The following is a 144,179-nucleotide window of genomic DNA, read 5'->3' on the forward strand; positions in this document are numbered from 1 at the left end:
TCGAGTATTCTTCAATAGCTTAAATTCAGTCCATGAATGCACATAACAGAAAAAGTTTTTCCCATTACTTCCACATCTTCTTTTTCATTATCCTTATCGTTAACCTAATAGGGGAAGCTTGAATGATGTAGTGGGCTGTGGGGTATGTGGTTATTCATGGCCACTCCTGCCCACCTCCATTTTAACTATATCTACAGAAGCAAAGCGAGGGAAGTGTTACCAGCAAAGTCTTGTTACAAACTGGGGGCATGAGACATTGCTTAAAACACTGGCATGGACCCAACATTCAAGGCACTTTTGGTGTCTATGAATGCATGATTCAATAGGATGGAGGGTAATAGAAGATTAAGGGACAGATTTTTGCTACCAAGGTGGTAGCTCAAATCGGGAAATTTCCCAACTTGCCAGACGTGCTTCGGTAAAAAGTGCCGCGATACACGCAGGTTTCGCTTGGGCGATGGGGAACAGTGGAGGCGGGGTGGAGTCAGGCCCCCTGATCCCCAAAGCAGAGGGTAGGCGGCCACACTGGTGGGTGATCACTGATGTGGGTTGCAGCCTGTTTTTGTTAAAGTTTAAAGAGCAGGGCATTTAAACAACTACACTTGAATAGACCTTATCCTCCCTTCGAGAGAGTTTACATCTACTCCATCAATTTGCGACCCCCACCCTGTGGGTTAAGGTCCTTGCAGCAGCCAGAATGGAGTCTGTTTGAACTCGGCACCAAGTTCAAATGAACCTGCTGAGTTTGGGTTTTCCTCTTGTGTGATTCATACCCCACCTCCTTCCCCCTGCTGGCAAAAATGATAGTGAACAGCACGCAATTTAAGTTGATAGATTGATAGAAAAGAGGTGAGGCTAACGCATCCAAATCCCTTCAGCCATTCTTAAAGACCCAAAAATCGGGCCCTAAGTGTGGTGGGAACCTTGAGCTTGGGTCAGGCCTCCTATTTCACCATCTCTCATTCAAAGTCCTATATTTGGATTTGGAAGCCTAGCTGCTTAAAATAGGAGAGAGGATGCAGCTTAGGTGATCCTCCTCCAATTCCTATCTGCTTTGTGGTCTCTTCTATGAAAACAGTGATACGCAATGAGAGCATATTTGGTGGTGTATCATTCAGGCTACAATGTAGAAGGTGGCATTGGGAAAGGGAGCTGCCAGGAAGTGCATTTTTAAAATTTATTCAGACCAGCATTTATTACCCTTCCCACTTTCCCTCTAAGAAGTTGCTGGTGAGCTGCCTTCTTGAACCACTGCAGTCTACACCCACAGTGCTGTAGGCTTTGTAGTGGTTTGATACAGCTGAGTGGCTTGCAAGGCCATTTAAGAGTTCAACGACATTGTTGTGGGTCTGGAGTCACATGTAAGCCAGACCAGACTAGGTAAGGATTTCCTTCCCAAAAGGGATATTAGTAAACCAGATGGATTTTTAGAACAACCAATGATAGTTTCATGGTTGCCAATTTTAAAGACTAGCTTTTAATTCCAGAATTAATTGAATTTAAATTCCACCAGCTTCTATGGTGGGATTTGAACCCATGTCCCCTGAGTAGTAGTGTGGGCTTTCATGGATTATTAGCCCAATGACATTACCACTACACCACCAACTCCCCATCTTAATAGGCAACCATGAGCATCTAGATTAATAGTGAAACAAACTGTGAGTTAAGGGAACAATATGCAGCAATCATTATTGTACCTAATAAGTAAATCATAATGTGGCACCTACTTTTTTGTCCGAACTTTTCCTTGTATTGAATCCATATTCTCTGCACAGTACTCTTGGTATTGACACCATCATTCACCTCCTTTCGTTCATCCTTTGATCCACCTTTTGGCTGATCCCATGACTATCAGCAGGAAGCAGGACTACACTTGCTCTAGCAAGATTGGGCATTGAGAGAATGTGTACATGAGATGGGCACCTCAAGCCAGGAAGAGTACATGAGTGCCAGCCCCAGTGAACCAACTGGAAGCTTAGAGTGAAACCATGCTGCTCCAGCAGAGGCGATAGTGTCCAATGAAGAAAGGAACTAAAGCATTTATATAGTGCCTTTCATGACTTCAGAATATCCAAAAGCATTTTACAGCCAATTAAGTACTTTTGAAGTGTAGTCACTATTGTAAATGTAAGAAATGCAAAAGGACAGTGGGGAGTGAAAAGAATTCATTACCTGTTGCAGTAACCATACTGGAGTGTTCCCTGGTCTCTCAGCTCCACAAATTTCCTCTGTCTTTACCAAATGACTGTAGGATGAGCGGTGACCAGAAGGGCACCCTCCCATATATATATATTCTGCTCATGTTTTAAATTTCAGCCTATGGACGAGCCCAGAAACCCACTAGGACCATAACAGCTCATACTTCCAGAGGGCCCATTCCAGTGCATATTGGGCCTGACCATTGGAGATCAAGGGCCTCCAGTGATGAGCAGGCTACTCCTACAGAGGTGTTTACCCCATGTGGCAAAGCACAGCCCTCCCCTCAAGAAATCTACCTGAAGCACACATGGGACATATGTCAATCAAAACAAGTAAAGTTTGGCCTCAGCCTGAGGCTGGAGAAATACTAAGCAGCCTGGAGCCTATTCTTGGAAGCTCATGCAGCAAATTCCCAGCACAGCAGACCACCCATGGACCATGAAGAACAAAGATAAAAGCCAACAGAACATCCACTAAGCAGAGCTTTCCATCCTATTCGCTGAAATTAAGTACAAAGAAGTTGCTAAACACCCTGAGCTCACAGTGAAGCACAGTCACATCACGCTGCCTTGCAATGCATTCTGCCTTATGCAATCAAAATTTGCAGTGGCTAATTTTACAATGTGATTGCGCACATTTGAGAATTTATTTTAAAAAGTGAATATAAGCATAACCTTCCCTTTCTAAAACAAAACAGCTAACAGAATGAATGCGAATGGGTTCAGTCACTTGGGATTGTTTACAATAGTCAGAATAAATTCAGCTTTGGAGGCAAACTCAACATAAGCCATCATTCTCCCAGCAAAGTCTCCCACCCATTGAAGGGTAATGCCGACAGCTACTAAGACCACAAGTAGGATGAGCCTTTCACTACCCCCAGGCCTAACCGAGAGCAAAGAATCCCACGGCCTGCATTGAATAAAATGGTAAGTGAAGTTGGCTGTTTTTAATTTATGCACACAAATTAATCAATGTTGAGTTGAAGAAAGGGCAATGAGTAACCGAATATTAATTTCCACTTCCGTTTTAACAGCTGACACGAGAACAAATCAATTACACTTTCCATAAATGTTTTCACCTTTTATTTTCAATTTAACAAGTGTATCCCACAGGTAATATAGGAAGAGACTGTAATGAAAGGAACTCCGCTTTGGCACATTATACTGTTTCAAATAAATAAACAGATTGTTTGTTTGTAATAATACTAAATAAATAACATAATTTACTCTCCAATAAATAGACTGTTTCACTGACACCGATGCATTGCATCAAATTGTTTCAGTCGGTCATGGTTGTCCAACACCAGAGGCAGGAAAGAAGATGAATTTGTACAGTTATGTCTTTCAGAGGTAAATGTTTAAGTGCTTTTGGTTTAAAAATGAGAATATAAAGCCAGAGAACACAGCACTCCTCACACGATGCTCCATTACCAGTACAAGGCTGCCAAACAACATTTATTGTCCCCGCCTCCTTTTTAATGGCCTATGTCAACCATGTATTAGTTTTCCACCTTTTTCTGCTCATAAAAATATCCTGTCAAGTTAAAGCATTCATGTCATTAAAGGATAGACTATTAATTTGTGTCCAGATCCACAAGTCTAGCTAGTGACAACCTCACTTCAAATCTAACCTCAAAAGTCCATCAGAATTCACCAGTGCTGCTTTTCTCTCCCTCTCTGCACTTTGTGAGCAAAAGGCTGGATCAACTCAGGAACTGCACCTCCATGGGTTAGTGTTGTGTGGTTCTCTCATCTTGTGGCTGACCTGACCTAGCTCCCTAACAAAAAGTCTTTAACAGTTAGATGGCATTCTTGCCTTTCCAAATAGCTGTAAGTTAATGGCATCATTTATGAAGGGACAATAATCAACCATGCCAACATATTATCCAGATATAGGCATTTCTAACTACTGCACCATTATTAAAATGGAATTGCAACTGATCAAAGGTAGGACAGAGACTAAAAAGCTTTGGGAGTGGTACCACTGCAATACAGTATCAGAATTCAAGGCATGGTTGTGTGGGAGTTGGACACCGATATTTAATTAGATTTTGCATTAAACTGGTTTGCTAGGAGGCAATGACTTGTCATCTGACAAAAGTTGGAAATGGGATGTTTCAGCTGAAGTGAACGTGTTGTAGGTAGTCCCAAGGAAGGAGATTAATGTCCGGTGAACCTCACCAAAATAATCATGTCAGCAGGTTAGGCCTACAGCTAGACACCCTGACTATTTACACTGAAACATTCATTTAACACAAATTATACAATTCCATCCCTTCCTATATTTATTTGTTCTACTATTTTGAGAGTAACTATTTTGGGAGGGTGGAAGAGATGAAGTTGGGTGGTGGGGGCATGGGGGATGGGTACTTTAGTGACAACACCACAGGAGCCAAGGCCTGTTTAGAGATAACAACATCATATCCTAGGACCGAATGAAGAACCCGGCAGTACTTCCAGTTAATCAGGGTAAATACTGAGGATAAATTAAGAATATTAAATAATCAGTGGAGTATTATGCTAAATTTGTTAATTTTGTATTATGTTTTAATAAAATGTTATGAACTTTAGAACTCCTGCAATGCCTTTTTTGGCAGTTAAGATGGAATCTGACTTTATAAAAGAGCTATTGGCACAGGCTGAGTCCCAGTTAAATAATATCTCTGGTAAACCTGGGAAACATTTAGGAGTTAGTACTTATAGGTCAAACTTCTGGAGTTACATACCAATCCTGTGACTTTTGTCCCAGTGGCGAAGTCCACCCATGGGCCTGCTTTAATATAGGAATTACCAGACAAGAACTGACCAAGTTCCATCTAGTTCACCTTCTGCCATCCTGGTAGTGTATGATACAGTGATAATGGTATATCTAAGAGCATCTAGAGCCAGCCTACTCTGAGTCCATAAATGATCATCCTTCCTTGGGCCATTGGCCCATTTCATTTATGACAGTTTGTATAAGGATATAATGTTTGAACCAGAACTGTTGGTAACACAATTGTAGCAGCAGTGTTTGAATAGTCCCAGGACCACATCAATGGTGGCAACTGTGTCAGTTGTACAGGTACTCATAAGCAACATGTGAGGAATATTGGTACCAACATTGGTAGAAGTGGGGACTAGGCGCTGGTACCATAGTTTGTAGCACATACAGTAAATCAAAGGTAACAGTATTACAACAGTACAACAATAGCACAAATAATCTGCAATGATATTAAAGTGTGAAGGAACCTGTGTTACCAGTCTGATGTAATGTGCAGTTTCAATGAAAAATGCAGACTGTTTGGATGTGAATCTCAGAAATTTTTGCAAAGATCTTGGAAACTTTCCTTCCTCACTGTACTTAACTGGCTCCGTACTTTATCCCTGCCAAATGGGGAAACAGCTAGCTGCCAAATGCCCTATTTACCAGCATGAAATGACTGGATTGGAATCATCCTATGTGATATTAATATTGAATATCAATGGTGGCATCAAATTGGTTTGCCTGTTGTTCCAATGCAACAGCAACCCTCTAATGCCTTCATTAAAACAGAGGACAAAGGAATTCCACAAGAACATGAACTGCAGCAAGTTTATCAGCATCTTCTCAAGGGGAATTAGGGATAGGCAATAAGTAGGGGCTGGAAAACTCACATCCCAGGGACAAAAAAATAATATCCTCATTATTAAAATCACACTGGATGATTTCAAACCATAGTAAACACAGTGATGACTGAGAAATGGAGGTAATGACAGAAATGAGGGGCTGGGAGAGAGAATGGGTAATGGAACCAACATAGGAACTGAGAGGGGGTGAAATAGTGAATGAAAGAAAGGGGAAATGAAGGTTACTGTTGTCTATATACTGTACTGCTTTTGTCTCATATTGTGAGTATACAAATAATCTGACTCATTATCTAGTCAGGTAACATTGCAGAATTCTGAATTTCAACCACATGCCTGTCGAGAATAATAACTTGGTGGAATTTCACACCCTACAATCACTGAATGTTAATTGACTTTGGTTTGGTCATTTTGAAAGGGATTTAGCTGACTAGCAATGCAACAGTGCCACTGCGACCCAGTACAATCCTTTAATAATTTGTTTGATTTAATCCTCAAAACTTGATGGGATTCAGGTCATTATGATTTACAGGTGCCTCCTTATCAGCATCAGTCAGTGTGCTCACTCTGGCACAGACTAACTAAGAGCATTAAAACTCTTCCCAGCAAGTTCAGGGAAGCAGGAGTCTAAAAGTTCAGCATCATCGGCCAGTTAAAGGAGAATTGTGGTTTCATCTTTTTGTTTTATATATAATATATATTATATATATTATATATATATAAATATATAGGGAGAGGGGATGAAGTTATTCAAAGCATATTCCTTCTGCACAGACCATGACCCTGGGATTACCATCCTGCATTGTAGAATCAGTTGAGCCTGGTGAAAAGTACAAGGGAGTCAACTGCAAAACAGAAACCTACATTCCCACTTGACACAAGTCTGGCCACAGAGCTGTACTTTATAGCACATTTGGAAACATAAAGGCCACATGGCATGGCAAACATAAACTTGCTGAAAAATTCTTTGCTGAGCCTGTTACTTCTTGATGCACCGTAACTCTTAGCCTCATTAGGGGTGGAGATTGATGATCCCTACCCATCTCCTCCCGTTGACATCTCGCCAAGAAACCATACTCTGACCGGGGCTCAGAGCCGAGCAAGGTCTGAAGGCTCCTGTTCATTGTGAGGAAGAGACATAAGTATTCGCATTGTGTGATCAGTCCCTCAAACACAGCCACATTCCTTTGCTGACAGCTGTCGAAGTGTGTAATAACGAAAGTTATCATCCAGGAAAGAGACATCATCATCATAAAGTGTGGGCCGACAGCATGGCCGTGCTCTGACCTTCTCTTTTTTAATTCGCTTCGAATTTCTCAAGGTTTTCAGAGTCAGATCATAGTTTTTCTCTTCAGCATCACAAGATCCGGTGCAATATCTGAAGCGCACTACCTCCTCTGAGACATGGGCAAACCCCAGATCACTGACAGTCACATTGATCTCCTTCAAGGTACACCCTTTGGTCGCTCTTGATTTTGCTCTTTTACTTCTTAAAGCTGGTCGTGAATGAGTCCGAGCCTTTCGCTTCGAATCAGATGACCTTCTGTACCTTTGAATCAAGGCTCTAACCAGCTCCTTGGCTTCTTCATCTGTGTGGGTTTTTAATATGCTCTTATCTGAAAGAAAGAAGTTAGGTTATTACAAAATAGTAAGATTAACCTTCATTACTAAACAGCTCATCCTATCAATACTGTGTACCCTACAATAAAGGGATAGAAATTTGTGTTAGATGGTAGCACAAAGCAGGCAGTATCACAATAGATGCCAGTTATACCCCACATGGCTCATGTCATGCTGAGATATAATTTATTAGCATATATAATTGGATTAGCTGTTCCTGTATGTCACTATGGAGTGAAACCAATGATACTGCAAATATTCCATCACAGGTTCAAAAGATCTTTAGTGTTTACAATGCAACTCTGGCTTTCCAACACTTCCTGTCAGGACCACTGGGGTTTTCAATGCATGACAAGCTTTGAGAATAGCCTCAGAGCTGGGCTTTATTTTAGTGCTTGTTACATTCTACTGTATTTTGCTTCTTTCATTAGAGTGGATATTAAACCTCTGAAACCATGTTATCTTACAGAATTGGTGCTTAAGTATTGTTTCCCACATTTTATGCTATATATACTCATCCATTAGGATGAGTTACATACACTCTTCCACCTGAGCTCTCTGGATGACTGGGGCTCTGCTGTACTTCTGTATTCATAACAATGAGAGCATAGGGAATGCGAGAAACCCATTCGACCTTTCAATCATGTTCCTTCCACAGACCATGTGCAATGTACTCTACTATTTACCCAACTCATTTCACTACCTGGAGAAGGGCTCTCTAAACTTATGCACCGCCCTACAGAGGTAACTCAAGCAAAAATCTTAATTTCTATACTTGTGCATTTAGCTCTTGCCACAACCTAAATAGCCTGCTTTCACCTACAACATTTTAAACAACCCTAATTCATTAGGGCAAGGACTATTAGGAACAGGAAATGAGTACACACAAGCTGATTTGAACACTTCACAGAGATAAGCACCTATCCGAGTCTTTGAAAGAAAATCTCTAATTCCGTTAGAAATGCTCTGTATATTGTGTCTCTTAAAGAACCAGAAATATCTGAGAGGAAGAAAGACAGAGAGAAAGCCAACAGTAGTGTGAAATGGCCTTTCAGACCTGCAGCAGCGCACAACTTTCCTCAGTCGATTTAGGACATTCAAGGCCAGCCCCTACAAATGAGCTGAATATGGAAATGTAGCCAGGTTCTGGTATATTAAAGCGATGTTCACATCAAAAGGACAAACTATATTGGAGGGTCAGAAGGGGTGAGAATCAGCCTCAAACTTTTTAGGACCTTCTCTGCTATTCCTGGGATGATGATAATTGTTTTAAATAACATTTCCTCCTCTCCCTGTGTAAAAACAGATGCAAGTAGACATCATGAGGTTGAAAGCCTTCTGATAATTAGAGCTAGCACATATATTGAGTATATATTTAGATGTAATAAGTTTACAGGTTAGCATTTGGTCAATTCTACCCACATACTAAATTTGCTCCTAGGAGTAGATGCATTTACTATAATTAATGCAGAGCACTGGGGGGCAAAGTTTCCTCAATCTCATTCTGTCACTGACTTGTGCTTCTGATGCCATCAGGGTACCTGGGGTCAGCGTAAAATCACATAATTTAAAGAAATTAGATCAACGCCTATGCCTGCATAAGGCATGCACTAGGTGAGGGGAGGATGTGGGAGAGGAATATGTGTGGTGGTGGGTTGGTGCCATGGGCAAGCTTGGCTTCAAAGGTAAGATTGCAACTAATTATCTCGTCATTTAAAAGGTACATTTTCTTTTTAAGTTTCGCAAAGCAATTCTAGGATTTATTAGGTGTGGGAAATGGCTGTGGGCCCTGCATTCATTGCGCCAAGGGTCTGGGTGTTGGTACATTCCCTGAATCCAAATTGCTTAGCTAAAGGGAACTGGAGGAGTGGGAATTCTGGCAAGTGATGCCACTACTGCCACCTCTTCAGCAGATTAACAGAGTAGATGGAACTTTCCACCCAGCACCTGCCCCAGAGACAAACCCCCAAGCGAGAACTTTGGGACAGGGACCCAGTGTTTCTGAATGGCTTCTGAGTTCCTTTCCCTGTTGGTCCTCTTCTACCCCTTTGTCAACTGGACTTTGCCCCAGAGGAAACTTGGCGCCACGATGCTCAGATCTAGTCTATATCATTTAGCAGCAATTAATGAGGATGTGCAAATTTACTGAAGATCATTTTCAACAACACATCGTGTTACTGTTACCCATATAAAAATCGTTATTAACTCGATTGGGATCGGCTGAGATCTCGGACAGAGCTCAGTGGCTCAGCTGTTTCAGCCCACCAAGCAGGATGTGTGCAGCAGGAGGTCTGACAAGGAGGGTCAAGCAGCTCAGAGGCAATAGGAGGAGATTCACCAGGATCATCACTAGGGGGAGGCAGCATTGCCACTGTACATGATGGAGCCACCTCAACTTTACTGAGGCGTATCATTTAAGGAGTCATTCTACACCAACGAGACCATTGATAAATTGCATCCTCAACTGCAACCAAGTCTAGAGGCAAGGGGATCCAACAGTGCTGTACTTCCGTAAGTCAGTGGCGATGAAAACTGGAAGAAATGTGTAACAGTAGCTAAATCAATGTCATCAGTCAGTCAAAGTCAAAATTACAGCCCAATTCATTTGCAGTGTGGTTTACAAGAAAGTGTCTTGCTTAACTTAGGGCTGATTTTAACCCTGCCTATCTGGCAGAAACCAGGTAAGCAGTTAAAATAAGCCGTTGGACTTGGTTACACTGATCCACTGTCTTCTTATTCTTAATTGGTTCTTTTGAGCAGGCAAAAAGGACACCCATTAGAAGCCAGTTGGGTCCTTCTTTAAATATACAGATCATGGTCTGGTGGCATCACTGGGGCCTGTGCTATTTTAACTGGAGGTCTGCATGGGTAGCTTGTGGTTTCTCTGACAGCAAGTGGAGCTGGAACTAGAAGAGGCCCAGAAAGAGAAGTAACTTTTTTTTTGTTTATTTCCTTTGTAAGCTGGTAAGAACATGACCATGTACCTGAGTGCCTGGGGCCACTTCTTCAGTGCCCTGGCACCGACCTCCTTCCAATCAACACACTGCCCTTAAATGCCCCTTCCTGCCAGGTTTAAGACTGATGGTGTCTATGCAGATGAGGCTCAGAAGTTAAAATCTCTCAAGCCTCAAGTTACGGAGTTCCTGGCAGTTTGCCTTAGCCGCTACCCATATGACTCCAACCCCCAATTACAATTGCCCCTGTGCGGTATTCTCCAGATTATACCAGGTCCCCAATAGGTTGCCATGAGATAGTGATTGAACAGTGCTGTTGATCTCATGGCAAACCCCAGTCAGGAAAGCAAACCTTCTTCAACTGTCACTTTGGGTTGCCAACCCTCCAGGACTGACCTGGAGTCTCCAGGAATTGAAGATCAATTTCCAGCAACCCTGGAGAAAAATCATCAAGACATTAAAGAGGATCATTTTTATTGCTCATTTTCTTTGAACATTTGTCTTTACCAGATATAAACATATTGAAAATGGGGGAAAGAAGCTGTTTTGCTTACAGTCAAGCATCATCCAATTGGATAATGAATCTTTTTGCTTTCCAATTGGTGTAGGGGGACAGTAAGTCACAAGGATTGATGTGTCAGCTGACTAGTGGGAAGCACATGGGGGGCAAGTCATGTGATGCCTCCAGGAATACATTTAATCACAGTTGGCAACCCTACTGCCACTTTTGCTTTCAGATCAAGAGAAGTGGCCCATTCTGTGCTTCACTGAAATCGCCAAAAACCCTTCAGTGCATATATATCTGGGCTGGTGCCTGCTTCAGAGTTGTGATCATAATGCTGCAGTGATACTTGCTGGTCAGAGGGGCCGACTGGCTCTTTGAATTTCGGACATATCTGTAAAAGAAGAAAATTGCACATGGTGAGTACATGTTCATAGTTAAACCTGCTGTTCCTGTCCAGATATTACAGGATACATTTCATAATAAACCATAGTTGCTGCTTTTCATTCACTGAACAGAGTTTACAGCGTTAACGTCGGCAATCTTTATTGAAAAATTCTTATCAGATGTGAACAAATGCTGAGCAGAGGCAGCCTAATATTTTCGCTGTCATTTAAAAGCACTCTGCAGTGTCTATAGCTAAAGGTATGAACTAAACATGGTAACATTGTTACCATGCTAACACTGAAACACTAGCCATCCTGCTACACTCCCATCGTAATGCGGCAGAAGCTTTAGAAATTAGGTCTGGACTCAGAAAAAACCCATACTGGGCACATCAAACATTTTCTAGGGTCAACAATGGACATTCCCAGGAGGCGCATCCTATACTGGCATTCGTGCAGATTTTTGGAGCCCATTTCTAACAATGGCAACTTCTCCTTCTTCTGTGCAAAGTTACATTTTTCACCACAGAGAAGGGAAACTTTCCACGTGGCACTTACATTCATAGATGCCAACTCTCAGCTTTTTCGAGGTTTGAGATGAGCTGATGAAAACCCATTGCTGCTCTCAGCTCCCAAACAATGCTGCTGCGCTAGGGGGAATGGTACACTGCATCCCCTGGTGCAGCACCAGTTGAGAACTGGCAGCTTCTAGTCGCAGCCTCCAGAATCATGGTGTACAGGTAAGGCATTTCTTCAGAGATTTGGGTGCAATGGATAGAGGGAAGTGAGGGGGGGGGGGGGGGTGGAAATCAGCACAGGTCAATCTGTATCATTCTTATCAACATAATGTCTATGAGGGAAAGGGGGAGCTGATAGAGGAGGGCATGAGAAGATTGATTTGGTGAGAAAGAAGAGGACCAATAAATAAGATGAAAATAGGGAGATATGTTTAATATACAGCTGAATAACTATTTTCTGTAATCAACCAAAGTCAAAATTATCCCCTTGCCTTTAAAGCATGGGGAGTTGAATAGGGTGCAATGTTTGTGAGCTGGATCTTGAGCTGGGGGAATAAGGATATGGATGTTGGAGAGAGACTGCTGAAAAATTTTTAAAGTGCACTTGATACACCAGTGCCATAATTTATTGACTTTGTAAGGTTTTTTCCTCCTTAATTTAAAGTTCAGCTATTTTATCTTCCCACACTCGAGGACTGCTGCATAAATACAAATATTGACAAATTCACTTCAGTCCTATTGGAACTATTTATTTTTGTGTGTTATATGAGGGGCCATTGTGGGCTGAATTTTAGCAGCTGTCTGGAGTTGGGTTGGGAGGTGGCAGGCAACCCAAATTCTTCTCACTACCATAGCATATTACCAGTTCTGGGAACCACTGTGCCAATTATGCCCAATTAAGGAACTTCCCTCCCCACCACCCCACTGATATTTTACTGATGTCGGGAGAGGCCTCTGCCAAAAGGGCAGTCGGCCAGGTAAACTTCAGGCAAGGGGGAATCCTCCTCTTTGGCTGCTCCAGGGCCCACAAAGGGCCCCTCTGCCCTTTGAAGGGCTCTATATCCCCTCCCAGCCCTATCTCACTCCTGGGATGTAGCCTGGGCTTGTGGATAAAAAACCTTACCTCATCTTTGAGGGTCACTTGCCATGGAGGCACCCTCTCCTTCATCTTACAGTCTTAGCAGTGGCCACCTTTCACAAGGTGGCGTTGCCAAGGCTACCAACCCTCCGATTGGGCCAGCAGCTCTGGGGGACGGGCCATGATCCTCAATAGGGCAGTGGTTCTGGTGGCGGCTTTTTAAGTGGCTACTGGTGGTAAAATGTCACCCCAGGGTCCTGCTGGCCACCGGCCTGGGGTTAGCTCCAGCTTTTGGTCTTGGCTTCTTCCCTAGTGGAAAAGTTCAGCCCTGGGCGTCAGTTATAGCAGGAAAACAAACTAAATTGTGGAAAACACTCCATAACCATCCAGAAATCCAATATAATAAAAAGGAATTTAACTTGTTCTGTTGCCTTTAACTTGTTCAGTCATAGGCCTTTATTCAGGGCTGGCTTTCAATTATATGTCTTTTGACCTGTCAACATTTTGGCAGGATCTGCAGTAGTTTTTCCAAGTGTTGTAGATTGTCAGGTTTGACTATGTTTGGGGATTGAGGAAACTTTTGCACAGCTTTCCCTTAAGAGGTGAAATAAACAAGCTAGAATTCATAATGAAAGACAGGTTGCACCTGATGTCTCACCTCTTCGTGTTCCTGGCATTTTACTTTCTTAAACAGAGATCAGAATCAAAACATAAACAGTCAGAAGATTTCAAGCATCTGACTGAATGTTAAGAATATTAAATCTGTATTTTATATTGTGGCATTGGTATGTGATTCTAACAAATGCTTTTGGGAAAGAATGAACCAGTCTATTGGAGGCACTTAGCGCTCAGTATAACACTGTTTACTCTACAATAAAGCATTAATGTACAGCTCACCTCATAAAGGAGAGGGCACGAGTGAGCACCAATCGGGCAAACTGACACACAGAACTCAGATGCAGATTCAAATGCTTTTCGTTACATGATGTGAGCCGGCCATAAATGTCACATTGTGCAATGCACACAGTTTGTTAAATTGTTGAAGGTTGTTAAGATAGTGGTTGATATCTTCAGCTACTTTCTGCCCTAGCACTCTGACAATGCAAGCAGATAGGGCACTGAGCAAGAAGTAACAGCCACAGCGTACAGGGGCTGGAGCACACAACATTGCTTCTATTGCAGCTTAGACGATCGACCATGAAGGCAAGCATTTGGTTTTCCTTGTGCCTGGAATTGGGGAGTGGACTTTGCTGTGTGTGACAGCATAGCTATGTGATAAATCCAAGTATTCTATTTAAAACAAAATTATTTGCAAGGTAGCGCTATACTTTTCTCATCATTTATTGTAAACGGTGAAGAGGGCTATAAGCAACTTTTAGACTAAATATAAAACTTTAAAATAAAAAAGAGAGAGCTTGCATTTATATAACACCTTACCATCTCCATAGGATATCCCAAAGCACCTCACACCCAAAGATGTTCTTCTGATGTGTGGTCAATGTGGTTAATGCTCAGAAATGATAATCTTTAAAAAGTGGGAGAAAAATTTGATGAAACTGTAAAAACATATATGGGATCTAAAAATAGGGGTAAAGAGTACAAAAGCAGAGGTGATGGTAGATCTACAGAAAAAAAAAGTAGAGAGTGAGACGGAGAGCTGGTGGGGACATTCAAAATCATGAGCGGTGTTGCTAAGATCAATAGGGAGAAACTTTCCACTGGTCGATGAATCAGGAATTAGGCAGCAAAATTTAACAATCAGCATCGTAGAAAGCAGGGAGAGATTCGGTAAAATTATCTTGACACTGAGGGTTGTTAACACATAGAATGTCCTATCAGAAACAGTAGTGGATAGTGAATCCATCATAGCTTTTAGTAGGGAAGTGGATAGTAGTGGAAGTGGTAAACATTTGAAAAGTAAGAAATGTAGAGTCTGAAGGAAAGACGAGGGGTAACTCTTTCTGAGCTGGCACTGACATGCTAGGCATAATAGATTCCTTCTGTGCTGTAAAATTCAATGATTCATAACTGGGAATGAAGAATAGTGTTTGTCTGTGTTTAGTGCTGATCCGTACGTTCCAACCATTCCAAATTGGATCAGTGCAAAAATTGAGTTCAAGCTTTCAAAGTTGAGCTCTCCTTGTTTCACCACTCCCATCCTACTTCTCCATTATTCTCATTACCACAGTGCTCATGGTTAATCTTTTTTAAAAATGCCACCTTGGTAGTTGCATACATTTCACATATCCCTCACTACTTAGTCAGGATCAAAAGACGTTGTCTGCTTACTAGAGTCATCGAGTCATAGAGTCATAGAGGTCTACAGCACAGAAAAAGGCCCTTCGGCCCATCAAGTCTGCGCCAGTCAAACAAGTACCTAACTATTCTAATCCCATTTTTCACCACTAGGCCCACAGTCTTATATGCCATGGCATCGCAAATGCACATCCAAATACTTCTTAAATGTTATGAGGGTTTCTGCCTCTACCACCCTTTCAGGCAGTGAGTTCCAGATTCCCAACATCCTCTGAGTGAAAAAATTCTTCCTCACATCCCCTCTAAACCTCCTGCCCTTTACCTTAAATCTATGCCCCCTGGTTATTGATCCCTCCACCAAGGGGAAATGTTCCATCCTGTCTACCCTATCTATGCCCCTCATAATTTTATACACCTCAATAATGTTCCCCCTCAATCTCCTCTGCTCCAGGGAAAATAACCCCAGTTTATCCAATCTCTCCTCATAACTAAAAGTCTCCAGCCCAGGCAACATCTTGATAAATCTCCCCTGCACTGTCTCTATCCTTCCTATACTGCAGGCAATATTCTAGCTGTGGCCTAACCAGCGTTTTGTACAGTTCCAGCATAACCTTCCTGCTCTTATATTCAATGCATCGCTGATAAAGGTAAGTATACCATATGCCTTCTTAACCATCTTATCTACCTGTCCTGCGACTTTAAGGGACCGGTGGACATGCACACCAAGGTCCCTCTGATCCTTGGTACTTCCCAGGGTCCTATCATTCATCGTGTATTCCCTGCCTTGTTTGTCCTGCCCAAGTGCATCACGTCACACTTATCCAGATTAAATTCCATTTGCCACTGATCAGCCCATCTGACCAGCCCATTTATATCCTCCTGTAATCTAAGGCTATCCTCCTCACTATTTACTACCCCACCAATTTTTGTGTCATCCACGAACTTACTGATCAACCCTCCTACATTCAAGTCTAAAGTCTAAATCATTTATATACATCACAAATAGCAAGGGACCCAACACCAATCCCTGCGGAACCCCACTGGACACAGGCATCCAGTCACAAAAACACCCCTCAACCATCGCCCTCTGCTTCCTGCCTCTCAACCAATTCTGGATTCAATTTGCCAAATTGCCTTGGATCCCATGGGATCTTACCTTTGTTATCAGTCTCCCATGTCGGACCTTATCAAAAGCCTTGCTGAAGTCCAAGTAGACTATGTCAAATGCATTGCCCTCATCTACACACCTGGTCACCTGTTTGAAAAATTCAATCAAATTGGTCAGGCATGACCTCCCTTTAACAAAACCATGCTGACTGTTCTTGATTAATCCCTGCCTCTCCAATTGTAGATTAATTTTGTCCCTCAGAATTGCTTCCAATAATTTCCCCACCACTGAGGTTAGACTGACTGGCCTGTAGTTCTTTGGTTTATCCCTTCCTCCCTTCTTGAATAACGGTACCACATTAGCTGTACTCCAGTCCTCTGGCACCTCTCCTGTGGCCAAAGAGGTATTGAAAATTATTGCCAGTGCCCCTGCTATCTCCTTCCTTGCCTCACTCAACAGACTGGGATACATTTCATCCAGGCCTGGAGATTTACCTACTTTTAAGCCTGCCAGGCCACTTAGAACCTCCTCCCTTGCTACGCTAATTTTTATAATTATATCACAGTCCTTCTGCCTGATTTCCATACCCACATCGTCCCTCTCACTTGCAAACACTGACACAAAGTATTCATTTAGAATCCTACCTACGTCTTCCGGCTCCACACACAAATTACCACTATGGTCCTTAATGGGCCCTACTCTTTCTCTAGTTATCCTCTTACTTTTAATGTACTTGTAAAATAACTTTGGATTTTCCTTTATTTTACCTGCCAATGTTTTTTCATGCCCTCTTTTTGCTCTCCTAATTTCCTTTTTAAGATCCCCCCTACACATTCTATACTCCTCTAGGACTTTCGCTGTTCTGAGCCCTCGGTATTTGCCATAAGCCTCTCTTTTTCTCTTTATCCAATCCAGAGTTCCCTGGATTTGTTGGTCCCACCCTTTATCTTTACTGGAATATGTTGGCCCTGTACTCTCCCTATTTCCTTCTTGAATGAGTCCCACTGCTCTGACGCAGATTTACCTAAAAGTAGCTGCTCCCAGTCCACTCTGATCTTAGTAAAATTGGCCTTCCCCCAATTTAGAACTCTGATTTCTGGCCCATCTTGTCCTTTTCCATAACAAGGTTGAAACTAATGGAGTTATGATCACTATCTGCAAAATGCTTCCCCACTGACACCTCTACCACTTGCCCAGCTTCATTCCCTAAAATAAAGTCCAGGACCGCCACTCTTTTGTAGGACCTTCAACGTACCAGCTTAAAAAGCTCTCCTGGAGGCATTGTAAGAGTTTTGCTCCCTCTAAACCTATCACACTGTCACTAACTCAGTTAATGTTGGGTAAATTGAAATCCCCCTCTATTATTATCCTATTATTTTTACACTTCTCTGAAATTTACCTACAAATCTGCTCTTCTATTTCTCTGTTTGGGGGCCTATAGTACACTCCCAGCAATTGCTCCTGTGATTGCTCCTTTTTTGTTTTTAAGTTCTACCCATATGGCTTCATTTGAGTTGTCTTCTGAGATGTCATCCCTCTTTATTGCTGCAATTGATTCCTTGATCATTATTGCGATACCCCCTCCTCTTTTACCTCTTTCCCTGTCTCGCCTGAAGACCCTATATCCTGGAATATTGATCTGCCAATCCAGCCCCTCTCTCAACCATGTCCCTGTGACAGCAATGAAATCATATTTCCATGTGTTAATTTGTACCCTCAACTCATCTGCCTTATTTGTCAGACTTCTTGCATTAAAATAAATACCATCCAGCCTTGCCAAACTTCATTGTGCCTTAACTGGCCTATAATTTCTATGCCTTCTAGACTCACTTGCTCTCTCTTCTAATTTTGGCTGTGCATCTCCCCTTGCTGAACCTCCTCTCAAGATCCCATCCCCCTGCCAAGTTAGTTTAAACCCTCCCCAACAGCACTAGCAAACCTCCCCGCAAGGATGTTGGTCCCATTCAGGTTCAGGTGCAACCTGTCCATCTTGTACAGGTCCCACTGCCCTGAGAAATGGTCCCAATGTCCCAGAAGTCTCCCTCCTGCACCATCTCTCCAGCCACGCATTCATCTGGACTAACCTCCTATTTCTATACTCACTAGCGCGTGGCACCGGAAGTAATCCAGAGATTACTACCTTTGAGATCCTGTTTTTTAATTTGCTTCCTAGCTCCCTAAATTCAGCTTGCAGGACCTCATCTCTCTTTCTACCTACGTCGTTGGTACCAATATGTACCACAATCTCTGCCTGTTTGCCCTCCCCCTTTAGAATGCCCTGCAGCCGTTCAGTGACATCCTTGATCCTGGAACCAGGGAGGCAATGTACCATCCTGGAGTCACGTCTATGGCCCCAGAAATGCCTGTCTGTTCCCATTACTATCGAGTCTCCTACCACTATTGCTCTTCCCCTCTTTGTCCTCTCCCCCCGTGCAGCTGAGCCACTCACAGTGCCATGAATGTGGCTGCACTCCCCAGAGGAACCAACACTCTCACCGTTTTCCAACACAGAAAAATGGTTCTTGAGCGAGAGTCACCCTGGGGATTTCCTGACTACCTGCCTGACACCTTTGTTCTGACTGATGGTCACCCATTTCCTCTCTGCACTTCCTTAAGCTGTGAGGTGACCACATCTAAAAACGTGCTATCCACAAAACTCTCAGCCTCGCGGATGCACCTCAGTGCCTCCAGCGGCTGCTGAGGCCCCGAAACTTGGATCTCAAGTAGCTGCAGCTGGTGGCACCACCTGCACACGTGGTTGGTCAGGGCACAAGGAGCATCTAGGACTTCCCACATGTTGCTGGTGGTACATAACATGGGTTGAGCTGCCCTGCCATGCCTCTAGTTGGGCAAACTCTACTAGGCAAACAAAATTGCATTTCCAGGAATTGCAAATCTCGAACTTCTTCCCCCTGTCCCCTGTTGTTATTTCTCTCTCACTGTGTCAGGCAGTTCACTTTGCAATGCAAAGCTGTGTAGCCTGCAGGGTGGTTCCAAGATATCTCCTGTGCAGCATCAGCAATTTGCTTTCTCTCAGCTTCTTTTATTCCTCTTCCCAATCACAGTGGGACCCCTCAAGTAACTGCCATAGTTGCCAATTGGTAAAAGGCCTGAGTGAATTCAAGCCCCACTCCAGGACCTGAGCATATAAATTAAGTTGTATTTCAGTATGGGAGTGCTGCACTGTCAGGGGTGCTTAGTGATGAAATATAAAACCAAGAACCCCATCTGCCCTCTCAAGTGGACATAAAAGATCCCATCGCAAAACTCAGAAAAGAGCTTGGGAGTGCTCTTTGTGCCCTGGCCAATTTTTGTCCATTTAAAATATACTACTTTACTATTTTATCACATTGTTGTTTGTGAGATCTTACTATGTGCAAACTGACTGCTACATTTCCTACACTACAACAGTGACTACACTTCAAAGGTGCTTCATTGGCTTTCAAAAACTTTGGGACATCCTGATGTCAATAAAGGCACTATATAAATGCAAATTCTTTCTCTTTACCTTTCCGTATTGGATCCTGAAATGAGATCTGAGCTTTCTTTGGCTTGGGTACTGCCAATGAGCCCTTCCGGCACAACTCACCACAGTCATAAAAATGATCTTGTCCTTGGGGTTCGGAGCAGAATCTTTGGCCCAAAGTTGGGGCGGGCAGAGGTTCTGCTCCACTGAACTCACATTGACAAAGGGGGCTCCCAGAAATTCATGACCCAGGGCAATAAAGACATATGCTAGGAAATTACTGTTATTCCATTCCTACCATCAGTAAACCTTCTAAGCGAATGTTTGAAATTAGGATTGAATCCATCTGTAAATTTCAATTATGAAAGTTTTAAGAATTGATCAAACAATTGCTGGAAGATTGATGTTTGCCTGAAGTAAGCAGAATTTTTAAGTTGGTAAATACAGGGAGTTTAGCAGTTAAGGTAATAACATTTTAACAAGGTGAGAAGAGCTGATTAAAGTGCTGACTGTCCAAAATAACCAGAGCTTTTAAATCAGTATTTCACATTTGTAACTGGCATCTATGGAAATGGCAGATGATTACCAAGACTTATTTGGTGTAAACAATTAATGCCAGTGACCATGAAACCAGACCAGAAAATTCCCCCAAAAAAGCAAGTTGCAGCTGTTGCTTTCTCCAACTGACTTCCAGAGTGAAAAGTCTTTAATAAGCATGTAATGCATTGTTGTCCCCTCTGTGTTTTTGGTAACCCTTTATCCATGGGACAATTCACATTTAGGTGAGAATAATGCATTTCAAAGTAAATTTATTGGCTGTGTTTGTTGTCAATTGCGCAGTTCTAGTGTTTTACTCTGTTACGAGTGACAGTCAGCAGCTGCCAGGAGCAAAGATGGCACTGCTCATATTATCACAGTTGTTTTTTTAGGCAGCATCCTTTCATTCCTAGTTGTAGCGGATTGGCCAGAGTGCCTTCCAATCACGGAGAGGGAGTCAGTTTTCTGGGTCGGGGCCCCAGTCGGACTCAGGCCTTGGGCTGTAGTTTGGTCCAAGCAGGAGTCAGGCATCAGGCAGGGGGCACTTACAGATGAGCTGGGGTGGGGGGGGGGGGGGGGGGAGGAGGTATTGGGGAGGGGGGGGAATGAGAGTAAAGAGGAGGGGGATGGGGATGGGGGTGTGGCGGGGAGGAGGATGGTATATTTGTGTGGTGATGTGATTGATGCATGCGCAGAGGGTACCGGCAGATTGGGCGCAGTGGGGGGACGGTCATTGGATTCTTGCACTTGCACAAACCAGCGGCCATCTCACACACCCATCTTGCAATGGCAAGGGACACAGTGAAATTTCTAAGCATTTCTTGCCAAATTGTTGAGTTTCAAAATGCTTGTGTTCACATCCTCATGTGCAATCACAGGTCAAGCTAAATAAATAGCTTTAATACACTCACATTGTCCAAGCTCATCATCATTTTCAAGACCTGAGTCATTTCTCCAACAAAAAGGAATTCAATTCGATAAACCCTCTTCATAACTTCCCACAACATGCTTGCTGCTCTTCGCTGAACCTTCACCAAAGAATCAATATCCTTCTGAAGATAAAGGGTATTAAATTCTTCACTTTAGCAACACCAGTTCTGCTTTTCTGAGGCTTGAGGTGCCACCGGCTGCTTCCTGCTTGGCATTCTCTGATAAAAAGGGTACACAACAGGGGCATTCCCAGCATACACAGGAAGGCTGTGAATCCGTGCTACCCTGACACCTCGTTGCCCAACCAGCTGCTGCGATGCCAGAGCACCAAATTTGGGCCACAGAGGTCCAGACAATGAATTTATCAATCACCCAACAAACAACAAACATAAAGCAACAAGATGGGGCCTAGTCTTCCTTAAAGGACCAGGCACCCAAATTGAAATGAAGTAATTCCTTTTAAGAGCTTCTGCTATGGAAAACTGTCTGGAATAGGTCTGGAGAGTTTTCAAGAGCTGTTGTGGTGAGTTGTTGATTCCATCTGAGGGAGTTGCTGCATCCTCACAGGGATGGTAAAGGAGTAGGTGACTGCACAAAGGCTGCTGGGAGCAGTAAGCACTGTGCCTCTGGATCATGACAGGGAGATGGAACGGATGCTGCAGAGTTGGCAATCTCTCCGTGATGCCCTCTAAACTGAAAGCAAACTCCTCCATACCCCTTGACAATGACAGAAGGCTGTCTGACAGGCCAGCCAATGTACCTGGAATCTTGGTGTGCACTTCCATCACCGCTGTCCCGTATGCCACTCTCTCAAGGTCCTCATCTGAGGCGTCTGTTTCAGAACCCATCTTTGATCTCGCCCCCTGGTGAGTTGGTAAATGAACCATATTTTCTGGCTTGGCTGCAGCCCACTTGTGCCCACCTGATGCACCACATGCTGATTCCAACCCTACACTTGTCTCTAAGATACGTGCATCGTCAGTATCTGAGCTGGTGACTACAAATGTCAGATCAAGACAAAGGGCCTCTTCATTAATGCTGTTGCTCTCTCTTCCTCCTTGGACTGCTGTGGTTTGGCAGGTGGCAGTTCTCTGGTGACCAGAATCAGGAAATCAGAAGAGGAAAGTTCATTTCAAGGAAGTTCAGTGGCAGAGATGGTGGGAAGCAAGAGATCCATGGTCATGTGATCCATGGTTTGCTCATCATGCCAGATAGTAGTATAAAGATGAGCTGAGAGCCGAAAGGGGAAACTTGGCAGGAAGGTACCATCATTCTCAATGTTCCCGGTGGCAGCAGGTGACACGGGCTCTAGCACTGTCAGCCCATGTTATAGAGAACAATCTCCTCTAAAAGGCTCAGAAGATGTAAGAATCCCTGGTTGACCATCCAACCCCCTTCCCACCATCCTCCAGTCCTGCTCTGCTCCTTTCTAATGTGTGCCACCTTGTCTTGCAAGAATGAGGGGAGAATGTCAGTAATTGTGTAGCACTGTGTTTGGATGATGTGCCTGTTGAATAGCTGGACAGTGGATATTGGTAGGTATATGAGGATGAAGTGGAGTTCTAAGTGCCAGGGAGTGGTGCCAGGTAAATGATGGGCGGTGCATTGAGAAGCATGAGAGGTCAGTGTGGTGGGTTGGTGAAGTGAAGATGCACTAACTGACCTTGACCACCCATGGTAGGTCATTACATTTTTTTGCACTGCAGCAAAGTCATTGGGTTCAAATTCTGTGAATTGACCTCCCTGGCCGTCGGCTCCCACTGTCTTCTCAGGATGATGCTTGAGGGTCTCCTGTGCCCCATGAAACCACAGCATCGCTCCTCCTGCCCAGCTCCACCCCTGATGCCTCCAGTGTTACATCTATAATGCTGGAACCCTTTCTCCCCAACTTGGTGCTCAATATTCCATGCTTTACAATCCGCTAATATTGTTCAGTGCAGCTTCTCTTTATGACAGGCGGCCTGCCTTCAAGGAGAACAAATTGGCTGCACTATGTGATATTTGCACAATGCTGAGCACAGAGGCAGCCAGCAACACAAAGAAGAAAGAAGCAGTGCATGAGCTGCTCACCCATATGCTATAATCATGCAGATGTAGTGGGTGCATCAAATTTAGGTCCTGCCACCTCATTTGGAACCAGGCTGGCAGATTGTGAATCAGGACCCTGCATTCAAAAACCAGGGCATACAAATTTCTAGACCAGAGGACCCAAACATGTGCATAATAATCTCACTGTGGTCATACCACCGAGTTATAGATACGTAAAAAGACCTGTTTCAGATTCATACTCAAGAACCTCCAAGTCTCTCCCAACAATTGTTAACACTGACTGTATCATGAGCGGATAGTCAATAATCATCTCCACTTTTGCTATTCAAATGTACAATTATCACTAATAAAAGCCATCAGATATTCATTTGTTTCACCATCCACTTCATTTCTTCAGATCCCTTCAATACCATCAGCCACCCTTACAGAGTTTTCCTTTTTCTTCGTCTTTCTTGGATTATTTTGTTACATTTTTATTCACATGAACATGTCCTGTACCTTTTTAGTGGTGCCACTTACAATCACTGCCTGCTTTCTATTGCTAAGAAGTTTTCAATCCAGCCACATATGATGTTAAGTTCTCCCTATCAGTAGTTCCTTTTGTAGCATGTGACCCAGAATGGGACATGCTGTGAATCTGCTTGACTTACATTGTATAGAAATTTATAAGCACTGTATTGAGAGGTGCATAGCTATACATACACGCATGTGCCCATATAAGACATTTGTAGGTAGTATATAAAATACAGGTACTCATGTACTAGGTAGCCCTTAATAGATCCACCAGCACATGCAATAGGCATGTGTAATTGATACCCAGGTACAGTAGCAAACAACTAACAGATTCAACTAATAATACTGCATAGGTACTAATGTGAAAAGTACATTGACACACTGATACATGTAATAGATATTCATATAAAATATACCATACAAAAAGTACATTAGTATTAAAATTTATAGATGATAGCAATCATCTTAATGGCTTTTAAACAAGTGGTATGGGGCCAGGAGCATTTTCCCACAACACTTCATTGTCGTGCTACAGGTATTACAATTATTACTTCCCCGAAGAAATTCTCCGTCCTTTATTTAACATAAAATAGAAAATGTTCTCAGTAGTAATTGTACAACAATCTTATTAGCAATGGCATTGGTGGTGATTGTAAAATGGGAATTAGTGAAGAGACAGAAACAGTCAGAGGTGTTCAAAAACACACTTCAGCACTTTTCTTAGAAAATGAAGGGAAACGGGATGCAAAGTTAGACTTTCTGAACTGTTACCTCGATTTTTAATGAGGGTAATGGAGTTGAATTTCCAAAAAAGGTTTTTCTGATCATCTGCCATAATTTGGGCAGAACAGCTGTGGAAACCTTGGAAAGAACACTGTCACTGATGATTTTTCCAGGGTTTTCCCACCTTCCCATTGACCAAATCTGCTGGGAACTTGGGTGGGAATCTGATCATTTATCTTGCACAAAGACACAAGGAAGTCTATAAACTAGAGAGCCCATGATGCATGCATATCTCATAATATGAATATTAATACACAATCAACACTGATCCTGCATGGGTGGGAACTTTTGCTGCTGTTGTGGTATAAAATTTAGTTCTTCATAAAACCAGTCCTAAGTTGATTAGGCACTGCATTTAGCTTCAATACCCATTTCAGTGAAGAATAGATAGCATGTCACAGATGAAGGCAGAGACTTCATCAGGGTCAATCTAAGAGTAAGTGTGTAATAGAAATGCATTTTTACTGTGCAACAGATCTCATTGTTGATACTATGAGCTGACCTATATGTACCTTTCCACATGTGTCAGGGAAAGGTACTGGTCCCTTACATTTCACTTTGTAAGACTGGGGGCTGGGTGGCAGTCTTGGGTCCTGGGGCTGATGCTCTTCTGATGAGGATGGAGTAATTGTTCTCCCTCTAATGGACATGTTTCTGTAAATAAGAGCTGAAAATATGGTACTGAAGAGCATTGAGGCGACCACCACTACCTTCCATACCTTCATCTTAGAGCATGTCACAGCAGCAAGGCCCTGCAAAACACAACAAGAAGCAGTGTTAGCTTTGGGCAGTACATCTATAACGGTATCATTTTTGTATCTTTTTGGGCTAGTCATGGAGTGGAATGGTGTATGGAACGTTTTCCTACTTGGCCTGCAACAGCATTCAGGTTTGGTGAAGTATTAAGCAGATGAAGCAAATAAATCAACTCCCAGCATGGACATGATGGGAAGAATGGCCTCCTTCTCTGCTGCAAAATTCTATGATTCTATAACCTCCACCAAGAACATGATCTAAACCCCTACCCCTCAAGAGTATCAATCCCCAACTTTTTTCTATTTCTCACTCTCGAGTTGATATGAGAAACAAAACGAACACGTATTGATGTTAAACAGGGTATTTTAGTGAATGTTGCTCTTGTGTTCTTTTGGAAAAATGAACCTAGTTACATTTGATTCTAAGATCAACAAATGAAAACAATGCAAATATTTGTTCCACTCAGGCACAGTGACATACACTGGAATTAGACAGGCCAGTTCTTCATGTGCCACCAAATGCTAACCCTAGACATCTGGAGGTACTTCTCTTCCACCAGATATGCCAATCGTCAGCAATTTAAGGGGCTGTCTAGCAAGTTAGTGTTTATTGCCAGTGATGATCAGGAACTGCTCCCCTCAGCATTACTTATCGATTCACCTTGCAAATGAAAAGGTTTTGGCTGCTGCAATACAATAATTGGAAATTTTCACCAGAACAGGAGCTCCCAACAATATTTGTCAGAATCCCTTTGAGTTGCAACAGATAGGAGCAGCGCCGAGGAGAAAGGAAAGCAAAGGAAGAAAACAGCCAGCAATGATGGTGAAGGCTGAAATGGTATGATGATAATAAATCATTCTGAGGTAGACTTGTGCTAAAGTGGCATTATCCTTTTAAGGGACATCAGATAAAATTGCATTGTAATATATTGGTGTCAAATCGGAGCACTGTTGTACTAGCATAGTATTGCATCATACTGGAACAGTGCTGATGCAGGATGGTGCTAAATTGACAGCGAAGTCCAGATCCTTACTCCCATCTTAATTCCAACAACTACTTATAATTTTATGTTTATTCATAATCTTGCATTTATCTATAATCCTCTATCCATTTATAATCCTCTGTTCATTCATAGCCATGCACCTGTCCATAACCTATTTCATTTATCGGATCATTTTCCATCTGAACAAATCCATAACTGTCTGGCTACAACTCTATCCATTATTGCTCTTTTCTCAGTAATACCGCCACTATACATAGACTTGTGCTAGCCATAACCCTCTATATCACCCATAACCTGATGTGCTCATAAACCTGTGTCTGACCTTTCATCGAACTATAACCTTACACCTGTCCGTAACCTCTTACCTGCCTGTCACCCTTTCCCTGCATTGCTCCTGAAGTTATCTATCGACCTCAGTCCTTTCACTATTGTGCCTATTCATAACCCGGCACCATTTATATCATTGGCACCTGTTCATACCCTTCTGTCCAACACTAATGATACACACACATCCCTAAGTGCAGATATTTGGTTTGGTCCATTTTGAAGTTGAGCTAATTATGTTTGAGAAAACTGGATCATTGATTTCCTTTCCTTAGCAACTTGCTTGGTTTTGGCTGTGTGCATGGTTTTCAGCTATAGATATTTGTCCAAACACTTGATCCATCTTTTTGGCACTACAGTTTTAGTGATTTTACTGCTGCTTCACAAATCAGATTTGAGTGGTAAACACTTAGCACTGATGAACTAATAATACCAATTTAGCTAATTATTGGATGCGGTTTCTAGTAATTCTATTGGTCTGCCGCTTTCTGAAATATTAACTATTGGTGCTAACAGTATGATAAATAAAATTTAAACAAGGTTCCTTTGCAATCAAGCCTCCTTGCAGCCTGTACATTTAGTTATAAGGTGAATGCTTGAGGCAGTGATTTAGCATACTGTCCTTTCATACTATCAGTCTAGACTGGATTCAAATCCAATGGGATGAAATTTCACTCTTCTCACTGTCCCTAGTTACACAATAATTGACACTGAAGTGACAATCTCAGTCAAAGAGACTATGAGCATGGCAATTAAGGGAAATGGCAATGTCACACTGGGTTAATGCACATTAATGTAACAGAGTAGCTAGAGCGAGTTTCACTCTCTAACAGGCACTGCTTTACATGGCCTGAGAGTGCTTCATACTGACATTGTGTACCTGAAATGGAAAGTGTTTTATTCATTGGCATCCTTCACATTAATGCATACAGAAGCAGAATGCTAAGTTCCTGGGTTGCAGCACCATTCATCATGAAGGTACTTTTTTCCTCTAATTTTCTCTTCATCACCCTGGAAATGCAGACTTGCACTGGGATACATCTCTTACACACTCCAACAGCCCTCTGGTACCTCACTCATGTGGCCTCTCCTCATGCCTAAGCTTTACAAAGAGCGTTGGCAACTAGGGCTACCAACCCTCCTAGATTGTCCAGGAGTCTCCTGGAATGTGGCACAAATGTCCCGGGCTCTGGTGCTGGGAGCTGCCTCAGAGAGATTAAGTTCAGTTTTAAATAGGAACAATACAAAATAAAAATTATTCAGGCTTGCCCCCTCATGTGACAGTGTCACATGAGCTGGGACATGTTTATGAATTTTCATAAAAGTTTTTATTTAATTAATAAATCTTTTATGAAACCTTACCCTGCCCGCGGATGAAGTTTCATGAAAAATGCGAAGGCCACCTGGGGTCTTCACCTGCAGCCCTGACAATTGCTTTAATTGGTTTAATAATGGCCTTAAGAGGCCTTAGACAGTTCAGCGGGCGCGCAGCCGACTCCAGTGTGCGGCCGCTGAACAAAAGATTGGAATGACGCGCGGTGACGTCGGGACGCATGTCTGTCATCACCGTGCATCACTTTGCATGTCGGCCTGCAGGACCTGCCCCCACACTCCAAACAGAAGATCCTGTCCATAGCTCTGATGTCCTCAAGTTTTCTATCCATGTATATATGTTCACACATGCCTGTTCATAATAAATGAACCCACAACATGTTTGCACAATCCCTTATGAGCGATTGGTGCCTTCATATCATTATAACATACATGACATGGTGTGCAGCAATGGTTCCTTCTAAATGACATAATGCACAGCCTGGCAGCAAGATTAAGTACAAGCCCGTCCCAGCTTGTACATTTATGTTATAAGGTACGACATGGTGAACAATCTTAGATTGTGCTACATGGCATGAGACGACCCTCAACATTCTGGTCAGACTGCAACAAAGCTGCAGCATTGGAGAGTGCTGAAACCTTTCTCACTGCCCAGAAAGGCTTTGAAGGCACAATGCAAAGACAGTGCTCAAATAGTAAGCAGACCAATTCCTTGTGATGAGTAGGACAGCGTGTTGAGAGGACCAGCATCAGGTTAGCTCAGTTGGGACAGGCGAGAGGCCAGGGTGTGGGCCGGATCGATAGTAAGTGAGGGAGAGTGAAACAAAAATCAACAAAAGTCATAAAAATCATACCAGAGAAGGTTGCGATTATAATGGGTGGAGCTCTGAAAGTGGAAAATGATCACCTTCGCACACGAACTGAGTCCAAACCAGAGCCCAACAAAAGACGGAGAGAGATGGAGATTGACTGGATAGCCTGACCAGACCTTGTGCAGTGCAGGGAGATTTTAGCTGTAGTTATGGGTTATAGAATTAAACTAGTTACAGGTAAGATATTGAGGTGACACACCTATTACTACAATTTACATATCAGTGAGTATATTACTGTTGATCGTGAGGGGAATTTGAGTTTTATCAACATTACTATTGGTTATTGGTACTATTTCAGTGAGCTTCTGTAATTTACTGGTGGAATCAAAGAGCGGAATTTTCCAGCCCTGCCACAGCAGGTTCCCCCACGACAGATGTGGCGAGCCATTCAAAACGTCCATTGACTTTATCAGGACCAGACGATCCCATTGGTGGGAGAGGCCAGAAATTTCCAGCCAAAGTTTCTTCCATCTCTGCCACACCCCCATCTCTCTTCCCTGCCCTCGGTTTCTCTTCTTACCCTGCTCACAGTTTGCCTCTTGACCTTCAGAATTTTTCACACAACAGCTGGTATAAAACCATGCACATGGATAACCAACTATTGAGGAACCAATATTTCTAAGGCATTTGCTGACAACATCTGATCAAACTTCCAGAAATACCAATGCCTAGAGTTGTTCAGTCTATACAACCATACAGGGTATCCCAGCAGAGACTGCTCCATTGATTTCTACACATGTTGATGTTCTAACAGATATTACTATTTAGGCATCAGGATATGAGAGCTCTGGTTGGTTTTCCCCTTCCTCAGCCGAATATAACATCTCAATTTCTGGACTACCTTAGATCAGCTAAGTCAGCACAAGCTGTGAACCAGACCTGAGAACATCTGGTCTGCCCAACATGACCTTTATCCACTAGGCCATTGTAAGAACATGATAAAACTTTCTGACATTTTTTCTTATCTCAATATATGTAACAAGCCCATCAACACCACAGAATAGACTGTATAGCTCCATCCAAATGTTGTAATTGCAACATTAATGTGATAAGCATTAATAATGCTGTTCATGTAACAATTGCCAAGTCACTTTCAACACAAGTATCCTAATGAAATCAGAGTTCAGAAGATAAAAAAAAGTGCAGTGCATGAGAGAGCATTCCAGAAAATCCAAGGATAGCACACAAGAGGTTGAAGAGGCGCTACGGGTTATAATCTGCACCTGGAATGGGTCTGAAAACACGGATGGAAAGGAGACTAAAGATCAGGCACGACGGTGTAAACAATACCACTTGCTGCAATAACCATAACAAATAGCAGAAGAAAATAAATCTTGTGTTTAATCAATTGTTTAAAAAAAAAGGTAATTTTCTTTACAACATTACCCTTTTCACTGAACACACAATAGTGAATCTCCTGTGGTGGTTCTCACATACAGTCAGTGGAATTTGTTACCTTCCACCGCCACTAGGAGCACAAGGAGTGCAATGGTTTAAGGATCAGCCCATCACCACCAGTCAGGGCATCCAGAGATGGGCAATATATGATGATTTTATATTAACTTTACTTCCTTATTGTGAAATTTGTATTTTTATATTTTTATTATCATGTTATAAATTGTACTTTTAATGTTGAAGAGCTCTGTTGTTTAGTCTCAAGCAGAAAACTGAATGGATATAAAACTTTTGTGACCCAATTAATTAGTTCAAGATCTGCTTTACATTATTCACATATTTGCCTAGTTGCTGAATTTCAATTTTTCACTTGTTTCAGAATCTGAGCCAATCATCTGAAAGTGTAATAATAGAGATTTGCATATCAACAGTGTACTGTTCAAAGTGTGACAATGCAGTCCAATGGGCACAACAGGCTGTTGGATGTTAAACCAAGACTCCATCTGCCCTCTCAGGTGGATGTGAAACATCCTACAGCACTGAGTTAAGAAGAGGAGGGGAGTTCACCTCAGGCCCAGGCCAATATTTATCCCTCAACCGACACCATTGCTGTTTGTGGGAGCCTGCAATACACATCAGATTGTTGACTTTCTTTGTGTTTTGTAAAGAATTAGATCAGCCAGATTAGACATAAGAGCCAAATTCTCCTCAATGGCCTCGCTCAGGGGAAAATGTGGGTGAATTCAGGTAGTGAGGGCCAGATCTGCCTCACATCACCCACCCCCATTGGGACTGCCCAGGCATGTGATTGGCAGCAGGAGAATGTCACCCCAAAAGGTTTCTTTCCCACCTGCCCCACATACTCCTGCTTTCTGGACTGTCATAGGGGAGGTCATCAGGTATCTTCCTTGAGCTTAAGGAAACTATGCGGGACAGGTAATTGAAGTCAAGGTTTTGCAGAGGCAGCTCAGGGAAGATTTTTAATTCCATAGTACTGGGGACAATGGGTGTGGGATCTTTCAACATAGTGAGCTCCTGTGTTTTAGCAGCATGGAGAGGTATATTGCAGTTGGAATGTAATGAAACGGTCACCCTTGGTTTTTGGCAGCATTGGGAAGGGAGAATCTGAGGTTTGGTAAAAATCAGAGGGCGGAATGTGCTTACTGGATGGAGCTTTCCTGGTTCTGGCAGTACTGAGAAGGAAAAAACAAAAGCAGAATTACCTGGAAAAACTCAGCAGGTCCGGCAGCATCGGCGGAGAAGAAAAGAGTCGACGTTTCGAGTCCTCATGACCCTTCGACAGAACTTGAGTTCGAGTCCAAGAAAGAGTTGAAATATAAGCTGGTTTAAGGTGTGTGGTGGGGGGGGGGGGGGGGTGCAGAGAGAGAGAGAGAGAGAGAGAGAGAGAAGTGGAGGGGGGGGTGTGGTTGTAGGGACAAACAAGCAGTGATAGAAGCAGATCATCAAAAGATGTCAACAACAATAGAACAAAAGAACACATAGGTGTTAAAGTTGGTGTTATTATCTAAACGAATGTGCTAATTAAGAATGGATGGTAGGGCACTCAAGGTATAGCTCTAGTGGGGGTGGAGGGAGCATAAAAGGTTTTAAAATATTTAAAAATAATGGAAATAGTTGGGAAAAGAAAAATCTATATAATTTATTGGAAAAAAAAGGAAGGGGGAAACAGAAAGGGGGTGGGGATGGAGGAGGAAGCTCAAGACCTAAAGTTGTTGAATTCAATATTCAGTCCAGAAGGCTGTAAAGTGCCTAGTCGGAAGATGAGGTATTGTTCCTCCAGTTTGCGTTGGGCTTCACTGGAACAATGCAGCAAGCCAAGGACAGACATGTGGGCAAGACAGCAGGGTGGAGTGTTAAAATGGCAAGTGACAGGGAGGTTTGGGTCATTCTTGCGGACAGACCGCAGGTGTTCTGCAAAGCGGTCGCCCAGTTTACGTTTGGTCTCTCCAATGTAGAGGAGACCACATTGGGAACAACAAATGCAGTAGACTAAGTTGGGAGAAATGCAAGTGAAATGCTGCTTCACTTGAAAGGAGTTGGGCCCTTGGACGGTGAGGAGAGAGGAAGTGAAGGGGCAGGTGTTGCATCTTTTGCGTGGGCATGGGGTGGTGCCATAGGAGGGGGTTGAGGATTAGGGGGTGATGGAGGAGTGGACCAGGGTGAGAATGAAACCTGGTCCTAATGAGGATGGGGAAATGAAAGATAAAAGGAACACATATGAAGATTGCAATCGCTGGCCTGGATTCACATCTAAACTGCTGTGCACTCCAGCAGTCCACTCCGCCCTGTCCCTGGTACATACTGAACTCTTTCCCTCCCATCCAGATACCACTGCCCTCTTCCATTGTCAAACATGGCTCCCAAACAATATTTTTGCCCCCAAATCTGCACCCACCGTTTTCCCATCACCAGCACCTTTGGGTTTTCTGCTAGCTTGAAGCCGATTTCCAGCACAATACAGATACTGTATGATAATCATATGACAGATTTAAGCCTATTCAAAGCCGCCAAGAAAAGGTCAGGAAACATGATGGAATTGATGAGGGTGAGGATCAAGCCAGAACTACAGGCTTGTTCTTGTCACCCAATGCATTAGTAAGTACTTTTGAAACTTACATAACTATGATTTTCTTTGGCCTTTCAAGATCACTCTGCTTTGTTTTTACTTCCTGGAAATATATACATCAGTTTCATTCACCAAAACAAGGAATTCAATCAGAGAAAGATGATCTTTGCCAGTTTCCTTTTTGGGCACCATTTTAAAGTCATATCTGTTCGCCCATGTCAAGTGGCTCAGATTGAGTCCTTACAGTAGACGTAAATTGTTAAAAATTGTTTCAGGAATACGGCTAAACTTATTGCTGGTGATGAACCATGAATCATTGAGTCTGAATATTCTGTATTAATACGCTAATTATCAAAACATGATTACTGCACCACCACAATGTTAAATGTACGTTCTTAGAAGGTATTTTTAACCTTGGCTGGTGATGCAGAATCACAGAATCACAGAATTATTACAGTGCAGAAGGAGGCCATTTGGCCCATCATGTCAGCACTGGCTCTCTGAGCATTTTAAATTAGTGCCAACCTCTTGCTTTTTGCACATAACCCTGCACATTGTTTCTATTTAAATAATCATCCAATGACCTCTTGAATGCCTCAGTTGAACCTGCCTCCACCACACTTCCAGGCAGTGCATTCCCTAATTACTCACTGTGTGAAAACATTTTTTCTCATCTCGCATTTGCTTCTTTTGCAAAACACTTTAAAACCGTGCCCTCTGGTTCTCAATCCATTTATGAGCAGGAACAGTTTCTCCCTATCTACTCTGTCCAGAATAACAAAATAGGTGATGCCAAATTAGCTGCCCATTATACATCACATCCAATTTTCCACTGAAGTCAATGATAGGAAAAATGGTGCGGAGCATATAATGGGCAGGCAATTCGATAATGGTTGTTTTACACTATAGCCCCATGTTAAATGACATTCTTACAGTTCCTGCAATTCTTTATTCCCCATGTCAACAAAAGTCAGCAAGTCCAGGGCTACATTTATACTGGTGACAGTGATATGGCAAGAGCTTCCCTAGCTGAAACCTGTCAAAAAGAGAGAAAGGAAGAGATATCGGAGAAACATTTAAAATAAAGCAGGTTGAAGTCTGGCAACCTGGATGTAATGCCTTTTGGATATATATACTAAGGCCTGAATTTTTCAGGTGGCATGGAGCTGCCTCGGGGAGATTAAATCGCTATTTAAATTATTAAATAAATGGTTTATAAATTTGTTTAAACATATCCCCTCATGTGACTGTGTCACACGAGATGGGACATGAGTTTATATTTATGAAAATTTTTATTTATTGAATAAAAGCTTTAGGAAATCTCATCCCGCTTATGGATGAGGTTTCCTAAAAACTGCGAAGGCTGCTTGGCCTTTTCTCCTGCCCGCCAACTTTAAGGTTGGACGGGCAGTGTTACTAATGATGATAATTACTCACTTAATGGCCTTAATAGGCCGTTTACATTTTGTTGGGTGAGCAGCCGACTCTGGAGCACGCCCACCAAACGAAATATCGCAGGACTGCCCGATGGCGTCAGGTCGCACGCCCGAAGTCATCGCGTATGCTTTTACGCGTCGGCGTGTCAGGCCTGCCCCTGCATGCCGACGGAAAAAGCCTGCCCTAAATGTAAGATATTTTTATATGTTAATGAATGTCCTGTGGCATTGCTCACAATACAATGGAGGATCTGCTGTTTTATAACCATGGAACACACAGTGTATATAAAAAATGCTTTATCATAGCAGCTATTTTTTAACATCCATTCTAGAAGAAATAAGTTTTTTTTTCACTCGACTTTGAAAGGTGTATCTAAGCTACCAACAACATGACTGCTAAGAAAAAAGTGGAACCCCTTGGCTAAACAAATAGCTGCAGCTGTAAAAAGAGAAAGTGTTGGAAAATAATAATGAATTAATGACACAAGCCATTATTAGATTGCAACAAATTTAGCAATTTGAGACATGCCATGAGTTCCAATTCTCCACAAATCACTGGACAAGTTATATTACTTCAACATTAGCCTTAACAAAAGTCAAAAAATTGCAACCTTGCTGTGAACTAATCCATTGAAATTCACTGTGCATTAAAGACAAATTAATCTTGCTGCTGCCGGTTAGGGCTGGTAATTCATTGCGTGAGGACTCTGTTAATCATATGATTTGTGGTTCTGACATGAAATGTAACCTTGGAGGCCCAGAAAAGGAACAAATGAAGCTGTAGAGTCTCAATCCAGCAGGTAGTAAATTGTTTCTAAAGGTTTTTGATTTTTTTTTAAATCAGTCTTGGCAGTATTTTCTGCCAATTTTGGCATCCACACTCCTGTTTAGTGTCAGAATGCAATAATTGTCAGGATACAAGGCTCTATTGACACTAAAGATGCAAATTGGGTAGATTCCTTTCAGAAAATCATTTCGGGATACAGTATATGAGTAAGAATGTTTATGTATTTTATGCACTTTCTCTACCATTGATTCATTACTTCCTTGCCAATGGCTAAAACAACAATTCCCCAGGGACAATTGGGTTACAATAACCTCTTCTAGTTTGTTGTTTTATTTTTTTTTAATTTTCCTTCATGTCTCTTTTTTCTCTTAATCCACTCTTTCTTTCCCTGAATCTACTTTTACTCTCAGCCTGGATTTTCATCCTCAAGGCGATTAACTGGAGTTGGGAAAATTCCTGGCTCAGCCCGACTGCCTCAGGAGAAAGTACCCGCAAAGGCAGAATTTTCATTGCTGGGGGCGGGTGTCAGCTGGAGTTGGGCCAGCCGATTCAGGTAAAAGTTCAGAGGCAGCCCAGGGGCTGCCGGGTGCAGAGGTGGGCTGTTTAAAAGGCCCACCTCAGTGCCGTGGGACTTTGTCCCAGTGAAAATAAAAATGCAAAGGCCCTACATCTCTTACCCCTCACACCCCTTCACCCTCCAAACACTCCCCATGCCTCATCCATGCCACCTCATGCCCACCCCCACATAGACCCTCATGCCTCCTATGCTAAGCTTTGCCTTCCACTCACTCTGATGCCCCATCATGCCCCCTCATGCCAAGGTATGGCATTTCCATTGACTTAAAAAAAATAATTCATTCGTAACTTTCTCCTAAGAACCTGAGCTGTCAATCAAACATTGTTTTCTCTGGGGAGCAGATATTTTAGAACTCTAATGAATGTCTGGGATCTTAGCCAAGCCTACATAATGAGGGTCTCTGATTTCTATTGTCAATTTCACAATGTCTATGCAATTTAAGTAATTTCAAGGGTTTGTGTGTTTTGCTATTGATAATTTAAAGGACCTGGATGATTAGCACTTTTATTAGCTTGTACTGAAAACATTTTTCAACATAGGAGAATGTTATGAATGAAATACATTTTAACAATTTTTTTTACGTATTCCATTATACACTATGGGGTTCATTGATTCTAGACAGTGCATAGTGGGTCAATGGGCATCAAAGTGCCATAGCTTAGTATAGGGGATATGAGAAACCATGGGGGGGGTGGGGGGTGTTGGTGGAAGGGCAAAGCTTGGAAAGAGGGCATGAGGGGCCATAGGGGCTGGATGGGAGGCATAACTTGGGATTGAGGGCATGAGGAGGACCTTTTGAACTTATTATTTAACAGGTCCCCTCATACAGACTAGGGTTCATGGCTCTTCTTAGGGGCTATGAGCCACGACTCTTTAAAAACCTGGCCTGACTCCAAGAAAATTGCAGAGGAGCAGGGGATTCCAATGTCCACAAGGGAGCCGGCAGATTGGGAGTGCCAGACGTGGGACCCACCCATGATTTTTAAAGGGCTCCTTGTCATCTCAACTCAGTGAAAGTTCAGGCCTAATTCACTATATTTTCTTCTCATTTGTTCACTCTGCGAGGTAGACCATTAGCCATGACATTCTGGAGGCCCCAGATGTGGCGATGACATCGCTGCACCATTATCAATTTGCATTTCCAACAATTAGCACACAAATATGGGCCAAAATATAGTGCAAACTAAAAGGTGAGGAAAATGTCCAATTCATGTCCCTCGGTGCAAGATACACCCAGTGATTTTTGGGCCAATATAATATAAAAATACCTAGGGCCCTATTGGTGAAACCTGTTACAGCCAGCTGAAAGTTTATTAACAAAAATATTCAACTGAACCATTCTAAAAAGCAATCAGTGAATAAAAACTAGGTTAAAAAACATAGATAATATTTCATTTTCAAAACTCCAGCATCCAAATGGTTAAATCTAATTGTGAAATTCTCAATACTTGCATTGCTGAAAATCTTAAAATAGCTATATCAAACTTGCCAAAAACAAACTTACAGGAAAAGAACTTCCCTTGTTTGAAGTACATATAAATACCATGGGAAGGCAAAACAAGGTCAGGTCAAAGGTCACCTGTCATGTGCATTAGTAGTGAGGAAAGAACCTCTAAAGTGAACAGAAACAAAAAACAGGCCTACTAGTAACTGAGCCCAAAAATAATTGGCAAATAATTACAGGCCAACAAAAAAAAAATCCAATAAAAATATCAGAGGCAATATAGGGGGAAAACAAGCAGCAAAGTTTAGCTTCCCTGGAACAATCGCAAATCTACTAGATCTTAGCTGCAGCATAGCTGGCTGGCTATCTCCAAATTCCACTTGATGGCCCCAAGGTCTAACAACGTTCCCTTTCCATGGCCAAAGTCCTCTATTATTAAAGTAATTCTGGAGAACAAAAACAATGATGGGCTTCTTTTCTCCATAGCAGATGTTCTTCTCTGACCACCTTCCGCTATACCAACTATCTTCATCCCAGAGGAGATGTCAACTATGAGATCTGATCTGCTGTCTCTAGTCCTGTGCCCTTCCTTTGCATCATGCATGTTCTAACCCACAGTGATATTATTCAGCAGCATGAAGCACGGGAATGGTAACATAGTGGCTATGTCCGCGGTCTAGTAATCCAGAAGCCTCTGCTCTGCAGACATAAATTTGAATCCCATCATGGAGGCTGGGGAATTTAAATTTAATTAATTAAATATATCTGGAATACTCAGTAAATAAAGTCATGGGTGGAATCTTCTGGTCTCGCCAGCAGCGGGAAGCATGGTGGGCAGGGGAGCTTAATTTGGCATTTGGCCAAAACATCAGTTTCCCAGCGGCGGGATGAACTGTTGGAATTCTGTTCTTGGGACTTCAGAGGTGGGTTAAACACAGGTCGAGCTTTCTGACGAGTAATGTCAGGAAGGCCTTTTGCCTGCATTAGCATGTCATGCATGCTCATTAAAAAGCCACCTCGCCAGCAGGAAATTAGAATGTTCAGTTTTACGCCTGTACATAAATGGCGTGCACCTGGCGAGCTTCACTTCTTTCATGACTTTGAGGTCAGTAAATGCCGCTTTCACCTTCTTGGTTCTGTTGAAGGGTCATGAGGACTCGAAATGTCAACTCTTTTCTTCTCCGCCGATGCTGCCAGACCTGCTGAGTTTTTCCACGTAATTCTGTTTTTGTTTTGCATTTCTTCATGTTGGCTTTCTGCACATCCTTGAAGTGCTTCATCTGTCCTCCTCTGGTCCGTCTGCCCTGCCTGAACTGGAAGAAGACAACCTGCTTTGGAAAGGCTGATACCTGACATCCAAACCATGTGACCAGCCCAATGAAGCTGATGGCAGATGATCATAGCATCAATGCTTGTGGTGCCTGCTTGTGAGAAAATATTGATGTTGATGGCTCTGCCTTCCCACTTAATATGTAAGATCTTCCATAGACAGCATTGATGGTATGACTCCAAAGCTTTGAGGTTCCTCCTGTATGTTGTCCACGTTTCAGCTCCATACAGTAAGGTAGAGATCATGCATGGTAGATCATGAGCTAGGTTTCAGTTTTGATGTTCTGATCTTCAAACATTCACTTCCTCAGGTGACCAAAGGCTGCACCGGCAGACTTCAGGCGATGCTGGATTTCTTTGTCAATATCAGCCTTCTGTGAAAAATAACTTCCAAGGCACTGGAAATATTCCACATTTTCCAGGCATTCACCATGAATCCTCATCAATGGGGCTGGGGCATGTGCATTTTTAGCTTGTTCATGGAGAATATTGGGCTTCTGAATGTTGAGTGTAAGTCCCATCTTCTTGTATGCCTCAGTAATTATGACCGTTACCATCTAGAAGGACAAGGGCAGCAGATACATGGGAACACCACCACCTGGAAGTTCCCTCCAAGCCTCACACCATCCTGACTTGGAACTGTATCACTGTTCCTTCACTATTCCTGGAACTACCACCCCCCAACCCCACCCCCCCCCCCCCCCCCCCACCAAACAACCCCCCCCCCCCCCCCCCCACCCACCCCCCCCCCCCCCCCCACCCCCCACCCCACCCCGCAACAGCACTGTGGGTGTATCGACCCCACATGGACTGCAGCGGTTCAAGAAGGCAGCTCATCACTATCCTCTTAAGGGCAGTTAGGGATGGGCAATAAATGTTGGCGTAGCCAGTGATGCCCACATCCCATGAATGAATAAAATAAAATACATTAACGATTTTCTGGAGATCTGTTTCTGAAAAAGCACTTACTGCAGCATCATCAGAGTAATGGAGCTCAATGACTAAAGTTGGGGTTGTCTTAGTTTTTGATTAGAATTGTCTTAGATTAAATAGTTTACTTTCTATTAAATAAATAAGCTGCACTCCAGCTTGTGTCTAGTCAGTTGGAGCATGACAGCAAGGATGATGGAAAAAAGAATTGGGATGAGGACACAACTTGTTTGATGCCTGTCTTAAGCTTAAAAGGGCTGTAATGGATCCATTGTTAAGGATCACCATTCAGGTATCACCAAGAAGCAGGTGAAGGATGGTGGTAAATTTTGGAGGACATCCATACTTCAGCAGAAGCTTCCAGAATGCCTCACGATTTACACAGTCGAAGGCCTTTGTCAAGTCAAAGAACAAATGGATTGATGTTGTTCATGACATTCTTTTTGTAGTTGGCAAGCTGTAAGAATCAGGTCAGCCATGCCTCTTGATGGCCCAAACCCACATTGAGATTTGGAGAGTAGCTCTTCAGCAAGCGTAGTAAGTCGGTTTAAAAAGGTTCTTGGAATGATTTTCCCTGCAATGGAGGGCAGGGAGATGCCTCTGTAATTTCCACTGTTGGATTTGTCCCCTTTCTTGAAGATGGTCACAATCATGGCGTCTTTGAGATCATTTGGGATTTCTGTAGGAAGAGGGCATGGAGCTGAAATGTTAATTCCCCTCCTCCATGCTTAAAAGGTGTCAGCAGGGATTCCAACACTTCCTGCTGCTTTGTTATATTTCACTTGTGTGATGGCTTTCATCAGCTCCATAGGCATTGGCAGAGTTCTGAGCTTATCTCTAACTGGGTGTTGTGGGATGCAGTTGAAAAAACTCGTCAACAGTTGATTTTTGATTGAAAAGGCCATCAAAATGCTCCCTCCAATTGGCATTGACAGCTTCCCTTTCCTTGATCAGATCTCCCTCATCCTTAGGCCTGAGAGGAGGTGGCCCTTGAGGATATGGGCCATAATGGTCTTTGTGGCAGTAAAGAATCCATGGATATCATTCATGTCAGTGAGATGTTGAATTTCCTTTGCCTCGTCTGCCCACCACGAGTTCTTTGTGTTGCAGGTGCACCTTTGTACCTCGGCCTTTGCATGTTGGTAAGCCAATTTTAATTTCTTTTGCTTCAAGTTTGGTTCATTCCACAGGCGCAGCGAGTCTTGTGCATGTGGTCAGTTGACATCCTGACCATTTTCATCAAAACAATCCTGATGTTCCAGATGGCAGGTCTTCCTCTACCTGTTCTGCTGTTGAGAACTTGTTTGTCAAAACTCCATCTGCTGAGTATTTCTAGGGTTCCTAGCAGACCTTCATGGTCACTGAAACAGTCCTGGATATAAGGAGTCCCACCATACGTCATCCTATTTTGATCAACCCTTTCTTATTCATTGTCCAGATTTCACAGTGAGGTTAAGGGGATGAACTTTGGCTAATAACTGCAATATTAGCTCTACACAAGTACCAGGCAATGGCCATCTTCAATAAGAGAGAGTTTAACCATCTCTCCTTGACCTTCAGCGGCATTGGTATCACTGAATCGCCCACTACCAATATCCTGAGGGTTACTACTGACCAGAAACTGAACTGGACTAGCCATGTAAATACTGTGGCTACAAGAGCAGGTCAGGAGCTAGGAATCCTGCAGTGAGTAGCTCACCTCCTTATACTCCAAAGCCTGTCCACAAGGCACAAGTCAGGAGTGTGATGGAATACTCTCCACTTGCCCGGATGAGTGCAGCTCCAACAATATGCAAAAAGCTCAAAGCCCATGCAGGGCAAAGTAGCCCACTGGACTGTCACCCCATCCTTAAACATTCACTCCGTCCATCACTGATGCACTGTGGCAGCAGTGTGTACCATCTACAAGATGCAGTCCAGCAACTCGCTAAAGCTCCTTCAACAGCATCTTCCGAACATGACCACCATTCTGTCTAAGCTGGGCAGCTGTCAGAAATGTATCACACAGGGGCACACAGGCCACACACAAGGGTGTTCCTGTTATGAGCACGCATGCACTGCCGCAAAACAGTCTTTCAAGGAACTATGCAGTGCAAGAAATCGGGATGCACAGGGATAGAAAATTAGAGGTAACATGGCTTATGGCCCCTACCACCTAGAAGAACGAGGGCAGCAGATGCATGGGAATAACCCCACTTGCAAGTTCACCTCCAAGCCACACACCAGTCTGACTTGGAACTATATCATTGGCCAGAAACTTACCTGTGTCGGGCAGGCTGGGCGGGTGCGGGTGCAGAGCCAATCGTTGCCCACGATCAGCTGCACGCCACCATTTAACGTGGGCAGGCCTTAATTGATGCATGGCCAGTAACGCTCAGCGTTACCTGTGCCTCAGGGAGATTAAGTTGCTTTAAAAATTTAGTTATATATAAAGTACAAAGTTATTTAAACATGTCCCCTCATGTGACAGAGTCACATGAGCTGAGACATGTTTTTATATTTAGGAAAATTTTATCATTTAATTAATAAAAGCTTTAGGAAACCTCATCCTGCTTGTGGATGAAGGCCACTTGGGCTCTTCGCCTGCCCACCAGCCTTAGGGTTGGACGGGCAGCATTGCAAACAATGGCCTTAGTAGGCCGTTGACAGTTCGGTGGGCGCACAGCCACCTCCAGCTGCTCGCCCGCTGAACGAAAGATCTAAATGACGCGCGATGACATCGGGTCGCACACCGATGGTAATATTCAGGCCGTTGTTCCTCCACTGGCTCCCCAACAGCTTTGCTTAAACCATGCTCACTGTCTTCCTGTGTCCCAGTGCATAGATATTTGGATTCTCATTCTGGCCTCCAAAGGTCTTTGGCTTCATCTCAAAAACTATCCATGAGGAGACATGTTTTGCTGTCTCTAACTCCTCTGTTCTTTCTCTTCATCAATGACATGCTACCCTTCAATGATGTCAGCCAGAGGCTTCCCTACTTCTGTTATCTTCCCTTCGCCTAGGTCCCTGCTTGCACCTTGACCTTTCAATGCCAGCCAACTTTTTTCCCCGTCTTTCCATTCTGCCATTGGCAGTTGATCTTTCTACTTCCTGATTTTTGCCCTCTAGGACTCCCTCCTTCAGCATCTTAGTCTTAATATCTAATTTCTTGCTTTAAAAAAGCTCTCCAAACCATATTGTTGCATTCTCGCATTTCTCTTCCTTTCCTTCCCATCATGCCCTGTCCACTTAATGCCCATTTACTACCTTTAAATTGCTCTGAGACAGCTATGTACATAATAAAAACTGTGGAAAGGTAAGTTGGTATTATGAACAATTGATGATGAGAAAAGTGAAACTCACTGTCCAAACTCCTGATGCAGGAATAAGTCCATTGGAGAAAACGTTATTGTAGACTTTGGAACAAAGTGGAGACAATTGTATTGTGATATATATAACATATTACGTGAGTAGGCGATGAGTGTACACATGAGCATGTATGTGTACACATGATTGTGTGTGTACACTTGAGTGTGTGTATGCGTACACATGAGCATGCTTGAGTGTGTATGAGTAAGTGAGTATTTACGTGTGAGTGCCCGTGTATGCATGAGTTCGCGCGTGTGTGTGTGTATGCATGAGTGTGCCTGACTGTATACACGTGAATGTGCAAGAATGTGCATATGTGTGTTAGAAGCATTATTAATAAAGTGGGAATTCACATAAATAAAGCAGTGGTCCCAACTATTTTCAAACATTTTTGATGTATATGATTAGCTGCTTTGTTCATGTTCTTTAGCTGTTTTAGTGAAATAGGGAATTGCACCCAGTCAGCAGAGTACACCTAACAGTGCTCTCTGACCGCTTGGCCTTTGGCTCCAAATATCATACTGATAAATCATGATTTCTTTTTGCCTAAAATATGACTCCCACTCCAACTTTTGAAGCGTGAAGCACCACAGGGACCTGTTACACGCTAGGCTTTGACTAATGTTATGCTTGACGATCCTGCATGGTGTTCTCTGTGATTCAATGGAGAGGAGATGTTATGCTACATCACATATAACTATCGGGGCCATTGCTGTAAATTTACAGCACTGCGTGAGTCAAATAGTACTTTTATTACTGAGTATTCCCAGAGTAGCTGCCAGAACTTTGGAGAATAAATTTTGTAAGTCTGTCCATAGTTCTTTAATATTCACTTTTTGTTTTTGATTCACTTTAGGATGGTGTACCATGTTAGATGTAGGAACCAAGATGGATTTTCCATTAGAGACTGCTGATGAGGAGATTAACCGGTTGGTCATACAGACTGGGCAGAATTTTACTTCCAGCAGGTGGGCACGCACCCGACCCGATTGGAAGTAAAATGATCTTTCGAGCATCCCAACGTCATCATGCACTCATGCAATATTTCAGCGGGCGGGTGCACGCAAGAGCCGGCAGCACACCCACCAACAATTAAGAGACCTATTAAGGCCATTAATCAATTAATTTAATCCTATTTTTCACTGCCCATCCAACCTCACAGTTGGCGGGCAGGCGAATAGGCCACGGGCAGGATGAGGTTTCCAACAGTAATTTAAAAAGAAATAAAAATTTTGAAACATCATTTTCGAAACAAGATAATATGCCCCTGTCCATGTGACTGAGTCACGTGTTTCCCTTACTTTTTTTTTAATCTTTATTTTTCATTTTAAAATTCTTCAGCTCCCTGAGGCAGCTCTGTGCCTTCAGGGAGCTCTCAGTGCGTGCTCCCTTGCACATGCGCACACTTCAGCGCTCGCGCTCCTCCCGCCCGCCTGCCCACACCTGCAGGGCTGAAGCCCCCAGCGCGCACTTCAAACAGGCTGACCGATTGCAGGCAGCAGTCCGTTTCGCGGCCGTTCCCGGGCCTGCCTGTCACGCCCGCCCGACAAAGGGGAAATCCTGCCCATTGCATTAGGAAATGGCAGGTGTGCTGCCCTGATCTGTGTGGTCGGCAGGTGAGCCTCCCCTGCTGGCAGCTGGTATCATTCAAATTGGCCTGGCTGGTGTTTAGCGATGCCAGGACAATGTTAAGCTTTGGAAGCATTAGGGCAATGGTCCTGTGGTTTGGTCGAAATGGAGTGGAGGGTCCTGGAGTTTAGCAAGATTCAGGTAGAGCTGCTAGGATTTGTGCGATCCTCTGTTTGGTACCACTGTGGTGTTTGGCTGAACTGGAGAAGGTGTGCAATGTGGGAGTTGGCTCATTGTTGACTAACCTTGAGAATCCACCAATGAAAGGAGGCTTGAGACTGGGACTGGCCAGTGGTGGGTGGGGTCACAGGCGTCTAGTAACACTGGGTTTAGGTACCAAATAGATTTCTGAAAGTAATTGAACTGAATATGTAATGAGCTATTTCTGTGGAGTATGTCATTTCTGTTTCGCTAGATCAATGTTCAACAGAAGTTGATCACTAGCCACAGGTGGTGTTATAACTACACTGAATTTAGCCACTTACTAATGTTACTAGAAAACCTCTTACATACATGCATAATGTAGGTAAATATACTTCACATGTGTATATTTACTTAAACATCTATCACCATTCTCCAACCCCTCCAAACCCATGATCCACCATCTAGGGCAGGATTTTCCAGTCCCACCTGCTGCAGGACTAATCCGATCCCGCCGAAAGCCACTGGAGATTTGGCTGGCCAAGCGCATCCCCCATGGCAGGCCCCACCACAGCAGGGCCAGAAAATCCCAGCCCCAGAAGGACAAGGGCAGAAGGTGCACGGGAACATCTCCAGGTTCCCCTCCAAGTCATACACCATCCTGACTTGGAAATATACCACCATTCCTTCATTGTTCCGGGGTCAAAATCCTGGATGTTGTGGGAGAACCATCACCACATGGACTGCATCACTCATCACGGCCTTCCCAAGGGCAATTAGGGATGGGCTAAATGCCTACCTTGCCTGCAATGGCCATAACCCAAGAAAGAATTTTTAGAATAATCGGTAGTCAATTAAGTAAAACCCTCACAACCATCAAAGGAAAACATACACACTCAATTTTTCATCTTAACATTTGAACAAAACAGACAAAAAGGTTAAAGAACACACACATACTTTGTACAATATATGAGTACTGAGATCACATGCTTAATGATGATGACTATTACTCAATTTTTATTTACTAATCAGAAATACAATTAGCTACATCTGGATTCTCAATTAGTCACATGTGGCCAATGACTAACATATTGAACAACACTGCCTTAGATAAATAAATACTACAACTGGATGAATTAATGCACAGAATCCCTTTGTTCACTTGGCCTTTTGGAACTGTTAATATATATAGCTGATTTAATAAAATTTATCATTACATTCAAACAACAAAATTCAGTCAACAACTTTTTCCACCTCTTGGAAGGTGGGTAAAAGGTACGATTTTAGAACAAGTATCCCCTTCAAATGATTTCCTGAAATTACCTCAGAAAACTATATTTACTTAACATGCGAGTCCTAATAATTTCTTCAGATAACAATCTAATGGTAACAAAAGCATTTACGCTGTTATCAGGTGAATACACAAAAATAAAATCACTCCTAATCCTGGGATTTTCCATTCAACGGTAAATAATTAGCGCTTTGCTCACTGACTGCAGCTGGGTAAACAAATTTTATGGAAACTGAATTAAACAGACAGTGTCCCCTTGACTCTTTCAGAGTGACTTTTTTTAAGTATATGCAAGTTCTTTATATCTGTAAGTTTTATTTTATTTAAAAATTTATGAAAGTTTATCCTCTTGGTTGTACTCGGATCATTTCCAAAAATGCACAAACTAAACTATTGTGAAAAGTTTGGGGTTGCATTTCAATAGGAGGTCTCCTGCTCGCCCACCATAACCTGGGCAGAAGAGCCATGGAACCCTTGGGGAAAGAGAGTGTGAATGACATTTGTGGCATTATTTTAAAGTGTCCCCACCAAATTAATAGTCAATGAACTGGAGAACCTTTACAGAATTTCCCTGCCAAAGTCACAAATTACTTTTCCTTTAAGAAAAATAAATAATAGTTAATTTGGAATCTAAAGATGCGTAATCAATATGGTATGTCATGTTGGAAGCAGGACTTTGCTTTTTTTTGTCAGTCTCTGTCCCTCTGTCTCACTGTCACGCTTACCCACAAATATACACAAACACTTATGCAGACAGCCAGTTTTTTCTTTAAAGAAAAAGAATATAAACTTACCCAAATGAAACTTTTGGCATATGGTCGTTCTTGAAGAGTACTTTATAAAACAACCAAATTGATATTGTGTAAGAGACGGCAGAGAGGCATGCTTCCAGTTTATTGACAAAATGCTACTGATGTATCCTGGGAAACAGTTCACATGACAAATGCTGAAACTTTGCAATGTTAGTAATGATAGTCAAAAGGAAATTTTATAGTGAAGTTTCATCTACTGTTGCGAAATATGTGGATTTGAAATATCTTTGTTACAAACTTCATTTTGACATTAAAAGTTTCAATTGCTGAAGAAAACATAAATAAAATGGTGTTCAAAGGCACTTTGAGTGAGTCAGTTAGGTAAACTTGTCTTTTATTGTAAGTTCTCTTATTGATCTTACAGGATTGGTAGTCCTTATTAGTAGTCTTGCTTCTGATTTATATGTTCAGATTTGTTGCCGTTTTGCCTTGTTTATAAAAAGTGACAACTTTTGATATTTTACAGTCCTACATACCTGAAATAAAGCTTTGAAAATTTAATTTTCCAGTTTGTGCCAAAGTCTTTTGGAAAAAGCAGAGAAACCCACAAATCTTCACAGAAGGAGGCAGCATAGCTTTCCCCTTTGACTCAGAAAAATAGTGATCTATGCTAGGAAATTCCGTAAATGACACAAGTTCAAAATGTACTGAGGGGTGAAATATCCAGTTTATTTAATTTATGGGGTTCAGTGTGGGGGGGCGGGGGGAGGGGGGGTTAGGGCTGGTGTGAAGTCATCTACTTTGCATCAGAGAAGATCAAATCAGAATAGTTTCTTTACATTGAGAGACTGGAAGCTGTGGAGGAGCAAAGGGATTAAGTGTTCAAGCATACAAATCACTAAAGGCTGGTGCACAGGTACGAAAAGTCATCAAAAAGGCTAATGGAATGTTGGCCTTTATCTCAAATAGCTGGAACACAAAGGAAGTGATCCATCAGTGAAATAGAGTGTTGATCAGGTCCCATCTGGAGTACAGCATTCGATCAGTTTAGGGCCCTGAACCTCAGTTCAGTACCGGCCTTGCAAGGGACATAGCACAGATTCATTAGAATTATACCAGTTATTAAAAGGTTAAATTATCAGGGCTGGTTGCTTCAACCTGGCTTGCATTCCCTGAGTTGAAAAGACTGAAGGTTAATCTAATCAAAGTTAAATTGACAAAGGGGTTTGATAAGGTAGCTACAGAGAAATTATTTCCACTGGTTGTGAAATCCAGAACAAGAAGGCGTGAGATTAAAATTAGAGCTAGGTCAGTTAAGAATGAAATTAGGAAGCACTTTTTTTCCACACAAAGTTGGAACAGGCTCAAGGGGCTGAATTGCTCACATTCCTGGATGAATAATGTTTCCTGATTTTTAGTTACAAGCCCACCATCCCACCCCATGCAAGAAATGAAAGATGTGCTGATTGAATTTTACTGGTTGAAAGTAAAAGTAAATTTTTATTGAAGTTACCATCTAGAGAAGCAAAGACACAGAGGGTGGAATCTCCTTTACTTTTACAACATAAGCAGCATTTACTTTCTAGGAACCGGTCATAAAATCTCTAATTTTGAAATTCAGTACTTCTGTACAGATCTCTTAATTACAAATCAATACCCAATCCCAATGCTGTGTTGTACATGGCCTTTCCTACATTGTTGTCCAGCAGTGCGCCAAATCCCACTGTTAAGGAACTGACTCAGTCTATGAAAGGGTTAAAAATTGAACTCAAATAAAATACAGCTAAAAGTCCAATTGTGTGAGAAATACATATTATTTTCACAGACACAAAGAGACAGACAAGAGGCCTTGAAGGCAGGCTTTCCAGACAGCTAACCAGGCTTAAACTAATGGCATGAGACCTGTTTTCAGAAAAACAAGTTATTTTGATTCAAAACAATTGCCCAGAACAAAGGGCCCCTAACAGTAAAACACAATAAGGGTCTTATTCTAAAAGCAACAGATTTTCTTTATATTAGAAACTTAAGCAAACAAGTAGCCAGATCTGTGAAATCTGAGAGGAAGTCAGATCCCTGCAGTTATGAAGTCTTATTAAATGTAAACTGAGATAAAGATATCAAAAGCTATGCGTTATACTTTGGTGTAAGTATAAAACTAGTTTGATATTTGATGGGATATCTTAACTATTTTCATTCTAAACTGGATTTGAGATTTGAAGTTAGTACTTTTAGATGAATTAGTTTATCTTGTAATTATGCTTTGATGTATTTAAAACAATGTTATAATGTAATCCAAGATTTAAGCTTACAAAAAATATTATAAAGTAACCGTTAAAAATGTTGTAGTCTCAATCTGTAAACCTCACAAACCCTATAACTCTTCTAGAATTCTTAATAAGATCCTAAGTTCTGAAAAGAGGAGACAGGACTGTTACAATATCATGTATGTTTCTTCCTGAGATAATTTTGTTTAGTTTGAAAATTCCTAGAAGAAAGGTCATTCATCTTAAGGCCAAACTGCTATCTAGCAAAGTTGATTGAACTCTTATGATATTTTAGAATTCCTTTTGAGTTGAGGTTTTAATCTAGCAATAAGTTCAAAAGGAAGATTTGCCTTTTTGCCAGAGGTAAAGGTAACATAACTCTAACACCACTCTCCTGTTCTGCATAATACCAGGCACCCTTTCCCGCAGTACTTCACTGCCAAATGTCAGGCCTCGCAGCATCTGCCTCATTCCCCAGCACTAACAACGCTAAGGACCAGAACCATCCCTAGTACCACAAAGTCGCCTGACCCCACTTCCCAGTGCCTGCTTAAACACCAGCACCTACTTCCAACCTCCACCTCCTCTGTAACGTTTTGCTGAGTATCTTGGGCTTTAAAAGATGCAAGCAATATAATGGAATACACAGTGAAGAATATATAATAATCAGCTAGGCCACTCAGTTATGGCTTTAAAAGTAGAATGAACAGTGTCACAGAATTTGATCCCCAGAAAACACCTGTAAACATCTAATAATAACACAAGAAAACAGAATTTGACGATAAGTGGCCCTAACAATATACATTGTGTGTTATGTGGCATTATACCAAAATTCTTAGAAAACAGCATTTCCTCCAACTCATGAACAGCAGTGCCACAGGAGATCCACCAGAAACTCAATGACACACATGGGTTCTCTCACACAATAGTGCAACTGATTTGTAATTGCTCAAGCTAAGTCAGAGGATATGTTACATAATGTACAATGTTATCAGGACCACTGATTTATTGATTGAACACGCCAGGTCGTATTCTTGCTACACAATATTGTGGGAGTGTTTTGGGGATCGAAAACCATGATTATGTCCATATCGGTTTGGAAACTAAATCAGTGGCCTTGATTATTGTGATCATTATATGTTCATTTAACTATGTAATTAACTTGATCTCTTACCTTTAAAAAAATGCCCAGGATACAAAGGAAGGTGTTTCAGATTTCAGGTGGAAGGTTGCAGCAGATAGTGGGGAATAGAGTAAGTGCAATTTGGTAGTGCTCACAAATAGTGGCCCTGAGGAATGAAAGCACTGTTACAAGGTGATGGGGTCTGGCAGGATTGGACAGGAGTTCTTAGACAAAGTGGGAGGAGGCTTGCTAGATTGATAGTCAGTGAGAATGCATGTGTAATGGTGCAGAGGTGCTGGTAGGAGGCTGCTGGGATGTGATGTCAGGATTTGGGAGTATTGTCTATAGGGATCCGAGTTTGTATACATTAGTACTCCAGAGGCCAGAACTGGGAGGGAAATGTGCCTGAGACAATATGGAATGGGTTGCAGGATCATGGAACTATGGGATCTTTAGAAGAACTTGGAAGAGGGTACCAAGATCTAGGAGAAATTGAAGGGTTGGCTTTAGGGCATGAGATAGTTGGGAGGTAAACCAGCAGTCAGTCCCACAATAACAGAATCGCCTAGCTAAGAAATGTGGTAATCGAGTACTGGGGCCCATGATCTGCTAGCAAAGTAGTGACAGGGTCTATCAAGGTTAATGAGAAGACAACCCCAGAGCTTCATGGCTTTATCTTCCCCTGGTCACTTTGGGGCCCACAGTTTGAGTTTCTGAAATGATATTTATGGAATTTCTCAGATCATCAGCAAATACTGCCATAGAGCATTTCACGCTTTAAACTAAACAAAATAGAAGAACTGCCTGCTGCTGGACAAAGTATTCCAGATATCCTGGTCAAATGGGGCAGAGACAGATTTAGGGAACAGAAAAAAATATAGCAGAAGAAGGGAGACAACAGTTGGCAATTACTTGGGGATAGGCAGGAGAAATACACTGGTGCTGGGAAGGGGTGTGAGATCAATGACAGGTGACAGTGGGGAGGGCAGAAGGCTAGAGGGAGCGTCAGGTAAGAAGTACGACTTTTCCAGCCCTCGGGTGGATAACACTGTGGAGAAAGCATGATAGGAAAGTGTTACAGGAAGTTAGTGTGACACACACACACATACATACACACACACACATACACACACACACACATACACACACACCAGACACACACTCGGATCTCCCATGACACTGATACTCGTAAGCTACATGTTGCTTTGTTTCAGAAGGATAAGAGCATTACACCATATAATTTTTAAAACATTTATTCACAGGATGTGGGCTTTGCTGGCCGGGCCAGCATTTATTGCCCATCCCTAATTGCTGTTGAGAAGGTGGTGGTGAGCTGCCTTCTTGAACCACTGTAATCCATGTGGCGTAGGTACACCCACAGCTCTGTTAGGGAGGGAGTTCCAGGATTTTGACCCAGCGACAGTAAAGGAACATTGATATATTTCCAAGTCAGGGTGGTGAATGACATGGAGGGGATCTTCCAGGTGGTGCTGTTCCCATCTATCTGCTGCACTTGTCCTTCTAATAATGTACAATGTATTATTCTGCTATGGTGAAGCCATGTTCTATTATTGCCACAACGCTTAATTATTTAAAATAAAGGCTGAGGTCATGCACTATTTAATTGCTGTTCGCTCAGGAACTTTGAAATTGGGACAAGCTCATCGGTTTTACCTGGCAAGTAAAGAACAGGTAGTGAGCAACCAGCACTTTGAGATTGTTTAGAGTTCCCTTAGCTTGTAGAATCTTGTGAATTGCTGTTAACTGAGCAATAGCTCTGGATAGAACAGTAAATCAAAACCAAAGCTTCTCAGAGTGGCTGACATCTCCAAGTGAAAGCATTATTGAAGGCACTTAAAAAGCGAAAGCGAGATTTTTTAGAGAGAAGTTTAAACATGTTATTCTGAACAACATCATTGTTAATGTCTCTATTCAGTGGGCAATCCTAATTTTTGAGGGTTTTTCCATGAATGTAGTTGGCTATCTAAAGAAAAGAAAATTTGTCAGGGCAAATTAACATCATCTGGTAGGTCTGCCTGCTATTTTTTGACATAATCATGGCACCCAATGCAAGAGGGGGAAGGGAGGAAGGCTGTTTTCTATATTGATTGATTGCCTTGAGGAAACCGGCCTTAGAGATTGCACAATGTTCCACCAGGGTCAGACCCTGAGACATAAGTGCACCTGCTACATGCAGATGCAGGTTGGAAAGTAAAATTGACCAGAGTGTAAAATGGAGGACCAATCCATTCCTGTCAGTTTCCAAACAGGCAGGTTAGGTTAAAATTGCCCCCCTCTCCTAAGTCATTGGTATTATGTAGGCAAATGCAGCAATCAATTTCTGCAATGCAAGCTTCCACAAACAACAATTGAACAAATGATCAGTTAATCTGTTTTGGATTGTTTGCTAGCATGCGGGGAGAACTCCCTGCTTTAATTCAAATTGATATACACCTGAGCAGGCATACAGGACCTCAGCTTAATGTCTTCATCTGAAAGACAGCCCTCATAACTGCACTGAAGTGCCAGCCTTAGATTATGTGATCAGTCCTGGAGTGGGGCTTCAACTCACACCTTCTAAGAGTCACAACAGTAGTGAGAAGAATTATCCTTCTGTGTTCTAGAGCAGAACAACTAATTATATCTCTGCTGATGCAACGAAAAACCATTGAGTATACAAAATTAAGGAAGTTCGGAGCCCTTCTTGCCTACCATTACGGACACTATTTACGCATAGATCCCTGTGGCTCCAGAACTGTGATTTTCCCCTGGAGATAGTGTGAATTGTTCTGTTTATTTTGTGACTGCAGCCTTCTTTCATTATCCAAAGTATAAACCAGCAGTGGCCTGGTGACACAGCACCACGGAGTGGCAGGACACGGACTTGCGCCTAGGATTCACCACAATATAGTATGCAATAAATGCAAAGGAGGATTTTATCTCAAGAACTTGTATTCATATAGCATGTTAATGTTGTAAAACGTTCTAAGGTGCTTCACAGGAGCATTGAGCCAAAGGAGACTTTAGGTCAAAGGTCAGTTGTAGGGAACATCATAAATATAGAGAGAGGGGTAGATAGGCAAAGAGATGTAGGTAATTCCAGAACTTGGGAGCCTAAGTAGCTCAAGGTACTGCCTTCAATTGTAGGTCAAAAGAAATCAGGGATGTGCAAGAGAATTGGAGGATTGCAGCATTCTTGGCGGGCTATGGGGTTGGCAGGGGTTACAGATATAGAAGGGGCAAGGGACAGCATGTAGATGAGAAAGAGGAAGCAACCTTGGAAAACGTCTTATGTAGATCAATCAGAACTTTAATGCTGTACATTCCTGGAACAATGGCATCATGTTGGATAGACTATGGTCTTCAACAATGACGTAAAATGGATTATAAAACCCAGCAGGAATGTCATAAAACTGGACTATAAAATCCAACAACTTGAAAGCACTATAACATACAGAGGCACTGATACAAAACTCTACTGTCACATCCAACAGTGCCATAAAACTGTACTGTAAAACTCATTAGTACAATAACTTGTACAGTAACAGTCAACAGCAATGCTATAAAACTAAACTGTAAAACGTAAAAGTAACATCATAAAACAAGACTATAAAACCAGGAGTACAATAAGACAGGCCTATAAAACCCAACTGTAATGCCCTAAAACCAGATTATAAAACCCAACAGTAATGTCATAAAACTGGATTATTAAACCAGATTATAAAACCAAGCAGTAACACCATAAAACTGGATTCTAAAACCAAACAGTGATGCCATAAATAGAAACTATAAAACTGGATTATAAAATCCAACAGTAATGCCATAAAACTGGATTATAAATCCCTATAAAACTCAACAGTAAATTTATAAACCCAGATTATAAAACCAGATTTTTAAAAAAAACCACAGCCATGCCATAAATATAGGCTATAAAACTCAACATTAATCCAATAAAAACCTGACAAATCCAATAGCCATATAATAAAAGCAAAAACTGCGGATGCTGGAAATCCAAAACAAAAACAAAAATAAAAATACCTGGAAAAACTCAGCAGGTCTGACAGCATCTGTGGAGAGGAAGGCAGTTAATGTTTCGAGTCCGTATGACTCTTCAACAGAACTAAGGGAAAATAGAAGAGAGGTGAAATATAAGCTGGTTTAAGGGGGGGTGGGACAGGTAGAGCTGGATAGGGGGCCAGTGATAGGTGGAGATGACCAAAAAATGTCATAGACAAAAGGACAGAGGTGTTGATGGTGGTGATATTAGCTAATAAATATGCTAATAGGTGACATTAAGGGTAGAAAGCAGGACGAGCAAGGTACAGATAGCCCTAGTGGGGGTTGGGTGGAGGGAAGGGATCGAAATAGGCTAAAAGTTAGAGATAAAACAATGGATGGAAGTCCATTTAAAAATAATGGATGTAGGTGGGAAAAGAAAAATCTATATAAATTATTGGGAAAATGGGGGATCGGAAAGGGGGTGGGGATGGAGGAGAGAGTTCATGATATAAAGTTGTTGAACTTAATATTCAGTCCTGAAGGCTGTAAAGTGCCTAGTCGGAAGATGAGGCGCTGTTCCTCCAGTTTGCGTTGAGTTTCACTGGAACATTGCAGCAGGCCAAGGACGGACATGTGGGCATGAAAGCAGGGTGGAGTGTTGAAATGGCAAGTGACCGGGAGGTCTAGGTCATGCTTGCGGACAGACAGAAGGTGTTCCGCAAAGCGGTCACCCAGTCTGCGTTTGGTCTCTCCAATGTAGAGGAAACCTCATTGGGAGCAGCGAATGCAGTAGACTAAATTGAGGGAAGTGCAAGTGAAATGCTGCTTCACTTGAAAGGAGTGTTTGGGCCCTTGGACAGTGAGGAGAGGGGAAGTAAAGGGGCACGTGTTGCACCTTCTGCGGTTGTATGGGAAGTTGAGGTGGGAGGGCGTTGAGGTGTAGGGGGTGATGGAAGATTGGACCCAGAGGGTACGATCCCTGTGGAATGCCACCAGGGGGCATGAAGGGAAGATGTATTTGGTGGTGTCATTATGCTGGAGTTGGTGGAAATGGCGGAGGTTGATCCTTTGAATCCGGAGGCTGGTGGGGTGATAAGTGAGGACAAGGGGGACCCTATCATGTTTCTGGGAGGGAGAAGAAGGTGTGAGGACAGATGCGTGGGAGAAAATAATATAATATAATAAATCAATCCAATAACTTGCACTGGAAATCAAATAATAATGCCTTAAAAGTGCACTGTAAAATAGCGATGGCACAAACCATAATGTAAAACATATCAGTGCCACAAATCTACACTGTAAAACCCATGAATCCCCCAAACCTACAGTAAAGCCCAAACAACAATGCCACAAAATTGTATTATAACACAAACCACCATTCCAACAAATATGTGCAATAAAATCTCAGCACCAATGAAATCAGACATTACAAAACTCAACAATACCATAAAGAGACTTTGAAGCCCAGCAGGAAGGATGTAAAGTTTCAATAAGCTCCAGCAGTGAAACTCAACTGCGATATCATTAACTGTAGTGCGATACTTCTATCATATTGATTGTAATACCCCATTGAATGCATGCCAACTATCAGATTGAAACACTGATAGCGCCCTTATCTGCTGCTTTCATTCGCGCCACTTGCTGTTTCTATACTTCAGTTGCCCAGAAAGACCTGAAAGATTTTTGTGTACATATCCATGGAATTACACATGTGCACGGAATTTCATTTGCTGATGCGTGCGGGTTGGAAGAGTCACCCCAAAAGTGATTTTTGTGCACGTGAAGAGTCCCTAGCCCTTGTCCAGGAGGCTAATAGATAGGAAGCTATTCATTCCTGCATTTGGCAGCAAGAGGGATTTCATTGCAATTATGCTTCTGCATTGCACTTATTTTTTGAGATCAACTGTACTCGTTTGTTCCTATTACACCTCCACAGCCAGCACAAGGCACCACTGACAGACTCTTCAGTTCAAATCTAAGGGTTTTGTTCTAAATGTGCCTCCAGGAAAGTATTCGGATTAGTTCAGAAACCTGCCTTTACTTTGCTTCTCTGTTATAAAGCCCAAGAGGTCTGGACACCCTCAAGAAACTCCCCTAAGTGAGCATTATGCATACGTGCCAAGCGTCAGAGTTTAATCCTCACCCCAGCACCACTACCCTACCTTGAATCCCGTCTGTTTGCTCGTGGTTCATAGGTGGAAATCAGAGCTTTTACCAACCCAGGGACTTCTCGCAAAGCCAGCCAAAAATGTCCCAGAATTTGCCTGCATGTACATGATCTAAGATTTATGGGTATCAACTGCTGTTAAGTGGTTCATTGTGTTTTTGTGCAAAGAGTATCGTCCCCTGATCCACACAAGCAATCAGAAAGGATTAGACAACATTCTGCTCGTGTGAGGAATGTCTACATAGAATATGACAAACAGCTAGAATTTTTCCGCCATTTTTGGTGTAAAACCACAAAAACTGTGCTTTGTCATATTTTCTGAGGACATTTGCACTAAAGTGACTTACACTCATTTTAGACCAGAACCTTGCTCCATGTGAATTTCCTCAATCATGTGCATCACTACTGAGCTATGCCCACTGAAACCCCATGTGTCTGATTAACATAGCCCCATTCCCCATGTATAATTCCCAAATGTATAAGCTGAATTTGAGCTAGTTCTGAATAGTATAAATTTACACTCGTGCAGCAGGACCCAAAGTCACTATTTCTGGTATTTAGCAACAATCTTTAACATTTTATTTTATTACTTCACTGCTACTTGGAAGAGAAAGGGATATGCACCTTTAAGAACTTAAGTTCAAGGGAACAGGAAGTCAGCTTGAAAATGTGCCATTTTAGACAGGTGCACAGCAATCATGGAGAGTGCTAAATTGGACTGCCCCCAGAAAATGCCATGGGGAATGCGATGTGCAATTAACCTGCGCCCTTTGGTCAAAATGCAGGCAACACACCAACTTTGTGTTGCCCGTTCATTATAATGATTTCTGCTTGCAACCAGCACTAACCAGGGTGTTCATTGGCTGCACATATCAGCAGGGGATCTGTAGTAATTATGATTTTAGTTAGTGTAATGTACCGTTAAGAATAATACTTGTTAGGAAAGATCACATGATCTGCGGTAACCAATAGAAGGTAGCGTGGGCTACCTCAGCAGGATAGTATAGAGGCAGAGTTGGAGTTGAAAGCACATGTGTAGTTGCTGCTGAGCATATTGTAAATAAACTTAATGTTTCCACTTAAGAAGTTGTCTGCACATCAACTCTATTACTAATAGTATAACTCAGCCACCCTATAACAAACTTGTGGCGAGGGTAAAACAGGATTGAACAGAAGAAATCAAGTTAGAAAGAAATCTGCATTGTACCTTGCCCAGTGATTGTAAGTAGCAAGCTCCATTAGAACTGAAAAACTCATAATCTCTCAAAATGCCACAATTTGGGAGAATTGATCCTTTTGGACCAGCTACAGACGATTGGTCTCAATACATAGAACACCTCATGTTCTTTTTTCAAGCGAATGAGATTACGGGGGAAGAGAAGAGGTGAGCGATCCCCTTGAGTATTTGTGGGAGCAAAACCTATGGCTTGATTCGAAGTTTGACGGCACCCAGTGCCCCAGATTCAAAGAATTTCAATGAATTGGTGGGTATCATGAAGGGGCGCTGTCAACCCAAGCCCTTAGTCACAATGCAGGGGTTTAGGTTTAATTCATGAAATAGAACCCTGGGCAAGGCAATTGCATGCTACAGGGCAAATTTGAAGTAGAACATTGAGAGTTAGGTACAACTTTGAACAACATGCTCAGAGGTCGTTTAGTGTGTGGTGTGAAAGAGGACACGATTCAGAAAAGATTATTGTCTGAAGTGAATCTGGATTTCAAGAAGGCGCTAGTGGTAGCGCTGTCCATGGAAAGCACAGTAAGAGATTCAAAAGCAGTACACGGTGTGCAAAATGGCATTGTCCTCCACATAGGGTGGGAAACCACAGCTGAAAGTGATGCAAAAAAGCGAGATTCTGCCGAGAAGCAGGAAACAACCCCTGCTAGCCGAAGAATGATGAAAGATAACTTAGCAGCAAGATCGAAGAATAATTTTAATAGAGGTGGAAACAATCAGTCTTTTAGTGATTGGCCGTTTAAAAAAATCGGATGTTAGTATTGTCACAGAAATGGACATATGATGAAGTAGTGCAAGGAAAGATTCAAGTAGCTTTGTAAACAAAAGGAGAAGCCCAATAAAATCTACAACATGGAAGAGCCTGAAACAACAAATTCTGACATTTACTCATTGTTTAATCTGAAAGTTGGAAAGACAGAACCAATATTTGTCACAGTGAAAGTAAATGGCAAATCTGTTAAAATGAGAGTAGACACAAGGGCTTCCACTACAGTAATTGGGGAACATAGATATTTGAATAATAGTGAATATCAACTAAGTTTAGAACAAATGGCTGCCAAGCTAAAATCATATATGGGTGAAGACGTTCAAGTAAAAGACATAAGCAGAGTAACTATCCATTATGGAAGCCAATCCACACAGCTACCCATGATGGTGGTAGCATGTGAAGGGCCAAGCCTCCTGGGGCGAAATTGGTTAAAGGAGATTAAGTTAGAATGGTATGAAATTTTCCAGTTGAGAACAAGTGGGCTACCAGAGCTACTTAGAAAGAATGCCACCGTCTTCAAGGGCAAGCTGAGAAAAATCCAGGGCCTGTAGGCCAAGATTTATGTGGACCCTGAAGCAACCCCTCACTTCATGAAGGCGAGACCAGTGCCATACACCCTACGAGAGAAAGTCGACACTGAGCTAAACAAGCTAGAAAAACTGGACGTTATACAATCTGTTCAGTTCTCAGGATGGCCAGCACCCCACAGACCCTGTCCTTAAACTCGACCAAAGCATCTGAATTTGCAGGGACTACAAACTGACGGTTAATAAGGTAGCCAAGCTGGATAGGCACCACATTCCAAAAATTGAAGACCTGTACACCAAGCTTGACATGAGTCATGCTTATCAGCAACTAGAATTGGATAATGCCTCCTGGGGGTTTGTCAAAATTAATATCCACAAGGGGTTGTACCAATACACACAATTGCCTTTCAGTGTCTCCTCAGCTTGTGCCATCTTTAAGAGGACAATGGAAAGCTTTATTGTAGGGACTGCCCCAGGTTCTGGTCTATTTAGATTATGTATTGGTGACAGGATTAACTGAAAAAGAGCATTTGGCAAACTTACAAGTCTTAAAACGTTTCTTGCGAGCTGGAGTGCATCTAAAAAAAAAGTGCACATTCCAAGCGAGGGAGGTCACCGGGTAGATTCACGGCGCATCCACCTGGTTGAGGAGAAGGTGAGAAACATAAGAGAGGCACCTGCGCCAAAGAACGCCTCAGAGCTCAAATCATTCCTAGGAATGATCAACTATTACAGGCAGTTCTTACCCAATTTGTCTACAGTGCTGGTCCTCTTCTACTCAAAAAGAACCAATGTTGGCCCTGGGAGATGCCCCAGAAAGAAGCTTTCATAAAGGTGAAACAATTGTTGCATTCGTCCAACCTATTAGTTCATTATGGCTAGACAAAAGAATTGGTGCTGACATGTGATGCATCTCCCTACAGAGTGGGAGCAGTGCTCTCTCATCGGATGGACAATGGCACGGAACAGCTAATCGATTATGTATCAAGGACGCTCACCACAGTGGAAAAGCTGTACTCACTTGGTGTCAAGAAATCTCACCACTACATGCATGGCCGTCATTTTATTATCGTTTCAGACCACAAACCACTGCTAGGTTTGTTTAGTGAGGAAAAGGCTATATAACCCATAGCCTCAGCAAGAATACAACAATTGGCCTTAATTCTGGCAGCATACCAGTAGATTTTCGTACACAGGCCTGGCAATCAAATAGCAAACGTGGACGCCCTTAGTCGTTTGCCATTACAAGAAAATAATGAGCGCGTCCCAGTTACACGGGAACTTGTTTTACTGTTAAATTTCTTAGATTCCTCATCGGTATGTGGTCGACAGGTCAGAGACTGGACAAGTCAGCACCCAGTCCCATCTCAAGTACGAGAACAAGTCCTACATGGTTGGTCACAGGAGCCCATATCTGATGAAATGAACCTGTACTTGAGCAGAAGACATGAAATCACCAGCCAGAATGGCATCTTATTGTAGGGAGCATGAGTGATAGTTCCTCCAAAGGGAAGGGAGCCACTTTTAATTGAGCTACACAGTTCCCATCCAGGAATTTCCCAAATGAAGACCATAGCACGCAGCTATCTATGGTGGCCAGGGATGGATGGTGAAATAGAGAGTATGGTAAAGCACTGTGTGCAATGTCAGCAACTGCAAAAGTTGCCAGTGACAGCTCCATTACACACATGGGAGTGGCCAGGTAGACCCTGGGTGTGGTTACACATTGATTACATTGGATCTTTCCTGGGAACAATGTTTCTGCTCATTTTCAATGCCCATTCAAAATAGTTGGACATAAATGAGGTGAAGTCACCAATGTCGGCCGCTACAATTGAGAAACTAGGTCAGAGTTTTGCCATTCACGGAATACCAGAAATAGTAATTTCCGATAACGGCACGGCATTTACGGGTACTGAGTTTCAATGATTTATCAGCCTCAACGGTATCACTCATGTAAAAGCTGCACCGTACCAACCTTCTTCAAATGGACTGACTGAAAGGACGGTTCAAACGTTCAAAGCAGGCATGAAATAGCTAACTGGCGATTCCTTGGCAACCAAGCTAGCACGCTTTCTTTTTCATTATAGGACTACCCCTCACACAACAACAGATGTCACACCTGCAGAGTTATTGTTGAAATACTGTCTCAGGACGAGATTGAGCTTAATAATGCTGAATTTTGAGGGGAAGGTGGAAAGGAGTCAGGGAAGTCAGAAAACTAGACACGATTGGTATAGTCGTGAGAGGAAATATACTGTGGGAGAGCCAGTATACATGAAAAATTTCAGGAAAGGACCAAAATGGTTACCGGGCGAAATAAGTGTGGTCTGGGCCTCTATCTTACCATGTGGAGGTGGAAGGCCAGATCATCCGTAAACATGTGAACCATATAAGGAAGAGAGAGACAAGTCACCAAGATTTGATTCCACCAGTGACCATGACCGGGTCTGCGTTTCCTGTTGAGGAGGCTCAACCCAGGACTGACATGTCTGATGTTCCTGTAAGAGTTGAGGATACAGAACTGCAACTGCCCACCGAAGAACCTGATGGTCAGACAACTCCGAAAAAGGAGGTACCAGACAAAGAAGCTGAAGTTGGTTTTCGGAATCTGAAGATGGTGTTCCCACCTGTCTGCTGCCCTTGTCCTACTAGATGGTAGTGGTTGTGGGTTTGGAAGATGCTGTCGAAGAAGCCTTGGTGAGATGCACTATAGGAATTCACCATGGTTTCTTCAACAGCACCTTCCAAATCCACGACCACTACCATCTAGAAGGACAAGGGCAGCAGACAGATGAGAGCACCACCACCTGGAAGTTCCTCTCTAAGTCACTCACCATCCTGACTTGGAAAAATATTGCTGTTCCTTCACTGTCACTGGGTCAAAATCCTAGAACTTCACCACCACCTCCTCAAGGGTAATTAGGGATGGCCCAGCCAGCGAAGCCCACATCCCGTGAATGAATTAAAAATAGTTGTGGAGCTGTGACATTCCACATGTACCAGGAAACCACCGGAAAGACTGAACTTGTAAATTTATGTTGTCTTGAATAAAATGTACTTGTAAATATAATATGTATAGCTGAGTTAAAGGGGGAGGAATATAGCAATTATGGTTTTATTTAGTGTGTAATGTACCTTTAAGAATAATACTTGTTAGGAAAGATCACATGGTCTGTAGTACCCAATAGGAGGTAGTGCAGGCTACCTCAGCAGGACAGTATATAGTTGGAGTTGAAAGCACACATGTAGTTGCTGCTATTGTATAGTATATTGTAAATAAATTTAATGTTCCACTTAGAAATTTGCCTGCAGATCAACTTTATTAATGATAATACAACTTGGCTACCCTACAACAGGATCCAAAACAATATCTTCCAACACTACCTAAAAGCTAGCTTGCACCTCAGATTGGAGGTGTATTGTGACTGAGGCATGGCAGGTGAGAGGATATCATTCAGGAAGTGAACATGTCCTAGGAAACAGAGAAGAATGCCACAACATGGGAATGTGTGGGCTCCAGTAATTTTAGATGTTACACTGGAGATTCTGAAGTAGTTGGAAAGAAGGAGAGATGTTCTGTATCCTTGGGAGGGGGCGGGGGGTGGAGCATGGGTGAAGGAGGTCATGGTCAAAAGGCAATGAGAGCAGATAGCCATGGAGGTAAATGCCAGGAGTCAAACTCCAAGGACCTGGATGCATTGTTGAAAGAAGCTCACTGACCTTAGACAAATAACTGATACTGGACTAGTAATCCTGAAGCCCAGCCTAACGTTGTAGAACATGGGTTCAAATTGCACCATGGCAACGGGTGAAATTTAAATTCAATTAATAAAATCAACCAATTAATCAATGCACCACTAGCCCTAGCCACTGTTCAAATCATCACATCCCCATCACTCAACTACTAAACAATCTTTATCAATTAGGGCTCATCTCACATTTACATGCTTCGCCTCACCATCACAGACTTGGTATTGCTGCAAGCCTCACATCCATATTTCACAGCCTGGACACAGTGACAACTAATCAAATATGATAGCCACATCAGCTAAACAGATTGCATTACAGTTCCCTCTGTCATGCAGGACAAGATGACATGCAACTGGAGGCAGCAACAGCTAACCAGAGGGGGACAGGCATGCCTGCATGGAAGAACAGTGCTGGCCAATATTGGGGCAGACATTTTTGAACCACTGCAGTCCCTGTGGGATAGGTACACACAGAGTGCTATAAAGGAATTCCAGGATTTTGACCCAGTGACAGTGAAGGAACAGCAATATATTTCAAAGTCACAATGGTGTGTGGCTTGGCGGAGAACTTGCAGATGGTGATGTTCCCATGTGCCTGTTGCCCTTGTTCTTCTAGTTGGTAGAGGTCATGGGTTTGAAAGGTGCTGTTGAAGGAGCCATGTTGAGTTGCTGCAGTGTATCAATGATACACAAGATGATGGTATCTTCCTCGTCGCATTTCCACTTGCCCCTCGTCCTACAATCTTTTCTGATTTATAAGCTGCAGTTGGCATTAGCTCTTATTCCTTCCCCTGCCACCCATCACCAGAACCTTATCCTTGGGCCTTTTTCCTTTCAGATACTCAAGAGGTGCAACCTGGTCAGGCAGTGGAGGAACACCAAGATGACAGTTATGATGAAGACACGGCACAGTCATGAAATTTCACCCTCCCAGCCGTAAGCTCAGATACTAACATTGCAGGTACCTTAGGGGGTAGATTAGATGCAGGATCTGTACATGGTGAGATACCAAGCACCAGTGCACTGCAACCAGGGCAGGGACCAATGATAACGCAAGTGCCAGCTTGCCACAAAGCGAGGATGTCCAGAAGTGTTACTGTAGAGGTGCAGCCTACAAAAAAGCATTGATGGATGTGCACAACAAAGTGCTTGGTGCGTTGGGAAGCTGCCAAAAACCATGCAATCACTGACAAAGAGCACAGACAAGTCCAGCACTAACTTGACACAGGGTTTTGCTCTACGTTCGGAGCCCATCCTTTCTAATATGGAAATGGTGGTCTACTCCATTCGCACAGTTGCAAAACATATCAAGACGCAGCATCTAATGGATGATGTATCAGCTTTCTTTACAGCACAAGCAGTGGCCACCCATCACCTGAGTGTTGCAGTGGAAGAACAGACTGCTGTCGTACAAGGTCAACTTTCTGCCATTGTGGCTGTGGATTACAGTGTCAGAGCATTCCAGCAATCTATCCTCCACCCCAGATTACTGGAATTGTTGGAACACCATCATGAGGAGCAGCAAGGGCTCCATGGAGCATGAACCTGCAGTCCTTTCTCAAGATGAAAGCATGCGCCCTTACTGAGATGGTGTAGTCCGCATCCAGTTCTTCTAGCTCCAGAGCTGCTCAAGGTCATTCTCCAAGGCCATCGGTAGCTGCCTCCACTGAACATTAAGAGCCTTCCACCAGCCTAATTGGGCTAACACTGGGTAGGAGGACTGGAATAGGGAAAGGTAAATTGAAGAAAGGCTCTCATGAAACATACAAGGGTGATTAATTGCCATTTGTATGAAATATGGCATTATTTCATTTATAAGTTTGGTTTTAAATGTTTATTTTGTGGTAGCTTTTGTTTTTGTATAGTGCAAGCGAATCTGTGTTGATCAGTGATAGGAAGGTAAGGTGTGAAATTATTGATGGCTGGAATATTGGTATTGTGGTTGCTGGTACTGCACTCAAAATAGTTCTGCAAGAACAGCCGATCCAGTAAGGAACTGTTTAGATTTTCCCCTCCTCTCCTTCTGAAGGCAGGGGCTGTTTTTACGTGATGATGAGGTTGTACAGTATGCAGCAGACCACCACAAATCTTGATACGCACTCTTTTGAGCACAGCAGGGTTCCTCTAGAGCAGTACCAGCAGTGGAAGTGTTGTTGAGCTTGCCAGGGATCTGCTCTATCACTTCTCAATTGGCAACATGGCTTTCGTTGTATGCATGCTGTGCCCATGTTGCACACTGAAGTCAGGAACCATGTCATCGGCAGATAGCACAGTAGCCATCTATTGATTTGCCATGGAGCTGGCACAGTGGGCTATCACAGAATGAAGGGATGAATGCTGCCAGGATACTGGGCATTGACCTGCATGATACATCGCTCATGGTCACACACCAGTTAACATCGGGCAACATATATTATATGGCACAGAAACAGGCCATCGAAGCCCCATTAAGCCTATGCCAGCAGTAATGCTCCATTTGAGCATCTTCCCATTTCTTCTCATCTAAATCTATGATCGTAACTATCATTTGTAGCACACCACCTTAGGTATCACTATAATCTTACAAGAGAGGTTTACTCAAAAGCAGAGCATCATGGAACGAGCAACATCAATGACAACCATCTGCAAGGAACCCCTAAACAGGGAGGAACAATGTACTCTCATGGATGTAGTGTTTGGCACTATTGAGAATTTAGGCACGCAGTTATATAAGTCTTTTGCGACAATCATTTCTATTATGAAACACACTGATGCTATAAACTCCATCACATAGCCATAAACAACTTACTGTAATATAAAGCTATACAGCTGTGTCATAAAAGTTGTGATCCTACAATTAAAGCTGCAGAACTTAACAGATGTGAAATAAAAATCGACAACTGGTACTACAAAAATTGAAAAATAGCCTTAAGAGTTTGTAATTACATTTAAATTTCTTCACTTACTGCCCAAAACTAGAAAACTCAGGAAAAGTGAGTGATCGGAATATGCCATTCCATCCATTGAAGTTCATCCTAATTCTCCAGTTATCCAATCTATCAGTGTTTGTACAACTCCAATGTTTGCCTCCATTAGCCTGATTTTGCCAGGTCAGATTATTCCAATCTTTGATAACAGATTGGAAATGGATGTAATTGGGCAAATAAATAGCAAGATGGAATTCAACACAGATAAAATTAAAATAATGATCACTGGTATTGCACAATGCACATGGGATAGATTTGGGGGAGGGAGAGAGACTTAGAAAAAGACTTATACTTGAAAGTTTGGTAGTACTGCTCAAATCTGTAGGTAAGAATACATTTGTTGAACAACTGAAGATGCAGGGATGACTGCTCATGCAGGGATTTGACAAACAGCTCCAACATCTGTCTCCCAAAACACATCGGCTGGGCTGTATATTAGGAGCCCCCTGGATCTGCCAAGGCATCTGAATCTTTGCTTCACCATATCTGTGCAGTGCTTAGTAACAGCCTTCATTGATGCAGATTACTTCACTATACCTACATTCAGCAGCCAGGTGCGAGCAAAGCACAGGTGTCAGAAGCCATGACTGCAGAGGATAGTCTTGGTCTCTAAGGAGCCAATCTTTGGTTTCCTCCATGGATAAAGAACTGGGCAGAGTGAACTGTTACAAATTTAAAGCACCATGAGTGCTGTCAGGAAAACGGGCATTCAGCTGGTATTCATGCACTAAATACATGATAGACTGACACCCTTTGTGTTTTATCACTGTGTGCAGGAGCACCCATGTCTGGGTGTACAATCCATCTGGGTATCCTGCAAATTGAAAAAAAGATCCTCTCCTACTGCTGTCTCTTGTGAATAGGAAAAGAGAGAAAGTTGTCAATCAAGGCATCAGTATCCTTCTTTACACTTCTGCAGACTACAGTTGGGCTGGTACTGCTGACGTACCTGCAGTACTGGAATGAATCTGAAATAAAAAAACATCATGGCTACAGTAACCTTTACAAGAGGAGGAATTCTACAGAAGTCTGAAAATGCATATTGTAAACACAAATGCCAAGTTCTACTGGATTTATCACTTAAACACATCATCTTGCAGCTTAGGACATCCTGGGCCTGTAAATTACAGTCTCAAGTGGTTATGTCAGATTGCATCAGTGCAAGGACACCTTGTTACCATGGGACAGGAGGGTACAATTGCCACTTCTGGTGTATCTCTGGTGCCCACCAGCCCATGACCACCGGAAGCTTTGCCTTTTATGCACATCTGCTTAAAATGGTGAGGGAGGGTGTGGGTGGTGCAAGGATGGCTGAAAGTGGACAAAGAACTCAGCAAGGCCCGGAACTCTGAGATGCCAATATCAATGACAGAAGCTCATTATTATTTCTTTAATTCAACTTCCCACCCAGAGTCGGCCAAATTGCAAGGTTGCCAGGTGGCAAAATCGACAGCAGGAGACTGTAACTGAGGATAGACCCCAGCAATTTGGAGGGGCAGGCTGCACATCAGTTTGAGTTCACGATCAAGCTTGGGGCGGGGGGGGGGATGAATCCAGCGAACAGGGCTTACAGTGGGATTCTAATGTAATGCATCAGTCTTCACAGTGGAAGACACGAGTGACATCCCCAAAGTTCGAGAGAGACGAGGGGGCAGAGGTGAGTATAGTGGCCATTACCAAGGAGAAGGTGCTAGGAAAACTGAAAGGTCTGAAAGTGGATAAATCACCTGGACCAGATGGATTTCACCCCAGAGTTCTGAAGGAGATAGCTGAAGAGATAATGGAGGCGTTAGTGGTGATCTTTCACGAATCGCTGGAGTCAGGGAGGGTCACAGAGGACTGGAAAATCACTAATGTAACCCCCCTGTTTAAGAAGGGAGTGAGGCAAAAGAAGGGAAATTACAGGCCGATTAGCCTGACCTCGGTCGTTGGTAAGATTTTAGAGTCCATTATTAAGGATGAGATTTCAGAATACTTGGAATTGCATGGTAAAATAGGGCAAAGTCAGCATGGTTTCATCAAGGGGAGGTCATGCCTGACAAACCTGTTAGAATTCTTTCAGGAGGTAACGAGTAGATTAGACAAAGGAGAGCCAATGGATGTTATCTACTTGGACTTCCAGAAGGCCTTTGACAAGGTGCTGCACAGGAGGCTGCTCAGTAAGATAAGAGCCCATGGTGTTAGAGGCAAGGTACCAGCATGGATAGAAGATTGGCTGTCTGGCAGGAGACAGAGAATGGAGATAAGGGGGTCCTTCTCAGGATGGCGGCCGGTGACTAGTGGAGTTCCGCAGGGGTCAGTGTTCGGACCACAACTTTTCACTTCATACATTAATGATCTAGATGAAGGAACTGAGGGCATCCTGGCTAAGTTTACAGATGATACAAAAATAGATGGAGGGACAGGTAGTATTGAGGAGGTGGGGAGGCTGCAGAAGGATTTGGACAGGTTAGGAGAATGGGCAAAGAAGTGGCAGATGGAATACAACATGGGCAAGTGTGAGGTCATGCACTTTGGTAGGAAGAATAGAGGCATAGACTTTTTACTAAATGGGGAGAGAATTCAGAAATCTGGAGTGCAAAGGAACTTGGGAGTCCTGGTCCAAGATTCTCTTAAGGTTAACTTGTAGGTTGAGTCGGTAGTTAGGAAGGCAAATGCAATGTTGGTATTTATTTCGAGAGGACTAGAATATAAAAGCAGGGATGTGCTGCTGAGGCTTTATAAGGCTCTGGTCAGACCACATTTAGAATATCGTGAGCAATTTTGGGCCCCGTATCTCAGGAAGGATGTGCTGGCCCTGGAGAGGGTCCAGAGGAGGTTCACGAGAATGATCCCAGGAATGAAAGGCTTAACATATGAGAACGTTTGAGGACTCTGGGTCTATACTTGATGGAGTTTAGAAGTATGAGGGGGGGATCTGACTGAAACCTACAGAATACTGAAAGGCCTGGATAGAGTGGACAAGGGGAAGACATTTCCATTAGTATGAGAGACTAGGACCCGTGGGCACAGCTTCAGAGTAAAGGGAAGACCTTTTAGAACAGAGATGAGGAGAAACTTCTTTAGCCAGAGAGTGGTGAATTTATGGAATTCATTGCCACAGAAGGCTGTGGAGGCCAGGTCATTGAGTGTATTTAAGACCGAGATAGATAGGTTCTTGATTGGTAAGGGGATCAAAGGTTACAGGAAGAAGGCGGGAGAATGGGGCTGAGAAACTTATCAGCCATGAATGAATGGCGGAGCAGACTCGATGGGCCAAATGGCCTAATTTCTGCTCCTATGTCTTATGATCTTATGGTCTTATGGAGTGGGGTCAGCCTTGATTGCAGGTGAGGGAGAGAGAGACCACCTTGGGGAGGGGGAAATCAGTGAGCACAATCGGTGTTAGAGGCCTCAATCAGCAGATGGGAGGCAGAAGGCTTCCTCAAAGGGCTGAGATGAGCTCTCCTGCTCTTTCTGACCCTGGATCTTCCAAGTCCTACCTCCATTTCGCTGCCAGGTTTCCGGAGTTTTGGGAAACCCTCACTGTTGCCATTGTAATGTAAAGGTACCCAGCAGAGCAAGAGTTAACTTGGGACTAGAGAATAGCACTGCCCACGATATGATGTATAGAGTCACATGGTACTGGACTGAGAGAACAGTCTAGAGAAAACACGCTGGAACTAGCTTATATGGAGGCAACAGCACCATGCATGACAGTAACCTGGGATCTGTAAATTGTTAAAGGTTAACAATAAAAGGCTCATGTTCAAATATACATGTCTGAAGATCTCATCATTGAGACACCATCACGCACCAGAATACAACATGGCTGGCAGTAGTGGGAGCTCCTAAAAGATACTACATCAGAGAAGTGACCTGAAAGGTGGCAGCATTTTAAACAATGAACCCAGAACAGTATCCCAAGGTATAGAACACTAAAAAGCAGCTGAAACGAACCAGAGAAATAAGCACATAAGAAAAATTGAAGAAACAATTGAAGAAGCTTCGCTACAGCCTTAGATGTTGAGCAATCCACCAGAGTAAATGGAAGTTCATTGCATGACCCATAAGTGACACAGAGTGAAAATAAATAAAAAAACCTGATCAGATCACAGAGACGGGTGAGCAAAAATACAAAAATTGCAAGATCCTCAATAATGCAGAGGCAAAGAACCTGGGCAGTTTACAAGATGGTGAGCAAAGTTTCAAAAAAGCTGTACTTACAATATAGAATAGGTGGCAGTCTCAGGGCTCAGCAGATTACAGCAGTGGTGGCCATGCTGCACTTAGGTTAAAACATAAGAAGTTAAATAAAAATTGGCTGAGAAAAAGAGAAAGTTACGTGAAAGAAAAATAAGGCAGGCAGTGCAGAGGAGAAAAGTACTGTCACTTTAAGTTAAGAAAAGGGCCTCTATCAGGCCATAAGCCCACCCTAACTCCAAAGAAGAGGACCCGCAGAAATAAAAGGAAAGAATCACAGTGAAAAGTGATACTACCTTGAAAGTTTAGAAGCTCAAAAACAAAAGCAGCTAGATCTCTGGAGAGCCTGCCAAAACCTGAAAAAGTGTGGGATATTCACAGCACAGAAAGCTGACAGCTGCAGACAGCCTGAGTGAAAAAAACGGTTACTGCACTCACAGTCTTGAATGGGAAATTATATTTAAAGCGGTAACCACAAGAGAAAAAACAGCCACGGACAGCAGATTAAAAAAGACCCCAGAGAGAGGGCATCTCCCAATAAAGCGTTGAGAGCAACAAGAGAACCCAGAAAGAGGGCAACTCCCAATAAAGTGCGAGGTTAACAAAAGACCCCAGAGGCACCAAAAGACCCCAGAGGGAGGGTGACAGAAAATCCCAGTGAGAGGGAGCCAAAAGACCCCAGCACAAAGGAAACAGATGGCAGTGCACAGTGAGCAGATGGCTATGAATGAAGGAAGGCTATCTGAGGTAATTCAAAAGAAGTAATAAGAGCAAAAAGTAAATGAAGCTGTTCTACAAGGAAATGTGCAATTAAGTATGTAGATGGGCATGCCAGGAGCAGCACCAGGCATACCTAAAAATGAGGTGTCAACTTGGTGAAGATATAACATGGGACTACTTACATGCCAAACAGCATAGGCAGCAAATGATAGACAGGGCTAAACCATCCCACAACCAACGGATCAGATCTAAACTCTGCCACACCCAGTCGTGAATGGTGGTGGGAAATTAAACAACTCACTGGAGGAGAAGGCTCCACAAATACCCCCATCAACAATGATGGGGGAGCCCAGCACATCAGTGCAAAAGATAAGGCTGAAGCATTTGCTACAATCTTCAGCCAGAAGTGTTGAGTGGATGATCCATCTCGGCCTCCTCTGGAGGTGCCCAGCATCAGAGATGCCAGTCTTCAGTCAATTCAATTTACTCCACATGATATCAAGAAACGGCAGAAGTACAAAGGATAGTGCAAAGGCTATGGGTCCTGACAATATTCCGGCAATAGTACTGACTTGTGCTCCAGAACTTGCCGTGTCCCTAGCCAAGCTGTTCCAGTACAGCTACAACACTGGAATCTTCCCGGCTATGTGGAAAATTATCCAGGTATGTCCTGTCCATAAAAAATACGGAAATGGAACCCAGCCAATTACTGCCCCATCAGCCTACTCTCGGTCATCAGTAAAGTGTTGGAAGAGGTCATCAACAGTGCTATCAAGCGGCACTTGCTTAGCAATAACCTGTTCGAAGATGCTCAGTTTGGGCTCTGTCAGGGTCACTCAGCTTCTGACCTCATTACAGCCTTGGTTCAAAAGAACTAAACTCCAGAGATGAGGTGCGAATGACTGCCCTTGACATCAAGGCAGCATCTGACCGAGTGTAGCATCAAGAAGCCCAAGCAAATCTGGAGTCAATGGGACTCAAGGAGAAAATTCTCCACTGGTTGGAGTCCTACCTAGCACAAAGGAAGATGCTGTGGTTGCTGGAGGTCAATCATTTCAGTTCCAGGACATCACTGCAGGAGTTCCTCAGGGTGGTGTCCTGGGCCCAACCATCTTCAGCTGCTTCATCAATGACCTTCCCTCCAACATAAGGTCAGAAGTAGGGATGTTCGCTGATGATTGCACAATGTTCAGCACCATTCGCAACTCCTCAGATATTGAAGCAGTCCATGCCCAAATGAAGCAAGACCTGGACAATATTCAGGCTTGGGCTGAGAAATGGCAAGTAATATTCGCACCACACAAGTGCCAGGCAATGACCATCTCTAACAAGAGAGAATCTAACCATTGCCCCTTGACATTCAGTTGTATTACCATCACTGAATCCCCCACTATCAACATCCTGGCGATTACCATTGACCAGAAACTGAACTGGACCACCCATATAAATACTGTGGCTCCAAGAGCAGGTCAGACGCTCAGATTCCTGCACCTCGTGACTCCCCAAAGCCTGTTCACTGTCTACAAGGCACAAGTCAGGAGTGTGACAGAATACTCTCCACTTGCCTGGATGATTGCAGCTCCAATGACACTCAAGGAGCTTGACACCATCCAAGACAAGGGAGCCCACTTGATTGGCACCCCTTCTAAAAAAACTCATTACCGCCGCCACTGATGAGCAGCAGTGTGTACCATCTACAAGATGCACTGCAGAAATTCACCAAGGCTTCTTAGACAGCACCTTCCAAACACACAACCTCTACCATCTAGAGGAATAGGGTAGCAGATTCATGGGAACACCACCAACTGGAAGTTCCCCTCCAAGCCACTCAACATCCTGACTTGAGAATATATTGTCATTCCTTCACTGTCACTGGGTCAAAACCCTGGAACTCCTTTCCTAATGGCACTGTGGGTGTACCTACACCACAGGGACTGCAGTGGTTCAAGAAGGCAGCTCACAACCACCCTCTCAAGAGCAATTACAGATGGGCAATAAATGCTGGCCTAGCCAGTGACACCCACATCCGGTAAATGAATAATAAAAATGTTTGCATCAGAGCTGAACTGGAAGATTTGAAGCACAAGATTCAAGCTGAGTATATACCTTTGAAAATGTACGATAAACTGAAGCCTTCAATGAACCAAGCTCTTTGAGATCTGAACAAGCAAATTTCAGAGATGACACAAGGGTACCAAGAGAAGAGAATGACCCTCAATTCCACATTTAACAAATCAAAGTAGGAATTGGGAAAACTTAACCAAATGTACAGCCAGGCTAAACAGCACCCAGAAATGGCACACAAAGATGTTGCTACCCTGAAAGACTCCTTGAAAAATCAATATGTAGCCATGGAAAAAGATGAGGAACTAAAAAGGATGTGAATACTTCTTCAGAAAAAGCTGCATTGGAATTATCAGTAGCAACAAAATGACGGACTGAAGCCCAGAGTGAGTTGGCAAGAGGTCAAAAAGAAAATGGACGGTTGGAAGAACAATTGATTGTCCTTGAAGATCAAATGCAAAAGGAATGCATAATCATTCAGCAACATGAAGAAATGACGACTGTCTTAAATACCAGAATGGAAGCACAGCAGAAGAAGCTTGAGGAGACTATGCTGAATTACAGGAAAGCTCAAGGTGAAGCTAGCAAGGTCCACAAAAAAAAGGAAAACCTGTTGACAGACCTTCACATGCTATAAGAATTCTTTAGGATAAAGTTTATTCGTCTGGAAAATTTCGTAGAGAAGGAAAATTAATTTAACATCACTCTGAACAAACTGAAGAACCAGTTGGCAGTGAAGACTCAGCAATGTTCCATATTCCAGGAGGAAGCCAAAAGCTACAAGAAATAGACTGAAGAGCCAAAGAAGCAGTTGAATGGAAAAGTGGTGGCATTGAAAGAAAAAGTCCTTGAACTTTCCAAACTGTGTGGATTTTGAAGCCATGAATTGCATAATTACAGAACTGAAACAAGTTAAGAGTATACTGTAGACAGACCTGACCAACAGTGGAACCAAAATGAAGGACAAGGACAAAGTTCTGTTGCAAACAAAGAAAGAAAAGATGGAAGTAAGATCAGAAAATATAAATCTGACACTGAAGTGCAAGAAACTAGGAGAAGAAATAGCACTGAGTGCCTTAGATGTGCTGAGACCCACTGAGCTGAATGAAAATATTCATAAGCTTGCTGGATGGTTTGAAAATAAAACAGCAAACAAACGTTTGGCTGAAATTGTGAGACAAGTGGAAATGAAGGTTCCATTTGCAAAACATATACCTCCAGCAAGAACATGGTGGGCACCATGGAAAAAGAACATTCGAGGCCAATCTAGAAATGAACGGAGTGCACATTCCCCATGGAAGGAACAGGATAAACCCACAGTGTCCGAAAAAAGCAGATGGATTGTTTATAAAGAGAACTGCAGTTCTAAGGAGCACAAAAAGTGAATCAAATGGAGGTGGTCAAGTACCAGAAACACAGAGTACTACTAACATTTCTCCAAACATGACAGACAAAGGTGTGGAAGAACTCAAGACTGTCTGAATTTATAAAGTCAGAGACTTGAGATGGCAGAGAAGGGATAGCAAGTAAAGATTGTATGACAAATAGATATACTACTCTGGAAGAGAAAATTTTCTTTGATGAAGAAAGGGGGATGTTGTAGAATGTACCTGCATGCCATTGTAATGTAAAGATATTCAGCAGAGCAAGTGTTAGCATGAGGCTGAAGACTAGCACTGCCCACAATATGATGTTTAGAGTCACATGGTAATACTCTGAGAGAACAGGGAGAACGCTCTGGAACCAGCCTGCATGGACATAACAGCACCGTGTACAACAGTAATGAAGGGTTCGTGTTTAAATATACAAGTCTCAAGATCTCATCTTTGAGACACCACAGCTGGCACTAGGATACAACACCCATGGCAGCTGTTAAGTTGTACTGTGGGAGCCTAATTTAATATGCTAATGAAGTGTGCCACCTCTGCACACTGGGACACTTTCACACCTCACGGTCATTGAACGCCAGTAGGCGTGTGTGTGCAGTTGGGGTTGCACTTCACATTTTATAAACTCATAAGCCATATTCCCCAACCTCCTCCCATCCATTATAGGACTGGGGGGTTAATATGTTGAGGCCAGTGTGAGGGGGGACCGGCTTAATATCAGGGCCAATGGAACTCCTGTGTGCCCAGGGAGCCTACAATAAAACATATCTCAAACATTCTCAGGGTAGACACCCTGCACTCGCAAATGTCAGTCAGACAGCAGCCAGGAAGCACAGACCATGCCATTCTCAGGGAGGACTGGAGTCCAAAGACTAGCTAAAGAGAACTTCTGTAAGTACTCTGAAAAATGGAAGTGTGCTTTTAAGGTAAATAGTGCCCTCTTTCATGTGGGAAACAGGGGAGTAGTGGCGCAAACCCCGTCTCCACCCCAGGGTTGTCTTGGAATCTCCATACATTAATGATTGATCTCCTGGATGTTACTGTGAGTGAGCCAGGAATAAACACAGGAACAGCAGTAGGCTATTCAGTCCCTTGAACCTATTCCACCATTCAATGAGATCATGGCTGATCCATGTCTTACCTCCATCCTCCTGCCTCGATTCCACATTGTTTTGTATTCCTGCCTATAACAAAAATCTATCGATCTCGGATTTAGGATTGTTACTTGAGTTATTGCTTGCTGTGGGAGTTTCACACTTCAACCGCCCTGTGCATGAAGAAGTACTTCCTAACTTCTCTCCTTAACAACCTAGCTTTGATTTTGAGTTCACATACTTTGTCTGAGGCTGCCCAACCGGCAGATAAAATTCCTCCTTATCAATTCCTTCCAAAATCCAAAAATCTCAATCAAATGGCCCCTTAAAGCTTTCCATATTTCAGAGAATACAAATGTATTTTTTGTAAAATCTCCTCAATATAAACCGTAGAGCGCAGGCAACATTCTTGTGAATCTGCTGTATGATCCCGTAAGGCCAATATATCCTTTCTAAAGTGTAATGCCTAGAACTGTACATGGTATTCCAGATGTGGACAAACCAGGGCTTTATATAGCTGTAGCAAATTTTCTCCCCTTTATATATTAGCCTTCTAGTTATAAAGGCTAACACTCCTTTAAATTTTTTCATTATTGTTTGTCTTTGACTACTACATTTTAGTGATCATGAACTCCTAAATCTCTTTAGCTATCCAATTTTCCTAGATTTTATCATTTAAATTTTACTCAGATTTCCATTTTTAGTCTACAACGAACAGCCTCATATTTTCCTGCATTCAAATCAGCTGTTACAGTTTCAGCTGCTCACTTCATCCATCAGCTTAATTTTATACTGCAATTTACACTAGACTACAAAAACCTTAGAAATATTTAAAAATAGTGTGTGTTCTTCATTTTCCTTGAATTTTTTTGTGTAATAGTTGAGGATATATTAGAGATGAAGGAAGAAGGCTATTTGACCCAAGGGACTGTTGGATGTGGGAGACCGTGATGAAACTTCCAGGAGTGCATCTAGTGAGAGTTAGCAACACTAGCAGGGGAGACCAAGTGGATCAAAAAATGCTCTAGTTGCCCTTGTGACCAGGATTCCTTTTCATGATGTATAAACCCATATCATCCAAGATCCACCTGAAATTTCACCCTTCCCCACAGTTCCTAATGGGTGAAATATCAATTCTCTCTATCCTCACTGACTCCTGGAATTTCAGGGCCTCTATTTGTGGAAGTGCATTCAATGCTCTAATAATCCACTGTCAGAAGAATTCTCCTAACATCTCTCCTCACTTTCAGTGAAGACTTTGACTTGATGACCCCTCGTGACTTGCCTCCCAAACCAGAGGAAATCATCTTTCTCTATACTAACTCTTCATCATTTTGATATCCTGTAGTAAATCTCTTGGCCTTCCATTCCTATTCCTTAACTCTATCCATATGCATTCTATTTTAACACAACCCCCTGAAGGTCTGTATGTTCCAGTCCTCTTAAAGGATCACACTGCCATACTGCTCCCATTTCCCCTCTCCCTCTTCCTCCTAAAAATGGTTTATGCAGGAATGTGAAACCCCCAGTACTGTCTAAATGTAAGTCAGGTGTCTATTATAGCTGCTGTATCATATTTTCACCCCACCACCCCCCACCCCTAAGGTTATTAACACTCCTCACTCAATTTTGTTTTGAATACTTTGTGCATTCACATGCATACCCAGCACCAGTGGTTTGGGACATTGTATATTCTTTTCTTTTGTTTTCTCACTGAAATTCCTTGTCTCTTCCCCAACAGTTTTTTTTTAACATAATTGTTCACTCCTTGCCCTTCTCTTCTAGTAATATTTCCTGATCATTTGTTTCAGCTGAGCCTTTGTCTTCTATTCTGGCTCACTGTGGTTGTAGTACATACCATCCTCTGGAGGCACTGCAGCAACTCACCAGACTGAATTCAATAGCACCTCCTGAGCTCCATGACTTCTACCACTGAGGACAGCAGCAGCAGTGCCCCAGGAACACTAATCACCCAAGTTCCCTTCCAAGACACAACATCCTGACTCGGAGATGGATTGCTGTTCCTTTATCATGGCTGTGTGAGAATTCTGGAAATCCAAACGCCACTGTGAGATCATCAACTGCCTAAGAATTGCTGCGCCCAAAACAAGGTCCACAGGATAGCTAGGAATGGACAATAAATGTGGCCTTCCTAGCAAAATCCACATATTTTAAAAAATGTTACTAATCCTGTTCTACATCTCTATAATTAAGCCTACATTTACCCTTCTTCCTACCATACTAATTAAAATCCCTCCCCCACCCCCACTCCACTAAGTTATTGAGGTATTTGAAATGATAAAAGGGTTTACAAGGTAGAAACAGAGAAACTATTTCCTCTGGCGGGGGAATCCAGAAGAAGGGGAGCACAATCTTAAAATTAGAGACAGGCCGTTCAGAAGTGAAATCAGGTAGTATTTTTTCACACAAAGGGCAATGTATTTTGCTGAAATTTCCAGCACTGAGATCACCATATCAACTTAGGCAAGGTTATCAAGGGATAAGGATCAAACTTGGGTAAATAGAGTTGTGGTACATATGAACCATGATCCAACTGGATGGGAGAACAGCCTTGAGGGGCTGAATGGTCTATTCCTATTCCTATGTTCTGATTAACATTTTTCACAAGAACTTTGGTGTCATTTCAGTTCAAGGCCAACAACAACAAAAACTTGCATTTATATGTCTCCTTGAACTTAGTAAAACATCACACTTCACGGGATCGTAATCAGACAAAATTTGACACCAAGTCACTTGAAGAGATATTGGGTGACCAAAAGGTAAATTTTAAGGAGTGACTTAAAGGAGGAGACAGAAATAAAGATAGGGAGGTGGAGAGGTTGAAGGAGGGAATTCAAGAGACGGCTGAAGGCACAGACGCCAATGGTGGAGTGAACAAAATTGGCAAGGATACTGAGTTTGGTCTTCCCTTTTTCGAGACGCTCTTCAATGTTCCAAGAATGTAAACCCTACATTCTTCCATCAGCAGCCACATATTGACCTGCTTAATCTTCTTTTCCTTAATCTGTTCAAGCAAAGCACAGGAAGCAATCCAGAAATTACTATCCTAAAGGCCTTGTTTTTCAATCTAGTGCTTAACTCCTTAACCTCTCTGCAAAGTTTCAGATACATTTCTATACACATCATTAGCTCCAAAGTGGTGTATTATTTTTGCCTGCACTCCCTCCCCTTTAAGGACATTTGCCACCTGCTGCATGGTGCCCTTCACCCTGTCACTCAGGAGGCAACCGATCATTCGCTGGCCACAACAGTGAAACGGTTCATCTATATAAACTCCAGTACTATCATTATCCAATTCTTGTAGTCCACCTGCCTTTCACTCCTCAGGTAAACCTGTGCTCCACAGTGATACAACATTGCTTAGATTCACCTGCATTTGGAGGACAGTCATGGTCCTCATGATAGCCCTGAAATAGCTCACTCATTCCATTAGACTTCAGTCACATAGCTGTTAGGTTCTGCCCTGCCTAAGGTGGGCCAACACCATGGAAAGGCTGAGTCCAAAGGTAGGCATTCCTGATGCTGGAAGATTTCACATCCTTGGCCGCTCAGCAACTGGCATATCTTCAGAGGGCAGTATAACGAGCCCTCACGATCAGAGGCAGTAATGCCCACCTTGGTAATCCAGGCCTGGCTTGAGGTCAGGTTTACTAGATTGATGCCTGGGATAAGCAGGTTGTCTTATGAGGAAATTTTGGACAGACTGGAGTTTAGAAGAGTGAGGGGTGACTTGATTGAAGTAAAAAGATCCTGATAAGGTCTTGACAAGGTGGACGTGGAAAGGATGTTTCCTCTTGTGGATGAGTCCAGAACTAGGGGACACTGTTTTAAAATTAAGGGTTGCCCTTTTAGGACAGAGATGATGAGTATTTTTTTTTCTCTCAGAGGGTTGTACAACTTTGAAATTTTCTGCTTCAGAAGGCAGTGGAGGCGGGGTCATTGAATATTTTTAAGGCGGAGGTAAATAGATTCTTGGTAGGCAAGGGAATTAGGGGTTATCAGGGGTAGATGGGAATGTGGAATTGGCCATGATCTTATTGAATGGTGGAGCAGGCTCGAGGGGCCAAATGGTCCCACTCCTATTCCTTATGTTCTTTTGTCTGATTCCCAATGAAAAGGTAACTACATTTTTTTAAATTTAGTGTTATTATCAACCTCCTGGCAAAGGGAGCCATGTGAAAAATGCCTTTGTCATTAAGGGACAACATATTGCCCCTAGATAATGGATGAGCCACAAAGGCCCCAAGTGCGTAAAAGAGGTGCCAGCACCACCATTATTCCGTCACATGGCTAATTTAAAAATGGTGATACTGTTCGGCCACGCTTTCACAAGTCCCCTCCCTCACCACTCCCAAGCTTCACTTATTCTGTAGCTTCCTCACTCTACTTGGTACTGCCTTCTATAATTTTAATTGGCCTAGTCATCATTTGGTCCTACAAACCCATCCTTCAGTCTCCAGGCTGCTTCACTCCAACAATCTCCAATTATCCTCTTAATGTGTTTGTTCATCTTCACTAACCCAATAAGCACAAAGGCCTCAATTTTAATATTTGCAGTGCCAATTCAGGCCTTAGGTGAGGATTTTGCTAGTGCCTTGTTGCAAAAGCTATGACCCATGTGAAATAGCCAATGCAACTTTTTTTTTAAAAGTTCAACAAGCAGAGGTAAATAGATTCTTGTTAGGCAAGGGAATTAAAGGTTATCAGGGGTAGATGGGAATGTGGAATTAGAAACACAAACAGATTGGCCATGATTGGTGGAGCAGGTTCGAGGGGCCAAATGGTCCCACTCCTATTCCTTATGTTCTTTTGTCTGATTCCCTGCCCTGCCCTGCCCTGTCAGCCACCCAGCGACAGCAACACCGTGGGAGGAACTGACTGGCCAGAAGAGGCCAGTAAGGTTTAGAACATTGGGCGGAATCTTCCAGTCCCGCCAACTGCCAGAATTATAGTAGGCAGGGGCCCTTCATTTGGTGGGAGGCAAAAAGCCTGTTTTCCGACACTGGGACAAACTGTTTGAATTTTGTTCTCCTGACTTTCAAGGCACGATAAAGGTGGGTCAAGCTCTTTAACGAGCAACGTCGAGAACCCCATTTGCTTGCATTAGCATCTTACATATCTCATTAAAAGACCACCTCGCCGGAATTAAGTTTGCCCTCCAAAATTAGTTCTCCTCCAAATTAAGTGGCGTGTGCCTGGCGAGCTTCATCTCTTCCATGGCTTTGAGGTCCTTCGATGCCACTTTTGCCTTCATATAACATCTCTCATATCGAGTGCTGGTAACAAAAGCTGTGCCAAGGCTGGACATGGGAGGCAGGTGAGGCTTGGAGTGGGTATGGGGTTGAGGGGAGGAGAGTGGAAGTGTGGAGTGAAGGCTGGACAGGGGAGGAAGGCTACGCGGATAAAGGGGGATGGAGAGTGTCTGGGGATGAGTGTCTTAGAGGGCGGGGTCAGTGGTGTCAGCAGTGGGGTCCTGGTGGGGGGTGAAGCCAGGGTACTGGCAATAGGAGGGAACAGCCACAGTCTACCCGGATATGGTAATGAGGCAGGTCCGGGGTGACAGTTTGGTAGGTGAAGGTCTCATGGATTGGGATAGAGGCGTCACAGAGGGGCACTAGACAGATGGCTTGGATAACAGGGGCAGGGTCAGGGTGGGCATGGGGATGGTAATGGGTGTCAGCTCTGAGGGGAGGAACTGCATGTGGAGGTGGATCCTAATCGGGTCCAGGGTAACAGTAGGAGGTTCAAGGGTGACAGAGGGGAGAGGAATGGTGATATTGGGTGGGTCAAGGGTGATGGGTGGGGTGACAGGGGGAGGATTGAAGGTTGTGGACAGAGTCTGGAAGGTTATGCGCACCATTTTTTAAATCTGACCTTGACCACAGTTAGTCAGTCAGTGAGATCCCTCGAAGCGGGTGAAGTTCAGGGTCAGCACATGTGGCTGACTAAAGGGATGCCCTAATACTTATAAAGCAGCTGGATGTCAAAGGTACCCAGTTATGTTCTCCTCTCTATGGTGAAGCCCACACGGCAGCAGGTTTGGTCCAGCTCATGGGTCTCATAACATCGAGATCCCAGCAAGATGTGGCGCTGCCATTTATTCTGTACCATTGCCATTGGCTGCAGTCAGAGGCTGGGATGAAGGGAGGGAGGTGGATGCCTCCAAGGGGCACGGCTGGTGGAGGGCAGCCAACTCGCGACTACAAGCCTCCATCCTCCTGGGTGAAAGGCCATGGTTGACAAGGGATCATGTGGTTTGTCTTCTATGCTGCCAAGGCAATGGTCTCTAGAGTTTTGAGGGTGGTGGAGACAAGCAGAAAAGTGTTCATGTGAGGCTTCTTGCACATGGCTCTCATCACCCTTGTCAAAGAGCAATGACTCCATACGCATTCATGTATGAACAGGAGGGATACCCATCTCTGGTCCTCCAGTATGTTCTTTAGCTGGAAGGGGTGGGGATGCCTTGTCTAGACGGAGGCCAGGAGAGCTTTGGGATGGAGGGAAACTGACTAAGGACATGATCACTTAATGTATCATTTCACTTTGTTCACACATCCACTGAGTCGTCGATGATGCAGGCTGCAAGCAACCCTGCCTTGGTAATGACTCTCTTCCAGGTGAGGGGAAGGAGGAACCATCGCAGGTTGGCACAGGGCCAGGAGGAGCAAAGGGCTGAGCATCAAGAGGCAGTGCGGCCTCTAGAAGAGCTGGTGGGCATGGTACACTGCAACGGCAAGCATTGACCCAACCCTGGGTGTACTGCTGGACTGCTCTTATCTAGAAATGAGCGAGGGGCAGTGCCAGAGATGCCCTGATATGTCCCAGGATGTGGTTGCTCACATCTGCCAGCTTCTCCAGTATGAGCTGCGGCCACAAGGACTCTGGAGGAGTAATTCAGAGCTCCTGGCCCGCAATGAGTGAATGTGTGACCTGGTGCACTTTAAATATGGTGCCAGGACTTTGGACCCCATGAAGTAACGGTGGAGCTGGCAACTTCCTGACTGTCCCCGCCACGAGTTTTGCCAAGCTCTTTATAATTAATGAGCCAAACAGCGGAAAATCGCACATGTTCAGCTGTCTCACCGCCAGGCGGGTATCACCCCGACTTTCCCGCCTGCCACCAGACTTTGTCTCCAGGACGGAAGATTGTCTCATTTTAACCTCCTTAGTGCTTCCCCCAGGCTTCACAGGGAAGTCATCGGTCTCTGCAGCTCAAAGGTCCCCATTCCTCATTGCAGCCTTCAGCTGAGGCTTCCCTGTCCCACTGATGACCGAGAACCGTTCCCCCAGCGACAGCCTCTTGCTGTTTAATTTTCCCTCAATCTAGCTGGCTTTTGGGAGGGTGGTGGTCTATCTGAAATTATTTAAATGAGGCTCTGCCAGTAAGATCAGTAATCTTGGGGGAGGTGGTGGCATAGTGGTATTGTCACTGGACTAGTATTCCAGATACCCAGGGTGATGCTCTGGGGACCAATGGTGAAATTTGAATTCAATAAAAATCTGGAACTAAAAGTCTGATGATGACCATGAAATCATTGCCGATTGTCATAAAACCCATCTGGTTCACTAATGACCTTTAGGGAAGGAAATCTGCCATCCTTTACCTGGTCTGGCCTCCATGTGACTCCAAACCCACAGCAATGTGGTTGACCCCTAATTAAGGATGGGCAATAAATGCTGGCCTAGCCAGCGATGCCCACATCCCATGAATGAATTTTTTTTAAAAGTGGAGGCTCTACGTCCCCTGCCTTGCCAGAGTCTTGACTCATTAATGGCTCCACCTGCACACTTCTCACCCCCACCATCAATTTTGAGGCTATTGTTACTGGGAACATTTGTATCATTTTAACTTTGTTACAGATGCAAAAATTTAAAGTTAATAAAAGAAAAGTCTGAAACTTAATCACAACTTACCACTGGAATTTCTCAAGAGCTAAACTTTACTTACTGACTCACTCTGGAGCTGCCTGACTCCAATGTTGACTCATCACACATTCAAGAAATATCTCACACAGAATTGCCTTCCTTTATATATTCTTTATATGTGGCTTAAGGTTCATTTGTTCCGATAAGCCCAGACCCCTCAGCTCATTCACTCAGCCTGTTTCACAATCTCCAATTAACAGCTTAACTTATTTATCTCCACAATCCCAGCAACTGTTTTGCCACAGGTGCAGAAATGGAAACTTAACAGGAACGCGTCTATTCCCAGCTGAACGCCTGCCATGCAGATTAAGCTGATTGAGGAAAAGTATTGTGCTCGGTGCTTGAAACAGTTGGCTGGATTTTCTTCCCATAGCGCAGACCCTTCCCCACTGGTTGGAGAACCGGTGGGAAACCATCGGCTGGAGAACCAGCAGGGACCCTCCGCTTTGCTTCTGTGGGGGAGGCTTATCGCAGTTAAGCGCCCATCAGGCATTTTACTGGACATCTTTGGGCCTCCTACACGATTAAGGCTCCTGGAGGGCGGAAGTCCGGCGCCCCAAGAGTGGTCAACCAGTCAGAGGTCAGCAGCTCTCCATTGCAGGTGGCGCCAATGGGAGTCATGGTTGTTGCTGGCAAAGGCCCCCAGGAATCGAAGCCGGATCGCAGGAGCGTGAGGGTGGGAGGGGGTCATGGGGTGGGGTTTGCCATCAAGGTAGGGTGGGGGGGTGCTCGGATGCCTTTCAGCAGCCCCTGTCTTCGTGATAATGGGTCCCTCAATTGGGCAAGGAGTTCCCATCAATGAAGGACCATTGCCCTCCACAAGGCCTCAGGCAAGTCTGACACTAAATTCCAGTAGGCTCAAGAATCATTGGCTTTAAGTGGCTTATTAATGAGCTTAATTACCTTCCCTCTGCTGGTGGGTGGAATCCCTGTATCAGGCCTGTCCTGCCCTCAACTTAACTGGGGACCATTTTCCTGACATTGGGAATCCAATGCGGGTACATTCGCCCGATTCCCCCAGCATTCCCACTTGCTCCAGCGGGCTTCCCCAGATCCAGCCCGGTTACTCTCAGAGGTGGTGGGAGTTGTAAATTTAAATCTGTGCCATGATTGATGGTCTCCAGCTAAAAAAGACATTGTAAACAAAATATAGGAGAAACCTTGGGCAGGAGTGTCCCAATGGCTTCAGGACCCTGACTTCGGTTCTAAATGGGGATCCAAAGCCCACACTTGCTGGCAGTGGGACCGGCACCACAATTTTCCTGGAGACCGCCTCCGGGCTCGGTGTCCAATTATGGACAGCGGGCGGGATGTAGATGCTGCCCAATCAGAGGGCTGACAGTTCTGAAGACTCAGCCACCCCACCAGGAGAGGAGAGTGTTCCTGAGACAAGTCTGGCATTGAGCGAGCACCTTAACAACATGGAGGTGCCCCGAGATGAGTAGGTAAAAAATTTAAAATCAGAAAGGGCCAAGCAGATAGGCTGCTCCAGATGATCAATTGGGACGGGGGGGGGGGGGGGGGGGGGGGGGGATGCTGTGGTGGTGTGCCTTCCCTGCCTGTGGCTCTCTCTTTGGGGCATGGCATGTCCAGCTCCAACTCCAAGGACTCCCAGGCACCATAGGTATCCCACCTCCATGAAGCTAGCAGCCTCCTCACGTGCCTGGAGTGGGAGGAGGTGGGGGAGGTGCCACTCCACCACCAGGAAAATACCAGTGGCCCAGGAAAATGGCCCTCAATAGGACCTTTAGTTAGTTAAATTGCCTGACCACTGCTGCTTGACAGGCAGTTGTTCTGCATTTGGTTCCACGGCTGAGAAACATCCCCGGTGGCAGGACTGCACGAGGCAGCCATCACAACATGGCCACCGATTATTTTCCTGGACTCCTCACCTCCTAGACCACCACCCTGGGGCCAGGAGAAACCTTCCTTCCTTCACTTCCACCCTGATACACGCAAACTTCTTCCTTATTTGTAGCCAGGTATGAGGGGCCTGGATGACTTGTTTGGTCATTTCCCTCCATGTCACTGGTACCAGTGCTTTTACTGGAGAGTCCCCTACAGTACCATGTCACTCCACTTTCCTTTTAGTACACATTAAGATTGGCAACCCTCCAGGAATGTTCTAGAGTCTCCAGGAATGTAAGACTAATCTCCAGGTCACTCCTGTGAGCAACCCAGGAGAAAAATCAGAGCAATGAAAGATTGATTTATAAATAATGTTCTTTGAACACTTTTATTCACCAGTTATAAAAACATTGAACATGGGGAAAAAATGCAGATTGACTGACAGTCAAGAATCACCCAATGAGATAATGAAGAGTCCATTCACTTGCCAATTGGCGTCACCAGAATGGTCATATTGGGTGACCAATGGCAAGAGTGTAGTGCAGGGGATGAACACAGGAAGTCATGTGATGAAACCTCAAAGTATGGCCAATCAGAATTAGATGCCCTGCTGCAGGTCCAGTAGCAGGATTTCCAACTTTCAGCAAAGGAACCAATGTTGTCCACTCCGCCATTTTCAATGATTGGGTCACTTTTCAGTCACCACCACAACTTGTTCTTTTTAAGGTGAACTGCAGCCCAGGCTCCTGACAAGCTTTTCCTTTGCCTGTGATCTACTCACATGAGAAGGGAAGGAGGTGTTCGGATAGATTAGATGACAAAGCCTTTCCAATGAGTTAGAACTAGATGCACCCATGCTTTAGACCCTGCACACCACCTTAGTTCAATTGCAAAATGGGGGCAATGACTTCTGGACTGTTGTTTACATCTTCCTTCCCCCATCCCCATTCCCACTCCCCTTTATTTCTCCAGTATGGCAAGTGCTGCTTGAAAGGAGACAGCTTAGCCATCATTATCCAAATTTAGTTGACTCACATCAGCATCGGGGATGTAGAAGGCCATCAGGAGTCCAGTAGGCTCTCAGAATAGCCAGTCCACACATAAAGCCCTTTCCACAGAGGAATCACTTAGAGGGAGAAGTAGATAGTGTATCACAGATCTGAAACAAAGGGCATACACCAAGAGGCAGCTGTGCACCAAGCTGCCAACATCCATATGCTACATATTAAATTTGATTTGAAGATTGTAATATTTATTTGCCTTTACATTACAGTAGCCCAGCATAATGTTGTCAAAAGATGGTGTAAGACTAGAATAACAAAAGCATGAATTTGTAGGACAGAATGGTTTACGCCAGAACTGCTTGGCAGATATATTTGGCTGTTTAAGAAATGGTGTCATTGTGGCAGTGCTTGCATGGGTAGCTCGAATTAATACCAAACTTTCAGAATTGCTGGGGTTGTGGATATTACTCATTGACATTTTTATCCTCTTACTCAAGAGGGCAAAGGAAATGATAAGTCAATGTTGCACCATACTTCCACAGATGAAGACATGTAACAACTTCTAGGGAAGCACCATTGATCTGCATGATTCAGTTTTAATGAGTACATAATGTATGCACTACACTGCATTATCATATCACTGTGAGGAGAGCACTGCCAGGCAGTATACTCCACTGTACTACAGTCTCAGTGTGAGGTGAGTACAAGCAGTACCAAGACTTTATTATAGTGTCAATTTGAAGGGAGCACTAGGTAATACCAGATTGTATTCCAGCGTTGGTGTGAGGAGAGTACTGACAGGCAATACCGGACTGACAGGTGGTGCCAGATTGTATTACAGTGACATTGTTAAGTGAGCATTGACAGGCAGTGCCGGATTGTACTATGTGTTACTATAAGGAGATCATTGACAGGCAGTATCAGAATGTATTACAGTGACAGTGTGAAGAGAGTATTGAGAGACAGTCTGTGTTGTATAAAAGTGTACTTACTTTTTCACCACCGAGTGTCTATACCTGAGCCAATTCACTGCAAACCCAACTTTTGGGCATGAATCATTCAGGGCACTACTTAAACCACAAGCGTTTGTTTTCTGCACAAAACCAATCTTTTTAGTGTTCTGGCTGCTCCTGTTTGTACCAGTTAATACCAGGCATGTCATAACCAACATCTAACCCTAACCAGCATCATCAAAAACAAATTATTTGGTCATTTAACTCATTACTGTTTATGGAATCTTGTGGTGAACAAATTATCTGTCGCATTTCTCAATATTACAACAGCGACTATTCTTCAAAAGGCGTGCGTAACACTTTGGAACAACCTGAGGTCATATTACTGCAAGTTCTCTCTAACTAATCACCGGTAAGCAAAATGGTGAGTAGAAACACAAATGGACTATATGAGGAAGCATGCAGGACAGTCTGCAGACAAGAAGCAGGCATTCAAATAGCCAAAGGAAGCTGAAATAAAAACAGAAAACACTGGAAATATTTAGCCAGGCAGGCCAGGCAGCATCTGTAGAGAGAAAAACAGATCAATGACCTGAAACATTAATTCAGTTTGTCTCCACAGAAGCTGCCTGAGCAGCTGAGTATTTCCAGCATTTACGGCTTTCATTTCAAATTTCTAACATCTGCAGCATTTCACTTTTAGGGGCCAAAGGAAGCTGTAGCTTTTGTACACGAACACAGCAAGAGTGCTTGGAGACCTTTGGAGAGTTCATCTCTGTGTAACGCTGGGACTCTCAAATGCCTTTGTACTGATTAAGTAGGGAGACCAAATAACTCATTACTCACTGCCTAAAATCTCTTTCTGGCATCATATTGTGCCTTGACTCTCAGTTGCAGATATCATGGGCAGTTTACCCTTCACTCAACCTCATGGACTGTCAGAATTCACAGACCTTGACTCACTCCTGCCTGCTCTCACTTTACATTCCAATACTGCCATGTTTAATTCCTTCAGGCTGCGGCACAGGAGGGTCAGAGATTAAACAGTTTTGTCTGTGAGCATTAACTCGTTACTTCAATGGCTTCCAAATGGATTCTTGGATTTTCACCAAACTTGATAAGTGGCTTCTGCTGGTCAGGCGGGCACCAGTTTATAATAACTTCAGGTGCCGAGGAGCCCATGTGGGGAATGCATATGTTTATTCTGAATGTAGGTAACACTTCATTTCAGCTGTCTGCTGCCAGCCATCACAGGCTGTTTAACTTGGTTGCACATACTTCATGTATAAACTGTTTTTACTTAATAAGCAAGTAACTACATCATTTTACAGAATTTGTACATTTCATATGAAAACTATTAATTATTAACCAAATCAGCAAACCATGTAAAGCATTGTATAAATTAACAAAAACTCAGGCTGTGTTTTAGCAGTAATGCCAATTAGGAAACTTCATTTAAAATGTGGTATCTAGCGATAGAGAGATGCCCATTAAGGACAGGACTTTACACATTCTTTTTCTATGGTTTTTCTCCCAGTTTTCTTGTTCCTGTGTCTGGGAGAATACTTCCTTCACTCCTGGAGATTCTAGCACAATCTGGGTGGGTTGATAACCATGTGTGGACAGCAGTATATTCAGCAGGATGTTGGTATTTACTAAAGCAGTTTGGAAAGAGCAGGAAACTTGCCATCTCCCACATCGAACCAACCAACAGTCAGAGCCTTGGGCCAAGGATAGTAGCAGGGAGGACTATATCTAGAGCCAGGAACCTTGCATTGCAGTGAGCCGAAGGCTTTTGTGAGCCCAGGTGTTCCGCCATGCCCCACAAAAGTTGAAGTTAAAAAGAAACCTCAGCCATCGGCTAGGCTAGGGACAACTGTGTTGAGCCAACATTCTGTTCATCTATATCTCAAATAGTAATTATGGTCCTGTGTATGTTTTAGAACCACAATTTGCATATCACCATGGCCTCCCATCTGAAAGTAATATCCTGCCCAGGCTTGATGAGGGTGAAGTGTGGGTATAAACATGGCAATGAGTGACCCAACATTTTCAATCCACTATCACCCTGAGTTGTAAAGCAATTGCTACAGAATGCAATACTATATGGCGCAGTTCAAGGAGAAAACTCAGCACTACTTTCTCAGGGCAACTAGGAATGGGCAATACGTTTGGCTTTGCCAACACTGCCCACACACATACAACAAATTTAAAGGATTGGAAAGACATGTTTTTCATTATTCCCAGATCCCTTACTCTACTAATTAAACTATTATTTCTAAATTGCACCATTTTACAACATATCCAATATCCAAAAATTTATGCGTGGCATGGATCTGTTCAATTCCATAACCAATCCAAATCCTTTCCCAAATCTTTTGATATATTTTCTGTCTCTGTTTTCTCTCTCTTTTATTACTATCAGCAAATTTGACAAGTTTACTTTGATAATTGTATATTAATTAGACATTAACTGTATTCAGGTGATGGATATTAAGTGGGGACTAACCTGTGCTCATATATATAATATATACAAACATATGTGTGTGTGTTTTTACATATATATATAGGAGCTGACTGAATGAGGGGTTGTTGGTTGGAGATGTATGATATGTAGTGTGTTTCTCTGTAAATGAAAGTCTGCCAGTGTTCACTGGCTGGCTATCCAAATTCTAACACCTTTGATCAAGTATTTTGTACAATAAACAGATTAAATGCTCTAGGCGAGGCTGAGATTGACAATAAACAGATAACTGGATACAGAGAACAAAGAAAAACAAGAATACAAGATAAACTGATTTGGCCTCTCAAGCCAGTTTCCTCTACACACCATATATACTTGCCCTAATGTTGCAGAGCTCAATTTAAAGCACCCAAAAGGAACAAAAGGCAAAGTATGCAAGTGCTGGAAATTGTTAGCTGTAATTGCTAATTAAGAGTAATTAAATTAACTAATCCAATCTTTCAGCATCCCTATTTAAGTATGTTGTGATCATAAATTGACTCAGCTGAGTATTTTCATCATTAAGTGGCTTAAATGTTTATCACCTGTGTTAAAGTAGCACTAATAAGTTTCATCCATGCTATGAACTATCATGTTCCACTCATGATTTGGTCATCGTTGTTTGTCTGTATTTTATATCTTCATCCTATATTTTAGGGATTTCTGCAGCTCTTTCTAAAAGGTTAATTGAAATGGAATTGGTGAGAATTGCTCCAAATATGTATGTGTTTGGGAGAGGGAAAACCAATCTCAATTTTCATCTTGCACAAAGTTTGTTAACGTTGCTTTCATATCCTTTAATTCTTCAATTCCAGCTGCAATTAAGTTCAATAGACTCTTTACATCCACATTATCCAAACCTTTCCTCACCTTAAAGACCCAAACAATATTTGCTTGAGTTGCTTTGTCAATAGAAAGCTCAATGAGTCTGTCTTCATAACTTGGAGCAGGCAAATTCCGGATGCCACCCTATTTGTTCTATCCTGAAGCCCTTGTCCTGATGAAGATGCAGAAAATAACACAAAATATTCTACATAATGTCTCAATGCATTAAGCCACCCTAGAATAACCAGTTTGCCTTGCTACAATGCCCTTGAATGTCACCAAAACCTTAAAGGAGGCATAAGTGACATTGCTGGCAGGTTTGCTGCCACAACTACACATAAAAGTGTGATCTGAAACTCCCTATCCATCACAGCACTAACACGTGTTGTAACATAATTTGGAAAACTGTCCCCCGGATTATTTAATGTAAACACGATAAACATCAGGGGAGCTAAATCTGATCTCTGAAACTCAGCTGATAGCTGCTCACTGCTCAAAGTCACCTCATTTTGTACCACCTTCTGCCGCCATTTGAGTTTTTAAATCAACTAGTTAATCTGTAACCATTCCATTATTCATAATCTTCCTTAAAATCACTACAAATTGAATTTAATCAAATACTTTCTCCACTGGATGTCTCTTTATTATTTGAATTACTTAATTAAATAATTCTGATAGTAGTTTAAGACACTGTTCCTTCCAAATCAATATTAGTTATTTCTCAGCACATCTTTGACCATATCTTTATTAATTGATTACTTTTAAGTAAACATGAATAATCAGATGAATAATTCTTATAAAAGGCAATTAAGCCTTGACAGGAACATAGGAAGAACATAGGCCAGGATTTCCTGGTTGGCGAGCAGGGGGCTGGGCCCACTCGCCGATGCATAAAATGACGTGGGATGACGTCGGATGGAACTCCCGATGTCACCGCATCTCATTTTAGTTTTCAGGTAGGCGGGGGCTCAGCAGAATCAACTGTGCGCTCGCTGACCTGTCAATGGCCAATTGAGGCTATTGACAAAGTCATTAAACTAGTTAATGGACCAGGAGCCCTGGCGGGCTTCAGAAAAAGCATGAAACTTCATCCACGGGCAGGCTAAGGTTTCACGTAGGTTTTAAAAAATGTAATTAAAGTGTCTTTAAAAGTGATGGACATGTCCCAACTCATGTGACAGTGTCACATGAGAATTTTTTTCCTATTTTTCAGATTTTTTATTGTGGAGCCGATCTCCCTGAGGTAGCATTTAGCCTTAGGGAGATGAGTGAGCGCTTCCTTGCGGACATCATGCTGGGCGGGCCTTAATTGGCCAATCCACGTAAAATGGCGGTGCACCCCCAATCGGATGCGTCAATCAGAGGCGCACCTTCGCTTGCCCGCTCCTAAACCTCCCCCCCAGCGGGGGGAAAATTCTGACCATAGAAACACAATTAAGCCATTCAGCCCTTTAAGCTTATTCATTTGATCATGGCTGATCTGCTTTTTCATTCCGCCTACATAGGACTGTAACCAGTAACATCCTTGCATTACAAAAAACTGTCACTCTCCACTTTTGAAATTGTCAGCTGATCGAGACTCAGCTTTTTAAGGGAGAGTGTTCGAGATTTCCATTGCTCTTTGTTGCAGGGAGCGCTTCCTGACATTGCCCTCAACAGCCTAGCTCCAGTTTTGAGGTTATGCTCCCTTGTTCTGGACTCCCCCAGCAGTAGGATTGCCAACTGTGATTAAGTGTATTCCTGTAGGTTTCATCATGATTTGTCCCCACATTTCAGCCATTAGTCAGCCAATGCAGCTACTACCCTTGCGGTACGCTGCCTTCCCATGCCAACTGGAAAGCAAAAAACCCAATTGGATGACGTTTGACATCTGGTAAAGAGAAATGTTCAAAGAAACTTGCAAAGAAATCTTTTTTAATGTCCTGATGATTTTCCTCCAGAGTTGCACACAGCAGTGTCCTGGAGATTAAGCTTCAATTCCTGGAGGCTCCAGGCCAATCCTGGAGGGTTGGCAACCTTACCCATCAGTGGAATTATTTCTCTTCATCTACCCTATGAATTCCTTTAATTACCTTAAACGCTTCAGTTGGGTCACATCTTAAGCTTCTATACTCACATCTGAGCCTTGTTACCCTCCTATTAGCTTGACAAAATGTGCACATGGAGGACTGCTAAAGGCCTGTTACACGTCAGTCAAAAAACGCTCATGCAGAATTGTGCAGGACCTGCTGGCCCAAAAAAAGAGTGGCGACAATTTGTAATTACACTTTGAGCTAATTTTTGGAAGAAACGACAGGATTCCAAAGCTCTCTGCAACTCTGACAGAAGCAAATAGCATAGCAAACTTCTCATCTTTTCATATTGCCAAATTCATGTTGACAACACACGTTCAAGATAATGTTACAAATCAATTTTAAATAGACACTGTACTCTTATTAGTTCCATGCAACTTTGTATCCGTTACATTATTCCACGATTGCTCAGTTGGTGGTACTCTTGCCTCTAAATCAGAAGATTTGGTTTGAAACCCCACTTTAGGATTAGAGCACATAATCTAAGTTGACAATGCAATTTAGGACTGAGGGAGTACTGCTCAGTCAGTTGGATAAGATTTAAAAAGTAAGGCTCAATCAGTCTGCTCTAGTTACAAATGCCTTGAGACTATTTAAAATAAGCAGAGTTCTGCCATTTCCGGTCCAAAATCACCAAAAACAATTTCATTGGTGAATTGTCTCGATGCTATTTGTGGCATCGGTGTGCAAAATGGTTGCTACACAAGAAGAGTAGGTGCACTTCAAATTAGGTAACTCCATATAAAATGCTTCAATATGTTTCTAGGAGACAAGTAAGTGATCTCTAAATGCATTTTTACTTTAGTGTCTCTGCTCCGACACACACCCTATTCAGTCGGAATCCACTCTGTGCTGTAAGGTTGAAGAATTGATTCCGAAGAACGTAACAAATGTCTTTCACATTGAACAGGCACACATCATTATGCCCAAGAAGTAGTTCCGTCCCCCACATTCGTCTATCCTTAAGGGTCACATTTTCCACTGTGTAAAGTTTTACAAAAACGTACACGTGAATATAGGGCAGAGCAAAGCCAATGTGCCAAGGCCGGACTTTACTGCTCACGTGCTAAAACATGTTTATAATAATTAGCCTTAAACTATAAATTGCTTGTGAAGGGCAGTTAAAGCCAAGCATGAGAAACTCTAGCTGAGTTAGAATGAATTACTATTTCCTGGTAGGCCCATGAGTTTGTCACTTGAACAAAGTATCCGGTTACAATTAGAACAGAAATGCTGAAATAAATCACTTGGAAAACAAATTAAATATTTGCATAGTATATTTGGGGAGAATCTAGGTAAGTAGATGAGGGGGGAAGGAACAGAAGAATGTATAATAAGGTGAGATGAAGGAAGGTTGGAGGAAGATTGTGTGGGCCATAACCTGTTGGGTTCAAAGGCCTGTTTCTGTGCTGTAAATATGTAAATACTATGGAACACTATATTAAACTTTGTAGTATTTTCCCCTTGACAGAGTGAGGTGTTGTGCATTAAAAATCCATAGGTAACATTAGGCATATTAAGAGGTTTGTATTTCAAATATTTCAATAGAATATTAATATCTACATTGTGTAACCACTGCTGACATTCAATAAGGAATTCACTGTCTCAGTATAGGGACATACAGCTGAACTGAATTGCAGATATCACAGCTGCATTGTCGCTCAGGAAGGTTACAGTTTGACTTGCTGTGTACCTGAGAGAATCGTTCTGATGATGATGATGATGATGATGATGATGAGAGACTACTCTCTCTCTTCAGGTACCATACCCTAAGAGGGCATTGGTGACAATGAGAGACTGTACATGCTCGTATTGCAGAATGTTGGGGGTTCCAATTGTTAAAGGGGAATTTTAATTCTGGGCTGAAAGCCACTTGAACAGGTGGGTCTACTAATCCTTCAGTGGGTGGCCTGGTCCATTTTAACGGCTGGCACAATTCAGAAGACCAGCTGCCAATCCAAGATATAGACCAGGGAAGTGGGGGAAAGAGGGAGGGGAGAGGGAGGGAGAGGAGGGGGAGGGTGGGGAGCGGGAGAGGGAGGGGAGCAGGGAGAGGGAGGGGAGTGGGAGAGGAGAGACGGAGGAGAGAGGCAGGAGAGGAGGAAGGGGGAGGGGACGCAAGGTGGGGGTGAGGGGGAGGAAGGTGGGGATGGAGAGGAGGAGGGTGGAGTGGAGAGGGTCAATGGGTGTGAGTGGGGAGGGGAGGAGGGAAGGGAGAGGTGGGCAGTGTTGGAGTTTGCCAGAATTTCATGAGGTGAAAGTAGTAGACCTGGGAGAGCAGTGCCTGAAACTTTCTTTGTGAGGCCTGTAGAAAGACTTCTGCTTCTCCTAACCTCACAATAAGAAGTTTTAAACATAAGTGATAGAGTCTCCAGTGGGTGACTACCAGCATCTACTGGCTGGAGTATCCACAGAGGATCAGCAGTCCAAGAAAACAGCAGCATTAAAACAGCCTCAGGATGTTGAAATTGCAGTAAGTCATTGCCCTGATTTGAATTCCTGCTCTGCCCGGTGTCCATTGGGTGAGTTAAAATCCCTCCCTTAAGTCTCTTCAGTTGACTGAATGATAACATTGGATACAATCTCAGCTCAAAACTTGAGGCTTTTTAAAAAGGCTGTAACCTTGAGTAAAATGTTAATGAAGGAATTCAGATACAAGAGATAATTTAACAGATAAGTTTAATTATGTTATTATGAAGTTTATTTTATATTACCAGAGAGAAGGCAGAGATGGCAGCCAAGAGCATTTCAAAAACAATTCAAAGCAATTTAATTGGCTTCTCTTCCCCTTTTTCTAATTGATGTATTGTGCAGGCTGATGTTAATCAACTCATTAGTTTCATATATTTGTACTCCCAAAATCAGTAGACTTCTAGCTCTTTACTAAGAGTTAGTTGATACAATCCTTACCAAATAACTTCTGTTAGGAATACGAAACATCACTCAAACAAAACGGTGATGCTAAAAGTGACTTGACAGATGGAATGTACATGCCATTATAGTGTTGTTATTATCAGGGAGATACATTTATAGATGGTTTTAATAGGATATTTATTTATTATTAATTTATTAGCATTTAACCCTAATGTTTGATTTTACAATGAAAACATTTTACCATAATCTGATTTAATTTTGAATTGGAGAATGATCACTTTGCCATATTTAATTTACTGCTGTAATGTATTTCCTGGTAACACCTGTTTTGTATCAGCTCAATGCCATTAAATCATCTAATAGTGAACTCATGGCATTTACTGCTGTACATGTTGTGGAATTTGTTTGCAATAAAACTGTGCATACCCATCAGTTTGATTTTAACGTAGTTAAAATTGCTGGAATCTGTGATATTAACATTTGTTCATATTTATTATTTATATTTTTCATGAGAAGACGCATTGATCTCTTAAACCCATTTATACTGGCCACTTCAATGATATTCCTAAAAAGCTACTTCCATAATTTATCAGCCTTTGGGTGTAAACATTCCACGTAACAGTCTCCCTAACTCCCCAACTTTTAACATATGTTCTTCAACATCTGAATCCTTCACTATAATGAACGATTTTCCTGGATCAGCTTTATCAATTTCCTGCATCCTCTTGAAACCTTGAAATCTATTCCAAAGTATACAAAACCAAACTCATTGACCTTGAGCATAATTTCCTGCTGCTAAGAATCATCTTTGTTGCTCATCTTGAAGGAAAAATTTCAAAATACAGCTGTTTCATTTCTTTATTGGCAAATTAAGATATTCAACCAGTTATAATATTATGCAAAGACACTAGTCCAATGAATATGAATGCTAATGCTAATAAAGTGTGGCATTGTAAGATACAGAAAGTAAAAGTGGTGAAGACTGAAAACTGTCAAGGAGGAGACGGAAGTGTTCTTGTTTTTAGTCAAACAATTAGAGCATTTTGTTAGGAAGTCAATGTTAGACAGGGAAATATATCCTTGGAATATGAATGTGAAAAAAGCAGTCTTGTAAAATGTGACATCTCACAGAATACTGCAGAAGAAAGAAGTGTCAAATAAATTTGAGAAAATAAAATCATAGGCCTGAATTTTAACTTTGGTGGACCACCAACCGCAATTTTACCCTGGCTGGCCAATTAACAGCCAGCCAGCGTGAAACGCACACTAAAAAACTCAGCGCTACCAGGGCAGGGGGGCGGGAAGAGGGCAGTAAGACATCACCGCTGGCACAGGTGAGCACTGCGAGAGAGTTCCCTGAAGGAAGACAGCTGCCTCATGGAAGCTGCAGACTGCAATTTTTTTTAATTATTCATTCATGGGATGAGGGCCTCGCTGGCTGAGCCAGCATTTATTGCCCATCCCTAGTTGCCCTTGAGAAGGTGGTGGTGAGCTGCCTTCTTGAACTACTGCAGTCCCTGTGGTGTAGGTACACCCACAGTGCTGTTAGGAAGATAGTTCCAGGATTTTGACCCAGCGACAGTGAAGGAACGGCAATATATTTCCAAGTCAGGATGGTGAGTGACTTGGAGGGGAACTTCCAGGTGATGGTGTTCCCATCTATCTGCTGCCCTTGTCCTTCTAGATGGTAGTGATCATGGGTTTGGAAGGTGCTGTCGAAGGAGGCTTGGTGAATTTCAAATGATTAAATAAAGGTTTAAAAAGCGTCCATGCGTCACAATCAAGTACCTGAAAATATAGCTGATAAAAATGCTGTCCACAGGTATTTATTTTTGTTTTATTTCATAACAGAGATTTCATCCCACCCTTGGATGAGGTTTGATGAAAAATGTAAAGGCCGCCTGGCCGATTCGCCCGTCCGCCAATTGTAAGGTTAGACAGGCCGTGAAAGATCAAAGACGATTGCATTAATGGACTTAATTGCCCGTTTGATCATCGGTGGAAAGGATTCCGACTTTTGCACGTGCTCACCGAGCGAAATATCGCGCCAGTGCGCGATGACATCGGGATGCCCCCTCGACATCATCTCACGCGGTTTTACAACCCGATCGGGTCTGGTGCACACACCCCGTGGGACATAAAATTCTGCCATGTGCAGAAAAATGAAAAGTGTGCCAAGGTGGCCAGAGGATACCATAGCAAAGATATTTCTAATTGGCTCTAATTGACTAATCTGACCCAAAGTTCTGTTAAGCTCTGCTAGGTATTTCCTTCCCTACAGTAAAAGTATCCGGGAAGCATTGTGTATGAATGAGAACAGTTGGTTAAATCACCAATACACACAGAAAATATTACACAGCAATGTAAATGTTACACAGCAATACTTATAATAGATATGTACCCTGCCAGGGTGGCAATTGCAATTGTCACCATATCCAAAGCATGTCTACATGAATGGGATTTCTCCTACCATAAATTGCCGAATGACCTTCTGATCTCCATAAACATTCCGGAGGACAGCAACAAGTTACAAGAAAGAGGAATTCGGTAATATGGGGATATCCTACACAAAATGGGGACTGGCATCTAATTTCTACACCCAAGTATGGATGTGAAAATTAAAATGGATGAAGTTATAGCACTACATCAAATAACATTTCCCACTACTTACACTATAGCAGTACCAGATACCAGGAATACCAGTGCATTCCCAGTGTAGAGTATTACTATAATTTTGGGAAGAGAGATGGAGGGGGAGGAGGGTTGAAATTTTAAAGGCCCAATGAAAATGCAATCTCTCTTCAGCTGGCCCAGAGGCCACCATCTATGCCGCACTGCAGCAGCCAAGGCCGACTGCAACCCTTTCCTTTCTTCCCCAGATGATGTCTCCAGTGGAGGCAGACGTCTGACCACAAGAATTAAATTTCCCCACCCCTAAAAAATCAGTTGGGATCAACAGCACAGGGATGGGTCAGGCCACTGTTACACCCTGCCACAGTTACCTTGGCATGGGCACCTGTAGGAAAATCACAATATGCGCCCTCATGTAAATAGTCAGTATAACAACTTTTGACTTATCATGAAATGCTTTTGAGATGGAGCCTGGTACTTGGTCAGCTTTTTTTTAAAAAAAGCAATAGTGTCAGGCTGCCAAAGTTTCTAGTAAATGAATCTGTAAACAGTTCACAGAAATTTACTTCCAAATATTACTAGTACATGTCTGGATTTTAAAGTACAAATGAAATTAGTCTTATTAAGAATACCTGAATGAAAGAGGTGTTTTTTGCATCTAATCACTTCTATCTCCTTGTGTGCTGCTACTTCAATCCTCATTTCAGACACTTCTTCAGAGCTGTCACAATGCTGTTCATCATTCTGAGAGTTCCAGGCTCTGGAAAGTTCTAACACATGTAATGCTCTTTTGTTTTGTAAGAATTGCTGGTATCAATCAGCAGAAGGTGAGCCGATGTGTGCCAGTTGCAACAAATGACTACCTCCACATAAACACTGGACATTCACATATTTGCAGGCACATTTTATATTGCACATTCTGTTTTGTTTTAGTCTATTAATGGTAGTAAAGCTTGGATCCAAGTGTAACACAATAATGGAAAGTATGCCACTGAACCATTTAAAATTTCAGCTGAGGAGGCATACCTCTTCCAGGAATTTTGTCAATTTGAGCTTCTTACCTCACTGGTGTAAAATATTTATTGCCTTGTTTAATAACCTGTGTGTGAACTACCTAAACTAGCTTTAATAGTCATTTTCTACATGGTGATAAACTGCTGCAAAAATTCCCAGCATTCCAAATATTGGCCTGCTCTGTGTTATTCATTGAGAAAATCTTTTCTATTTTCCCTCACCAATTCTGTTTCCTCTCTTCCCCTCCAGCGCACTTCCACTGCGCCACTCACTCTGTTGACTGTTGGGCGGCCTTTAGTACCTCACGCAAGTGACTAACATGTGTTAGTCCTGGCAGCAAGCTATTTGACAACAGGGAAGCGTCATTTCTGAGTCAGATTTGATACTTATCCGATGTTCCCGTGTAAACACTTCCAACTAGAGTCACTCCTCAGCGACCTTGAGAAAGAAGCTTGGGTGGGTTCCACCTCAATAACCCAAGGATACCAATTACAGCAGCCATGCCTAGGTGAGGGTTGCCAACTCAGTATAGGCCCATTATATATCAGAGAACTTTTAATTCACTAACCCATCCGTTTACACAGAGTTAAAATTGGGCCCATGACTCAGAAACTCACTGAATAAACTTGTTCAATGGGAGAGCAACAATATTTCATTTTATAACTGTGTGCCTTCTTCTTTCAAATACAATAAATGTGAATTGAGATGCTATTTCTCTGCATGACTCAAATAATTTGCCATATTTGTCAAGTACTTCAAGCCCGGATTTGCTTGGGAGATTGCATAGGTGCCGTGGAAATGTAAAATCATCACTTTTTCAGAAATTGTCTTCCAGCAAATTAACTTCATTTTCAATTCTCTTCTAAATTTCCCATTGCACACTAGACATTTTTAAATTGATTTAGGGTTTGTACAAGAAGATTTTAGGGACAGCCCAAACATTTAGACTTGAGTAAATGTTATAAAAGCAAAGGTCTCCAGAATCAACCTCAGGACTAAAGACACAACTCAAAACCTTCACGTCAAAGTTCGGTGTTTTCCAATGTTCCACTTCGGATTCAACTAAAGATTTTCAGAAGGGTAGCACACATTTGTACCATAATGGAGAGTGAGCACTGGTGAGTCTGATGTGCTTAAGTTTAGTAAATTCATTTGAAGCAGATCCTAATTAAAGCTTTTAAGTCGAATCCAAGGCATATAGATCATCCCAGAGTTTTTAAAAACAACCCAAGACCTTCAATCTGATCCCTATTCTCCAGATGTAGTTAAATTACAGTTAAAATCCTAGAATTATACTTACTCGTTCACAGTAAGCCAGGGATCAATGCAGTGATTGTTAAAGTTAAAACCATGATGTTTAATGTCCAATAAATTGGTGTCATTGTGGTAGTTCTTATTGTGAGGCTCAAAGCTGCCAAAATTTCCTCAGCATAAAGATATAATCTGTTTCTTACTTTACTTTTTTTACAAGGGGAAAAATATTTGTGGGTAAATGCAATTGGTTATGGAGTACTTTCATATAGGTTCTATCCCTGGTCTGTAACAAGCTAACTGATTTTAGCTGAATTATCAATTAGGTGTCCTCAGGCTAGACAAGGCAGGAAATTGCATCAACTCAGTACCCTCTTCAACCCACTCCATTACTTCATCAAAGAACACAATCAAGTTAGTCAATTGTGATTTATCTTTAACTAATCCACATTGGCTTTAATTTATTAGCCCATACTTTTCCAAATGGCAATTAATTTTGCCCTGGATTGTTGTCTTTAAAAGCTCCCCACCATTAACTGTAGGCTGCCAAGCCTGTAGTTGCTGGGTTTATCCCTCAACCCTTTTTTAAACAGGGATGTAAATTTTATAGTCTCTAGTCCACTGGTACCATCCCATATCAAAGGAGGATTGAGTTAGGTGATCCCAGCTGAAGTAGAAGATTTGGCAAAGCTGTGATAGCTGTCACAACTGAACGGTAAGATGATACTGGGTCTCACAGAAAAATAGCTGTTGATGGAATCATACCCAGGATGTGTCAGGATAGTGGGGATAAGGGTTAGAAATATTAAACAATGCTGTTCTGGTCTTAATAAATCCCTAAGCATCTTCCTGCCCATTGCAACTAATGGAAGACTTTGTGCAGATCAACAAATTAGCAATTATCATCATACTAAACATATTATAGAAATCATTACCAAGTACACCATTTATTTCCAAATCACATAACTATTTGCAGCTGTCAGTAATGCAGGGTAGTGGTGGGGTGCTTTCGGGATTATGATGAGGGGTCCAAAGACAAAATTGATCTTGCTACAAGTGACAGACAGCAAATAAAATTCAAATTCTTCCCGCCATTAGATCTTCAAACAATGTTCAGAAGAGTTTAGAGTATCATGCACTCTCCTTGTAAACTCTTATATTCATATGTAGAGTTTCAGCATAAGTAATGTGAACACCTTGCAGTCTCTGGACTTTGATGTCAAAGTGATTGTGACAAATTGTTTGCAATGATAAAAAGCAGCCAGATGGGATTGCTGCTGACCCCAGAAAGTTTCCAACTTAGATTGCCTAAGGGGATTTGCGTGACAGTGAGTGAGAGAACCTGCCCCTTCACCTCTGGAGCCTGGTTTCAAATCCAGTTAGACTGATAGGATGAAAAGTTTCCTGTTTCCCACAGTTGTAAGAATCTCAAGGGTCAAAAGAATTTCAAACCAGCTCCTTGCGGAGATGGGTCCCAGCAAAACAGGTGCTCAGAACAGCTCAGCAATTTTTTTTTTACCAGCTAGCAATTTCATTTAGAGATGCAACAAGATAGCATAATTTTATCAGGAACCCTTGAGGTCTCACTTGGTCAAATGCTGCCTCAATGTCAAGAGCAATCACACTCAACTCACTCTGCAATTCAGCTCTTTTGTCTTTGTTTATACAAAGGCTGTAGTGGGGTCTGGAGCTGATTGGCCCTGGTGGAGTCCAAACTGAGCACTGATGAGCAGGTTGTTGCTCAGTAAGTGTGGCTTGATAGCACATCTTTCATTACTTTGCTAATGATTAAGAATAGACTGGGGTGATACTTGGCCAGATTCGGGAGAGGTCCAATCCAGCCTATTATCGCCCCATCAGTTTACTCTCAGTCTTCAGCAAAGTGACGGAAGATGTTGTCATCAGTGCTAGCCAGCAGCACTTACGCAGGAACAACCTGCTCACTTCTGCTCAGTTTGGGTTCCGCCAGGGCCACTCAGCACCAGACCTCATTACAACCTTGGTTCCAACATGGACAAAGTAGTTGAATTCCAGGTGAGAACAAAGTGATTGCCTTTGGCATTGGGGCAGCATTTGACCATGTGTGGCATCAAGGAGCCCTAGCAAAACTGAAGTCAGTTTTCCGGGGGGGAAACTCTCCACTGGTTGGAGTCATACATAGCACAAAGGAGATGGTTGTGGATGTTGGAGACCAATCATCTCAGCTCCAGGACTAGACCTAGCAATTCCACCCCACTTACCTGCATTCCAGGGCACCAGCGACAATCCTCAGCCTCGGGCCTACTGCAATACCAGCAGTGACCACTTTTCCTGGTGGTGCTGCCGATACTGAAGAGTGATTGGCTGGTGGCACTTGGAGGTGTAGGTCTGCCCTACAGGAGAAATTCCTGTGGGAGATTCCCAACAGGAGCTGGAACCCTGACAGCAGCTAGCAGAGTGCCCGATTGGGATTTAATCCTGTCGGGATTAATCCTGGAAATGGTCACAGTGGAATTACCAGTGGCTCCCCAGCCAGTGAACAGGCCCACAGCTGGAACCATTAAATTATGTCCAATGACTTAGATCAATGAACTTCCATTGGAACTCTTCTGAGACTTGAGTGGTGATTGGTGGGGGGGGCCTTGGGGTCAGTGTAAAGGTAGTGGGTGTTTCCTTGCGGGTGTCTCCCTTGCCACAAGAGTTCCTCTATTTGGTACAGGGTGTCTGAGAAAGAAGACCCCCTCACCAGGCTGCAGGCATGGCATGGCACCCTCCCACCACTGGTCGAATACCAGCAGCGGTGGCATGAGACCTGAGTGGCCACTTAAGGACTCCAGTTGACATCTAGACAGGAAGGTCTTTCACAACCCTTCCTGCATGAGTCCACCCCAGGCCTTTCTGCCCCAGTATATAGCCCTCCACACTTCAGCCCACATCCAAGAGGTCATTAAATTCCACTGTTTCTCTCTCCACAGATGCTGCCTGACTTGCTAAGTGTTTCTAGTATTTTCTGATTTTATTTCAGCTTTCCAGTCGCACAGTATGCTTTTGCTTTAATCTGTCAAGCTGGTTAGGTTAGCGGGGACATAGGTCCATTGTAGAATGACTTAAAGTTTATCCAATGTGGCCTGAAGGATCTTTTACACCTCAGCCATGTCACATTTCTATCACTAGCCTGTAAGAAAGATGATGTAATATGTAGCAGTGCTGACTGCATCAGTCGCTTGTTTCACACATTTCTGGGCAGCACTTTGGCTGGTAGTGCAGATGGCATGGGTAGGGTTGCCAACTGTGATTAAATGTATTCCTGGATGTTTCATCATATGACTTTCCTCCACGCTCCAGCTATTAGTCAGCCAACACACTCAACCTTGTGACACACTGCCTTCTTATGCCAATGGAAAAGCCAAAAAAAAGTATTACCTGTTTGGATGATGATTGACAGTCAGCCAAACAGCCTTTTTTCCCCAGTTTCAGATTTTCACATCTGTTAAAGAGAGATGTTCAGAGAAAAAAAAAAGCAATCTATCTTAATAATTTTTTTCCAGGGTTGCACACAGCAGTGTCCTGGAGATCGATCTTCGATTCCTGGAGACTCCAGGCCAATCCTGGAGACTTGGCAACATAAGATGTGTGCAAGATTGGAAAGAGGCTGAGCTGAACAGGTGAGTGTGAGGGTAACTTTGCCAAGCACTGACAGTAACACATCTGCAGTGTAGATTAACTCCAGATGTTTTTGCTGCAGATGGTGCTTCTCAACAACCAGAAGTCTGCTGACCATCAGGTTTTTTTCAAAAAAATCACCTTTGTAACTTAAAACTTGAAGCACTGCTACTAGGAAGATTTTCAAGATTGCCCACCCGCCACTGAACTGTCCCCCAGCAGTAATGTAGCATTGATGTGTCAAAGACCACTCGATGTAGCTTCTAGAGAGTTGCAGTATTAACACCATACTGAGATGATATTAATATTGCTATCGTGAGAGACACTGAGACACTTTACAAAGCTCCAAGGATCTTTCAGTTCTGCTGAATTCTTGGAAAGAATTTCTCTCCAGTGAGCCTCTGTGATATTGATAACAATGATTCTGCTGCTTCGCTCATTACATAAACAGTTTTTTCCATGTTCTGATCCAGAAAACATTGGAAACACACAAAAGACAGCAATGATGCTCCAAACTTCAACAGTGAACTAAGCACATGAAAAAAATCATATTCTTTTTCCTCAAATCCCTTTAAATTGGGACTTTAACCCAGTTTCCTCTGGCGGTCTGGAATTAGAAGTATAATGATGACCATGAAACCACTGTTGATTAATGTATAAACCCATCTGGTTCTCTAATTTCCTTCAGGGAAAGGAATCTGCCATCCTTGCCTGGTCTGGCCTACATGTAACTCCAGACCTACAGCAATGTGGTTGACCCTCAAGTGCCCTCTGAAATGGCCTAGCAAGCCACTCAGTTGTCAAGGGCAATTAGGGATGGGTGATAAATGCTGGCCCAGCTAGCAATGCCCCCATCCCATGAATGAATTTAAAAAAAAAAAATTACCCCTCATTCCTTCAAATGCCAGATAATAAAATGCTTATTCTCCTCAATATCCCAAGATTCAATCTATTGCATTCCCTCTAAGGCAGGTAAATCCTTCCTTAAGTAAGGCGAGCAAGTGTATAGCACTCCAGGTGTGGTCTCACCAACGTCCTACATAATTGCAGCAAGTCCAATTCCCTTCTAATAAAGGTTAACTTGCCATTTGTTTTCATAATTGTTTGTTGTTGCTGTATATTAACATTCATGATTTGTGTACAAGGGCTGCCAAAATCTCTCTGAACATCAACATTTACTACTTTATTTCTCTTCCCACTCCTGGTGAAGCATTACAGCAGGTTGCCAGCTTTCTGCTATTCTGCATCAAGTATGGCTGACCAGGAGGCTCTCCCGTTCTTATCGCCTGCTGTAGGCATATTGGAAGGCCACGTTTTGAACACACTTTCTGTGGCTATCAAGTCCTTGAGTGGGACTTGAACCCAGAGCTTCTAGCTCAGAGCCAGAGACACTGCCCACTGCACCGCAAGACCTCCTACCAACATTGATTAGTATATCTTTAAATAAATTCCACTTTTCTATTCTTCCTACTGAAGTGGATAGTTTCACATTTCCCCATATTGTAATCCAAATGCTGCCTTTTTGTTCTTTCATTTAACCTGTCTATATCCCTTTGCAGACTTTTTGTGTCCTCCTCAGCTTATGTTCTAACTTTGAATCATTCAGAACATTGTATATATTACACTGAGAGGGAGGAAAAGAGAAGAGCTGGCGGATTGTATGAGTTCACATGGTAAGTAGCTGAGGCACACAGACCTGAAAAAGCCCCCAGTTTGACCTATGGTCAGTATTCAGTTAATTACTCCCTGCCAGAGCAACGATTGGAGAGGCTACAATGACCCCAATACTGCTGAGTTAAGGGCAGAAAAATCACCCTGGCTTCCTGGTCCAATCCAGCAACCCCTGCTAGAAATGCACATTCGTGGACATCAGCTCAAGACATAATCATGAACGCATTGCAAACTGACACACTATCAAGGCTTATACTAAAGAATTACCACTTGGATGAGATAATGGAGGGGCCTGGCACAAATAGGACCAGCAGTGCATAGGATGGGAGGAAAGAAAATTAATCAGGGGGGCAAAAAGGAAGAATGGTAGGAGAAAAAATTTTTATTTAATTTATTCTTTCACAGGATGTGGACATCACTGGCTATAGGCCAATGTTTGTTGCCCATCCCTAATTGAGAAGGTGCTGATGAGCTGCCTTTTTGAACATGCTGCAGTCCATGTGGTGTAGGTGCACCCATATTGCTGATTTTGACCCAGCAACGGTGAGGGAACAGCGAAATATTTCCAAGGCAGGATGGTGAGTGGCTTAGAGGGAACTTGCGGGTGGTGGTGTCCCCATGAATCTGCTGCCCCTGTCCTTCTAGGTGGTAGAGGTCGCAGATTTGGAAGGTGCTGTCGAAGGAGCCTTGGTGAGTTGCTGCAGTGCATTTTGTAGATGTTATACACTGCTGCTACTGTGTGTCGGTGGTAGAGGGAGTGAATGTTTAAGGTGGTGGATAGGGTGCCAATCAAGCAGGCTGTTTTGTCTTGGATGGCATCAAGCTTTGAGTGCTGTGGGACTGCACTCATCCAGGCAAGTGGAGCATACTCCTGACTTGAGCCTTTTAGATGGTGGACAGGCTTTGGGGAGTCAGGAGGTGAGTTACTCATGCAGAATTCCCAGCTTCCGACCTGCTCTTGTAGTCACAGTATTTATTTGGCTGTATTTATAAATATATAAGATGGAAAAGAGAAATGCTTTAATATCCTTTTCATATTGCATTAAATGTAGTATGCTCTATTTTACAATGAGACATTTTCACTATCTGCAAACCTGATTGTGAAATTGTGGAAGGTACAGATTTGTGAGCAGTACTTAAAACATGCATAGAACACCTGCTCTCTGGCTACCCGACATAATTAAAAAAAAACAGTTCTTTTCCATCATTAAGATATGAATATAGACTTGTTACACTTCTAAAGGCTAACCTTTTATGCAGGGATTTGTACTAGCTGCTTTTACACTATAACTGGTGTGAGAATACCTCTTCGAAGTGATTTCTGATAAGTGACTAGCCAAAACTGAAGGCTTTTGTTCCCATAGTTACTATGAAACATGATTTGGCAGCACTAATGATAACTGAGAAAAGTCAGCTACATTAAGTAGCTACAATAGCAGTCACAACAGGACAATGGACTCGAATTAAACCAAGGATCTATGATAGTACATCTCTCTGCTCATAACCATATTCCTGTAGAAGGCAAAACCTCAGGAAAGTAACTGGCAGATGAAAGACTCTAGGATCTGTTCCATGTTGACAGCCATAGTAAAAAAAAAAAAGCCCTCCTTAAAGTAGCAAACCGAAGATGGAAAAGTACAGTGCAGATCAACAGTGCTTCCTGTCAACTCCATCCAGCTCAGTCAAATACAAGGTGCAGGTACAGAAAACAAGCAGAAGGAAAGGTGCATGTTATTTAAGATTTGTGTTATACTCTGTGCAGTTTCTGTAGAGAAACTAAGTAAAAGGGCCAAGCTCCTTAGTACAAGATGCCAACAAGGTTGGAAAATGTAGTTTACAGGGCCCTGTGAGTGAAGAAATGGTGATAAGACGTCGTCAAGCTTGGATTTTGAGAGCCCACACATTCTTGAAGAAAAAGAGAACAGGGAACATAGAGCTCTATGGGTTTGAGGTTTTGGGAAAGGATGGGTTAGAGTATGTGTCAGCACTCTGAGTCTTAATTTCAGCCCAGGAGGAGGGGAAAGGAACATTATGTAGGGAAGCGGGTTTGTTGTACTGAAGAAACAACTGGAGAAATTTCAAAGTCACTCTGTCCATAGAAATAAGATAACACAGACACAAATAAGATTGTGATGTAAACAGAGGTTGAAGGCCAATAATATATCAGATGACCAGTTTATCATATACAAGGGTGAGGGTGAGGATGAGCTTACTCTCAGAGTGAGCCCTGGAGCATTATTTCAAAGTTAAGAGTTGATGAAGGGGGAAAATGCTTGGCACAAAAGAAGCTTTTTGAAGATAGCTTTAGAAGAATTGAGGCAATGAGGCCTTGAAAGTCAATGGGGTAGATTTTCAACTTGCTGCATGTATATAAGGCTTTCCTTGCAGATTATAGACAACAGCTATGTTTGTGAGGCCTGTTGCTGACAAACCTTAATATGGAACACTGAAAGTTGGTATATGTAATGATGGGGCTCAATTTTAACCCAGTGAGATGCAAGGGAGAGAAGGGATGTGTAAGAAGGTGAGTTGAGGTTGAAACTGTCCCATCAAGTACAAGATTCTTTGTATAGCTCATTTAGGATTTCAAGTTAGAAGAGCCACTTTAGATAAGTGTGTGATCCTGAAGGCTCGGTTTAGCCTTAGGGTTAAACATTTTGTAATCATGTATAGGTATTGTATTTTTTTTTTGCTGAGAAAACTCTGGGAAGCCTTCAGATCTTAGATCACACTTGTGCACCAGATTAATATCAAACCGAACAAATAACCAAATCAAATCTTACAGAGCAGTTACACCTGCTTGAATTAAATCAAACACTAATGGCACAATTTAAACCAGAGATTAAATCAGTGCCCACAAACCAGCAGATATAACTATTACCCTTTTGATCGGATGTCGGTAGGGATATAACTGCAAACTTATTATCCTTCTGGCTCCCAGAATGTGAAAAAAATACTTTGTTGATTCTCAGTACATTGCAGCTTTGCTAACTCAAGAGAGTGAACTCAGACCCTCGTGCATATATGTAAACAAGCTGTACTTCATTGCTTTTATATTTACTTCAAGGGCCATGTTTAGTAACCCAGCATAAACTATTATAAACAAAACTTGGATTTAGTATCAGAAGATTTAAAAGCTACAGCTTCATGAAGCATATGTTTATTTCACTCTTTTGCCATTCCCAGAGAGAACAGTTTGTGCAGGCAGAGAACCAGAGTCACAAAATACTTGGAATCTAATAGAAGCACCGTTTAGGAGGGTATTCTTCTGAGGAACATTGCACTGTGTCTGAATAGAGAAGCATTGTGTCTCCTCAGGCCTCATATTAACAGCCCACATTTTTCAAGAGTTTCACAACCACAATCATGGCAGCAATTTGAAACACAGCATCTCGAAGCCTGATCCTGAACAGCCTTGCCCCTTTGCAAAGAAACCTGCCAGCATACATGTGTGGAAAGTCACATCCTGCTACATGTCCCTCTAGCTATCTCAAATGCTCTGCCAAGTTGGTTCTAGGCAGTTGGGAGTGATTTTTGAAAACCTATTGGGTGTTTTTTTTGTCCTTTTTTGGTGGTGAGTGGGTGTCATGTTTCACAGTGGCTCAGTGATGGGTATGGGTTGACTGTCAGTAGCGGATGTGAAGTCATCTAAAGGGGTCCGGGTGGGAGAGGGGAATAAACAGGAAAAGGATTTCTAAACATATCAATGATTGCTAAAGAAAATAAGTAGGAGAAAATGCAAGTATTTTTCTTTAGTGCATATTTTCCATGCATCCAGCCATATAACCTTACAATTTCTTACTATCCAGTAAATCCCTCCAGCCACACAGCTTCTTCTTTCTCTCCACCCCAACACTTCCAAACCACATACACTGCTCTTGGTTATTCAAAATTTTGCACTCAAGTTTTGTCACATTCAGTCTCAAAAAACTGATTCCAGCTGCTGCTGGAATCAAACTGGACAGTGAGTGTAGGGATCACAGCTAACATAATAATTTAATTTTGTTTCCAATAAAACTGTGTTGTGTAAGGGAAATGATAATGCAATCATTACATTTCCTCAATCTTACCCATTCACTCAAAAAAAGGTTGGATTCAATTCAACAATATATTCGGGTTGTTGTAATTATACAGCTGGCATTTGCACCACTTCCTCTGCGTGTTCCTAATTATTGTGCGATATAAAACAACTGAGTCTTAGTGGTTTTCACACCAGTGCTAACAATAAGATATACATAGGAGCAGAAATTAGGCCATTTGGCCCATCGAGCCTGCTCCACCATTCAATCATGGCTGATAAGTTTCTCAACCCCATTCTCCTGCCTTCTCCCCATAACCTTTGATCCCCTTACCATTCAAGAACCTATCTATCTCGGTCTTAATGTGTAGTACCTCTCCAGACACTGCCAGTCTCTGTACTGTTCGTTGTCTCTCTCCTGTTGCTGCCGCTCTGGGTTCTCACACTACTGCCTCTCCTCGTGCTGCCGAGGCTGCCTCTCTCTGTGCTGACACTACAACCTCTCCAGGTGCTCCAAGTACTGTCAATCCTGATATGGATAGTAATAACTGTCTTCATGCTCAACACAAAAACAGAAATACCTGGAAAAACTCAGCAGGTCTGGCTGTCTTCATGCTGGCTGTCTCAGTAATAACAGGCATGTCTCTTCTGTGCTGAGTGTATCAATAATGACAGTAACATCTCTCTTGTGCTGACTGTCTCAGTACTGACAGTAATGAAGGTTTTAGTGTCTGATGCTTGCAATCATTGATAGGTTCAAAAATTGAGCATGATGTTTTAAAGTTTAACATATGCAAGTTAAAAAGGTGGCTGAGATGATATGTATTTAAAATGCTAATTAGCTAGCTTTAATGTTGTTTCCTTAGAGATTGCAAATAGTAAGCAATTTGTTAAAAAACCAAAACAAAAATAAATGAAAACAAAAAACTGCGGATGCTGGAAATCCAAAACAAAAACAGAAATAGAAATACCTGGAAAAACTCAGCAGGTCTGGCAGCATCGGTGGAGAAGAGCACAGTTGACGTTTCGAGTCCCTTCAAGGGTCATGAGGACTCAAAACGTCAACTGTGCTCTTCTCTGCCGATGCTGCCAGACCTGCTGAGTTTTTCCAAGCAATTTGTTAGTTTGTCTCAGTAATTGATAAACAACATCCATTGTGTTGGGTGCTTGACAGGAGTTCTGGCAGGCCTTCTCTTTTATAGTTGTGAACAACAAGAGATAAAGCACCCAGGCAGTAAGCAAAGGGGTTTTGAAAGAAGAATGTTGTGATGTAGTCAGGCCACAAAAGACTACAAGAAGGATGAAGTGCAGTAGGGAATGGTCAGAAATTATCTTGTTCAAGTCACGTATGATAGCACAATGATGCAGGGCAGCATAGCATGCTTTATTCTAATGGAAATAAAAGTTATATTTTTGAATTAAGTGAGTTCAGTCACTATGAAATGAAGTAGCTTATCCATTTGTAGCAGGCCTTGACACACAACGTCCTGACTCCCGAAAACCTGTCCACCACCCACAAGTCAGGAGTGTGATGGAAAATTCTCCACTTGCCTGAATGAGTGCAGCTCCCACAACATTCAAGAAGCTTGACACCATCCAGGACAAAGCAGCCTGTTTGATTGGCAACACATCCACAAACTTTCACTCCCTCCACCACCGACACCCAGTGGCAGCAGTATGTATGTCCACAAGATGCACTGCAGCAACCCACCATGGTTCTTTTAAAAGCACCTTCCATACCCGTGACCTCTACCATCTAGAAGGACAAGGGCAGCAGATGCATGGGAACACCACCAACTGAAAGAATACCCCCAAGCCACACACAATCCTGAGTTGGAACTATATCACCATTCCTTCACTCGCGTGGGATCAAAATCCTGAAACTCACTTCCCAGCACCACATGTACATATGACACATGGACTGCAGCAGTTCAAGTAGGCAGGTCACCACCACCTTCTCAAGGACAATTAGGGATGGGAAACAAATGCTGGCCTAGCTGGATATTCTCACATCCCATGAAATAATTAAAAAAGGCATTGCTGAACTACTTAGTGGTTTTCACACCAGTGCTAACAATGTGTAGTACCTCTCCAGACACTGCCAGTCTCTGTACTGATGGTTGTCTCTTTCCTGTTGTTGCTGCTCTGGGTGCTTGCACTACTGCCTCCCATCATGCTGCCAAGACTGCCTCTCTCTGTGCTGACACTATGACCTCTCCAAGTAGTCAATCCTGATGTGGATAGTAATAACTGTCTTCATGCTGGCTGTTTCAGTAATAACAGTAATGTCTCTCTGCACTGCAGCAACTTATCAAGGTTCCTTCAACAGCACATTCCAAACCTGTGACCTCTACCGCCTAGAAGGACAAGGGCAGCAGACGCATGGGGGCACCATCACCTGCAAGTTCCCTGCCAAGCCACACACCATCCTGAATTGGAAATATATCCCTTCACTGGCACGGAAGATTGAAGCAGAGAGATTGAAGCAGTACATGTTTGAAAAACGTAAGTATCCGGTTTAAGATACAAGGTGCGCTGCTGCTGCACCCGCCCCCCAAAAAAGTAGATATGCTATGTGAGTCAACTCCTCAAAAGTTAAGACAGAGTGCTTACAGGAACAATGACACCACTGAACCCAAGAAGATATCTGTGGCAGATCCAAGTATACAGCTGAGCATTATAATCACTGAGGCATATACTTGTTAATTGATGTACAATAACTGAAGGATAATATGAAGATATTAAAACACATTGGCTCATTGAAAAAAAACTCTCAAAATTTGTACTTTCGATCTCCATGCAATAAATATTAAATTAAGTCTGTTCAAACCAGCATTAAACAGTCCAAAATCGCAGGACCATATTTCCTGGAAGGGTCCAACAGTCAAGAAAAGACATGGTGCTGTAAATACTTACAATGTGACTTTCTCGATTTCAATGATATTATTACTATGTTAAATGCTTCTGAAACCATAATGACTCTAATTTAACTACAGCTGATCTCCCACTACTGCAGACAACAAGATTGTAATACATGTTTGCTGTGGGGGAAATAGAATTGGGCCGGTTTAATATCTTTCTCTTCATGGAGCATCAGTGACGACCTCAAGATAGAGAAGAAATCAAGAGAACAAAGTTGACCTCTTAAACTAGAATCTCCATTCTGCAATGATCCTACCTGCACCAAAAAGATAATCACTTTTTCCAGAAATTCTAGAAAGGTTGCCATTAGTGATGTACATTTTGTAGTATGTTCCAAAGAAGTGTCATATTGAACTCAAAACATTAACTCTGCTTCTCTTTCCACAGATGCTGCCAGACCTTCTGGGTTTTTCTAGCATTTTCTCCTTTTATTTCAGATCTCCAGCATCCACAGTATTTAGCTTTTAAATTCATTTTGTATTTTGAAATATTCTTTAGTTTTGCTGTCTTTCATTTTTATTTGTCTTGACTGAATGGGATCAAAATCAGGCCTAAAACAATTCTTTCTGCCAGGTTACCACCTCAGTGTTGAAGGTGATCATCACTCGCTGGAGTGCCATGTACAATTCTAGTTGTCATATTAGGGCAAGGGATAAGCAGACATTGGAGAAAAGGACAGTGCTGAAAAGGACCGTCAAATTTAAGCTTAGCAATGAGCAGAGTTGAAGAGTCTGGGATTTTTTACTCTGGAATAGAGAATCCTCAGGGGAGGTTATTAGGGGAACAGGTAAATTGAACTACAAAACATTTTTGGAATTGCCACGAAATGGAGAATGGGGACAAAGAGAGAAGCTTAGGGTTGAGAAGGTGCGCAGATAGTTGGACTACCTCATCCAGAGGGTGTTGATTGTGTTAATGGACTGTCCAAGGAGGCAGTGGAGACTGGCAGTGTTGAAAAATTACAGGGAGAATTGGACAGATGTTTGAGAGAACCAGATAATGAGAGGTGATCATTTCTGGGACTAAACAAACACAGAAAATGCTGGATTCAATTCAGCAATATATTTGGGTTGTTGTAATTATACAGCTGGCAGTTGCACCACTTCCTCCGTGTGTTCCTAATTATTGTGTGATATAAAACTACTGAGTCTTAGTGGCTTTCACACCAGTGCTAACAATGTGTAGTACCTCTCCAGACACTGCCAGTCTCTGTACTGATGGATGTCTCTCTCCTGTTGCTGCTGCTCTGGGTGCTCACACTACAGCCTCCCCTTGTGCCGCCAAGGCTGCCTCTCTCTGTGCTGACACTACAACCTCTCCAGGTGCTGCAAGTACTGTCAATCCTGATGCAGATAATATTAACTGTCCTCAGAGAAGAAGAGCCATACGGACTCGAAATGTTAACTCTTTTGTCTTTCTCGCCACAGATGCTGTCAGACCCACTGAGTTTTTCCAGCATTTTCTGTTTGTTTCAGATTTCCAGCATCTGGAGTATTTTGATTTTATATTTCTGGGACTAGCCTGCTTTCTGTTGTTTTCAATCCCAGACTTTCATGTATTCCTAATTTTAGCAAAATGGAAGATAGTGGGGAAAAAAGGAAAAAAAGATTTATACAAGCTGGCGAACCTGAGCCGAAAACTGAAAGTGCTACTTAAAGCACCCAGCATAGATGAGAAGATGTAGCTTATTGTGGCTAGACTCTTGCAGGTGTGAAATACTATGCTGAATGTACTGGGTCTGTTCTGGCTACATTAAAATATGACTGGCAATACAAATGCTGTTGGTATGACACAGGCAGGTTCACTTGCCTAGCTGTTTTTTTTAAACAAAAACAGAATTACCTGGAAAAACTCAGCAGGTCTGGCAGCATCGGCGGAGAAGCCGATGCTGCCAGACCTGCTGAGTTTTTCCAGGTAATTCTGTTTTTGTTTTGGATTTCCAGCATCCGCAGTTTTTTTGTTTTTATCTTTTTTTAATAAGTGTACTGACTCAGCCTTTACATTTATTGCATGGGCATTTCACTAATCCATGATTATGTTTCCTCTAATCTCTAGCCTTGCCTGAGGCATGTTAAATTTGCACATATGCTCTATAATCTTGTGCTCACAGTCTAGGTAAAATAACCTTACATGTATCTTTTGACATCTATATTGTGTAACTCCCAGCTATCTCATGTGCTGTTGAAGGAACTTTTCTGTGTGTGAATAGTTACCATGTTTACCTACAAAACAGACCTCTCCTCAAAAGTAAACATTTGGGGTTAACAACTTTGGGATGTTCTGAGGTAAAAACTGCAAAATAAATGCAAAAGTGCAAGTTCATTCTTTTTATAGCATTCTCAAATATCCACTTGTCCTTCAGCCAACACTACCAGAAATGGATTAACTGGCAATCCATTTTATTACAAATTGTTGCTGTGTTTACAACAGTGACTGCGCTTGTGGAATAATCCTTTACTGTTAAGTACTTTGGGACATCATGAGAATGTGAGAGGTGCCACACAAATGTAACTTTTTTATGTTGATATCAATCTCAAACCAGATCTCAGCAAAACTGAAATGGTCACTAGCTCCTGATAGAAGTTTTCATCCATTTGTCACCACCTTTCCTTCATATTTGCCAAGCAAGCTTTTAAACCAGCAAATTATTTTCAATATTTATTCTGCAAGCTCTTTGAAAATTTTCACATGTGGATCTTTATCAAATGTCTTCTGGACATTCAAATTATATCCATAGTTTTGTTTGGCTCTTCTTAGAGCTCCAGCAGATTAATGAGACATGAGTATTGTTACTTCTGATGATTGATGAACACTTATAACTGCACATACAATGCTAGGAATTGTTTCCTATTACAGATATTTTTTAAGCTAACTGATCATTGTCCCATGTTTTGCTCATTTTCCAAACATTAGAATTGTAATTTCAGATTCTCTCAACTAAATCACAGGAGTGCATGCAAACTATTATCTGGAACCTATGTTTCTACAGATAATCTGTCCTTTTCAGAGCTGTGTATCTCAATAATTAACAAACATCCTTACCGGCATCCTGAATTCACCATAATCTAGCAAGAAGTGTTGGAATATGAAGCACAGGCTAGAGTTATACAACTGACGGTAACTAAAATATATTTTTTATAAATGGAAATGTGAAACACAAAATAATGCAAATATTAAATGCACATATTAAACAAAAATTCACTTTATAAAACACATGTAATTTTTTCCCCATTTTGAAACTAAAATTGTTGCTAATACACTGCAATAGCAATCTCTTCAACCCTCTGGTGCACTGTTATTGAGAACTATTCCATCTGACCTCTAAAGTTGGGAAGGTCCCTGTTCTTTCTCAACGTCTTGATTTTAATTTGTTCAGCACCAGCGCCATCTGTCCTGGGAATTTGCAATTGCTGTCTTTCCCAGGCAACATAGTGACTCACAATTATCCAACTATGAGAGAAGATTACTTTAGAATGTTTGTGGATGGGTTCCCGAGCAAACAGACGAAACTTAATGATAAGACAATACACTGGCGCCTAAGATTTCCACGGGTGTTCACCCAATCTTCCGTTGTAGCTTGGCGGGAAGATCAGCAGAAATCTCAAATATATGTAATAAACAGACACTTCCGCCATTTCTCCCAATGTTTTGCTTATCTTCCACCAATGTTATCGAAGGAGGAGGGGTCAATTTTAACAGCCTGAAAATGTGGTCAGTAAGATTTTCAACTATTAGCGTCGAGGCTGCAGCTACTGCCATATTGATAATGGCATCTGAGACACTGCCTGTTTCTGACTGTTAGCTGCCATGCTCTGCCAGGCTATTCCCTCTGACCAGGGAGACATTTTTGCTGTGACTCTAGTAGCCTAAATCAGGAAACTGCACAGCCCCAGCCATGATATGCCATCCAGTAATTAACATCGCAGGCTGTGACTGCATTGGGTGCTCCTATTTTGCAGCGGGAGCACCTGGACAAAAAACATGTTTCTGTACAATGCATATCACAGATGCACACTTGTGTTATTTCTCTCTGGCAGTATATCATTCTACAGGAATCTACAAGTGTCTTCATCTGAAATTATTGATGAAAATTAATATGGCACCCGCAATTAGGAAATCTGGGGAATTCAGCAGATCTTAACAGAGCATGAGAAGATTCCATTATTCTGCTTTCGTTATTTTGAAAAATCACCAAGTCTATTCACACTAACAGCATGGATATGTCTGATGGTCATCCTAACATCAGGAGGATAAGAGGTGAAAGGTTGGCTTAATGAATAGGGTTAATACATAGCAATGGGTTGAATGGGAATATTTCAGGTTACCAGCTACCCTTCCTCATAAAACCAGGTATAATAACATGTCACTTTTCTGCTGGATCAGTAACAGTTCTTGTTCTTTTGCGTAAAATGAATACAACAAGCTTCACTGGACTCTAATGCACCTGTGTAAATTCCAACTACTGTTTTGTTAAACTGCTGGATAGCATTAGAATGAAACCAGTTTAATTAGCAAAGAAAAAACAAAGAAAATTGCCATGGCCTTGTAATTTAATCACTTGCTTTAATCAGAGGATTTTGGGCTAGAGTCTTGAGGAAGTCTGCCAGAAAACAGCCAAGCTTCCATTATTTTTCATCAGGCCCACTGAGTGTCATACCCAACAGCAAAGCATTTTCAGTTGTGAAAGGGGACATGGCATCTATCACATCCCCACTATTAACGAAGCTATCTTTAAATCTGAACATGCCTAAACCGCTCTCACTGAGTAAACTCAGGCAGAGGTAAAAAGGAAATATGGAAGGCAGTTCACAGATCCTGACAAGGACACAACTGAGGTTTGAGACCCAGGTATCAAATGCTTTAAGACTGGGTGGGTTGGGGAGGGGGTGATGTCGGGGGGTGGGGGGGGGGGGGGGCGCAGCAGGAGGCAACTGGTAGAAGTCATAATATCTAAAAACAACCAACTGTAGTTTCACCCACCCTTCCCCATCCAGGTACCCATCGTTATGGATGCAGTTCATCATATTCTTTGCTGATTACCCAAGTGGATTGCAAAACCTATTTCCTGTCGATTTGTTGTCCAACCTCATATCATACATACCAGCATAATAGATAGATGACCTTCTGTAAGTTTGTGCTGTGATTGCTAACTGTTGGTACTACTTGTGCAGTGCCTCCTCCTCTACCTACATTTTAGTTCAGTGTTGCTCTGCCCCCAAAAGTGTGGAAAGGCTCCTTTATATAAAAGTATTTGCATTGAAACAGTGAATGCCTTTCTTGTCCTACCAATGCCCCAGAATGCCACACAATTACTAGATTATTTTTTAACCTGTAGTCGCCGGTGTTATATGCAAGCAAATACAGCAGCCAATTTGCACACAGCAAGGTCCCAAAAATGGTAAGGGGAGAGAAGACCTGTTGATGCGTTCTGGTGGTGTTGATCTGGACAAAGGGAGAATTCCCATGCACAAATTATGCCATGTAATCTTTTGTGCTCGTCTAGACAGAGCTTAGGGCCTAAGCAGATGAAACCCAATATTAAACAAAGCAGAGAAGACTAGACCAGCTATTTAAAATGAACCAGATCTTGGGGGTGGAGCTGGAAATGTAGTTTCTTCACCCATGATAAATAGATTTCATTTTCTTCGTGCCGTGGGACAGATTTGGTGAGTGTGGATCAGAAATCCTTGGCAGCATTGACAGCTCCTCACGTTAGTTTTTAAACATGATTTTTTTTATCACTTTGAAATAAAATCCAATAAACCTTATTCTGTACCGGAATTGCTGACCATAGTGCCGTCTCCTAGGTTACTCTGATGTCCAGAATTTTGACTCTCGAACTCCAAAACAATCTGGGAGCTAAACATCATATATAACTGAGCCACCACATTCAGGATCCCTCAGATCACCGTCCCGTTCACCTGGCCTAAGAGGCGAGTGCGGAAAAGAAATGAAATCAGAAAAGCCCTGCGCGTGTTGGGATGATCCTTCAGCCATGGTACCAGCCAGGAGGAGCCCAACACCGATGGGTGAGCTCCGGAGGACAAGAGAGGAACGGGGTCATCAAATAGTGCAGGCAGTTTGGGGGGTGGGGTGGTGAGAGGGAGAAGGGGTGAGGGTGCATTTCGAAGTGAGTCCCCCACCTCCAAAGGGTGCAAAGGAGAGGGCTGTCAAAGGGTCTGCAAAATGGAAAATTCCCCCAAAGTTGTCAGGGAGTGGGGGTTCCCCCGAGTGTTAACAAGAGGCGAGCTTTCCCCCAAAGGACAATGAAAGTGGGGGCATTTCCCCCAAAACAGGCATTCGAGCCCCCAGCGCCGGAGCTGCCAGACCGTCCCCTCACTGGCGGGGGGGGGGACGGGGACTTACCCTCACCAACAGCACAGCGCCCGCCTGCGACTCGCTCTGCTCGCCCCCAGCTTCTTAACACAGCTTCCAGTGACAGCTAAAAGGTGAAATCTTTCCATTGAGTGCAGGGTATATCTAACACGCCAAAGTGTCCGCTGATTCTCACCGACAGCAGCGATAAAATAGTCTCCGATAGTGAATTGAGCAGGATCACTGACCCGCCCCGCTCTGTGCCTGCAAACAGCTCCCAGATACGGAAAATAATTATTACGTACCTAATGTAGTAGTGGTATCTGTTTTGTATTACTGATCCTCACAGCTCCTTCACAGTGCCAAGTACTGGGGGGCGCGGGTTGGGGGGGGCGGGGGGGTGGGGTTGGGTGGGTGAGGTTGTGCGGGGGTGGGGGGTGGGGGAGAGAAAGGAGGCGAAGGAGAAAGAGAGGGAGAGAGGGTCGTGGGTTGGGTGGGCGAGAGAAAGACAGGGTAAAAGCGCAGAGTGAGGGAGGGAGTGTCAGAAGGAGAGTGAGAGACTGGGTATCGGAGGAGAAAGTCAGAAATAGAGAGGGGCAGACAGAGGGAAGGAGACGCGGTAACTTGGAGACTTCCTGAAGGTGTTGGTTCAGAATTCGCTGCTACAATTCAGAAAGTGGAAGCTCTCGCCCGTGAAGCCAATGAGAATGAATTAACCTTTAGAACATGTATTTAAAAGTCATCAATTATGAATGTGCCTCCAGCTGTCAAAGCCCTGGGGATAAGTCTGTCCTGGGGCTGCAGTTTCTCACATTGCCCCTTTTTGGAGTTAGAGCCGGCTGGAGAAGCCGGGATCAGGGATCTCGGGAATGGGAATTCTCGCTGCTCCCATCCGCACCTCATCCCTGCTATTCACTGTAACCTTGAGCTGACCAGCCCATTGCTCAATAATCCCCGGAAATTATTGGCATCGTTCCTCAGACAGTGCCGAGTCCTGTCCAATTTTACTGCCCCATTGTAAAAAAAACATTCAGGGAATGTCCCAAAAGTTGCCGCCGCCCCCCCCCCCCCCACCCCCCGCCCCCCTTACCTTTAGCCCGGTTTATCCAGCCTTGCTCTTGTAACTGATGTATCCCGGCTTGGAATGGCTCAGGTTGCTGCAATTCTTCCCGGAGACATTTAAGAAAGACAAGCCTTCACTCCCAGACCGGCCTCCTCCGCAGTCCTTCCTGTCCCTCCATGTGCCCGTGACCACGGGCATCAAACTTGAAGCCGGGCTGCCAGCGAGCTCCCATCGCCCGCAGTGGATCAGAGGCTGGGAGGGGAGGAGGGGGGAGAGAGAGAGAGAAGACAGTGTGAGCTGCCCAGTCTTCCAGCTCAGTCCTCACTAGCTGCTTGGTCCCACTTCTGGCTGCTTTCTACCACACACACTGAGTATATATAAAATATTCCACACCCCCCTCAACCCACTACCCCCCCCCGCCCCCCCCCCCCCCCCCCCCCGCCACCCCCACCCAATATAAAGTGCTGGAGAGCGCGTTTGCAGCTGTCAAATATCCCAGGATTTCAGTGTCCTGTTAATCCCTGGTTCCCAGGGGGGAGAGTACCCCCCACCCCCACGCTGGCTCGCACCCCCCTCACCAGCTCCACCTCAGTGTTAACTCCCCAAAGCCAAACCTTGGAAGTTTTTCTCCGCCCCCTGCTGCTGATTCTCTGCACTCTTCCTTACCCGGGCACTTTACCGGGTGATGTGGGATTGAAGCGCTTTGCCCTTGGTTCTCTGAGGTTTGTGTGTGTATGTGTGAATGTCTGGCTGCTGCTTCTCTGCTTTCTCCTTGAACCCCCAACCACCCCTACCCCACCCCCCAAAGAAGCTGGGTTGAACCTTCCCTGGCTTTAGGGGCTGATTTTGCAGCGGCTCCTCCCTGCGGAAATAAGTGTCAGGTTACTAATAACCGTTTAATACACTCACGACAGCTGTCAGCAGCAAGCACTGCTCCCCCCCACGTCTCCCAAATACTGAATGGAAAGGAACAGCCGGGGAAATTAATAATAATGAAAAAAAAATAAAGGCACATGAAAACAACAGAATCCAGGCTAAATGTGAAACAAGGGGTGAGCCACTAAGTCACCAGAACTCAAGTGGGTTCCCACCTGGTTGTCGCACTGTCCCTGTTATTATCTTACCCATACCTGGGAGACGGGGCTGTAGCAGTAACTGTAGTAACAGGGATCATCCGATAGTCCTGTGGCTGTCTGTACCTGTCAGTGACTGCAAAACCCGCGATTCCACCCAATGGATCTCCCAGCAAGTTCGAAGCCACCAAAGCGAAATTGAGTTTGAGGACAGTGTTGTGTGAATCCAGGCTGGCTTACTGCCTCCGATTGCTTGTCGTTGCAATCTTTACGGCTGCAGTTTTATGCGGAAATTGTAGTTCGCTCTTTTTTTTGGAATAGTTTCTGCCAATGGTCTTCACGCCATTGATGGGTAATCTATCCGGAGGATGCTCATTCGCTCGCTTTGGTTCATTCACCTAGAAGATCTCACATTTCTTCCCTCACCCGCTGCAGCTCTATCTCCACAGCCATACATTGATGATCTCTTAAACCTCTGCCTCCACTCGCTTACCTGGAGGTCTGTTCTATGTGTTGACCAATGTCTGGTTGGAGAACCTCAGAATCACAGGATGTTTGCAGCGCTGAATGCGGCCATTCGGCGCATCGTGCCAGCACCAGAACTTCGAAAGAGCAATTCACCTAATGCCATTCCACAACAACCACCCCCCGCCGCACCCCCATATCCCACCACCACCTTCTCCCGGTAAACCCGCACATTCTTCCTTTCCAAATAAGTCTTTGAAAATCTCGACTGAACCCGCCTCCACCACACTCTCAGACAGCGAATTCCAGACCATCATGGTGAAAATGTTTTTTTACTATACGGCCTTTGCTTCTTTGACAGCCTATTGACAAAGGGTCTTAAACTGGTTTTTCACCAATTTGAATCTGTCACCCTTTGTCAAGCAGTCATAATTTATCCTGAAATAGTGTTTCTGATGTTCATTTTTTTGTCCTATGTTTCCAGTAACTCTCCTCTCAGTCACCTGCAGTTATCAATATTCGGATTTAAATATAGCGGTGTGATAAAGAAGTTTGCAAATGATATAAAAATTGGTTGTGTAGTTTGTAATGAGAGACAAAGTGGTACACTACTGGAAGATAACAATGGACTAGTCAGTAGCAAATAGAGAAGTGTGAAGTAATGCTCTTGAGGAAGGCTAACAAGGCAAGGGAATCCACAATAAATGGTAGAATACTGAGAAGTGTAGAGGAACAGGGGCACCTTGAGTGCATGTCCACAGATTGCCAAAGGTGGCTGGACAGATAAGGACAAAACGGCATATGGGAGACTTGCCTTTATTTGCAGATGCTTAGAATATAACAGCTGGGAGATTTTGCTGTACCTGTATAAAACATTGGTTAGGCCACAACTGGAGTACTGCATGCAGTTCTGGTCACTGCACTATTGGAAAGATGTGATTGCAATAGACAGGGTACAGAGGAGATTGACAAGTATGTTGCCTGCACTGTAGAATTTTAGTTGCGAGAAAAGATTGGATAGTTTAGGGTTGTTTTCTTCGGAACAGGGGAGGCTAAGGGGAGACCTAATTGAAATGTATAAATTAATGAGAAGTCTAGATAGAGTGACTAGGAAGGCTACTATTCTCCTCGGTTGAAGGGGCCATAACCAGGGGACATAGATTTAGGGTAAGAGCTTTAGAGGGGATTTGAGGGTAAATTATTTCACGCAGTGGGGTAGTGGGGATGTGGAACTACTGCCTGACAGGTGGTAGGGGCAGAAACCCCCATAAAATTGAAAAAGTATTTGGATATGCACTTGAAGTGGGGTAACTGATAATGCTACTGACCAAGGTCCAGAAAGTGGGATTAGGCTGGATGGCTCCTTGGCAACCAGTGTGGACACGATGGGCTGAATGGTCTTCTTCCATGATGTCAATTTCTATGATTCTCTGAAGGTTGTAGAATCAATGTATGCCCTATCTCTTGGGTTGATGGTTGATCCACTAAAACAAAAAAATTGATGTTACCAAGTTTATCTTGATGAAACATTGCAAATTTTGTAGTTCACAAACTGCAGAGAAAAGTAATTTGGTGATTGGCTTAGTTTGTATAATACGTTTTAAATCAGAGTGATAGGATATTTAAAATCCAGGAAATTCCAACACCTATTTTCCAGGCTATAAGAAAGGAACTATTCGGTTTAACCAGAAATGTATCTCTTAGTGGAGTCCCGTTGGAAAATAAGCAATCTGGTTGGAACTTATGAGAGTTTGAACTTTCAAAAACAGCATAGAATAATTAGGTCCCCATAGTGGTAAGAGGTTCATGATAAAGGAGTGTTTACAAATAGCTAGCTTATTTCTTAAGAGTTGTAGACTGGGAATTTCCAATATGGAGTCCCCAGGAACTGGTAAAAGAAATTGTTCAAACTGGTGACTTACACCACATGGCTGAGGGTTCTGATGATCTTCAAGTTACGACGGACAATAAGCCAAGTCCTATGAAAATTGAGGTTCATAACTGTTTGATTGTTATTTTGTCCACTCAAGGAGTTAGGTGGTATGTCACCTACTGTAAATATACGTTATATGATTGTCATCTTTTGTCAAATAAATTTAATTAATATTTTAAAATTAGAATGAGGTTTCCTGTAATGGTTTTTGAAGATGGAGTGCAAAATGATGGGGTAAGAAGATACATCCAGAAACTAAAACTAATCACCAGATGAGAGTTCCTGTTTCATTCTCCTTTACAAACTTGATGAGCCTACAGTAAGTTTCCAAATCTGTGTTATTGTTGCAAATTCAAAATAGTGCATCAGTTCCATTCACTAACCACCGCTTCCTTCCCTTCATTCTTTTATTAGCAATTAGGGATGGGCAATAAATGCTGGCCTAGCCAGCGACATCCACGTCCCCTAAATGAATAAAAAAAAATTTAAACTCACTTCACATGCAATTTATGTCACAGCCTTACATGTGTAACTTTGCGAGAAGAAGCCTGATAAGCCATGCTCATTTGGAATTTACTTTCCCAGAAAAGTCAAGGATGTTGTTCAGAAAGGAGTCCCACTCAAAAGCAAAATTGGACACCACATATTATGTTATTGTTATTCATGAACTATAGAGATTTACAGCAAAGAAGAAGTCATTGGCCCATCATGTCAGTGCCACCTTTATGCTATGCAGTACATAATAATTCCACTGCGGTGCTTTCCCCATTGTCTTCATCTCCCTTTGCTTCAAATATTTATCCAATTTCCCCAGAAGTTTGTACTTGATAATTCTATTACTTTAGCCCTTGTTCACATTTCAGCGCAGTACTGGCAAATGTTATATTGTTAGAGTTATTACCTTTCAAATGAGACCAAAGTCTCATCTGCCCTCTTAGGTGTATGTAAAAAATGAAGAGGGGAGTCTCCCAGTGTCCTGGTCAACATTTACTCCTTCGCCAAAATTTAAAACATATCCAATGGTTATTCACTTAATTGTTGCTTGTGGCAATTTCCTGTGTTCATGCTGGATGTCACATTTCCCTACAATGTAATGTTGACTACACTTCAAAAATACTGTTGACTGTAAAGTGTTTTGGGACATCCGGAGGTCAACAAAAGTGCTATACAACTGCAAGCTGTTTTTTTCCTTTATTGATGTCAGACTAAATGGTCTAGATAACTGTGTTTATGCATTGTTTCTTTTGTCAATTTGGGTATTTAATCTAACAGGAGTATTCAATGACTCCTTCATGATGACTGTCAATATTTCATAGACGTTACCGCAAGAGATGGGATAACTACCATCCATTTTCATATATTTGTCTGTTTTAAGGCCATTAAGCAAGCCTCTCCAGTACTGCTTTGACATGATTCCTAATCATTTTCCCTAAGTTCAATGCAAACAGCAGCTTCCATATGATCCAAAACTTAGGGGGAATTTTCTCCCCGTCGGGCAGGTTAGGCGGGATCAGCTGGGGGCTGCCATGTTATGTGGGCGGGTCAGTTGAGGCCTGCCCAGCGTGACACGCACCCAGAAGCACTGAGCGCTCCCTGTGCAGGCAGGGGGAGTAGGCTGAGTCGGGGCCTGTGCTCTTTTGCACATGCACAATGCAAAATTTTAATAAAGACAAAAAAAAAAATTTTTAAGATATGTCCCCTCATGTGAGTGTCACATGAGCTGGGACATGTCAATGAATTTTATTTAAAACTTTCATTAAACTTTAAAAATCTTCATGAAACCTCATGCCGCCCGTGGATGAGGTTTCATGAAAAATGCGAAAGCTGCCTGGGCTCTTCGCCTGCCCGCCAACCTTAAGGTTGGATGGGCAGCTCCATTAATTAGCTTAATTGATATTTAAATGGCCTTAATAGGCCTTTGACAGTTTGGTGGGCGCGCAGCCGATTCCAGTGTGCACCCACCGAACTGAATATCTGAATGACGCGCAGTGACGTCGGGATGCACGCCCGACATACCGTGCGTCATCTTACGCGTCGGTGAGCAGGGCCCGCCCCCACTTGCCGACCCGAAGATTCCGTCCTTGGTCTTGTGCATTTAGCGCATGACAAATAATACAGAGCAAGCATTATTCCATTGCATTACAAACTTGCAAACAGTGATTACATTTTTTTTAAGTACTTTATTGGCTGAAAAAGCACTTTGGGAAAGAGTAGGGGAGATGATTTCTTCCTTTCTTTCTCTCCCTCTCTCCTTCCCACTGCTGGATATTCCACTGTATATTATATGGTGGTGGGGCAGTGTTAGTGCTTTCCCCTGGTTTTAAACAAGTTAGACAAGAGCCTTACGGAGATGTGGCATACAGAAGGAAATAAGCAATCTTGTTTCTGTGTGAAAAGAGAATGCAGTCTTTGTACAAGTCAGTTAAACTTAACCCTATCACAATTAATTCATCTCCTATGGCACTGTAAGATGAATCAAACTGAGTGATAGTTGGCAATTTTGCAACATTTATGCCCAGGATTTCTCTTTATTCTAAAGCTGGTTTCCTTTCAAATATTTCATACAATTCTCTCCTCATGGGATGACAGGGCACATGCTCTGTTTTCAAAACAATCCAACAAATTTAATTGAAAGGTGCCTCATAAGATTAGTTAATAAGTTAATTTCTGCTGGTTCATCAATTTTTAATAACAATGGCAAAATACATTGTCCTCCTCATAGAGTTATTGGGGCAGTAACCTTGATATCTTACTATTTAAATTCCATGCTCTATCTGTCTTAAATAGGGTACTTCCTGCCTGCAAGAAATTTTGGCATCCATTACCACTAACAGCCAATGTGGGGATTAAAATCTAAAAGATATAATTTGACATTTCCGAAGTATGCAAATGCTCCCAAGCGTCCTCCCCTGGAATTTTAGCCTCCTTGCCTTCAAGAAAACACACTCCAGGAAATGTGTATCTTTACTATACAGGCAGTAAATGGCAGAAAGAATCCATCCAATTTTCATTACATATTGTATGGTCCCAACATTCATGATGGCTTTGGCAGATTAAACTAGGCAAATAGCTTCAAAACATTGCCCTGACCCAATATTATGAATTTGGTTGAAGTTCCATCTACAATATGAGCTTTGTTCATAAATATTGAGTGCACTGGAGCCTTTTTGAGTTTTTATATTCTCTTGGTTTGGCTGAGAGGGCCTCTATTTTTGTATTTTTTGTAATTTCCCCCATCAATATTTAAGTTTGTTGTTTTTGGCTTCTGTTTTCTTTGATGTCGCATCTTACAAAGGAATAAAAATACCCTTCCTTTGGGGAAACGCAGGCATGTTGCATAATTGAAATAGGACTTGCTGTGGTGTAACCAAATCCAGTGATCTCTGAGGTATTTTAACTACACCTGCCACCAGCTCAGGAGCTGTACCCGGGTATGCCCCTGCCTTTATTGCCTCTGCTTCACAAGACAGGCTGCCATATAGTTATGATATCTGCAAATTAATGGCCTGTCACATCATCTGGATCAGCAGTGTGATATGACCATAGCATGAAACTTCCTTTCTAAAGCAACCTTCAAACCACTCCTGGAGGCTCCTTCAGCAGGGTCACAATGCACAGCCAGTAGAGAAATATCAACTGCAAGGCATGCAAGGGATGCCACCATAATTTTTTTTGAAAAGAAGAGACTAGTCATAGATTTATAGAGTCATAGAGTAATACAGTTATACAGAAAGGGGCCATTTGGCCCATCGTGTCTGTGCCGGCCATCAAGCACCGATCCATTCTAATCCCATTTTCCAGCACTTGGCCCATAGCCCTGTATGTTATGCCGTTTCAATTGCTCATCTAAATACTTCTTAAATGTTGTGAGGGCTCCTACCTCCACCACCCCCTCAGGAAGTGTATTCCAGATTCCAACCACCATCTGGGTGAAAAAATCTTTTCTCAAATCCCCTCTAAACCTCCTGCCCCTTACTTTAAATCTATGCCCCTGGGTTATTGACAGCTCCACTAAGGAGAAAATTTCCTTCTTATCTACCCTATCTATGCCCCTCATAATTTGGTATACCGCTATCAGATCCCTCCTCAGCCTTTGCTGCTCTAAGGAACACAACCCTTGCCTATCCAGTCTCTCTTCATAGCTGAAACACTCCAGTCCAGGCAACATCCTGGTGAATCTCCTCTGCACCCTCTCCAGTGCAATCACATCCTTCCTATAGCATGGGAAACAGAACAGCGCACAGTACTCCAGCTGTGGCCTAACTAGTGTTTTACACAGCTCCAGCATAACCTCCCTGCTTTTATATTCTATGCCTCGGCTAATAAAGGCAAGTATCCCATATGCCTCCAGCTGGAGAGACACACAACTTTCATTAGATAGCACAGTTCCCTTGAAAACCAAGTGACGCATGGCATCCATGTGGGAATCAAAGCTCTTCACAAAATGGTTTACACATATTCGGTGGGCATCTGACCACAGAAAGATCACCTTGCATACCTGTAGCTATTATTCTGGAAGTGGCAATGATGCCTTCATCGTGCAGCAGTCCACAATGCCCACATTCTTTTGAAGGGTAGATGAATATTAGAAAACAACAAGGAGTTAGCATCTTTCATGACCTCAGGATATCCCGAATTACTTTATAACCAATTAAGTTCATTTAAAGGGTAGTAACTGCTGTAATGCAAAAAAAAATACACAGAGCAAGATCCCAGAAAGAGTTATGTGATAACTGAACAGTTCTGTTAGTAATGTTCATTGAGGGATAAATATTGGCTAGGACACTGGGGAGAACTCCCCTACCCTCCTTTGAAATGCAGTGTTGTCGGCATTTTTACATTCATCTGAGAGGGCAGGCAGGGCCTCGGTTTAACCTCTCGCCCAAAATATGACATCTTCCACGGTGCAGCGCTTCCTCAGTATTGCATTGGAAGTGTCAGCCTAGATTATGTTCTTAAGTCTACAGAATGGGACTTGAATCCTCGACCTTCAGACTTAGGCAAGAGTGTTAGCCATTGAGCTATTTCTGATAATACTAGAAGAACAGGACTATTTCCAGCTGCTGACCCCACTGAGAAAGCCATTAGCAGCAGAGTACGCTTGCCACCTCAATATCTTTGCTGATACTTTGGTTGTCACCTCCATCTTTAGGAAAGTGTGTCACATAGTTTGGGCATTATGAAAGAGGGCATACAAATTGTTGTGTATAGTGTTTTAAATGGTCCCTCCCAGAGTGGCTGAAGTTCCCAGCTTAGGCTTGTGCGATGGTGATGCTCCCCACAAGGGTTGTGAGCAAATCAAAGCAAAGCCTTCAATTTTCTTCTGACATCAGCAAATTTCAACCACATTTCTAGCCAGATATGAGTCAGCTTGGTGAGAATGGGGGCGCTGAGGACCCGGAGACAGAGCGCAGCACTTAAAAGAGTGGGAGAGAGGAGGACCAGAGACAGATGCAGCACCTAAAAGAGTAATCCAGTCCAATCTGTGGCTCCAGAGTGGAACGACCATGTTCTGAGAGAAATAAAAGTGTAATGTCACAGGAAAACAGGTAGTTGATTGCTTGGTGAGGACTTTCACATTTATCTTTCAAAACACCTGTAATTTTAGTAATTGTAAAGTTTTATCAGTCGTAATAAGGTTTACTAATAGTAGTAAAGCTTAGATTAGCTGGTGAGTATTTTCTGTGTATCTTAACTAGGGAATTTCAATCAGGATATGTTGATATTGAAGCAATAAGAATTTAAACACAGGCAGGAATAGAGACATTAATTAAAATTTAATCTGTAAAATAATTAATTAAACACTGTAACGATGGCAGGGCAGGTGATGTTTGCTGGCTACGGAATGTGGGAGTTTCTGGATACCAGTGTGATCCAAGGCAAATATGTCTGTAGTAAGTATCTCCAGCTGGAGGAGCTTCAGCTCAGAGTAATTGAGCTGGAGGTTGATCTGCAGACACTGCAATGCATCAGGGAGGGGGAAATTACCTGGACACTTTGTTCCAGAATGCGGTCACACCCCTTATGATAGTCATCTGATTTGGTCATTGGTCAGGGACAGGGCAGTGTAACTGTGAGTGAAGCAGGTATGAGGATCGAGAAGGTAGAAGATTTTTTAAAATTCATTTATGAGATGTGCGCATCGCTGGCTAGGCCAGCATTTGTTGCCCATCCCTAGTTGCCCTTGAGATGGTGGTGGTGAGCTGCCTTCTTGAACTGCTGCAGTCCATGTGGTGTAAGTACACCCAGAGTGCTATTAGGGAGGAAGATGCAGGATTTTGACCCAACAGAGAAAGAGCAGTGATATATATCCGAGCTGGGATGGTGTTCCCATGCGTTTGCTGCCCTTGTCCTTCCAGATGGTAGCGGTCGTGGGTTTGGAAGATGCTATCAAAGGAGCCTTGGTGAGTTTCTGCAGTGCATCTTGTAGGTGATACACATAGCTGCCACTGTGCAGTGGAGGGCGTGAATGTTTGTCACTGGGGTACCAATCAAGCGGGTAGCTTTGTCCTGGATGATGCCAATGATCACGAATGGTGCTGAACATTGTGCAATCATCAGCGAACTTCCCACTTCTGGACCTTATGATAGAAGGAAGGTCATTGATGAAGCAGCTGAAGATGTTTGAAGGGTCAGAGCATACAAACTTAAGAGTGCACCAGCAGATGAGACAGAGGTTGCAAAAATAACAAAAAGACAGAAATAAAGGCACTCTATCTGAATTCACATAGCATTGGCAACATGGTAGATGAATTGACGGCACAAAAGAAAGTACACAGGTATGATTTAATTACCATTACTGACAAGTGGTTGCAGGGTGACCAAGGCTGGGGACTGAATGTTCAAGGGTATTCGACATATAGGAAGGATAGGCAAAAAGGAAAAGATGGAGTAGTGCTGTTAATAAAGGATGAGATCAGTACATTAGTGAGAAAGGGTCTTAGATCAGAAGATCAAGATGTAGAATGATTTTGGGTGGAGCTAAGAAACAGCAGGGGGAAGCAAACATTGGTAGGATTTGTTTATAGGCCACCAAACAGTAGTGGTAATGTAGGGCACAGTATAAATTAGGAAATTAGAGGTACATGTGACAAGGGTAATACAGGGGGACTTCAATCTACATGTAGACTGGGTAAACTTAATTAGCATTAATGCTATGGAGGATGAATTTCTGGAATGTATATGTGATGGTTTTCTAGAACAATATGTTGAGGAACCAAATAGAGAATGAGCTATTTTAGATTTTGTATTGTGTGATGAGAAAAGGGTTAATTAATAATCTCATTGCAAAGGAGCCTCTAGGGAAGAGTGACCATAATATGCTAGAGTTTTACATTAAATTTAAAAGTCATGTAGTTCAATCCGATTCAATTGGCTGTTGTAGATTTGGAAACTACTTTAAAAGACATGACAGTAGACAAACAATGGCTAGCATTTAAAAAATTAATATATGATTTACAACAAATTTACATTCCTTTAAGGCACAAAAACCCAGCTGGAAAGGTGCTCCAACCATGGGTAACAAGAGGAGTTAAAGATTGTATTAGATTAAGAGAAGAGGCTTATAAAGTTGCCAAAAAATAGTTAGCCTGAGTTTTGGTAACATTTTATAATTCAGCAAAGGAGGACCAGGAAACTTATATAGAAAGAGAAAATAGCATATGAAAGTAATTTTGTGAGAAACATAAAAATGTACTGTAAAAGCTTCTATACGTATATAAAAATGAAAAGATTAGCAATGGTAAATGTGGGCCCACTACACGCAGAGGCAGGAGAATTTAAATGGGGATTTAGGAAATTGCAGAGAAACTAAACAAGTACTTGAAATCTGCCTTCACGGAGGAAGATACAGAAAACCTCTCAAGAATACTAAAGAACCAAGGGACCAGTGAGAATGAGGAACTGAAAGAAATTATTATTAGTAAAAAAGTAATACTGGATAAATTAATGGGACTGTTATTTAATAAATCCATTGGACCTGATGATCTACATCCCAGAGTGTTGAAGGAGGTGGCTGCAGAAATAATGGATGCGTTGGTGGTCACCTTCCAAAATTCTATAGGTCCTGGAATGGTTCCTGCAGATTGGAACGCAGCAAATGTAACCCTGCTATTTAAGGAAGGAGGGAGAGAGAAGACAGGGAAGACATTAGCCTGACATCAGCAGTAGGGAAATGCTAGTGTCTATTATAAAGGATGTGAAAGCTGGACACTTAAAAATAACGGTAGGATTGGGCAGAGCCAGAATGGATTTATGAAAGAGAAATCATGTTTGACAAATCTGTTAGAGCTTTTGAGGATGTAACTATCAGAATAGATAAGGAGGAACCAGTGGGTGTGGTATATTTGGATTTCAGATGGCTTTCGATAAGGTCCCACACAGGAGGTTAGTAAGCAAAATTGGAGCACACGGGATTGGGGGTAATATACTGGCATGGATTGAGAATTGGTTAATGGACAGAAAATAGAGAGTAGAAATAAATGGGTCATTCTCAGGTTGCCAGGCTGTGACTTGTGGGGTACTGCAAGAATCAGTGCTTGGGCTCCAGCTATTCACAACCTATATCAATGATTTGGATGCGGGGACCAAATTTAATATTCCAAGTTTGCTTATGACACAAACCTAGATGGGAATGTGAACTGCGAGGAGGATGCAAAGATGCTCCAAGGGGATTTAAACAGCTAAGTGAGTGGGGCAAGAACAGGACAGATGGAATATAATGTGGAAAAATGTGAAGTTATCTACTTTGGTAGGAAAAACAGAAATATGGAGGGCAGAATTTTCCTGCTGGCCTGTGGGGGCAGGCCCTGCATGTCCGCGCGTAAAATGACGAGTGGTGACGTCGGGCGAGCGTCCCAACATCGCCGCTCGTCATCACGATATTTCGTTGGGTGGGCGCACAATGATATTCGCTGCGCACCCGCCATTAATTAACTGGCCACTTAAGACCCTTGACTCACCGATCAACGCTGATTTTTCGGTGCCCATGCAATCTTCGGGTCGGCGCATGGGCACAACAGGCAGGTGGGTCAGACACACTTGTATAAACCTCATCCACGGGCGGGATAAGAGGGCTCACTGGGATCACGAGTGTGTTCTCTCAAGTATTGATTTTTCAAAGTCACTGCTACTTGCCTATGTGATCTGCAATACTTCAAAACACATACCAACTGCTTTGTCTGGACTCTTCACCCTCAGGTCAGCACTCTGCAGTGAGGAATCTTTTTTGGACCTGCAGGTTTAAGGAAGCCTTCCCTTAGCCTGGGAATGGAAGCAGAACTCTCTACTGGAGGCACCTCCCCTGAGGAGGAAGGGAGGGCTAGAAGGGGTAGGAGGCCAGAAGTGCACACTCAGCCTCCAGAGGGGCCACCTTTGGGAGGACAGACTGAGGCAGAAAGGGCGCAGAGCCAAGAGATAGTCCAAGGCAAAAGGGGTCACAGAAGATGCCACTATCCTGCTGTCAGGGTTTACAGGCAGCGAAGCAGCTACCTCAACCATGTCTGAGGTGCAGTACCAAAGGAGGCTCCATCTCTCAGGGGAGACAGTCAACTATATCTGTCAGATGATTGGGCCTGAGATCTCTGCTAACTGTTGGGGTGGACACCCCATGCTAGTAGCTCTGAAGGTCACAGCTGCCCTCAACTTCTATGCCCTCAGCTCCTTCCAGGTGGGTGATCTTTGCGGTGTCTTCCAATCAGCTGTCCACATTGTGTCTAGCAGGTTACAGACGCTCTGTTCAGGCATGCATTAATCTTCATCCATTGACACCAGGCAAGCCAGACACAGGGAGCCAGAGGCTTTGCGGCCATTGCTGGTTTCCCCCACGTCCAGGGTACAATAGACTGTACACATGTGGCTATCAAGGCACCAGCAGGTGAGCCCGGTGCCTTCGACAACAGGAAGGGCTTCCACTCCATGAACGTGCAGATAGTGTGTGATCACAGGATGCTGATCTACAAGTCTGTGCAAGGTACCCAGGCAGCTCCCACGACGCCTACATCCTCAGACACTCCCAGGTGCCGGGGCTCTTCAGTGCTCCAGCCCGGCTTGATGGCTGGCTGCTGGGTGACAAGGACTATTCCCTCAGAAGATGGCTCATGACGCCTCTCCGCCATCCAAGAACAGAAGCTGAGCAGTGGTACAATAGGAGCCATGCCTCCTCAAGGGCTGTGGTGGAGAAAGCCATCTGTCTTCTCAAGATGTGCTTCCGATGCCTGGACCATTCAGTGAGACGCACTCCAGTAGCCCCCCCAATTGGTATTGGTGACAGTGGCTGCATGCTACGCTTTCCACAATCTTGCACTGGAAAGGGGGAGATGCTGTGGAAGATGAAGACTTCGATGCAGTGGCTGTGGCTACACACGATGAGTCCAGCAGTGAGTCCAAGGATGAGCATGCACAGGGAAATGCTGAGTGGGTAGACGCTGACCCGGGCATACTGCAGGGAGGCAAGGACACCCAGGAGGCTTTCATCTATTGAACCTTCAGCTAGCTCACCACAAATGGATCTCCAGAACAAGCCTGGGCTGTAGGCTCCATACTCGATACCTAAGTTCCAAATCTTCCAGGTTAGGAACAGTAACTGCTAATAAAGCTGAGTGTCCCACAAAGCACTCCTAACATTTTTGGAAACCATACACATGTAGAAGAAAAGAGGCACCTTCAGCCATGGTCAAATGTTTGAATTTAATATCACAGGCAAAGAAACTTAATTAACAAAATGATAAGGGTGTTCCAATTCAAAGCAAATCATAAAGACCTCATCTCGAGCCAACACAAAAGCACCAGTGATAAACCCGTGGTGTGCCTAAGGTGCCTTATGTTTACGTTTCCAGGTGCTATGTCTTGGTCCGGCCCCATCGCTGGGAGTGTCATCTGAGACAGCCTGCTGACTCTGCTGTCCTGTTGGCCTCATTGACCTTGGCAGTCGTCCTCTGGCCCGTGGAGCCTGTGCTGGCCCCACCTGGGAGGGAGCTACCAGCTCCACAGCTGGCGTCTCCCCAGTCATCGCAGACTCACTGGATGATACAGTCACTGGGAGAGCGGTGGAGGAGCTGCTGCCCTCATCCGGAGCACCCTGAGAGGTGCCCGCAGAGACGACAGGCAGCTGCTGCACAAATGTGAGGTCGCATTGGACCTCCCTGCTCACCGTGGATGGATGGGCACCAAGCTGGGAAATTTGGTGCCCACACCATCTCCCATACTGGCAATGGTGAATGCCGATGTGAGGGCTTACTGGTCAGACCGCATCCCCAGGGAGCCCTGATGGGTCTCCTGGAGGATCCTCTCCATGAGAGTCGTCACTCTCTCCATGGAGGACGCATGGATCTCGGACATGTGGCTCATTGCTTTGGTGATCGGCTGGGTAGACTCCTCCACCACAGATTCCAAGCCAAGCATAGCCTCATGTATTTCACCCAGATGCTCCCGCACACCCGCCTGCATTTCCTGCTTCGTTGCGGACGACTCCAGAGGCACAACATCAGGCACTGACTGAGCATGTGGCCTGATCCCCTGCAGTCCTCCCACTGCTGATGCCATGGGCACTCTCTGTCTGCCAGCTCCTCCAGCGACTGTGAAGTACCCTCACCGCTGTGCCCCGGGACACTAGCTGATGTTCTAATTCCCACCGAGGTGCTAGTATCTGCACAGGTGCCTGCCTGACAGAGATGGTGTGACGCTGGTGAGACCTCAGGCCCTAGGGTGTGAGGGGGGGCCTGTGCTGCTCCTCCTCCCGGCCCTGCTCCACTGATGCTGAAAGGAAGAACAAGGACATTGTTTCAGTTAACATGGAGACAATGACAAAGTGCATCCCTGTTCCCCGGATCCTTATGCGCTCATCCTTCCATAAGCAATGGTCAAGCCATGTTGCAAAATTAAATCACTGAACATTCAGCACTGCTGTGGCTGTTGGGAGAACAATGTCGACCTCACTGCTGGGCAAACATTCCTGGCAGTGGCACCCCAGCCTCACCGACACCAGTGGACCTGGGCAAATGGCGCCTCTCTAAGTCCAGGGCCTCCTACTCTAACGGGCTAAGAATGGTGATCTGTGCCTGGTCGCCGCCAGTCCTCACACGCTCTGCCACGTTATGAGCATTCTTCTCCTGAAAGTGAGAGAAGAACATTGATTTGTGAAAATTGTACATGGACTCTCTTCGTACTCGGCCCACCCCAACCAATGTGGGACATATCAGGGCTCTAGTGCCTCCTCACCCTGCTGCTGCTGAACACTCACACAAAGATGCTAGACCTATTCCCCACCCCACCTTGGACACATGCTGCCAACACCACATTAGGCACCACACGGTATATCCTTCCATTGCAAGGAGGCTCAAGCATGTGGAGCGCAGAGGATAGCAGATCGATCGGTGCCACGCCACCTTGAAGCTCCCCTCCCAGAATGTCATCACCCTGACTTGGACATGTCCTGCAGTTCCAGCACTGCGCCCTAGGTGCAGCTCCTCCAGGTTGCCCCCAAACCAGTCACATTGGACTCAGTGTAACACATGCTGTGGTGACAAAACACATCTCTCCATCACCCTTTCAGGCTGACCTTGGTATGGGCAATACCTGCTGGCCCACCCAGCGAAGGACACATGTCATCAATGATTCATTGCAGTCAATACACTCAGACTTGACGGGGAGGGGGGGGTGGGGGGCCGCATGGGGGAAAGCTGACCTGCTGGGTTAAGTGACCAATGCCAACATTGTCCTCACCCTTCCCGAGCACAACAAGTCATTGAAGAGCTTGCGACACTGGATCCAGATGCACCATACCATGCCGTGGGAGCTTACCACCTCCGCCACTCCTCCCAGGCATGTTTCATAATGTAGGGGGCCTCCTCTTCCTGTCCTGGGGAACCAGCACCTCTCGCCGTGCTGCCACCTCCTCGAGGAAGGCAGCAAGGCAGATATCAGAAAAACGAGGAGCACACTGGCCCCCCACCGTACCCTCTAGCCTGGCCTGTCCCGCTGCCCTACCCTCCGGCCTGGCCTGCCCCGATGGCCTACCCTCTGACTTGCGCACCTCCATTGCCCCTCTGCAGAGCCCTTCGCCCAGCCATTGCGAGCAGCCTTTCTGAGGCTGCCAGGCCTTCCTTTATATAGGCCGCCGGGTCGCCATTGGACCTGGCAGGATAAGCACACCCACCACTGCCCGCCCACTCCTGCTATGTACGGGAGCCATGAAGCACACTGGGTGGACTTTAATTGGCCCGCCCACGTAAAATGGAGGCGTGGGCCAGATTGCGAGCAGCTATCAGGTCCACACCCGCCCGTGCCCGCTGCCGTTCCGCCCCCCTGCCACCCAGAAAAGTCTGCCCAGAGTATTTCTTAAACGGTGAGAGATTGAGAAGTGTTGGTGTGCAAAAGAAACCTGGGCATCCTTGTTGATAATTCTCTGAAGGCTAACGTGCAGGTGCAGTAAGCAATTAGGAAGTTAAATGGTATGTTGGCCTTTATTATAAGAGGATTTGAATACACGAGTAAAGAAGTCTTGCTGCAATTGTATAGAACCTTGGTAAGACCGCACCTAGATATTGTGGACAGTTTTGGTCTCCTTATCTGAGGAATTAAAAACTTGCCATAGAGGGAATGCAATGAAGGTTCACCAGACTGATCCCAGAATTCAGGCAGAATTGTCCTGTGGGGAGAGATTTAGGAGACTGAGCCTATATTTTCTGGAGTTTACAAGAATGAGGGGTTATCTCATTGAAGCAGACAAAATTCTTACAGGGCTCATCAAGAAAGATGCAGGAAGGATGTTTCCCCTCCCTGGGGGATCTAGAACCAGGGGACAGGGTCTCAGAATAAGAGGTAGGCTATTCAGGACTGAGATGAAGAGGAATTTCTTCACTCAGAGGATGGTGAATCTTTGGAATTCCCTACCCCAAAAGGACTGTGAAGGCTCATTCACCAAGTATATTCAAGACAGAGATCAATGGATTTCTAGATATTAAAAATATCAAGGGATATAGAGTTAGTGCGGGAAAATGGCATTGAGGTAGGTGATCAGCCATGATCTAATTGAATGGCAGAGCTGGCTCAAGGAGCCAAATGGCCTACTCCTGCTCCTATTCCTATATTTCTATGTTCCAATGTGACTGTATTGACTCAGTCAGTGCCCTTCTTTCATACAACTAGGACCTGTGCTTTTACTGGAGGGCAGCATACCTCTCAGGTAGACCGCCATCTTTGGCGCACCTCAAAGTCTTCAACATTAAAAATATCAGTCCTACCCAAGTCTCCAGACTATACTCGTGAACAAATAGACAACTTTTTTGTTCCCTACCCCAGCCCACGTTGTCATATTGAGCTGCAATCCTTTTTTAGCTCCTCAGTTGCTATGGGCCACGTAATCCAGGAAAGCTTTTCTTTTCCCTGAGGGGACCAGCATTTGGATCAAAAAGTTGTCCACAGCCTGCCTGGCACAGCTGTGCCAATGGTTTGGGCTAGCATCAATCTGTTTTGGCTAGGATGGCAAAACTGAGGCTTGGAAACTCAGGCTGCAGTGACAGATTTAAAAATTATTGAAGGGGAAGTGAACATAGTAGATGAGAAATTTACTTCCTAGCAAATCTGCAGAACTTTACCCCCTCCCCATAAAAAGTGAGAGATCTACATTTATTGGTGTACGCTTTGATATTTTGGAACCTACTGTTATTCAATCCAAAAATAAATGTTCAAAATTGCTACCAATACTTTAAGCATGAAATAAGGGTAATTGAAGGGAGAACAGTACAACTTTATAGGCTCCAGTTCCTTTCACTGGGTATCTAACCCAGATACACATGCTATGTTGTGAATTGAAATCTTTTGGAACAAATATCTACAATGAGCCCAACCAGCAATGCATCCTACGGTCACAGCACAAAACTGGCTCACCTGCCATTGGTCTCCATTCCAGGTCATGGCAGACAGGGTCAATCAAAATTACTGATGCTTTAGGTATCTTAAATAAGCAAATTTTATACTTAAAGAGTAATACCATCAAAACAAAAAGCCCCACTTTCTGAATCAGTATTATCAAAGCAAAATAGCATAACTGATTTCCAATGAAGGGTCACTAAGGTCTGGGAAACCCAAAATGGTTCATGTTAGAATTCTGGGCCAGTCTCAACTGTCTCAGAGCAAGAGACAAATAAAAACTCTGAGAATTTGCAGCTGTTTCCAACTAGTGGCTGAGGCTGGACAAAAACAGGTCCATCAATGCCATGATGTAAATGGGGATGTGGTCTAAACAGCTTAGGAATACAAATAGTCATTTGGTAGTGCAGAACTTGAGTATTGCTGAAAAAAAAGAGACATGCTGTTGAAGCTTTTTGTCTTGCACTCATCAGGGCAGAATTTGCAAGAATACCAATGTCAAAAGGAACAACAATTTATACTGCATGAGAAGAGGGTATTGATTTGTTGGCAGGTGGACTCTGACTGGTAGAAGTGTTGCCATGAAGAATGGACCAGGGAGCAGTTAACTGCCAAGCTTTGTTTAAATTCAAACCAGGCAGGTCAACTCTGATTGGCCAAGGCATTACCATGAACAAAGAACCATTTGAAAAAGGCGCAGTGCATGGGCATACTCCTTCTGACTGTAAAGGACAGGGGTCTGTTTGTGAATACATGTAGCTTCTAGCATGTGTAAGTGAGCTACACTCAGGGCAGAATTTTTAGCTGAGCGGGCGGGCGCTTGCAATTCAGCCCCTCAAGCCTGCCCTGCCATTCAATACGATCAATTTCCTGCCCTCTCCCCATAACCTTTCAGCCCGTTACTAATTAAAAAGCTCACCGCCGACAATTAAGTTAATAATAAATGGAAATTTTTGCTGCCCAAACCTCATCCACAGGTGGGATGAGGTTTCCAACAGGAATTAAAAATACAATAAAAATGTTCAAATCTCATTTATAACATGTCGCTGCTCATGTGATAGAGTCACATGAGGAGACATGTTTTTAACACTTTGAAATTCTTTATTTGTGTTTGTAAAATTCTTCAGCTCCCTGAGGCAGGTCTGTGCCTTCAGGGAGCTTTCACTGAGCGCACCTGTGTATATGTGCAAACTTCCGCGTTCACCCTCCTCCTGCTCCCACATCGGCAGCGCTCAGTGTTGCAATGCCATTCAGCATGAAATCAATGTCAGGGCCTGATCGCGGGTGGCAGTCGGCTTCGTAACCTCTCCTGGGCCCGCCCGCCGCACCTGCCCAATGAGGTAAAAATCCTGCCCTGAGAGCCCAACTGATAATCTTAAATTATTTGTCAGCGTACTTCATGGCACAATCAGGATCATTTAGCAAGAGTTGTCCAATCATGGAATCACTTCTAATGTTGGACATTGTCGTTCCCTTTACAATTGGTATTCTAGCGAATTCTGTCCTGGTGAGTGCAAGTCGAAAAGCTTTGACAGCATGTCTCTTTTTTCAGTAATTCTCCAATTTAGGTACACCTGGGAGTTTTCCCAAAGGAGGCAATGTTAGCTAGTAGTAAGTGCCACTATCTGATATAATGATATAAAACCTATCTCTTTGGCAAAACATTTGGTCACCAGTCCTAATATCTTTTTATCCTGCTTGTTGAATCGCCTGATAACACTGCAGTGGAGTACTTTGATATGTTTTGTAACACATTAAAATGTAAGTTTTCATAGAGTAAATAAGGAGAAACTGTTTCCAGTGGCAGAAGGATCACTAACCAAAGGCCACAGGTTTAAGGTGATGGAAAAAGGAACTAGAGGCAACATGAGGAAAAATAAAATCATGCAGTGAGTTCATGTAATCTGGAATGCACTGCTTGAAAGCATAAGCACATTCAGTAACAACTTTCAAATGGAATTGGATAAACTATTTGAAGGGAAGATATTTTCAGGGCTTTAAGGGAGTGGACTAGAATTGGATAGCTCTACGAAAGTGCCAAAGAGCGAGGCCAAAGTCCTCCTTTTAATTCTAAGTTATTGTTGTTGTTATCAATGTAAGATTGAAAGACTAAATGGAGGAGTGTCTTCCCAACAAGTTGCAATCAGACATGACAGATTCTTGACATTTGTCTGTTCACACTTAAAATGGATCCTTGTGACAAAATGGATCACCTTAATTGGTTGAATTAACAAATAGGTGGCAAGCAGGGTTTTATGTTCTGTCACGAAGAACATTAAACTTGTGTGCTTTGACATGTAAACCAGGGAGGAAGTTTTGGGAATAAATCCAGAAAGGAAAGATTTTATTTGTGAGGCTTTCAGAAAATTGGGAGGTGTAGAAGGTTTAACTTAAAGATGGAAATATCTAAAATTTATCATACTGTTGTGTAACAGATAATGCATTAACACCAGGGACAGCTTTCATATATCAAGAATATGGATAAAACCTGTTTTAAAGGCAATAAACCTTCAGGTAGAAAACTGATTCAGGAATTAATTATTTTTAAAACCTTCATTTTGCTATATTTGGTATAAAAATAATTCCATTGGCTAAACATACACTGTATCTGTGATTTTCAGAACCTTAAGCCCATTTAAAGTCTTTCTGTCTCAAGTTTATGCGCAGCCAACTATGAGAATAAGTAATATCTGACTGATTAATTCTAACAGTCTCCAGTTACACCCTCCAATTAACTTGAATGATTAGCCTGATTTCTAAAGGAAAAAGAAGCTGAATATTTCTTGTAAAACACTAATAAGCCGACACTTGGATTGAAATGCAATATGCTTAAAAGGCAAACGGTTGGCATGTCTGGATATATTTTACCTGACCATCCCACTTGAACATCCCAAATATACATACTTCATAGCTGGAATTGTTCACAACAGACCCTGTCCTAGTGATACCCTAAAATCTACATCACTGTTACCCAGAAATGCATCCCTTTTAGAACTAAAATCTAAAGCGTATACCTGAAAAGTCAGAAAATGGTATTTAGTTCACCCTCCCCTGTCTGCTCTTCTTCAACACTGATTCCAACTGTTATCTTACTTGGCAGAAGCCATAGTTTCCACTACAGTTCCCAACTTCCTCCTCAGAATCTCTGTTTTGCTGTGTCCCCCTCTCCAAGTTTTCTGGCTGCATGCCATTTCACTTGTTTTATCTCAATATGGCTTTGCTGCTGTGTTCCTATTTGAGAGTAGATCGTACCCATCTGGTGACAGTGCAATGCTCAAATAGTGACAGCTCCTAATGGATTCTGTCTCAAGTAACAGATTCCTTTGCTGCTACCTTATGAGTCTGATTCTTTAGATTCTTTTTTGTTCCAGGAAGTGTGCCAGAGAAGCTGTTCAACCACAAGTTTGATCATGCTCATGATGGAAGATTAATAAATGGGTTGCAGTTACTATAAGTTTGATAGGAAATACTTTGCTTACTGTGAATTTCTATGGCCAGTATCTATTATTGAAGATTTGTCCATGTTACTCTTCACTCGAGTCTGACAGTGTGATTAAATCTTTGAAGAGCGGTGCCTCACATGAGCACTTCTATGGGGGCAATTAGGATTGTTGATGGTTAACCTACTGTGCAATGAGTTCAACACCTTGCTTTCCAATAAGACACAAGGGTCACTGAAGCACTCAAAAGGAAATATTATGAACATGGGAATACACTGCGAAGAAGCAGTACACAGTCCACAAGGAATCTTTTTAAAAAAGGCCTTTACTGAGGTTTTCCAAACAGTTATTTGAACACTAAACCTCTCAAGCTATTAAGAATACATTAAGATTAACCTTAAAATTATTACTTCCTTAGAGAAACATTCAACATGGCAGCACTTTACGGCACTTGTTTGGGCGAATGCTCGAGTACTTTGTTACATAAATTAAAACCAACGTATATTGTGTGTATAGTAAGTGTGACAGAACACATAGGGAAATAATGCCATGTTATATGCTCTGATAAAATCAGTGTTCAATCCTTGAATGTTAAAGTCAATTGTACGCCACAACCTTTGTAATTATAAAATTTCTGAGGGGACTGAGGCCATTTTGTTTGTTCAGGTTAACATCAAAAGGAGTCGGATATGAATTTTCCATTTTCCTGGACAACCACAGGACTTGATGGATCACAGGTTATCCTCTGAATCATCTTTTCTATTTTTTGGATGATCTAGTCCATGTTGTTTAAGGAATCCGTATCATTTAAAAAGAAAATTGATGGGAGAAGCATCTGACTGTGACAAAACATGTGAAAAGGGTCATCTGTAGTTCTGAAGTGTTGAGCAAGACTGGGAGCAAATTGCACCAAGATTGGGAGATCTATAAAGAAGAAATAGCAAAAATAGGTAAGAAAGGTGGCAGTGTTAACAAAAAGATTCCATCAAAGTGATAGAAAAGAGGAATCACAATGAATGGTGTCAGCAGGTGGAATCATTATGGGAGGAGGTAAGAAACAGAAATAGATGCAAAACATTGGTGGGAGCAAAATAAAAACAGAAAATGCTGCAAAAGCTCAGCAGGTCTGGCAGCATCTGTGGAGAGAGAAAGAGTTAACGTTTGAGTCCAATATGATTCTCCTTTGGAACTCAAGAGCTCGGAGTTCCGAAGTAAAGTCATATTGGACTTGAAACAAACTCTGTTGACTGATTTTATACCGGGTTGGGTGTTTTTTGGCAGATGATGTGAGGTTTTTCACTGGATGTTAAGGAAATGTTTTTGCCTGATGTTAAAGGGTTTTGACTGATGCGCATTGGATAGTCACTGTGGGGTTTGTCTGGGTTTTAGGGGAACCAATTAAGCAACTTTTTGAAGTTGTGCCTTCAGAACTAAAAGGAAAGAAAAGTGGCAAAAGTTTGTCAACAGTAATGGGCATAATCCACTGTTAAATATACGACTGTTGGTGTAATATTTATGAAAGATTGGAATATGACATACTATTTAATTGCATTAGACTGACCACTCAACAATTGACTAAAATGATGACTTGGCAGTGACGATGGGTGCGATTTTACAGCCCAGTCCTGGCGGGGTGGGGGCGGGGGGGGGGCTGTAAAAGCGGCCAGCTTTTCAAAAGCCCATTGACTTTGGCGGGACTGTAAAATCCCACCGGCATAAAATTCCGCCCTATGTATCACTTATATTGGAATACAAGAGTGGTCTTAACATCAGTTAATGATTCCTTTATTACATGCTCTGCCATGTTTTGTTTGGTAGTACTGCTGCAGTAAAAACACTGACCTTCAATTATAAAGCCTAACAACCTTATAATTGCACTGATAGTGGTGAAAGTTAAATACTTGAACCTTTTCTCTACTGGAAAGTTAGGCAGTAGTTAAATTCATTCTCACCATCCTCTTAAGATTGGTACATTCCTGTGGCATGATTAACTGGTGGTTGTTTGTATTCATTCATTTTTATGGTAAATATAAGCCATTCTTCATGTACTAACTCTCCAACATGCCTTAACATGTCTGTCCCATTAATGACTGAATCTTCACCAAGATTTAAGGTTTGAAATTATATTGTGTTGAACTATTGTATGATTTCTTAGTATTTCTAAATCAAATCCCTTTAAGCATTATTTTAACTGGTTAAAATGGGTTAAATGCACCATTAAAACAGTTAACACAGAAATGATACATATGCATTAAGCATTGGTAAGATAATTTTGCACTGTGTAATTTCAGGATATGTAATAAATCTGAAAGCCATAGTGTAACCATTGGAGACCACTGGGATATGAGGGAATACTGACAGCATGGCTGTTATTGTACATTTATAGAAGTAGCAACAACTTGTATTTATATAGGGCCTTTAACATTGTAAAACATCCAAGATGCTTCACAGGAGCATTATAAAACAAAAGTTGTCACTGAGCCACAAAAGGAGATGTTAGGGTTGGACAAAGTGGTAAGATTTAAGGACTGATTTAAAGGAGGAAAGAGGGGAAGAAAGGAAGAGAGGTTTAAAGTTGGGATTTCAGAACTCAGGGCCTTGGCCAAAGACATGACCACCAATAGTGGAGTGATTAAAACCCAAGGATGCTCAAGAAGATAGAATTGGAGGAGTGCAGATATTTACAAGGGTTGTGGGGATAGTGGAGATTCCAGAGATTTGGGAGGGGCAAAGTCATGGAGGGATTTGACATAAGGATGAGTATTTTAGAATCAAGGCGCTGCTTAACCAGAAGCCAATGTAGGTTAGTGATGACAGCAGGGTTCGATGAGTGGCACTTGGTGTGAGTGAGGTACTCCTTTGCTTTTGCTAAGTCATTCACCCATTGGAACTGGCTCTTGCTCTGCTACAGGAGACGAAGCTAGCTGTTTGGTGAGTTTCTGGTAAGTGGTCAAGGTCTATTCTATTCCTAAAATTTAAAATAGTACAGGAATTTGTGATAAGATTAATAAATATATAAAAGAAAATAAGTAATTGAATAAAATAGTTAAGTAATTAATTAAAGCATATAAGTATGGCAAGATAGGTTATGTGTCATGGCTGCAGCATGTGGGAGCTCCTGGATACCAGCATTATTCAGGGCAAGCACATCTGCAGTT

At 43.0% G+C, this 144,179-nt stretch overlaps 1 protein-coding gene across 1 annotated transcript; it reads right to left on the reverse strand.

Moving 5' to 3' along the window:
- Positions 1-3,266: 3,266 nt before the first annotated feature.
- On the reverse strand, positions 3,267-118,418 carry nrtn (neurturin). The gene is made up of 3 exons (XM_041205258.1): positions 118,376-118,418; positions 25,007-25,256; positions 3,267-7,420 (listed from the first exon to the last, which is right to left on the reverse strand). The coding sequence occupies exons 2-3, from the start codon at positions 25,227-25,229 to the stop codon at positions 6,972-6,974; spliced, it is 672 nt and encodes a 223-aa protein (XP_041061192.1). The 5' UTR covers positions 25,230-25,256; positions 118,376-118,418; the 3' UTR covers positions 3,267-6,971.
- Between the last annotated feature and the right edge of the window lie 25,761 nt (positions 118,419-144,179).

This window comes from Carcharodon carcharias, chromosome 14 (assembly GCF_017639515.1).
Source record: "Carcharodon carcharias isolate sCarCar2 chromosome 14, sCarCar2.pri, whole genome shotgun sequence".
Lineage (NCBI taxonomy): Eukaryota > Metazoa > Chordata > Chondrichthyes > Lamniformes > Lamnidae > Carcharodon > Carcharodon carcharias.

Bases quoted from the DNA above. Each gene is read 5' to 3' on its own strand.
- nrtn (XM_041205258.1), bottom strand. From the start codon at position 25,229: ATGAAGGTATGGAAGGTAGTGGTGGTCGCCTCAATGCTCTTCAGTACC. The intron at 7,421-25,006 runs GTCAGCTCATAG...TCTTTCTTTCAG, and splicing joins ATGTGGAAAGGTACATATAG to ATAAGAGCATATTAAAAACC.